Source organism: Harpia harpyja, unplaced genomic scaffold (assembly GCF_026419915.1).
Source record: "Harpia harpyja isolate bHarHar1 unplaced genomic scaffold, bHarHar1 primary haplotype scaffold_120, whole genome shotgun sequence".
NCBI lineage: Eukaryota > Metazoa > Chordata > Aves > Accipitriformes > Accipitridae > Harpia > Harpia harpyja.
The window spans coordinates 1-140130 of NW_026293192.1; the positions used below are offsets into that span (position 1 = coordinate 1).

The window sequence follows — 140130 nt, forward strand, 5'->3', positions numbered from 1 at the left end:
AATATAGTAATCCCTGTTTCGACCTTGCCCTTGAAAGTTTGTCTTGAAATGTCCTGGGATGATGTGGAGCTCTGAGTGACCCACACAGCACCCTCTTGTCAGCAGAAGGACCCTGCCCTGCTGGGGGTTGCTTCTTTCATCCACAGCTTCTCCCCACTCTGCTGTTAGAGCTCCCCAGGCAGGCAGAGTACTTACCCTGACCAGCGGCAGAGTCCCTGCCCCAGCACACAGCCCCTGGGGGTGCAGGGACCCTGCTCAGAAGGACAGCCCTGGGCACCCCTGGCTGCACGCCCAGCTTCACACTCCGCAGCCATCCCCGGGTGAAGGCAGCTGACATGCCCTGTCCCTCTGAGGGTGCAGCACAGAAGCTGTGCTCCAAAGCACGTCCTTTTTCTCTACACTGCACAAACTGTGAGAGTTTTCCTGAAAGATCCTATAGGCTGTGGGATGTGCCAGCCTTAGGAGATCATTCCAGGAACCACAGCTGTATTGCCCTGCAGCAAGACACTTACCCTGTAAAGGGCTGTGAAAAATTGTCTCCAAGTGAGCTCTTCTCTGTCCTCCCACCCCAGACTGCCTTTAACATCTCTCTCTGCCTCACTTCTCTCCCCTCGGTGCCTGCAGGCAGTGCCCTCAGCCCTGCTGCGCTTTGCAGAGGAGCTGCTCCTGGGCAGAGCTGTCTCTCTGAAATGCTGTCTGCTTGCCATGAGCTCCCTCCATCCCAGGTGCCCAGCCCAGCTCAGGAGCAGAGGACCAGCCCAAGGCAGCACTTTCTCTGCCCCCTCTGGGCTCCCTCCAGGTGTCCCTGGGGCTCCAGGGGAACCTGCTGGGAAACAGGCTGAAGCAATCACTGGTGGTCCCTCCCTCAGCTGGGGAGAGACACTTTTTTCCTGAAATAATATTCTCCTCTCAGAGACAAAATTACCTCTACATGCCACATTTTTTGGTCGTATTGTTAGACAGGATACCCAGAGAGAGGCAGGCAGGGATCTCCTTTACCCCTGCTGAGGGAAGGGATCCTTGGGTCAATGGAGGCATCTCATCCTGCGTTTCTACTCATGGCATTTGAAGGAGGCTCAGCTCCCTCCCATGCACACCACAAAGCCACAGGAGGTGGGATTCCTCTTGCCTCAGTTCAGGCACGAGCGAAAAAGACACCTGCATGTGAGCTCCTTGTCTCAGCTCCCATCTGAATTAATGGAGATGGAAGGCAGGAGTCAGGTGTTCAGATGCAAATCCCTGGTGACATTTGAACTGCCAGAGGTGGTCCAAGATACATGTAGGTAACAGCAAAGTTCATAGAGACAGGGCAACATCTTGGGAATCACGTATGAGCCTGGTGGGAAATTCCTTTGGCCAAGTGACATGACAGCTTATGCCCAACTAAAGGCCAAAAGAACCTTTTCCTACTCCTTATCTTCATGGCACTTGATACAGGTATTGATATGAACAACTGCAGTCATGTACCATAGCGACAACTGGGTCTCTCTCTTTTCCATCAGCTGAATTTACTATACCTCCACTGACTGTAATGGCATGTGTCCCATGTTCGTCCCCACACTGCCTAACAGAATTCAGGGCAGGTACTCTATTTAATGTCCAAATCCAGGGCCACAGAGCTACACGAGATGCCAAGGCTGGCAGGGACCTCACAGGAGCTGCTGGAAAGCAATTCCCATTCAGGGTTGGGTGCGCCATAGACGTCCCAGATGGCATTACAGAGAGTGTGATTTGGTGCCTGTTTGCTGTACACTAACGCCATGTCAGAGGCATCAGTCATCAGATGCCGTCAGAGAGGCAAGGTCTGCTCCTTCTCCACCCAAGAGGTGCAGGCATTGCATGAACAAGCAGCATGTCACACAGGGGTTTTTACTCACTGCCTTGATGATCCAACCAATGAAAAGACCAAGAAATTTCGGAGTGTGCCTGGATACATGTTGTCTTCAAGCACATCATCCTCCCAGCACAGCAATGGTCCATGTCAATACTCAGTGGAAACTCAAAAAGGATTTCAAGGGCACCAAGATGAACTTTTGATACTTCGGGAACTGTTACAGAAGAAAAAGAGATAAGGTAGGACCACTGCTGAAATGAGGAAGAGTAGCTCTAGATAGATCTGAGGTACTCTACGTCACAGCCTCGGTTAATACCAGCCAGGTCTCCCAGGCCTTTGAGCTGTGAGGCAGGACTCTGGAGGAGAACAACCAGCAGTGGATGGGGATCAAGCGCGGTGTTACTCAAGCAAACTACACCCTTACCCGTCCATGGGAACCATAGGGGGCTGCATCCAAGGGTGCTGAGAGAGTGTTTTTTTCCTGAGGAGGTGCTGGTCTGTTATGACCCCAGTAAGAAAGGAACTCGGACACTGTGGGCTACATTTTAAAATTATGTTCATCGTTGTTAACACTATAAGGAGAGAACGATGCGGATCATCTTAGGCCCCTTTAGATGGTGGGAACCCCAGGTGGTGTTGCATTGAATAGGCCTTCTACCTGACTGCAGCAAACCATGCAGACCCCATCCATAGAAGACAGTCTCCTGTTTTGGTCATTCAGGCTACTGTAGGATTTTCTTACAAGGATCAACTCTACTCATCGTCTCAACAGTCAAACAGAAATAATGTTTTCATGAGACTGTTTTGCTGCACTGTTAGATACAGGCAAGGCCACGCAGGAGGCATGATGTCCAGGACAGAGTGGGACCTGCCTGCAGGCTCTTGTGTGATAATATGCTGCTGAGGTTGTCCTGTGGCCAAGGGGATCTGTGCAGCATAACACAAGTTTGACGGCCGTGCTGTACACGCAGCAGGGTGCAGCGCAGCGCAGCCCTATGTGTCAGTACACCCCCCCCACCCCCCCCATCCTGCCAGCAGCAAACAAAAGTTCTCCAGGAAGGGAGAAGGGGAAGAAAACCCTGGAGGCTGCAGGTTGAAATTTGAACTGGCCAATCAAGATGCGCCAGGTACATAGAGGTGACCCTCCTAGCCAATAGAATTAAATGACCACAGGTCAGATTCGACCGGGGTATAAACGGGGGTCCCGCCGGAGGACATGTTGGCAGTCCTCTTCGGAGCAGCGGGTCTGCAGTCGGGGACTCCCCCTCGGGCCAGGGCACAGCCCGAGGTAACTCCTCGAGGGAGAGAGCCCTCAGCTTTTAGGTGAGTGATACGCGCGTTTTGAGCCATCACTTTAAATCTTGGGAATTCTTAAGTCGGCTGTGTAGTACTAATTCTCTTTACGTCATTGAGCCTGTGGTTTTATAAGATGTTACCGGACTTCTAACTAACTTTTGCTGAAGAATAAATCTGAGTTTTAACACCTGTTGGATTTGGTTGGTCGTGCATCCGTAACAAGGACAGAGTCTCTCTCAATGGCATGAATACCCCTGGAATGGGGTGGGTGACCCTTGACTTCACATCCCTAGTTATCTCCTGAAGCTGGAGTGGGACCTGGTGGGGATCAGCACGGCGGTTATAGACACAGGTTTAAGCCCTCAAGTCCAACACCCTCCAACTGCTGGAAATGGGGAGTCTGCTGAAGACCGGTCGATATCATTGGGCCAAAGAGAAGGTTGTCAGAAATTCAAGGCTGGCCTAGGGGAGATACTGTCATTGTCTTCAGCTAACTTATTGGATAGTGCAGAGGAGAATGAGTCAGACTCTTCCCAGGTGTGCACAGTGGAAAGATGAGAAGCCATGGGAAAAAGTTGGGCCATGGGAAATTCTGACTAGGCTTAAGAGAAAGGCATCTGCACTATAAGGTCTGTCAGGCACTGGGAACATGCACCCAGAAAGGCTGTGGGATGTCCACAATGGAGATAGTCAAGCCTCAGCTAGATGTAGTGCCATGGGGGTTTTTGGATCGTAATGGATGACTACCTAATACGGGTAGAAAAGGAAGCCTGGGCAACAGCACCCGAGGTGTCCAGCATTAGAGGGGATCACTCTCATTTTGCCTTCGCTGACAATGGAGTCACAGGTACTTTACCCTGCAGGGGACTGAAAAATGAGTGGGTCTAGGTATTGCAGAGTCTGCCTGAAGAAGCTCCTGTGTCCCAGATACATTGGGCTTAGTGCCCGTTTGCCTATTCAAAAGAGAGCATTTCATTCACTTTGTCTCTTTTTTCCCCCTCTGTGAATCAGGGGAGCTCGTGACTTCAATGTGTGACTTGCTGTGTGCAAAGAGCGGATATGGACAGATAGTGTCCAGGGCAGGGGAGTGTTTTGGGGGGTCCTGGGATCTCAGCTTACACAAAAATGTGGTTTTTGTTCATCTAAGGCTATCCGCTGTGGGAAGTGGACTTCAGAGGAGGTAACGCGGACTTAATATACAGCCGTTGAGTGTATTACATCACCGCGTGTCTGTGTGCAGCTCGTTCTCCAAGCAGGAGGGAGTTAGTGCCCACGAGCTGAAACATGCAGCTACAGACTTCAGTGAAGAAAGCTCAGATTTGAACAAGGCTGCTGTAAGTGCCAGGTGGTTGAGAGGAAAGGTGGGGCTGGGGGTAGGGATGAAGAATGACCATAGATTGTTAAGACATAAAGGGTCTTGATTTTTGTATACATTCAAACTGCATTAGGAGGATCAATATGAATTGAGGATTTCTGATATCACATGGTGCATGAGCAGAAAAATAAAGAAAAGTGGGGGAAGAAAAAGAATTCTTTCTTATTGTTTAGTATTGAAATCTTTCCACTTTGACTACACTCCTGAAATCTCTTATTAACCACATAAGAATTGAAGACCTAAAGGAAAATTATGCACAGAGCCTTGGCTCGTTAGGGAGTTTTCATGTTAATGAGCCCTCTGGTGCCAAGTTCCTGAACTGCAGATCCTGAAAGATTGAACAAGCCTCTCAAGAAGTAAAAGTCAGCATCAAACTTGCAAGTTTCTGAGGGTGTTGCTGGGCTCCACTGAGGAACACCACTGAAGAGACCGTGGAGGGAATGACCAGACAAGGAGGTTTCACCTGGGGGCTGGTGAAACAGGAAGTCAGAGACACTGGTTACATGTGGCAGATCAATTGTGGAGGTGGCTGTGAAAGCCCTAAATGTGTTTCAGCAAGCAGGATGGCCAAGGCCTGAGCCCCAGCCCCCTGGGAAGGGGGATCCTTTCCTTCATGGGATGCTTACAGCTCTTCCCGGGAGCAGTTTTATGTGGGGGGGTGTGATGCCGAGTGAAGGACAGCAGTAGGACACCTCCCAGGCTCTTTTGGGGGTCAGTGAGGAGGGAACAAGGGCCTAGGGCTGTAAGGAACCGGTGTCCTCACAAGGGCTTCAGTGGAAGAGACAGCAGCCACCGTGGAGATGACAAGGACTTCAGTTCTGTTGGCAGGGAGGAGGGGGGCAGCGCACAGGGGCCCTGTTTGCACCACAGACAGTCCTACACTGTCCTATGCCTGTGCCAGTTTCCCTGCAGACTTTAGCTGCCTCCCCCTGTTTCCCCACCTCACCCTGACCTTGCGATCTCCCAAGCTTTACTGATGCCTGTGAAAGGCAAGACGCTAGCTGCAGTACAACTTGCTTAGGAGAATGAACACTGTCTGACACTACGAGCTTTTACCTCAGGGTCAATGTGACCTGAAGACCCAACCTAAGCCAGCTCTTCATGACTGAGAACACCCCATAATGACAATAAAAGCATGGAAGATTTACCTTTCAAAAAACCACGCATGTAGCCATGAACTACAATCGACCAGAATCCAGGATAAACATCCCCCACCTGCACCGGCCATCAGTTTAGAACAATGACGATTAACACACCACTGACCATACCTCTGCATCACCTGCACAGGTCAAGCGTGTACTGATCCCGTGTGGGACAAGTACACACCAATTACGCGAGCACTAATAAATGATGGGGTCATCCCTTAACATGAATAATTGGATTGGTCTCTACAACTGTATTGGAACAGATGCAAACCCTGCTTTCCTCTGTGTTGGGGTCCTCCATGCATTAGGCTGGGGCACCACTATATGCACAGCTAAAATGAGAGAATAAATTACCTTGGTAATTCTCTGCTAAGCATCCTTGTCTGCCTCCTAAGCCAGCGAATAAGTGACTTTTACATGCTAATTTGTCCTCACTGGCTGTCCCATCAAACACAAAGCTGTGGTTACCTGAGGATTTGACAATGCCTGGGAGTTCCCCACAAACTGTCTGAATTCTTCCAGTACCCTGCTAATGCTCCTCTCACACCCAAAACATCCCAGTCCCTGACTTGCTTTGCTCCTGTACTTGGCTCTGTATCCCAGCACTGAAATGCACGTCCTCCTCCTTCTGCTGTCTCAAAATCACTACTTCAGGTCCTCTCCCTGCCTTTACCACACTCGCTGCTATGCACACACCGCTCTCTCCCTGCACTGCCATGTGTCTCACAAATCCAGACTTCCCGCCTCCCCTGCAGTTATGGCACTGCAAGAAGGTTCTGCCTTTTCCAGGATCATGGATGTTTCTTGTGGTCCATCCAAGTCTGGGGAGTGAAGGAGGAGAAGAGAGCAAGGTCAGCTCATGAGGCATGACTGAGCACAGCCACCCCTAGCAGCAGGCATTCCCTATCTGCCAGGTAGAGGCATGTACACAAGACGGAAACATCTCCATTATCCTTGACGTGCACAAGAGGGGAATTGCTTCCTGCCATCTTCCCAGGACAAACGTCCTCCTCCTCCTCCACTCACACGGATCAACTGCTTTCCATTTCTGGGCTCAGGCGTGGTTGTAAGGATTTGCTAAAGCCATCAGCCATTACCTTGTTTCTGACCGACATGCCCTGAGTCTCTCTCCCAGGTGTGCACATGGCCAGTCACTGCTGCTCGGGGCCCCACTCACTCTTCTGAAGAAGCTGGGCAGAGTTGGCCATTTTCCCCGTTGCAGGCACTGAGCCCAGCCGGAGGATGGAGATAGCCTCACAGCCAGACTTAGCATAAACCGGGTGAACAGCCAGTGCTAGAAATGGCTGGTGAGGGAGGCTGGGGGGTGACAAAGGCCCTGGGCCACCTTCCTGGTCCGTCCATGACACCAAGGGCACAGACAGGCCTCCTCTCTCCTGCACCTGCATGTCTCAGCCCCCATCCAGGAGCCCTGTCTCTGCACCACAAACCCCCTGATGCGAGGCCTCACCCTGCACGGTCACGCAGTACAAGCTTTACACAGATGTTTTTCCCTCCCCGGAACCTTCCAGCTCAGCCCAGCTCCCTCCAAGACCTCCCCCTCCCTTGCCCTCTCTCCATCCCAGACCAGTCTGGTCTGGCCCCACAGCACTACTTGCCACAGGGTGCTGCAGAGCTCTGGGCACTCACCCCAAAGCCCCAGCCCCTCTGTAGGGCAGGACTCAGCCAAGAGATAGGTGGGCAGAAGGAAAAGGAGGTCAGTGGCACCCTGTGCCCCCTGTTCTCCTCTTCAGGATATCCTGAGAGGTCTGCAGCCTCTTTGTGCCATCCCATCTCCCCAGGCTAGCACAAGAGCCCTAGTCCTTGCGGTCCTCAAGAGCTCCTAATCCCCCAGGGACAAAGCAGCCTGCCCTAAGCCGGTGCAGCCAGAAAGGTGTTTTTATTTCCCATTCATTCCTGCTAAGCAGAAGATGGATCTTAGACAAAGAAGTTGCTACAGGTCCATGTATTTTGCTTAAATAACATGCTTTCCCATTTCTACAAAGGCTCAGTGTCACACAAGGAGGGTGGATATTTAAGGGGATAAAAAAAATGTTTATTTGAAGACAACATCATCAAAAGTGGAAAAAGGGAAAAACAAGTAAAGAAGAAAAGGCAGACTTGGCCTGTCATGACATACACTGGGAGTCACTTGCAAAGGAACGTAGGCAGTCTATGGCTGCTGAAAACCATTCAGTTGCCAGTTTCCTCAGGGCATCCTTGAGCTCCTGGTTCCTCATGCTGTAGATGAGGGGGTTCACTGCTGGAGGCACCACTGAGTACAGAACTGCCAGCACCAGATCTAGGGATGGGGAGGAGGTGGATGGAGGCTTCAGGTAGGAAAACACTGCAGTGCTGATAACAAGGGAGACGACAGCCAAGTGAGGGAGGCACATGGAAAAGGCTTTGTGCCGTCCCTGCTCGGAGGGGATCCTCAGCACAGCCCTGAAGATCTGAACATAGGACAGCACAATGAAAACAAAACACCCAAATCCAAAACAGACACCAACTACAAGTACCCCAACTTCCCTGAGGTAGGCATCTGAGCAAGCAAGCTTGAGGATCTGGGGGATTTCACAGAAGAACTGGTCCACAGCATTGCCTTGGCAGAGGGGTACTGAAAACGTATTGGCAGTGTGCAGCACAGCAGTGAGGAAACCAGTGCCCCAGGCAGCTGCTGCCATGTGGACACAAGCTCTGCTGCCCAGGAGGGTGCCATAGTGCAGGGGTTTGCAGATGGCAACGTAGCGGTCGTAGGCCATGACAGTGAGAAGAAAATACTCTGCTGACATCAAAAAGACAAACAGAAAGACCTGTGCAGCACATCCTGGGTAGGAGATGGCCCTGGTGTCCAAGAGGGAATTGGTCATGGCTTTGGGGACAGTGGTGGAGATGGAGGCCAGGTCAAGGAGGGAGAGGTTGAGGAGGAAGAAGTACATGGGTGTGTGGAGGCGGTGGTCAGAGGCAATGGCGGTGATGATGAGGCTGTTGGCCAGGAGGGCAGCCAGGTAGATGCCCAGGAAGAGCCAGAAGTGCAAGAGCTGCAGCTTCCGTGTGCCTGCAAATGCCAGGAGGAGGAACTCAGTGATGGAGCTGCTGTTGGACATCTGCTGCCTCTGGAAGTGGAGCACTGAACAGGGAGGCAAGGACAGTGACAAGTTAGGGCATTTTTCTCTGACCAAAATCAAAGCCATTTCTCATACTACATGTTCACCACATTTTTTCCATTTCAACGAGATCTCTGTTCAGCTCTGTGGATAGAGCTCTGGGTGCTGCTGGCTGCGTGTGTCGTGAGGAGCAGGACCTCTGCGTATTGGCTGCCACGGAGTCAGCCCTGCTCTGTAGCAGTGGCTTTCTGGTCGGTCAGGGGGGTCAGTATTGGTGTTTGAATTGGTCAGATGAAAGTGCTCCTAATGTAAAAGTGCTTGTCAGCATCTGCACTCCCAGGGCTAAGAAACCACAATCAAAACAGTGTTTGAGTGTGTCGTGGTTTAACCCCAGCCAGCAACTAAACACCACGCAGCCGCTTACTCACTCCCCCCACCCAGTGGGATGGGGGAGAAAATCAGGAAAAGAAGCAAAACCCGTGGGTTGAGATAAGAACGGTTTAATAGAACAGAAAAAGAAGAAACTAATAATGATAATGATAACACTCATAAAATGACAACAGCAATAATGAAAGGATTGGAATGTACAAATGATGCGCAGTGCAATTGCTCATCACCCGCCGACCGACACCCCGCCAGTCCCCGAGCGGCGAATCCCTGCCCCCACTTCCCCGTTCCTATACTAGATGGGACGTCACATGGTATGGAATATACCGTTGGCCAGTTTGGGTCAGGTGCCCTGGCTGTGTCCTGTGCCAACTTCTTGTGCCCCTCCAGCTTTCTCACTGGCTGGGCATGAGAAGCTGAAAAATCCTTGACATTAGTCTAAACACTACTGAGCAACAACTGAAAACATCAGTGTTATCAACATTCTTCACATACTGAACTCAAAACACAGCACTGTACCAGCTACTAGGAAGACAGTTAACTCTATCCCAGCTGAAACCAGGACAGAGTGAGAGGTGGGGGGGTTAGAGCTCTCCACTATCTCATCTGGTGATTTTCTTGGATTTCAGAAACCCTCATCATTTCTGCTTCACTCGGAGAAAATAAAGTGTGTCCTGTGAGGAAAGAGTACTGTCTGTGGCTTAGTGCAGAGCGAGGGGAGCTGGTCTGTCACTCTTGTTGCCAGCTACACTGAGCTCTCACCTTTCTGAGATGGAGTGTAATCACAGCCCCATGTTAACCTGAAAAGACACCAGGCACTAGTGAAAGCAGAGACACCCACTGTCCAACACCAAGTGTCTCCCCCTTTCTCAAGGTCTCTGCACCCCACCTCTTGCCAAGGACACAAATGGTTCATTTCACAAACCCAACAGCATTTCCTCAGTCATAGTGTCTCTGTGTTTCTCCATGGGGCATTCAGAAACACCAAGACACTATGGGACAGACCTGCATCCTGGAGGGCAGCTCACAGCTTGGAAGGACACCCCAAGAATATAGCCAAGTGTCCTGATGATGGTATCTCAGGAACTCAGCTCATTTGCTAGGGAATAACATTGGCTACATTGGCCACAGCCTGGAGGAAAGCTTGGACAACTGTAACCTTGTTCCCATGGACACAGCTGCATGGGAGGACCCACAAGATCAGTGTGTGACTCTGCAGCTGAAACTCCCTCCCCCAGAGAGCCTGACAGCCAGAACAAGATAACAATAGCAATAACACAGATTAGTGGAGAATAAAGGAAAAATGCAGCAATTGACTGGCTCAGAGAGGCAAAGGCGGAGGCAGCTGAAGTCTCAGGAAAGAGTTACTCTTACCCAGCTGTACATGCCACCCCCCAGACACCAACACAGCCAGGCAGTTGTTCTCAGTCCCTGTGCTCTACTGCAGGAGGTTCCTATCAGACTGACTGATCTCTCAGAGTTACAGCTCAGGAATCTGAGTGACTTGTTCAAGCATGACAGCTCCTTTTCCATTTCTCCTGAAAATTCCCCAAGAGTAGGAAACTGAAAAAACAGACTCAGGAAAGATCTTTATGATATAGTAATCCCTGTTTCGACCTTGCCCTTGAAAGTTTGTCTTGAAATGTCCTGGGATGATGTGGAGCTCTGAGTGACCCACACAGCACCCTCTTGTCAGCAGAAGGACCCTGCCCTGCTGGGGGTTGCTTCTTTCATCCACAGCTTCTCCCCACTCTGCTGTTAGAGCTCCCCAGGCAGGCAGAGTACTTACCCTGACCAGCGGCAGAGTCCCTGCCCCAGCACACAGCCCCTGGGGTGCAGGGACCCTGCTCAGAAGGACAGCCCTGGGCACCCCTGGCTGCACGCCCAGCTTCACACTCCGCAGCCATCCCCGGGTGAAGGCAGCTGACATGCCCTGTCCCTCTGAGGGTGCAGCACAGAAGCTGTGCTCCAAAGCACGTCCTTTTTCTCTACACTGCACAAACTGTGAGAGTTTTCCTGAAAGATCCTATAGGCTGTGGGATGTGCCAGCCTTAGGAGATCATTCCAGGAACCACAGCTGTATTGCCCTGCAGCAAGACACTTACCCTGTAAAGGGCTGTGAAAAATTGTCTCCAAGTGAGCTCTTCTCTGTCCTCCCACCCCAGACTGCCTTTAACATCTCTCTCTGCCTCACTTCTCTCCCCTCGGTGCCTGCAGGCAGTGCCCTCAGCCCTGCTGCGCTTTGCAGAGGAGCTGCTCCTGGGCAGAGCTGTCTCTCTGAAATGCTGTCTGCTTGCCATGAGCTCCCTCCATCCCAGGTGCCCAGCCCAGCTCAGGAGCAGAGGACCAGCCCAAGGCAGCACTTTCTCTGCCCCCTCTGGGCTCCCTCCAGGTGTCCCTGGGGCTCCAGGGGAACCTGCTGGGAAACAGGCTGAAGCAATCACTGGTGGTCCCTCCCTCAGCTGGGGAGAGACACTTTTTTCCTGAAATAATATTCTCCTCTCAGAGACAAAATTACCTCTACATGCCACATTTTTTGGTCGTATTGTTAGACAGGATACCCAGAGAGAGGCAGGCAGGGATCTCCTTTACCCCTGCTGAGGGAAGGGATCCTTGGGTCAATGGAGGCATCTCATCCTGCGTTTCTACTCATGGCATTTGAAGGAGGCTCAGCTCCCTCCCATGCACACCACAAAGCCACAGGAGGTGGGATTCCTCTTGCCTCAGTTCAGGCACGAGCGAAAAAGACACCTGCATGTGAGCTCCTTGTCTCAGCTCCCATCTGAATTAATGGAGATGGAAGGCAGGAGTCAGGTGTTCAGATGCAAATCCCTGGTGACATTTGAACTGCCAGAGGTGGTCCAAGATACATGTAGGTAACAGCAAAGTTCATAGAGACAGGGCAACATCTTGGGAATCACGTATGAGCCTGGTGGGAAATTCCTTTGGCCAAGTGACATGACAGCTTATGCCCAACTAAAGGCCAAAAGAACCTTTTCCTACTCCTTATCTTCATGGCACTTGATACAGGTATTGATATGAACAACTGCAGTCATGTACCATAGCGACAACTGGGTCTCTCTCTTTTCCATCAGCTGAATTTACTATACCTCCACTGACTGTAATGGCATGTGTCCCATGTTCGTCCCCACACTGCCTAACAGAATTCAGGGCAGGTACTCTATTTAATGTCCAAATCCAGGGCCACAGAGCTACACGAGATGCCAAGGCTGGCAGGGACCTCACAGGAGCTGCTGGAAAGCAATTCCCATTCAGGGTTGGGTGCGCCATAGACGTCCCAGATGGCATTACAGAGAGTGTGATTTGGTGCCTGTTTGCTGTACACTAACGCCATGTCAGAGGCATCAGTCATCAGATGCCGTCAGAGAGGCAAGGTCTGCTCCTTCTCCACCCAAGAGGTGCAGGCATTGCATGAACAAGCAGCATGTCACACAGGGGTTTTTACTCACTGCCTTGATGATCCAACCAATGAAAAGACCAAGAAATTTCGGAGTGTGCCTGGATACATGTTGTCTTCAAGCACATCATCCTCCCAGCACAGCAATGGTCCATGTCAATACTCAGTGGAAACTCAAAAAGGATTTCAAGGGCACCAAGATGAACTTTTGATACTTCGGGAACTGTTACAGAAGAAAAAGAGATAAGGTAGGACCACTGCTGAAATGAGGAAGAGTAGCTCTAGATAGATCTGAGGTACTCTACGTCACAGCCTCGGTTAATACCAGCCAGGTCTCCCAGGCCTTTGAGCTGTGAGGCAGGACTCTGGAGGAGAACAACCAGCAGTGGATGGGGATCAAGCGCGGTGTTACTCAAGCAAACTACACCCTTACCCGTCCATGGGAACCATAGGGGCTGCATCCAAGGGTGCTGAGAGAGTGTTTTTTTCCTGAGGAGGTGCTGGTCTGTTATGACCCCAGTAAGAAAGGAACTCGGACACTGTGGGCTACATTTTAAAATTATGTTCATCGTTGTTAACACTATAAGGAGAGAACGATGCGGATCATCTTAGGCCCCTTTAGATGGTGGGAACCCCAGGTGGTGTTGCATTGAATAGGCCTTCTACCTGACTGCAGCAAACCATGCAGACCCCATCCATAGAAGACAGTCTCCTGTTTTGGTCATTCAGGCTACTGTAGGATTTTCTTACAAGGATCAACTCTACTCATCGTCTCAACAGTCAAACAGAAATAATGTTTTCATGAGACTGTTTTGCTGCACTGTTAGATACAGGCAAGGCCACGCAGGAGGCATGATGTCCAGGACAGAGTGGGACCTGCCTGCAGGCTCTTGTGTGATAATATGCTGCTGAGGTTGTCCTGTGGCCAAGGGATCTGTGCAGCATAACACAAGTTTGACGGCCGTGCTGTACACGCAGCAGGGTGCAGCGCAGCGCAGCCCTATGTGTCAGTACACCCCCCCCACCCCCCCATCCTGCCAGCAGCAAACAAAAGTTCTCCAGGAAGGGAGAAGGGGAAGAAAACCCTGGAGGCTGCAGGTTGAAATTTGAACTGGCCAATCAAGATGCGCCAGGTACATAGAGGTGACCCTCCTAGCCAATAGAATTAAATGACCACAGGTCAGATTCGACCGGGGTATAAACGGGGTCCCGCCGGAGGACATGTTGGCAGTCCTCTTCGGAGCAGCGGGTCTGCAGTCGGGGACTCCCCCTCGGGCCAGGGCACAGCCCGAGGTAACTCCTCGAGGGAGAGAGCCCTCAGCTTTTAGGTGAGTGATACGCGCGTTTTGAGCCATCACTTTAAATCTTGGGAATTCTTAAGTCGGCTGTGTAGTACTAATTCTCTTTACGTCATTGAGCCTGTGGTTTTATAAGATGTTACCGGACTTCTAACTAACTTTTGCTGAAGAATAAATCTGAGTTTTAACACCTGTTGGATTTGGTTGGTCGTGCATCCGTAACAAGGACAGAGTCTCTCTCAATGGCATGAATACCCCTGGAATGGGGTGGGTGACCCTTGACTTCACATCCCTAGTTATCTCCTGAAGCTGGAGTGGGACCTGGTGGGGATCAGCACGGCGGTTATAGACACAGGTTTAAGCCCTCAAGTCCAACACCCTCCAACTGCTGGAAATGGGGAGTCTGCTGAAGACCGGTCGATATCATTGGGCCAAAGAGAAGGTTGTCAGAAATTCAAGGCTGGCCTAGGGGAGATACTGTCATTGTCTTCAGCTAACTTATTGGATAGTGCAGAGGAGAATGAGTCAGACTCTTCCCAGGTGTGCACAGTGGAAAGATGAGAAGCCATGGGAAAAAGTTGGGCCATGGGAAATTCTGACTAGGCTTAAGAGAAAGGCATCTGCACTATAAGGTCTGTCAGGCACTGGGAACATGCACCCAGAAAGGCTGTGGGATGTCCACAATGGAGATAGTCAAGCCTCAGCTAGATGTAGTGCCATGGGGGTTTTTGGATCGTAATGGATGACTACCTAATACGGGTAGAAAAGGAAGCCTGGGCAACAGCACCCGAGGTGTCCAGCATTAGAGGGGATCACTCTCATTTTGCCTTCGCTGACAATGGAGTCACAGGTACTTTACCCTGCAGGGACTGAAAAATGAGTGGGTCTAGGTATTGCAGAGTCTGCCTGAAGAAGCTCCTGTGTCCCAGATACATTGGGCTTAGTGCCCGTTTGCCTATTCAAAAGAGAGCATTTCATTCACTTTGTCTCTTTTTTCCCCCTCTGTGAATCAGGGGAGCTCGTGACTTCAATGTGTGACTTGCTGTGTGCAAAGAGCGGATATGGACAGATAGTGTCCAGGGCAGGGAGTGTTTTGGGGGGTCCTGGGATCTCAGCTTACACAAAAATGTGGTTTTTGTTCATCTAAGGCTATCCGCTGTGGGAAGTGGACTTCAGAGGAGGTAACGCGGACTTAATATACAGCCGTTGAGTGTATTACATCACCGCGTGTCTGTGTGCAGCTCGTTCTCCAAGCAGGAGGGAGTTAGTGCCCACGAGCTGAAACATGCAGCTACAGACTTCAGTGAAGAAAGCTCAGATTTGAACAAGGCTGCTGTAAGTGCCAGGTGGTTGAGAGGAAAGGTGGGGCTGGGGGTAGGGATGAAGAATGACCATAGATTGTTAAGACATAAAGGGTCTTGATTTTTGTATACATTCAAACTGCATTAGGAGGATCAATATGAATTGAGGATTTCTGATATCACATGGTGCATGAGCAGAAAAATAAAGAAAAGTGGGGGAAGAAAAAGAATTCTTTCTTATTGTTTAGTATTGAAATCTTTCCACTTTGACTACACTCCTGAAATCTCTTATTAACCACATAAGAATTGAAGACCTAAAGGAAAATTATGCACAGAGCCTTGGCTCGTTAGGGAGTTTTCATGTTAATGAGCCCTCTGGTGCCAAGTTCCTGAACTGCAGATCCTGAAAGATTGAACAAGCCTCTCAAGAAGTAAAAGTCAGCATCAAACTTGCAAGTTTCTGAGGGTGTTGCTGGGCTCCACTGAGGAACACCACTGAAGAGACCGTGGAGGGAATGACCAGACAAGGAGGTTTCACCTGGGGGCTGGTGAAACAGGAAGTCAGAGACACTGGTTACATGTGGCAGATCAATTGTGGAGGTGGCTGTGAAAGCCCTAAATGTGTTTCAGCAAGCAGGATGGCCAAGGCCTGAGCCCCAGCCCCCTGGGAAGGGGGATCCTTTCCTTCATGGGATGCTTACAGCTCTTCCCGGGAGCAGTTTTATGTGGGGGGGTGTGATGCCGAGTGAAGGACAGCAGTAGGACACCTCCCAGGCTCTTTTGGGGGTCAGTGAGGAGGGAACAAGGGCCTAGGGCTGTAAGGAACCGGTGTCCTCACAAGGGCTTCAGTGGAAGAGACAGCAGCCACCGTGGAGATGACAAGGACTTCAGTTCTGTTGGCAGGGAGGAGGGGGGCAGCGCACAGGGGCCCTGTTTGCACCACAGACAGTCCTACACTGTCCTATGCCTGTGCCAGTTTCCCTGCAGACTTTAGCTGCCTCCCCCTGTTTCCCCACCTCACCCTGACCTTGCGATCTCCCAAGCTTTACTGATGCCTGTGAAAGGCAAGACGCTAGCTGCAGTACAACTTGCTTAGGAGAATGAACACTGTCTGACACTACGAGCTTTTACCTCAGGGTCAATGTGACCTGAAGACCCAACCTAAGCCAGCTCTTCATGACTGAGAACACCCCATAATGACAATAAAAGCATGGAAGATTTACCTTTCAAAAAACCACGCATGTAGCCATGAACTACAATCGACCAGAATCCAGGATAAACATCCCCCACCTGCACCGGCCATCAGTTTAGAACAATGACGATTAACACACCACTGACCATACCTCTGCATCACCTGCACAGGTCAAGCGTGTACTGATCCCGTGTGGGACAAGTACACACCAATTACGCGAGCACTAATAAATGATGGGGTCATCCCTTAACATGAATAATTGGATTGGTCTCTACAACTGTATTGGAACAGATGCAAACCCTGCTTTCCTCTGTGTTGGGGTCCTCCATGCATTAGGCTGGGGCACCACTATATGCACAGCTAAAATGAGAGAATAAATTACCTTGGTAATTCTCTGCTAAGCATCCTTGTCTGCCTCCTAAGCCAGCGAATAAGTGACTTTTACATGCTAATTTGTCCTCACTGGCTGTCCCATCAAACACAAAGCTGTGGTTACCTGAGGATTTGACAATGCCTGGGAGTTCCCCACAAACTGTCTGAATTCTTCCAGTACCCTGCTAATGCTCCTCTCACACCCAAAACATCCCAGTCCCTGACTTGCTTTGCTCCTGTACTTGGCTCTGTATCCCAGCACTGAAATGCACGTCCTCCTCCTTCTGCTGTCTCAAAATCACTACTTCAGGTCCTCTCCCTGCCTTTACCACACTCGCTGCTATGCACACACCGCTCTCTCCCTGCACTGCCATGTGTCTCACAAATCCAGACTTCCCGCCTCCCCTGCAGTTATGGCACTGCAAGAAGGTTCTGCCTTTTCCAGGATCATGGATGTTTCTTGTGGTCCATCCAAGTCTGGGGAGTGAAGGAGGAGAAGAGAGCAAGGTCAGCTCATGAGGCATGACTGAGCACAGCCACCCCTAGCAGCAGGCATTCCCTATCTGCCAGGTAGAGGCATGTACACAAGACGGAAACATCTCCATTATCCTTGACGTGCACAAGAGGGGAATTGCTTCCTGCCATCTTCCCAGGACAAACGTCCTCCTCCTCCTCCACTCACACGGATCAACTGCTTTCCATTTCTGGGCTCAGGCGTGGTTGTAAGGATTTGCTAAAGCCATCAGCCATTACCTTGTTTCTGACCGACATGCCCTGAGTCTCTCTCCCAGGTGTGCACATGGCCAGTCACTGCTGCTCGGGGCCCCACTCACTCTTCTGAAGAAGCTGGGCAGAGTTGGCCATTTTCCCCGTTGCAGGCACTGAGCCCAGCCGGAGGATGGAGATAGCCTCACAGCCAGACTTAGCATAAACCGGGTGAACAGCCAGTGCTAGAAATGGCTGGTGAGGGAGGCTGGGGGGTGACAAAGGCCCTGGGCCACCTTCCTGGTCCGTCCATGACACCAAGGGCACAGACAGGCCTCCTCTCTCCTGCACCTGCATGTCTCAGCCCCCATCCAGGAGCCCTGTCTCTGCACCACAAACCCCCTGATGCGAGGCCTCACCCTGCACGGTCACGCAGTACAAGCTTTACACAGATGTTTTTCCCTCCCCGGAACCTTCCAGCTCAGCCCAGCTCCCTCCAAGACCTCCCCCTCCCTTGCCCTCTCTCCATCCCAGACCAGTCTGGTCTGGCCCCACAGCACTACTTGCCACAGGGTGCTGCAGAGCTCTGGGCACTCACCCCAAAGCCCCAGCCCCTCTGTAGGGCAGGACTCAGCCAAGAGATAGGTGGGCAGAAGGAAAAGGAGGTCAGTGGCACCCTGTGCCCCCTGTTCTCCTCTTCAGGATATCCTGAGAGGTCTGCAGCCTCTTTGTGCCATCCCATCTCCCCAGGCTAGCACAAGAGCCCTAGTCCTTGCGGTCCTCAAGAGCTCCTAATCCCCCAGGGACAAAGCAGCCTGCCTTAAGCCGGTGCAGCCAGAAAGGTGTTTTTATTTCCCATTCATTCCTGCTAAGCAGAAGATGGATCTTAGACAAAGAAGTTGCTACAGGTCCATGTATTTTGCTTAAATAACATGCTTTCCCATTTCTACAAAGGTTCAGTGTCACACAAGGAGGGTGGATATTTAAGGGGATAAAATTTATATTTATTTGAAGACAACATCATCAAAAGTGGAAAAAGGGAAAAACAAGTAAAGAAGAAAAGGCAGACTTGGCCTGTCATGACATACACTGGGAGTCACTTGCAAAGGAACGTAGGCAGTCTATGGCTGCTGAAAACCATTCAGTTGCCAGTTTCCTCAGGGCATCCTTGAGCTCCTGGTTCCTCATGCTGTAGATGAGGGGGTTCACTGCTGGAGGCACCACTGAGTACAGAACTGCCAGCACCAGATCTAGGGATGGGGAGGAGGTGGATGGAGGCTTCAGGTAGGAAAACACTGCAGTGCTGATAACAAGGGAGACGACAGCCAAGTGAGGGAGGCACATGGAAAAGGCTTTGTGCCGTCCCTGCTCGGAGGGGATCCTCAGCACAGCCCTGAAGATCTGAACATAGGACAGCACAATGAAAACAAAACACCCAAATCCAAAACAGACACCAACTACAAGTACCCCAACTTCCCTGAGGTAGGCATCTGAGCAAGCAAGCTTGAGGATCTGGGGGATTTCACAGAAGAACTGGTCCACAGCATTGCCTTGGCAGAGGGGTACTGAAAACGTATTGGCAGTGTGCAGCACAGCAGTGAGGAAACCAGTGCCCCAGGCAGCTGCTGCCATGTGGACACAAGCTCTGCTGCCCAGGAGGGTGCCATAGTGCAGGGGTTTGCAGATGGCAACGTAGCGGTCGTAGGCCATGACAGTGAGAAGAAAATACTCTGCTGACATCAAAAAGACAAACAGAAAGACCTGTGCAGCACATCCTGGGTAGGAGATGGCCCTGGTGTCCAAGAGGGAATTGGTCATGGCTTTGGGGACAGTGGTGGAGATGGAGGCCAGGTCAAGGAGGGAGAGGTTGAGGAGGAAGAAGTACATGGGTGTGTGGAGGCGGTGGTCAGAGGCAATGGCGGTGATGATGAGGCTGTTGGCCAGGAGGGCAGCCAGGTAGATGCCCAGGAAGAGCCAGAAGTGCAAGAGCTGCAGCTTCCGTGTGCCTGCAAATGCCAGGAGGAGGAACTCAGTGATGGAGCTGCTGTTGGACATCTGCTGCCTCTGGAAGTGGAGCACTGAACAGGGAGGCAAGGACAGTGACAAGTTAGGGCATTTTTCTCTGACCAAAATCAAAGCCATTTCTCATACTACATGTTCACCACATTTTTTCCATTTCAACGAGATCTCTGTTCAGCTCTGTGGATAGAGCTCTGGGTGCTGCTGGCTGCGTGTGTCGTGAGGAGCAGGACCTCTGCGTATTGGCTGCCACGGAGTCAGCCCTGCTCTGTAGCAGTGGCTTTCTGGTCGGTCAGGGGGGTCAGTATTGGTGTTTGAATTGGTCAGATGAAAGTGCTCCTAATGTAAAAGTGCTTGTCAGCATCTGCACTCCCAGGGCTAAGAAACCACAATCAAAACAGTGTTTGAGTGTGTCGTGGTTTAACCCCAGCCAGCAACTAAACACCACGCAGCCGCTTACTCACTCCCCCCACCCAGTGGGATGGGGGAGAAAATCAGGAAAAGAAGCAAAACCCGTGGGTTGAGATAAGAACGGTTTAATAGAACAGAAAAAGAAGAAACTAATAATGATAATGATAACACTCATAAAATGACAACAGCAATAATGAAAGGATTGGAATGTACAAATGATGCGCAGTGCAATTGCTCATCACCCGCCGACCGACACCCCGCCAGTCCCCGAGCGGCGAATCCCTGCCCCCACTTCCCCGTTCCTATACTAGATGGGACGTCACATGGTATGGAATATACCGTTGGCCAGTTTGGGTCAGGTGCCCTGGCTGTGTCCTGTGCCAACTTCTTGTGCCCCTCCAGCTTTCTCACTGGCTGGGCATGAGAAGCTGAAAAATCCTTGACATTAGTCTAAACACTACTGAGCAACAACTGAAAACATCAGTGTTATCAACATTCTTCACATACTGAACTCAAAACACAGCACTGTACCAGCTACTAGGAAGACAGTTAACTCTATCCCAGCTGAAACCAGGACAGAGTGAGAGGTGGGGGGGTTAGAGCTCTCCACTATCTCATCTGGTGATTTTCTTGGATTTCAGAAACCCTCATCATTTCTGCTTCACTCGGAGAAAATAAAGTGTGTCCTGTGAGGAAAGAGTACTGTCTGTGGCTTAGTGCAGAGCGAGGGGAGCTGGTCTGTCACTCTTGTTGCCAGCTACACTGAGCTCTCACCTTTCTGAGATGGAGTGTAATCACAGCCCCATGTTAACCTGAAAAGACACCAGGCACTAGTGAAAGCAGAGACACCCACTGTCCAACACCAAGTGTCTCCCCCTTTCTCAAGGTCTCTGCACCCCACCTCTTGCCAAGGACACAAATGGTTCATTTCACAAACCCAACAGCATTTCCTCAGTCATAGTGTCTCTGTGTTTCTCCATGGGGCATTCAGAAACACCAAGACACTATGGGACAGACCTGCATCCTGGAGGGCAGCTCACAGCTTGGAAGGACACCCCAAGAATATAGCCAAGTGTCCTGATGATGGTATCTCAGGAACTCAGCTCATTTGCTAGGGAATAACATTGGCTACATTGGCCACAGCCTGGAGGAAAGCTTGGACAACTGTAACCTTGTTCCCATGGACACAGCTGCATGGGAGGACCCACAAGATCAGTGTGTGACTCTGCAGCTGAAACTCCCTCCCCCAGAGAGCCTGACAGCCAGAACAAGATAACAATAGCAATAACACAGATTAGTGGAGAATAAAGGAAAAATGCAGCAATTGACTGGCTCAGAGAGGCAAAGGCGGAGGCAGCTGAAGTCTCAGGAAAGAGTTACTCTTACCCAGCTGTACATGCCACCCCCCAGACACCAACACAGCCAGGCAGTTGTTCTCAGTCCCTGTGCTCTACTGCAGGAGGTTCCTATCAGACTGACTGATCTCTCAGAGTTACAGCTCAGGAATCTGAGTGACTTGTTCAAGCATGACAGCTCCTTTTCCATTTCTCCTGAAAATTCCCCAAGAGTAGGAAACTGAAAAAACAGACTCAGGAAAGATCTTTATGATATAGTAATCCCTGTTTCGACCTTGCCCTTGAAAGTTTGTCTTGAAATGTCCTGGGATGATGTGGAGCTCTGAGTGACCCACACAGCACCCTCTTGTCAGCAGAAGGACCCTGCCCTGCTGGGGGTTGCTTCTTTCATCCACAGCTTCTCCCCACTCTGCTGTTAGAGCTCCCCAGGCAGGCAGAGTACTTACCCTGACCAGCAGCAGAGTCCCTGCCCCAGCACACAGCCCCTGGGGTGCAGGGACCCTGCTCAGAAGGACAGCCCTGGGCACCCCTGGCTGCACGCCCAGCTTCACACTCCGCAGCCATCCCCGGGTGAAGGCAGCTGACATGCCCTGTCCCTCTGAGGGTGCAGCACAGAAGCTGTGCTCCAAAGCACGTCCTTTTTCTCTACACTGCACAAACTGTGAGAGTTTTCCTGAAAGATCCTATAGGCTGTGGGATGTGCCAGCCTTAGGAGATCATTCCAGGAACCACAGCTGTATTGCCCTGCAGCAAGACACTTACCCTGTAAAGGGCTGTGAAAAATTGTCTCCAAGTGAGCTCTTCTCTGTCCTCCCACCCCAGACTGCCTTTAACATCTCTCTCTGCCTCACTTCTCTCCCCTCGGTGCCTGCAGGCAGTGCCCTCAGCCCTGCTGCGCTTTGCAGAGGAGCTGCTCCTGGGCAGAGCTGTCTCTCTGAAATGCTGTCTGCTTGCCATGAGCTCCCTCCATCCCAGGTGCCCAGCCCAGCTCAGGAGCAGAGGACCAGCCCAAGGCAGCACTTTCTCTGCCCCCTCTGGGCTCCCTCCAGGTGTCCCTGGGGCTCCAGGGGAACCTGCTGGGAAACAGGCTGAAGCAATCACTGGTGGTCCCTCCCTCAGCTGGGGAGAGACACTTTTTTCCTGAAATAATATTCTCCTCTCAGAGACAAAATTACCTCTACATGCCACATTTTTTGGTCGTATTGTTAGACAGGATACCCAGAGAGAGGCAGGCAGGGATCTCCTTTACCCCTGCTGAGGGAAGGGATCCTTGGGTCAATGGAGGCATCTCATCCTGCGTTTCTACTCATGGCATTTGAAGGAGGCTCAGCTCCCTCCCATGCACACCACAAAGCCACAGGAGGTGGGATTCCTCTTGCCTCAGTTCAGGCACGAGCGAAAAAGACACCTGCATGTGAGCTCCTTGTCTCAGCTCCCATCTGAATTAATGGAGATGGAAGGCAGGAGTCAGGTGTTCAGATGCAAATCCCTGGTGACATTTGAACTGCCAGAGGTGGTCCAAGATACATGTAGGTAACAGCAAAGTTCATAGAGACAGGGCAACATCTTGGGAATCACGTATGAGCCTGGTGGGAAATTCCTTTGGCCAAGTGACATGACAGCTTATGCCCAACTAAAGGCCAAAAGAACCTTTTCCTACTCCTTATCTTCATGGCACTTGATACAGGTATTGATATGAACAACTGCAGTCATGTACCATAGCGACAACTGGGTCTCTCTCTTTTCCATCAGCTGAATTTACTATACCTCCACTGACTGTAATGGCATGTGTCCCATGTTCGTCCCCACACTGCCTAACAGAATTCAGGGCAGGTACTCTATTTAATGTCCAAATCCAGGGCCACAGAGCTACACGAGATGCCAAGGCTGGCAGGGACCTCACAGGAGCTGCTGGAAAGCAATTCCCATTCAGGGTTGGGTGCGCCATAGACGTCCCAGATGGCATTACAGAGAGTGTGATTTGGTGCCTGTTTGCTGTACACTAACGCCATGTCAGAGGCATCAGTCATCAGATGCCGTCAGAGAGGCAAGGTCTGCTCCTTCTCCACCCAAGAGGTGCAGGCATTGCATGAACAAGCAGCATGTCACACAGGGGTTTTTACTCACTGCCTTGATGATCCAACCAATGAAAAGACCAAGAAATTTCGGAGTGTGCCTGGATACATGTTGTCTTCAAGCACATCATCCTCCCAGCACAGCAATGGTCCATGTCAATACTCAGTGGAAACTCAAAAAGGATTTCAAGGGCACCAAGATGAACTTTTGATACTTCGGGAACTGTTACAGAAGAAAAAGAGATAAGGTAGGACCACTGCTGAAATGAGGAAGAGTAGCTCTAGATAGATCTGAGGTACTCTACGTCACAGCCTCGGTTAATACCAGCCAGGTCTCCCAGGCCTTTGAGCTGTGAGGCAGGACTCTGGAGGAGAACAACCAGCAGTGGATGGGGATCAAGCGCGGTGTTACTCAAGCAAACTACACCCTTACCCGTCCATGGGAACCATAGGGGCTGCATCCAAGGGTGCTGAGAGAGTGTTTTTTTCCTGAGGAGGTGCTGGTCTGTTATGACCCCAGTAAGAAAGGAACTCGGACACTGTGGGCTACATTTTAAAATTATGTTCATCGTTGTTAACACTATAAGGAGAGAACGATGCGGATCATCTTAGGCCCCTTTAGATGGTGGGAACCCCAGGTGGTGTTGCATTGAATAGGCCTTCTACCTGACTGCAGCAAACCATGCAGACCCCATCCATAGAAGACAGTCTCCTGTTTTGGTCATTCAGGCTACTGTAGGATTTTCATACAAGGATCAACTCTACTCATCGTCTCAACAGTCAAACAGAAATGATGTTTTCATGAGACTGTTTTGCTGCACTGTTAGATACAGGCAAGGCCACGCAGGAGGCATGATGTCCAGGACAGAGTGGGACCTGCCTGCAGGCTCTTGTGTGATAATATGCTGCTGAGGTTGTCCTGTGGCCAAGGGATCTGTGCAGCATAACACAGGTTTGATGGCCGTGCTGTACATGCAGCAGGGTGCAGCGCAGCTCAGCCCTATGTGGCAGTACATCCCCCCCCCCCCCATCCTGCCAGCAGCAAACAAAAGTTCTCCAGGAAGGGAGAAGGGGAAGAAAACTCTGGAGGCTGCAGGTTGAAATTTGAACTGGCCAATCAAGATGCGCCAGGTACATAGAGGTGACCCTCCTAGCCAATAGAATTAAATGACCACAGGTCAGATTCGACAGGGGGTATAAACGGGGTCCCGCCGGAGGACATGTTGGCAGTCCTCCTCGGAGCAGCGGGTCTGCAGTCGGGGACTCCCCCTCGGGCCAGGGCACAGCCCGAGGTAACTCCTCGAGGGAGAGAGCCCTCAGCTTTTAGGTGAGTGATACGCGCGTTTTGAGCCATCACTTTAAATCTTGGGAATTCTTAAGTCGGCTGTGTAGTACTAATTCTCTTTACGTCATTGAGCCTGTGGTTTTATAAGATGTTACCGGACTTCTAACTAACTTTTGCTGAAGAATAAATCTGAGTTTTAACACCTGTTGGATTTGGTTGGTCGTGCATCCGTAACAAAGACAGAGTCCCTCTCAATGGCATGAATACCCCTGGAATGGGGTGGGTGACCCTTGACTTCACATCCCTAGTTATCTCCTGAAGCTGGAGTGGGACCTGGTGGGGATGAGCACGGCGGTTATAGACACAGGTTTAAGCCCACAAGTCCAACACCCTCCAACTGCTGGAAATGGGGAGTCTGCTGAAGACCGGTCGATATCATTGGGCCAAAGAGAAGGTTGTCAGAAATTCAAGGCTGACCTAGGGGAGATACTGTCATTGTCTACAGCTAACTTATGGGATAGTGCAGAGGAGAATGAGTCAGACTCTTCCCAGGTGTGCACAGTGGAAAGATGAGAAGCCATGGGAAAAAGTTGGGCCATGGGAAATTCTGACTAGGCTTAAGAGAAAGGCATCTGCACTATAAGGTCTGTCAGGCACTGGGAACATGCACCCAGAAAGGCTGTGGGATGTCCACAATGGAGATAGTCAAGCCTCAGCTAGATGTAGTGCCATGGGGGTTTTTGGATCGTAATGGATGACTACCTAATACGGGTAGAAAAGGAAGCCTGGGCAACAGCACCCGAGGTGTCCAACATTAGAAGGGATCACTCTCATTTCTGCCTTTGCTGACAATGGAGTCACAGGTACTTTACCCTGCAGGGACTGAAAAATGAGTGGGTCTAGGTATAGCAGAGTCTGCTTGAAGACGCTCCTGTGTCCCAGATACATTGGGCTTAGCGCCCGTTTGCCTATTCAAAAGAGAGCATTTCATTCACTTTGTCTCTTTTTTCCCCCTCTGTGAATCAGGGGAGCTCGTGACTTCAATGTGTGACTTGCTGTGTGCAAAGAGCGGATATGGACAGATAGAGTCCAGGGCAGGGAGTGTTTTGGGGGGTCCTGGGATCTCAGCTTACACAAAAATGTGGTTTTTGTTCATCTAAGGCTATCCGCTGTGGGAAGTGGACTTCAGAGGAGGTAACATGGACTTAATATACAGCCATTGAGTGTATTACATCACCGCGTGTCTGTGTGCAGCTCGTTCTCCAAGCAGGAGGGAGTTGGTGCCCACGGGCTGAAACATGCAGCTACAGACTTCAGTGAAGAAAGCTCAGATTTGAACAAGGCTGCTGTAAGTGCCAGGTGGTTGAGAGGAAAGGTGGGGCTGGGGGTAGGGATGAAGAATGACCATAGATTGTTAAGACGTAAAGGGTCTTGATTTTTGTATACATTCAAACTCCATTAGGAGGATCAATATGAATTGAGGATTTCTGATATCACATGGTGCATGAGCAGAAAAATAAAGAAAAGTGGGGGGAAAAAAAAGAATTCTTTCTTATTGTTTAGTATTGAAATCTTTCCACTTTGACTACACTCCTGAAATCTAATTTCAGGCTAGCACAAGAGCCCTAGTCCTTGCGGTCCTCAAGAGCTCCTAATCCCCCAGGGACAAAGCAGCCTGCCCCAAGCCCGTGCAGCCAGAAAGGTGTTTTTATTTCCCATTCTTCCTGCTAAGCAGAAGATGGATCTTAGACAAAGAAGTTGCTACAGGTCCATGTATTTTGCTTAAATAACATGCTTTCCCATTTCTACAAAGGCTCAGTGTCACACAAGGAGGGTGGATATTTAAGGGGATAAAATTTATATTTATTTGAAGACAACATCATCAAAAGTGGAAAAAGGGAAAAACAAGTAAAGAAGGAAAGGCAGACTTGGCCTGTCATGACATACACTGGGAGTCACTTGCAGAGGAACGTAGGCAGTCTATGGCTGCTGAAAACCATTCAGTTGCCAGTTTCCTCAGGGCATCCTTGAGCTCCTCGTTCCTCATGCTGTAGATGAGGGGGTTCACTGCTGGAGGCACCACTGAGTACAGAACTGCCAGCACCAGATCTAGGGATGGGGAGGAGGTGGATGGAGGCTTCAGGTAGGAAAACACTGCAGTGCTGATAACCAGGGAGACCACAGCCAGGTGAGGGAGGCACATGGAAAAGGCTTTGTGCCGTCCCTGCTCGGAGGGGATCCTCAGCACAGCCCTGAAGATCTGAACATAGGACAGCACAATGAAAACAAAACATACAAAAGCTAAAAAAGAACTTAAAATAAGAAGCCCAGCTTCCCTGAGGAAGGAGTCTGAACAGGAGAGCTTGAGGATCTGGGGGATTTCACAGAAGAACTGGTCCACAGCATTGCCCTTGCAGAGTGGTACCGAAAACGTATTGGCAGTGTGCAGCACAGTATTGAGAAACCCACTGCCCCAGGCAGCTGCTGCCATGTGGACACAAGCTCTGCTGCCCAGGAGGGTCCCGTAGTGCAGGGGTTTGCAGATGGCAACATAGCGGTCGTAGGCCATGACAGTGAGAAGAAAATACTCTGCTGACATCAAAAAGATGAACAGAAAGACCTGTGCAGCACATCCTGGGTAGGAGATGGCCCTGGTGTCCCAGAGGGAGTTGGCCATGGCTTTAGGGACAGTGGTGGAGATGGATCCCAGGTCAAGGAAGGAGAGGTTGAGGAGGAAGAAGTACATGGGTGTGTGGAGGCGGTGGTCACAGGCTACGGCAGTGATGATGAGGCCATTGCCCAGGAGGGCAGCCAGGTAGATGCCCAGGAAGAGCCAGAAGTGCAAGAGCTGCAGCTCCCGCGTATCTGCAAATGCCAGGAGGCGGAACTGGGTGATGGAGCTGTCGTTGGACATCTGCTTCATCTGGGCATAGGGACCTGTCCAAGGAGGAAAACACAGTAAGGTAGGGGAGACTTCTCTGAGAAGAATCCAAGCTAATTCCCATAGATATTCCTCCTGCTACACACCCCCCCTTTTCTTTTTCCAGGAGACCTTCCTCGTCTCCCTGGCTGGAGCCCTGGTTGATGCTGGCTGAGTGTGCAGTGAGGAGAGGGGCCTCTGCCCACAGGATGCCGAGGAGACAGTCCTGCTCTGCAGCAGTGGGTTCATGGGAACCGTGGGGGCAGGGGCCAGTCCTGCTGTTCAACTTTGTCAGATGAAACTGCTCCTAACGCAGGTGGTCTTGTCAGCATCTGACCTCCCAGTACTAAGGAATGGGGAGGGCAAAGGCAGGGTTTTTTACAGTTACCCCATGTCACCCGGGAAGTGTTCTTGGACATCAGAAACCCTCAGCATTTCTGCGGCACTCAGGGAGAACAGAGTGAGTGCTGCAAAGCAAGAGGATTGTCTGCATCTTAGAGCAGAAGGAGGGGAGCTGGTCTGTCCCTCTGTCTTGTTCCCAGCTGCCCTGAGATTACACCTGTCTGAGATGGAGGCTGCCCATGTTACCCTGAAAAGCCACCAGACACTACTGAAAGGAGAGAGACCCACTGCAGACCACTAAATGTCTCACCCTTTCTCAAGGTCTCAGCACCCTGTTTCTAGCCAAGGAAACACACGGCTCATTTCATCAACCCAACAGCATTTCCTCAGTCATAGCATCTCCGCACCTCTCTTTGTGGGCTTTCAGATAACAGAAAGATGCTATGCAAAAGATGTCCATGCTTAAGGACAGCTCACAGCTTGGAAAGACACCCCAAAGACATAAAGCCAATGTCCTAATGATTACATCTAATCCAGGGAAAATCAGTTCATTCCCCAGCCCCTCAGACTGCATTGCCCACAGCCCCACAGGTGGAAGCTGGGACACCTCATTTCCATGGTGTCGTGGTTTAACCCCAGCCAGCAACTAAACACCACGCAGCTGCTCACTCACTCCCCCCCACCCAGTGGGATGGGGGAGAAAATCAGGAAAAGAAGCAAAACCCGTGGGTTGAGATAAGAACGGTTTAATAGAACAGAAAAGAAGAAACTAATAATGATAATGATAACACTAATAAAATGACAACAGTAATAATGAAAGGATTGGAATGTACAAATGATGCGCAGTGCAATTGCTCACCACCCGCCGACCGACACCCCGCCAGTCCCCAAGCGGCGAATCCCTGCCCCCACTTCCCCGTTCCTATACTAGATGGGATGTCACATGGTATGGAATACACCGTTGGCCAGTTTGGGTCAGGTGCCCTGGCTGTGTCCTGTGCCAACTTCTTGTGCCCCTCCAGCTTTCTCACTGGCTGGGCATGAGAAGCTGAAAAATCCTTGACATTAGTCTAAACACTACTGAGCAACAACTGAAAACATCAGTGTTATCAACATTCTTCACATACTGAGCTCAAAACACAGCACTGTACCAGCTACTAGGAAGACAGTTAACTCTATCCCAGCTGAAACCAGGACACATGGACACACCTGCATAGGAGGACCCACAAGGTCAGTGTGTGACTCTGCAGCTGAAACTCCCATTCCCAGAGAGCCTGACAGCAAGAATGAAATAACCATAGAAACAACACAGACAACTGGAGAAACATGGGAAAATACAGTGAGGGTCTGGCTGAGAGAGGCAAGCAGAGAGGCAGCTGGGCACTCAGGAAAGTTACCCTTACTCAGCTGTTCAGACCTCCTCCCAGACACCAACATTGCCAGGCAGATGTTCTCAGCCCCTGAGCTCGGCAGTGGGAAATGGGCACGTGGCTGGAGAGCTGCACCCACGGCTCTGCTGGAGCTCTGGCTGCTGAGGAGATGGTTCATGCCTTGGACCCCCCAGCTCTGAGGGCAGAGGCTTTGCTGGGAGGGAGAGAAGCCAAGGGGGCTTGCTCAGAGGAAGTGGTCTGCACTGGAGGGGATTATACGGAGTTTTCTGTATTCTCTCTCCCACAATGTTTCTGGGTTTTGTTTCCTCTCATTCCCTGATCATATTCTTGCTGGCTGGAGATTTTCCTCCTGGGAGGTGTTTCCCTGTGCCACTTCTTTTCCCTGTCAGCACTCGCAGATCACATCCCAATCTGTGTGCACTCCCCCTGGCCCTACAGAAACCTGCCTGTTTGCAGGGCACTGGCCAGGCACAGGCTCCTTTTTGCAGCTGGAAAAGGGCAGATCAGAACAACACTGGGAGGTCCAGCAAGAGGTGATTCTGGTGTTGTCCATGGGCGGAGGAGTGGCTGAAGGCATTTTAGGAAGCTCTTGGCAGACCTACTGATCATTCAAAGTTGCAGTTCAGGAGTCTCAGGGACTTGTTAAAACTTGAGTGCTCCTTTTCCACTTCTCCTTTTCTCTCCTCCTTCCCTACCCCTCTGGAATAGGAAACTGAGAAGACAGACTCAGGAAAGCTCCTTATCTTTATAATTCCTGCCTTGATCTTCCCTTGAAACATCCTGTCTGAAATATTCTGGGGGTGATTGGGAGCTGTGAGCATCCCTGACCCACGCAGCACCTTCTCGGCAGCAGAAGGACTCTGCCCTACCCTGCCCCACCAAGGGTTGCTCCTTCCACCCACAGCTTCTCCCCACAGGCCTGTGGGGAGTCCCTGGGCAGGCTGAGTGCTGACCCTGGCAGGTGGCAGAGTCCCTGCCCCAGCACACAGCCCCCCGGGCTGCAGGGACCCTGCTCTGAAGGACAGCCCTGGGCACCCCTGGCTGCACACCTGGCTTCACACCCCTGCAGCCATCCCTGGGAGAAGGCAGCCATCATGTTTTTTATCTCCCTCTGATGGTGCAGTGGAATGTCCCTGTTCTGCAGCACATCCTGCTCCTCTACAATAGATGAACTGCGAGAGTTGTACTTACAGATCCCATAAGCTGTGGTATGTGCCACCCTTAATAGATCCCTCCAGGAAACACAGCTGCTTTTCCCTGCAGCCAGAGACTTACTGCGCAGAGGGCTGTGAAGAATTCTCTTTGAATCAGCTCTCTGCATCCTCCCACCCCAGACCGCCTATAAACTCTCTTTGTGTCACTCCTTTCCCCTCAGTGCCTGCAGGCAGTGCCCTCAGCCCTGCTGCGCTTTGCAGAGGAGCTGCTCCTGGGCAGAGCTGTCTCTCTGCAGTGCTGCCTGCTTGCCATGAGCTCCCTCCACCCCAGGAGCCCAGCCCAGCTCAGCAGCAGAGGACCAGCCCAAGGCAGCACTTTCTCTGCCCCCTCTGGGCTCCCTCCAGGAGTCCCTGGGGCTCCAGGGGAACCTGCTGGGAAACAGGCTGAAGCAAACACTGATGTTCCGTCTCTCAGCTGGGGAGACACACTTATTCCCAGCACTGTAATTTCTCCCATGAGGAGAAACTCCTCTCTATGAGGAAAAGATTTGGACATAAGAATCACCTTTTCTTGTTCCATCGTTACACAGGACACCCAGACAGTGACAGGCAGGGAGCTCCTTTGCCCCTCTGAGCAAAGGGATTCAGCTGAGTCAATGGAGGCATCTCATCCTGGGTATGTAGTCCTGGTGCTGGAAGGGGGCTCAGCTCCCTCCTATGCCTGCCACAAACCCTCAGGAGGTGGGATTCCTCTTGCCTCAGTTCAGGCATGCACCAGATAGGCACCTGCATGTGAGCTCCTCATCTCAGCTCCCTCGCTCATCAATGGAGAGGGATGCTAGGAGTGAGATGCAAATGTCTGGTTACATTTGAGGAGTCAGAGGTGGTAAAAGGTATGTGCAGGCACCTGCAAACTCAAATGGAGCAGTTCATAGAGACAGGGCAGCAACTGGAGGCATCCTCTTGGAGGCTCTTGGGAATTTCCTTTGGCCATCTGAAATGACAGCTGATGCCCAAATGTAGGGCAGCCGAACTTATTATGTTCAGGGCAGCTCATAGTTAGTCATCAGAACAATTGGAGCCCTGTGCCACAGGGAGAGCTCAGCCTCTCTCTTTCCCGTTCGCCATCAGCTGTTTACCAGATCTCCACTGACTACACTGGCAGTTGTCTCATTTTCAACACCACAATGCCTACAGAATTCAGGGCAGCTACTCAATTTAGTGTTCAAATCCAGGCCCAGAGAGCTACCTGAGATGCCAGGGCTTGCAGGAACAGCAGAGGACTTACAGGAAAGTCATTCCCACTCCGAGCGGGTGCATGACAGACACCCCAGCCAGCACTGCAGGCAGTGCAATTTGCTGCCTGCGTGCCATTGACTGCTACCTCCAGTCAGAGGCATCAGTCATCAGATGCTGTCAAAGAGGTCCTCCTCTACCCAATAGCTGCAGGCACTGCATGAACACGAAGCACGCCACACTGGGGTCTTTGCTTACACCCATGCTGATACAGTCAAGGAACACACCAATCGTTTTCACAATGTGCCTGAATACATCTTGTCTTCAAGGACAGCATCCTCCAAGCACAGCAATGATGCTTATAAGAACTCAATTGAAACTGAAAAGGGAATGCAACAGGAACCAAGATGAGCTGTTGCTACATCAGGAACAGCTAAAGATGAAACAGAGAGCATGTGGGATCGCTGCTGAATTTAGTAAGAGTAGGTGTAGACAGATCTGAGATAGTCAATGACCTCTTTGCCTCAGGTACTGCCATTAAGGTCTCCCGGGCCTTTGAGATTTGAGGCAGGACTCTGGAAAGGAACAATCAGCGGTGGATGGGGATCAACCCAGGGGTTACTTGGGCAAACTACATCTTGACCAGTCCATGGGACTGGAGAGGATGCATCCAAGGGTGCTGGTCAACAAGGTCAGCTCACGCAGATGACAGAGCACAACCACCCCCAGCAGCAGGCATTCCCCATCTGCCAGGCTGAGGCATGCGCACAAGGTAGAAACGTCTGTATCATCCGTCATTGGCACAGGAGGGACATTCCTTCCTGCTCTATTCTCAGGACAACCCTCTTCCTCCTCCTCTGCCTGCAGATATCCATTGCTTTCTATTTCTGGGCTCAAACATGGTTGTAGGGATTTGCTAAAGCCATCAGCTTGTTTCTCACTGACATCCCTGACCCTCTCTCCCAGGCCTACATGTGGCCAATCACTGCTGCTCAGGGCCACTCGCTCTTTGGAAGAGGATTTCCTGGTGATTATTACAATCCTACTTGCTCCCTCCAGAGCTCATGGTGAGCTTTCTTGGCCATAACAAGGTCTTTATGACCATCTCTTAGGAAATGGTTGTCTTTCTATGATCATCTGTGAAGAAAGTGTAGTCAGAGAAAAGTACCAAATGTATCAGAAGAGATGCTGAGTGAATTGCCAGTAAGAACCAGGTGAGCTCACAGCTGTGTCTTTCTGGCAATGAGTCTGTCCTGAGAAGAGATGTTTGGCTTAGCTGCCTAACATGAGATGCCAGCTCTAGTGCAATGCCCAAATGCCTCTTTTACATTGCAAATGTCCCATGGTCATACCAAGCACCTCCTATGGCCACAGACCCATCAGGAAGCAGAACATGGGAAGGGGCTCAGGAGAAATCATCTGGCCAGCACAGCAAGTTTGGGGTCACCCTGTGGTCCCAGGGCACAACAGCCCCCTTACTCTGCAGAGCAGCACCTCCAGCTCGGGGCGCTGCAGGGACCACGGGAAGGGAGCCAGGAACAGCCAGCTGGGACAGCACAGACCTGCTCACCTGGGAAAAGGCTCTCTGGAGAGCAGGGATGTCTCTGGAGAAGAGCAGGACTCCATGTGCCTGTGAGAAACAAGATATGAGAAGGACAATCAGTTCTTTCTGTGCACCAGCTTGGGACAGCTCCTATGTCACAGAGGAACGGTGGGGCGGTGTGGAGGGACAGGATTGGGCGCAGGCTTCTTGGGGGCTGTCCTGGACAGGAGGGCAAGAAACACCAAGAGTGACTGACCCGATTGCTCAGGCCATTGCCAGCCTCCAGACCTGGGGCTGATGGGGAGGCTGAGCCCCCTCTCTAGCATCTGCCATCTGTGACCCCCTGCACTATGGCCTCCTCATGAGTGGGGGGTTCTGCGTCACACTGGTAGTGAGGTCACGGGTGGCTGCCATACTAATACAAGTAGGGCAGACCTATCAGGTATTCACTTTGCCCTTCTGGGCTTCCCCTGACCTTCATCACTTCTTCTCTGACACTCCCTCTGCTGGAACTGGTCTCTGCAGACACTTCCTGGAACCAAGTGACACTGCACACCACCATCCTGGTATTCGTAGTCCTTCCCTTTTCCTTGGTAGTCATTTCTTACAGTGCAATTATCAGGGCTATTCTGAAAATGCCTTGAGCTCTGAGCAGACACAAAGCCTTTTCTACTTGCTCCTCATACCTCAGGTTAGTGACTGTCTTCTTTGGCCTGGTCATGGTTGCTTACTTTATACACTAGTCAAGGCACTCTGCTGGCACCGACAAACCACAGAGTCATAGAATCACAGAATGGTTTGGGTTGGAAGGGACCTTTTGAGGTCATCTAGTCCAAACCCCCTGTCACAGGCAGGGACATCTTTCACTAGATCAGGTTGCTCAACATCCCATCCAGCCTGACTTTCAACGCTTCCAGGGATGGGGCATCTATACCTTCTCTGGGTAACCTGTTCCGGTGTCTCACCAACCTCGTCGTACAACATTTCATCCCTATGTCTGAGCTAAACCTACTCTCCTTCTGTTTAGAACCGTTGCCCCTTGTCCTGTCACTATAGACCTTGGTAAAAGTCTCTCTCCGTCTTTCTCATAAGCCCTCTTCATGTACATATAGGGTTGACTGGACACCTCCCAGGGTCCATTCCTATCTGAATGCTTTCCTGAAGGTAGGACAAGCGTTGCTCTACCCTGACTTGCTGGCAATTTGGAGAAACAAGATGACGACTAAGTCACTTAGCTCTTTTCAGTGTCTCCCTTAGAATGAGATGAATCATCTTCCAGCTTCTCCCTGTGTCTCTCTGATGGTGGCAATGGGGGCCTGGGCCATGATCTGAGGTGTTCTTTGTCTGGCATGATGTGACACCAATTCCACCCTCTGGAGGAGCACCTTCACTTTCCACGGTTGCAGCACACCAAAGAGGGTCAGAAACAACGTCCAAATGACAGGATGCATCAAAAAGTTCTGTAGGCATCCTAGAGGTGATGTACACTCAAATACTTTAGGATGTTTTGAATCAACTGCTGCTTGCTTGTTGTGGTTTAAGCTTTGATAGAGAGCTATTGTTGGCCTGGCTTGCATTTGTGTCCCTTGAGTTCCTTTGAAGTCTTGGAGCTGGTGTGTATGACACAGCCTTCGAGGGAGGAAACACAGAAACATAGGCAGACGGGAATGAAGAAGACTTACTCAGTTATCCAGAGAGATGGATGTTATGGTCCTTTTCGTGTGTGGTCAGTGCTACTAAATGCTTCAAGGAATCAGGACTTGGTAATGGTTGGGTGGGGGTCAAATAGTCTGCTCTGTTTCACACGTGCCCATGTAGGCATTTTGATCTGACCAAATGCCCCACACTTCCATCTACATAAAGAATTGCCATTGCTAGGACACGAATCACCCTGTTTTCAGAGAAACAGTTTAAAACCCAAATGGAGAACCTTTCTGTCATAGACAGGTCCAAGATATTTGGGTGTGAGACTCAGCAGGTGGGTCAATGGGAGAGCCTCCCAGGACAACTTTGCATACTGAGGGTGGGGATTTCTGCCTCTGCGTGTCTGAGCCTCACGATGGGATGCAAGAAAGAGCATTTGGGGATTGTGCAAGACTTCCTGTGGAATGTGTAGGAAAGGATCAAGGGCAGCGAGAGGCAGGGATCATGGTGGTTTGGGGAGGAACAAGTGTGGGAAAATTGACAGAAAAGGGGATAAGAGGAGCTGATGACATGTAAAGAGGTGGCCAGTCAGTAAACTTGTCTGGCCATGCCCTGCAACTGGTCACCCCAGTCTGTCTTGTGTTCTTATTAAACTCCAATTTCCCACAATTTTCTGGGGTGAGCAGTATCTCTGGTTTTGTGTATGGATGGAGGTCCAATGGCCAGCCACCGGAGTGGGAACCATAAGTCATACAGGCTCTTGTTCTTCGGGAGCCCAGAAACTACAGCGATTGGAGAGCATCCATATAACATTGCTGTGTACGTCAGTGGGCATAACCACTAGCAAACATCAAACCAGAGCATCCAGTGAGTAGAAGCAGCAGCCTGGGAGCCCAGTATTTAGAGACCCTAAGTCTGGACTGGACACTGGAGAACCCAGAGGGTCTGCAACTTGGCTACTGGAAGGACAAGGTGGCCCAAACCACCTCATGGGAAAACTGTAGGGTATTAGGTGTCTGGTACTGGTAAGGCCATAGTTCTGGACCTGGAGGGGAAGTTGCCCTTTACATGAGAGAGCAGCAGCAATGCGTGGAGCTCTGCCTGGGGACAAACAATGGGTCAGCTGAGAGCTGAAGGGTCAGTGTGAGAGGGCAGAACAACATGGGCAATGCTGTGGTGGGTGGATGTCTGCTCCAGACCTCCTGATCAGGAAGAGGAAGTAAATGAGGCCTTCTTCAGGAAGAAGTCTCATGTTTGTAGCCCTGGTCCTCATGGGGGGCTTGTACTATCCCTACCACCTCTGCTGAAGGGGCAACATAGCGAGATGAAAGCCATCCAGGAGGTTTTTGGAGCTCGTTGATGATGTCTTCCTGACTAGGGTGACAGAGGAGGCGATGAGGTGAGGTGGCCTGCGGGACTTCATACTTTCAAAATGGAAGAACTGGTCAGGGATGTAAAAGGCAGATAGATGGAGTGTCTAAGTGGCTAGACAGCATGTCTAAGACCAGCCTTGGAGGGATCCATATTGTCTGTGTGTGGGATACTTGGAAAGTAATGGGCACATAGTGAACAATCCAGACACGATGGAATTGATCAATTTGTGAGCTAAGGATGTTTTGTAGGCAGCAGGCTTCAAGGATGCTTTGCTTGTGGACACATATTTAGCTAACGGTCGCAAGAGCATTCCAGATGCCTTTAGACGGCCTTGAACAGAATAAACAAGAAGACAAAAAAAGAAAGATGCCAATTAGAAGAACACAGGTGAGCATTCAATGATAAAGGGAACTTGGCACAAAGAACCTCAATTTGGCAGCTTATCTTGACCAATTAGCCTGAGACAAGTTTTGCATGTTTTAGTTAATACAACCAATTATGCCTTATGTTTATGCGCGTGTACAGTGTTGATATAACCAATCATTAGGTGTAACTAGGCGCGTGGACAGCACATGCTAACCAATCTCTAATTTGCTTATGCGTGAACAATAACTAGAATGAGCATATAAACCGAGCTATCTTGGCAATAAAGTGGCATCTGCTTGATCATATTGATTGTGTGCAGTGTCCGTGACTTCCGCGTCAACATCTGTGTGTCTAAAAAGGTATTCATTTTACACTAAACAGCCTAGCATGCAGACAGCCCAACTCTCATTTACCATTTCTCCATTGGCCCTAGCTTTGCTTGCTTTGTGTCCCCCTTTGCTGTTTCGGAGATGGTTGTCACAGTAGTTCTCACGTGGGTTAGAAATTCCATTGAGCTAGTACCTCCTTTAATTGTCTGTAATGCCCTGCAATTCCTTATGCTGTTATCTTGTGTGAGACACCTCCATCAGGGTGCTCCATCTGCACACAAACATTAACAGCTGACAAAACAGAGCTTTGCTCAAGGGGAACCTTGAGAAACTCTGGGATTTGGCCAATAGAATCCTCTTGAAGTTTTAAAAGAAGTGGCCAGTCCTGCACTGCGGGGAGAATCAGCCCATACACCAGGGCCAGCAAGGACCTGACCAGGTGTGGGACACCATAGGACTTCCTGTGTGGAGACAGCTGAGGGCTCTGGCAAGGCTGAAAGCCCTCAATATAGAATCATAGATCCATAGAATCATTTAGGTTGGAAAAGACCTTCAAGATCGAGTCCAACCATCATCCATGCCCACTAAACCATGTTCTGGAGTACCCCGTCTACGTGCTCTTTGAATACCTCCAGGGATCGTAACTCAACCACTTCCCTGGGCAGCCTATTCCAATGTCTGACAACCTTCTCAGTAAAGAAATTTTTCCTAATATCCAACCTAAACCTCCCTTGCCACAACTTGAGGACATTTCCTCTCGTCCTATCTCCAGCCACCTGACAGAAGAGACCAGTAACCACCTCACTACAACCCCCCTTCAGGTAGTTGTAGAGAGCTATAAGGTCTCCCCTCAGCCTCCTCTTCTCCACACTAAACAGCCCCAGCTCCCTCAGCCGCTCCTCATAAGATATATGGTCCAGGCCTCTCACCGATATCTTTGCCCTTCTCTGGACACACTCCAGCAACTCAATGTCTTTCTTGTAGTGAGGGGCCCAAAACTGAACACAGGACTCGAGGTGCGGCCTCACCAGTGCCCAGTACAGGGGAACAATCACCTCCCTGCTCCTGCTGGCCACACTATTTCTGATACAGGCCAGGATGCCATTGGCCTTCTTGGCCCCCTGGGCACACTGCTGGCTCATATTCAGCTGGCTGTCAACCAGCACGCCCAGGTCTTTCTCTTCTGGGCAGCTTTCCAGCCACTCTTCCCCAAGCCTGTAGCACTGCATGGGGTTGCTGTGACCGAAGTGCAGGACCCAGCACTTGGCTTTGTTGAACTTCATACGATTGGCCTCAGCCCATCGATCCAGCCTGTCCAGATCGCTCTGTAGAGCCTCCCTACCCTCAAGCAGATTGACCCTGCCTCCCAACTTGGTGTCGTCTGCAAACTTGCTGAGGGTGCACTCAATCCCCTCATCCAAATCATTGAAAAAGGTATTAAAGAGAACGGGGCCTAACACCAAGCCCTGGGGACACCACTTGTGACCCGCCGCCAGCTGTATTTCACCCCATTCACCACAACCCTCTGGGCTCATCCATCCAGCCAGTTTTTCACCCAGTGAAGAGTACACTTGTCCAAGCCATGAGACACCAGCTTCTCAAGGAGTATGCCATGAGAGACAGTGTCAAAGGCCTTGCTGAAGTCAAGGTGGATAACATCCACAGCCTTTCCCTCATCCACTAGGCGGGTCACCTGGTCATAGAAGGAGATCAGGTTGGTCAAGCAGGACCTGCCTTTCGTAAACCCATGCTGACTGGGCCCGATCCCCTGATTGTCCCAGACTTGCCATGTGAGTGCTCTCAAGATAAACCGTTCCATAATCTTCCCCGGTACCAAGGTCAGGCTGACAGGCCTGTAGTTCCCCGGATCCTCCCTCCGACCCTTCTTGTAAATGGGAGTCACACTGGCAAGCCTCCAGTCCTCTGGGACCTGCCCCGTTGACCAGGAACGCTGATAGATGATAGAGAGTGGCTTGGCAAGGACCTCTGCCAGTTCCCTCAGTACTCTTGGATGGATCCCATCAGGTCCCATAGATCTGTCAGTGTCCAGATGGCATAGTAGGTCACTAACTATCTCCTCCTGGATTAAGGGGGGTATATTCTGCTCTTCATCCTCACTTTCCAGCTCAGGGGGCAGAGTAGACTGAAGATAACTGGTCTCCCTATTAAAGACTGAGGCAAAGAAGGCATTAAGTACCTCGGCCTTTTCCACATCTTTGGTGGCTACGTTCCCTTCTGTGTCCATTAAAGATAGATCTTCTCCTTGGGATTCTTTTTACTGTTAACATATTTGTAAAACCTTTTTTTTGTTGTCCCTTACAATAGTGGCCAGATTTAGTTCTAGCTGAGCTTTTGCCTTTCTAATTTTCCCCCTGTATGATCTAACAAGATCCCTGTACTCTTGCCAAGTTGTCCGCCCTTTCTTCCAGAAATGATAAACTCTCCTTTTTTTCTTGACTCCTAGCAAAAGCTCCCTGTTCAGCCAGGCCGGTCATTTTCCTCGGCGGTTCAGCTTGCGGCACATGGGAATAGTCTGGTCCTGAGACATTAAGATTTCCCTCTTAAAGAATGTCCATCCCTGCTGGACCCCTTTGCCCTTCAGGACCGTCTCCCAAGGGACTCTCTCAACCAGTGCCTTGAAGAGGCCAAAGTTTGCCTTCCGGAAGTCCATAGTGGTGGTTTTGCTGACCACCTTCCTTGCCTCACCAAGAATTGAGAATTCTATCATTTCATGGTCGCTAAGCCCAAGATGGCCTCTGACCATCACAACTCCCACTGCTCCTTCCCTGTTCATAAACAATAGATCTAGCAAGGATCCTCCCCTGGTTGGCTCACCTACCAGCTGTGTCAGGAAGTTATCTTCCACACACTCCAGGAACCTCCTAGATTGTTTACTCACTGCTGTGTTGTATTTCCAGCAGATGTCTGGAAAGTTAAAAAGTCCCCCACGAGGACAAGGGCACACGATTCTGAGATTACTGCCAGCCGCTTGTAGAACGATTCATCCGTCTCTTCAACCTGGTCGGGTGGTCTATAACAGACTCCCAGCACAACATCTGCCTTATTGGCTTTCCCTCTCATCCTCACCCATAAGCACTCCACCTTGTCATCACAATCGTGTAGCTCTGTACAGTCCAAACATTCCCTAACATAGAGAGCCACCCCACCACCTCTTCTACCTTGCCTATCCCTTCTGAAGAGCTTGTAGTCAGCCCTTGCAGCACTCCAGTCATGGGAGTCATCCCACCATGTTTCCGTGATGGCGACTAAGTCATATCTATCCTGCTGCACCATGGCTTCCAGCTCCTCCTGTTTATCGCCCATGCTGCGTGCATTGGCATAGATGCATTTGAGCTGGCCTCTCGAATCCACCCCTAACGTCGGCATGCTGCCCCCAGGCTCATCTCTGGTGCACCTAGTTTTATCCCTTACCCCCTTCAAACCTAGTTTAAAGCCCTCTCTATGAGTCCTGCCATCTCATGAGCAAGGATTCTTTTACCCGTTGAGATAGCTGGAAACCATCTGTCGCTAGCAAGCCCGGTGCTGTGTAAACCTCCCCATGATCAAAAAACTCAAAATTCCACCCATGGCACCAGCCTCTGAGCCACGTATTAACCAGGTGTGTTTTTCTGTTCCTTTCAGTGTATTTCCCTGCCCCCGAAGGGATTGAGGAAAACACTACCCGTGCTCCCGATCCTTGCACTAATCGCCCCAGTGCCCTCAAGTCCCTTTTGATTGCCTTTGGATTTCTCTCTGCAATCTCATCACTGCCAACCTGCACAACCAGCAATGGGTAATAATCAGAGGTCCGAACCAGACCAGGGAGTTCCCTGGTAATGTCTTTTACCCAGGCCCCAGGGAGGCAGCAGACTTCCCTGTGGGTTGGGTCAAGTCTGCATAATGGGCCCTCTGTCCCCCTCAGAAGGGAGTCACCTACGGCAATTACCCTCCTTTTTCTTTTTTCAGAGGATGTGAGAATGTGTGGGGCTGCCCGACTGAACCTAGGCACCACTCTTCATCTACACCCTGATCTTCATTGACCTGGTCCTCAAGTTCCAGAGCCCCATACCTGTTGAGTAGGGGCAACTGGGAAGGTGAGGGAGACCGGGAGGGGACTCGCCTGCCTCCCCGAGCAGGGACCTGTATCCATTCCCCTCCAACTCTTAGGTGCCCTCCTGCCTGGTGGCAAGGGGGCAGGGGAACCTCCGCTTCTTGCGGAGCCTCCATCTGCTGCCCCTGCCTCAGGGATGTTAGGGTGTGGGCCCACCAATCTATCTCCCTCTCACACTCCCTGATACTCCTCAACCTTTCCACTTCCTCCTTCAGCTCTGCCACCAGGCTGAGCAGATCATTCACCTGGTCACACCTCACACGAGAGGTGCCCCCGCTGCCCTCCATCATCAGGGACAGACTCAGGCACTCCCTGCAGCCAGAGACCTGGACAGCTGCACGTTTGCATGGGAGCTCTGCCTGCGTCGCCACATTTTTCCTAGCAATGGCTTTCACCTGAGTGGCAACCATCCCTGGGTCTCCCTCTGGGCCAATGCCCACCGCTTGAGTAGCCTTCTCGAGCTGGGAAGAGGGGGGGGCTGCGCCCTGCCTACGCGAACAGACGCACAAACTGCAGCGCCACGCCCTTTCTGCCGTGCCACGCCCTGTTTGCCCGCCCGGTTCTCCACGCTCCTGGTCACTGGCGCTCCTCAGGGCCGTTCAAATCTCCCGCAGTTCCCCCTGGCAACACCCCCGCCGTGTCAGCCTCTCTCACGAGAGCTGCCGGCTCTGGATGGGTCCCTCTGCTCTTCCCTGGGGGTCCTGGGCCTCGTGAACCTCCCAGTCTGCCTCAATCTAGTGCTTAGCCGCAGACTTACCATTGCCTCTGGTGACCTCGCCGCTGACTGAATGCTGCTGACGGTTACACTGGTATCCTGTGAACCAGCCTGTGAGGCCCCCACATCCCAGCCCAGCCCAGCAGGATGGCCAGGCATGGTTACTAGGGAAGACTCTGAGCTTTCCTCGGTGATGCAAGACACAGGCAACGCCATCTGCAAACATGGAAAAGCAGGACAAAATGCCAACTTCAGAAGAATACGTGCATGGGGACAATATGGAAAAGACCCAGAGAGGATCTCCAAAAAGACCATGTGGATGAGAGGAACTAGCCAGTGAGCCCAGGAACTGCAAAGTGGCTTTCGAGGTTCCAAGCAGAGAGGGAGGGTGGTAGTGGGGAACTCCCTTTCCCCATGGGGTTGTGGGGGATCTCACAGCTACCTGTAAGACCACTGTGGGGTGCAGACTGGTGCTATACACATTTCCTTGTCCTTGGGTTGACAACCTGATTGAATGTTTCAAACAGCTCTGGCTGAGTGAGAGAGGGGAAAGGTCAGGAGTGTGCTGGCACTTGTGCAGGTCCACCTGAGCCACACGGCCAAATCCAGTCTGCTGTGTGTACGTCATGTCAAAGGCTGGGGAAGGGGGTGGTGACGGTGGATGTAAAAGTCTTGAATCCTGTAGGACCTGAGCAGGATGTAAACCGGAGGGAATAAGGTGAGAAGATTGTACTGGGTTTGGCTGGGATGGCGTTAGTTTTCTTGTTAGCAGCCCCTATGGTGCCGAGTTTTGCCTTGGTGGTCAAAAGAGTGTCGACTGATATCACACTGACATTGTAGCTACTGCTGAGCAGTGCTTGCACAGCATCAAGGCCTTCTGTGTTTCTCACTCTGCCCCGACAGTAAGGAGGCTGGGGGTTGCAAGAAGCTGGGAGGGGACAAAGTCAGGACAGCTGACCCCAACGGACCAAAGGGATATGCCACACCATATGACGTCATGGTCAGCAATAGAACTAGGGGAGTGCTGGGCGTTCTTCAAAGTAGAAGAAGTAATCCACTTACTAAACTGTCTTCATCTCAACCCATGAGATTTTTTTCTCACTTTTGTCCTTCCACTTTCTTCCCCCAACCCCCTGGTGGGAGTGAGCAAGTGACTGGGTGGGGGCTGCCACATGGGGTCACCCCACCAGACAAGCACATACAAAATAGGCTGGTATGTGCTTGTGAGGTCTCTGGTGCCTGAGTAGATCATAGGCTGGGAGCTGGCACATGGCTTGTGTAAGTGGTTGTGAGATTACTGATACCTGAGTAGCTGATAGGCCAAGAGTAGGGGCGTGGCTTGTGTCAGAGCTTGTGAGGTCACTTGTGCCTTTGCATCTCACAGGCAAGCAGATAGCAAGTAGGTGGCTATGTGGTGGCCAGCTCACTGGTGCCTGAGTAGCTGATAGGCAAGAGGGAGACACGTGGCTTGGGTATGTACTTGTGTTGTCACTCTGGGCTGAAGAGCTGATAGGCCAGGACCAGGTGCATGGCCCTTATAGGTTCTTGTAAGGTCACCGGAGGCAGACTACTGCAACAGCAAGTACCTGGCAAATGGGTGTACACATACGTGTGAGGTCACTGGTGCCTGAGTAGCTGATAGGGCAGGAGCAGGCCCCTAGTTTGTGTCAGTGGTTTTGAGGTCATTGGTGTCTGAATAGCCAATAGGCCAGGAGCAGGCCCATGTCAGATGCAAATACCATGACGTCACCTGTGGCTGAGTAGCAGATAGGCTAGGAGTATGCACATGGCTGTGTATGATGAACTTGTGATGTCTCTGGTGCCTGGAGAGCTGATAGGCCAGGAGCTGGCACACAGCTTGGGTAGGTGCTTCTGGTGTCACCAAAATAATATTCAGACCACGACCAAACACGGCTTTTTGGCAGAACCATCGTTAGCAGAAGTCCATACACCGCGCACACACGTGTGGCACTGCAACTCAGGCACACGCAGTGGTGGCAGTAGGAGGGGTGTGAGGTCACTGTCACTATAAATCATGAGCACACAGCAGTGGCCGTGGGAGGATGGCAGTGTTCACGTCACCGATGGCACCCCATGGCTGCGGGACTCGGTGCAGATCGGCCGTGTGCTGTCACAAGGGCATCAGAGGGGATGGGATCCGCCCGGCCCCGTGTCTGCGAGGCCGAAGGAGCAGCCCCTGCAGCCCTGGCTGGAGCAGTCGGGGTAGGGGTGGCTCGGGGGCACCGCAGGGATGTGCCTGGGCACGGCGCCAGGAGGAAACCACAGACTTCCTCCGGAGCGCGGGGAGCGCTGCGAGGTCACGTGGGCTGTGGTTTGTGCACCTGCAGGCTGCAGGTCCCGAGCCAGCCGCGGGGAATAACGGCCCCTCAGTGACATGCCAAGAGTCAGGGATGTGTCTGAGCCTCTGGGCTGTATGTCTGCTGTCGGGACAGAGACATGTCCCAGCTCCAGCTCCTTGGAAGAGACCTTCCGTGGGGCTCTCCAGGGAGGGAGGGGCGAGCCAGCGCTGCTGGGATGGGGCTCTGGCCTGGGCTAAGGCCCTTTCCCAGCTGCTGCTCCCAGCAGAGCGGGGTCTGAAGCAGGGGCAGGGGCTGTTTCCTTCCCTTCCTGACACAGCCCCCGGTGCAGTCTCAGCCCTGTGATTCCCATGGCACAGGGGTGGCTGGACACTCTCACCTGGGGCTCTCGGATATGCCCGGTATAGGTGATGCTCAGTGCTCCTAGTCCACATGGCATGGTTCAGGGGGTGAAAAACCTGTTCCCCCCCCACAACTGGCCCTGTCTTGTGACGGCCCCCCACCCCAGTGACGTGACACCTGTAGCGGAGCCATCTCTCATATATGGTCATGAATGGCGCTGGAGAAGTTCATTGGAGGGCTGGGCTGTGTCGGAGGGGAGATCGCTCCCGATAATGTCTAAAAAGGTGCTGCTGCTTCGATTGGCTCCTCCTGTAGCTGGGCTGGCATCTGCGGAGATATATTGCCCTCCCGTCGTCACTGTCCCCATGAGTACCCAGCAGCTGTGGCAGGGAGTGTGGCGCAGCAGGGATGTGCTGGCAGGGCAGGAGGCTCAGGATGGGCACCGAGGGACTCCTGTCCCCTCAGGTGCTGTGGCTGCTCCTCTGGGTACAGCTGTGCAGGGGTAAGTGCCGACTCCTTTGTCCCACAGCCCAGGGCCTGCAGGTACCAGTGTGGTCATTGGGATTTGTCTGGGAATGGGGTTTCTTTGCAGGTGCTCCTGAGATGAGGGGCAGAAGGTGCTCAGGTCCATGGACCCTGTGCCCATCTGGGTGGACGAGAATATCTCCTTTTCCAGGGCTCCAGTGTTCAGGGCAGCCTGTGCCTGGCTGGATTCATAGACACCCTGTCCTGGGGTACCCCTTTGGGATGCCCTCTTCCCCAGCACTGTACCTCTGGAGCTGGTGGTGGCCTAGCTGGTGATGGCAGCACCCAGAGATGCCCAGGGCACTGCTGAGCTCTAGGGTACCTCGGAGGGACTGTGTGCTGTTCACTGCCCCCTTGGTCCAGGGGCCCCCTGACTCCATGAGAGCAGTTTGGATCCCACAGAGAGAAGGGAACCAGGGCATCTACAGTAGAGAGACATCCTTCCTGGGGAGCTTGGCCCAGTGTAGGGACTGGGCTGACCCCAGGGGCGAGGAGGGGACATGGGTTGGGGGATCCTCAGAATCATCTCAGTGCTCCCTGGGAACCCAGAAAGCCCTGGGGGTGGGGGTGGGTTTGGATGGTGCTGGGGCAGGTGCAGGCTGGTGCTGGAAGCTGCAGGCCTGCGTACATAGAGCTGTTGAGGGGGTGCTGGGCTAGGGAGTAGCGGGTTCTCAGTGCAGTGTTGGGCAGTGTGTGGGTGGGTGTGGATAGGGGGGCAGGTGGCTGTCGGTGTGGGAGGAGCTGCCTTGTGCAGTGGGATGGGGAGTGACCCAGCTGGGCTGGAACTGGGCACCCACAGCCTTGCACAGCCTGTGGGGATAGAAGGGACCCCTGCACTGCACTGGGGACAGCCTGGAGGGGAGAGGGCTCCTGCCCCAGTACCTTTGAACCAGCCCAGGTAGGGGGTTCCCCCAGACCTGCAGTGCTGGGGTTTGGCACTCTCCTGACCCATCCCATGTTGGTGTTTGAAGGGGCTGCGGAGGTGAGGCTGGTGAATGGCAGCAGGCGCTGTGCTGGAAGAGTGGAGGTGAAACACAATAGCCAGTGGGGGACGGTGTGTGGTGACTACTGGAGCATGAACGATGCGGCAGTGGTTTGTAAGCAGCTGGGCTGTGGGTCTGCTGTTGGAGCTCCTCAGTATGGACACTTTGGGGCAGGATCTGGCCCCATTTGGATGGATGATGTTGGCTGTAATGGCACTGAGTCTGCCCTGTCTGACTGCAAACATAGACGATGGGGTGAAAATGACTGTGATCACACTTACGATGCTGGAGTGACGTGTTCAGGTAAGTGGACAGCCCATTCTTCACCTTTGGGTCTGGGATGGGCGAAGGGACCATGGCTGTGCCCTCAGGGAGCAACAAGTGGACACTGGAGTAGGGCCCAGTGATGCTGGTCTAACTGCCAGGCTGGGACTGTCATTGCTGATGTCCCCTGTCCTTGGGGAAGGCCAAGAGGGATCCTACCCCAGGGTGATCCAACCTTGCCAGAGTGTCTCAGTCACCCTCAGTCAGTGCCTTGGGCTGCAGATGAGTCCTCCATCCCTTCCCTGGGGTGTCCACTGGGCTTCATCGATCTCCACCCATTCTGCCAGTTTGCAGCCAACAATGCTGAGGGTGCCTGTGCTGGAAACACCCGGGGGCACTTGCTCGGCACGCCACGCTTTGGAGGAATGGCATGAGATGGCTGATCCTCCTGGGTCATTCCCCTTCACAGGAGTGATTACCTCAACTGAATCAAATGGCCTTTTCAGAGAGGATGAGTGCTGGGCCCTGGGGAATGGAGCAGGGTGGCCACAAAGCCCTTTGCTGCCTGTGCCCAGGGCTCGGCTGTGTGGACCAGCATTTTTGAGGGTTAGGAGCTAGGCAGCTGCTTGACTCTGGCTGCTTCCTCCTGCACCACTGCATGCACAGGCTGGTACTGAGACATCCCTGGGGCTGTGAATATTCCTGTGGGGACACAGCCCCACACAGGCAGCGCTGACCCACTGCCCAAGCCCTCCTGCCTGCCCATGGTTCCCCACACTGCCCCATGACACGGGGGCTTTGGCAGCAGTTACTGATCCTCATCTGTGCCTGCTGGTCTCTGAGAGCTGGCATGGGCCCAGTGGGAGTCTCCTGCCCCTCTGTTCGGCCATCCATCTGGGTTGTGGACACCTCCAGGCAGAGCACTGTGTCCCTGACTGAGGACACCCTCCCCCCGAGCAGACATCAGAGGGATCTGGACAGGCACCAGGCATGATGGCAGCTGCACCATTTCTGTGCTCTGTGACATCTTCTGCCTAAAATGAACCTCCAACACCCCAGGAACACCCCTGGGAGCAAGGTGCATTTCTGGCTGCATCAAGGTGATGGTCCTGCCTGGTCCCAAGCTCTGCAGAGACTGAGCAGGCTGCAGCAGTCATTATCATCTGGGCCAGTGCTGGAACCAAACTATGCACACTACTGCAGTGCTCGGGGGACCATGCCAGGCAGTGCAGGGCACCCTGTGCAGCAGCAGTTTGTCTGAGTGGTGCCTGGTGCTGTGACAGACACATACCCTCGAGTGCTGTGATGGTGTAGAGATGGGGTGCGTGGGGGTCTGGATGTGCCTGTGTCACCAACACTCCCCCAACAACTTCCTCTGGAATGTGCAATGGGCAGTTTGGTCACAGCTTGCTTGGCGGTGATGTGGGACATGGGAATTTGACTGCCAGAGGTCTCTGGGAACTCCCAGTTGTTTTGTTTTTTTTCCAGAATTTGTCCGGCTGGTGGAAGGGAAGAGCCGCTGCTCAGGACGTGTGGAGATCCATGATGACAACCAGTGGAAAACTGTCTGTGATTCACACTTTGGTCCCAAAGCTGCTGCCGTGCTCTGCAGGGAGTTGCAGTGCGGCGTGGCCCTGCCTGTCGCTGGGCCAGCTCACTTTGGAGAAGGGGTCAGTCCCATCTGGGATGGAGAGCTGCAGTGTGTGGGGAATGAATCCCGCCTCTTCTCCTGCCGCAGAGGGTCCTCCAGGGACCAGCCCTGCACCCACGCGAACAGCGCTGTTGTCACCTGCACACGTAAGGACTCAGGGAGGGGTGCTGAACGCTGGGGTGAGCTCCAGCCTGAGCGGGGACAGGTTGTGCCTGTTGAGACAAGAGAAGTGGGCTGTCTGTTCCCACAGGCTGGCAGAGAGGTGACCTTCCTGGGGGATCCTATACAGGGCAGGGCTGGGCTACTGCCCAAGGACAAGGAGGGGTCATGGGTTGGGAGGGCTCAGTGGGATCATCGTGTTGTTCCACAGGGGACACAGAAAGGCCCGAAGGCAGAGGATAAGCTGGGTGGAGGGCAGGGCAGGTTGTGGTCCAAGGGAGCTGGGGGCTTTGTGGAGAAGCAGCAGTGTGTGCTTGGGGGAGCCTTGGTGGGGCAGGTCTCTTCTCAGGGTGCTGGCAGGGGAGGAGCAGGTGCCCTAGGTGGTCATGGGCCAGGGGCAGGTGGCAGCTGGCTGTTGGGGTAGAAGGAGGTGCCAAAGGCTGTGGGGCCACAAATGACCCAGCAGGGCCAGAACTGCAGCCCCCAGCCTTGCAGCACCCGTGAGGATAGAAGGGACCCCTGCACTGCCCTGGGGACAGACTTGGAGGCGAGTGGGCTCCCACCCTGGCACCTCTGATGCACACTGCTGGGGCTTGGCGCTGTTCTAACTGGTCCTGTGTCAGTGTTTGAAGGTGCTGTGGAGGTGAGGCTGGTGAATGGCGGCAGGCGCTGTGCTGGGAGAGTGGAGGTGAAACAACAGGGACAGTGGGGGACGGTGTGTGGTGACGAATGGAGCATGACCGATGCAGCAGTGGTTTGTAAGCAGCTGGGCTGTGGGTCTGCTGTTGGAGCTCCTCAGTATGGACACTTTGGGGCCAGGATCTGGCCCCATTTGGATGGATGATGTTGGCTGTAATGGCACTGAGTCTGCCCTGTCTGACTGCAAACACAAAGGATGGGGTGAAAATAACTGTGAACACACTCTCGATGCTGGAGTGACGTGTTCAGGTAAGTGGACAGCCTGTTCCTCACCTTTGGGTCTGGGATGGGCGAAGGGACCGTGGCTGTGCCCTCAGGGAGCAGCAAGTGGACACCAGAGTAGGGCCCAGTGATGCTGGTCTAACTGCCAGGCTGGGACTGTCATTGCTGATGTCCCCAGTCCTTGGGGAAGGCCCAGAGGGAGCCTACCCACTGCATGCACAGGCTGGTACTGAGATATCCCTGGGGCTATGAGTAGTCCTGTGGGGACATGACCCTGTGCAGGCAGCACTGATGAACTGCCCAAGCCCTCCTGCCTGCCCATGGTTCCCCGTGCTGCCTCATGTCATGGGGGCTTTGGCAGCAGTTACTGATCCTCATCTGTGCCTGCTGGTCTCTGAGAGCTGGCATGGACCCAGTGAGAGTCTCCTGCCCCTCTGTCCGGCCATCCATCTGGGTTGTGGACACCTCCAGGCAGAGCACTGTGTCCCTGACTGAGGACACCCTCCCCCCGAGCAGACATCAGAGGGATCTGGACAGGCACCAGGCATGATGGCAGCTGCAGCATTTCTGTGCTCTGTGACATCTTCTGCCTAAAATGAACCTTCCAACACCCCAGGAACACCCCTGGGATCAGGGGGTGCTTCCGGTTGCATCAGGGTGATGGTCCTGCCTGGTCCCAAGCTCTGCAGAGGCTGAGCAGGCTGCAGCAGTCATTATCATCTGGGTCAGTTCTCCTGGATCCAAACTGCTCACACTACAGTGGTCCTGGGGCGACCACGCCAGGCCACGCAGGGGACCTTGAGCGGGAGCAGTTTGTCTGAGGAGTACCTGTGGCTGTGAGTCTGCGACAGACACATACCCTCGAGTGGCTGATGCTGTAGAGATGGGGTGCATGGGGGTCTGGATGTGCCTGTGTCACCAACACTCCCCTAACAACTTCCTCTGAAATGTGCAATGGACAGTTTGGTCACGGCTTGCTTGGAGATGATGCAGGATGTGGGAATTTAACTGCCAGAGGTCTCTGGGAACTCCCAGTTGTTTTGGTTTTTTCCAGGATTTGTCCGGCTGGTGGAAGGGAAGAGCCACTGCTCAGGACGTGTGGAGATCCATGATGGGGACCAGTGGAAAAGTGTCTGTGATTCACATTTTAGTCCCAAAGCTGCTGATGTGGTCTGCAGGGAGTTGCATTGCGGCGTGGCCCTGCCTGTTGCTGGGCCAGCTCACTTTGGAGAAGGGGTCAGTCCCATCTGGGATGGAGAGCTGCAGTGTGTGGGGAATGAATCCCGCCTCTTCTCCTGCCGCAGAGGGTCCTCCAGGGACCAGCCCTGCACCCAAGCGAACAGCGCTGTTGTCACCTGCACACGTAAGGACTCAGGGAGGGGTGTTGAACACCAGGGCTGTGCCAGGGGTTGGGGAACAGATCAAGGACCGTGCTGGGCCAGGTGTGAGGGCAGGAGGGATGATGGGATTGTCTGCAGCATGAAAATAGTGCAGAAGAAGAAAGTCATGCTGTCCATCTAGCTTCTCCGCCAGCTACTGAGGGTACAGGAGCACCAATCCACCCTCTCTCCTCCTCCTCTGTCCCCAGAATACACAGGGTTCAGGCTGGTGAACAGCAGCACAGCGTGTGCAGGGAGGGTAGAGGTCCAGGTGCTGGGGACCTGGGGGACCCTCTGTGCCTCCCACTGGGATCTCTCGGATGCCCACGTTCTCTGTCGTCAACTCAACTGCGGGTTTGCTGAGTCCGTTCCTGGAGGAGAGCATTTTGGGAGAGGGACTGGCCCTGTCTGGAGAGACTCATTCCACTGTGATGGGACAGAAGCCCATCTGGGACAGTGCCCAGTGATCACCCTGGGGGCCTCACCATGCTCCCACGGGAACAACGCTGCTGTCGTTTGCGCAGGTGAGTGCTGGAAACATGCTGCATAACACCATTTGCCCTTTGTGTGTGACGTGGCCACCCAAAGCAGGGGTCCCACAGCAGTGCAAGGCTGAATTTCTCCCTGGAGAAACCCTGGCTTCCCCAGGAGCCACCTGGAGGGCTTTGCCTGCTCAGAGTGACCGCTCTACTTTGGGAGAGCTGAGGGCTGAACGGAGGCAGGCATCTGCCCCCAGGGCAGTGGCTTAGGCCCCAGCACCACCAGCAGGCCTGGGCTCCTCCATTCTCCTACTGTGGGACAAGGCCAGAGCAGGGCTGCAGGGCTGTGCTCCATCCCTCTGGCTGCAGACAACTGCATCCCATCCCCAGAGAGAGCTCTGCAGAGCCTCATCCCACCAGCCAGGCAGCAGGTGCCTGGGTGCCCCCAGCAGCAGCAGACCTGGCTGTGAGCTGCAGAGGGGACCCAGGTTTTGCCCTCGCTTCTCATCAGCAAAAGGCTCAATCTTGTTGTGTTTGGTGGGAAAATCCCCCCTCGCCCCGCTCCCTGAAGGATGCCATGCTCCCCGGTGCCACCAATGGCTGTGGCATCTCTGCTCTCCCCAGGCTCAGCCGGCTTTGCATCCCTGCGGCTGGTGGGTGGAGGGAGCCGGTGCGATGGACGAGTGGAGATCTTCCAGAACGGGACATGGGGCAGAGTCCTGGATGACCAGTGGGACAGGCAGGAGGCCAGCGTGGTGTGCCGGCAGCTGCGGTGCGGAGAGGCAGGGACAGCCTACAACCCCCCAAAGCCTGAGCGAGGGACCGGCCCTGTGGGGCTGCGAGGCGTCCGGTGCGCAGGGCACGAGGCCAGCCTGGCCCTCTGCAACACCTCCCTGCCTGAGAGTGCACCGGCAGCAGGGGTTGCGGAGGACGTGGGAGTCATCTGCTGGGGTGAGCGGCGCTGCACGGGCCCCCCAGGTGATGGGGTGGGTGGGCAGCCGGCCCCTGACAGCAACTGGGGTTTCTGCCCACTACAGGGAGCCGGAGGGTCCGGCTGGTGAACGGGTCCGGGCACTGTGCTGGGAGAGTGGAGATCTACTACCAGGGCATCTGGGGGACTGTCTGTGACGACGGCTGGGACCTGTCTGATGCCGCCGTCGTTTGCCACCAGCTGGGCTGCGGAGGGGCAGTGGAGGCAGCCGGCTCCGCTCAGTTCGGGGAAGGCTCCGGGCAGATCTGGCTGGATGGCGTGAACTGCTCTGGGGCCAAAGCTGCTCTCTGGGACTGCCCTGCCAGGCCCTGGGGGCAGCACGACTGCGGGCACAAAGAGGATGCGGGAGTCATCTGCTCAGGTCTGTGGTGGGAGCCTGGCTCTCGCGGAGGCCAGGACACAAGGAGAGACGGGCATGGCCAAGGCTGTTCATGGCTGCCTCTGAGCTCCTGCCAGAGCATGTCCTGTGGTCACCCATGCACGGGTACCCTCGGTCCCACTGAGGGTCCCTGGGGAGCTCAGCCATCCCCGAGGGTTAGCAGGAAGGGCAGGGTGTCTGTCCATCAGGGGCTTCTCTCTTCCCTTGGGTGCAAGGGGGACGTACTGGCCATGGCCCTACCCAGCTGTGGGCCTGGGGGGTGCAGAGGTGTCCTGGCTCCCACAGCCCCAGACCAGCCTGTTCCCTCTTGGTGCCTTTCCTCCCAGAGTTCGTGGCCCTGAGGCTGGAGAACAGTGATGGCTGCTCCGGGCGCCTGCAGGTTTTCTACAACGGGACGTGGGGCAGCATTTGCTCCAACTTGATGACTCTCGACACAGTGTCGCTGGCATGCAAGGAGCTGGGCTGCGGGGATGGAGGATCCCTGGAAAGAAGCCTGCCTTATGGCAATGTGTCTGGTCTTACATGGCTGGATAACATGCAGTGTGGGGAGAAAACCAGCTCCTTCTGGCAGTGTCCCTCTGCTCCCTGGAACCCACAGTCATGTGAAGACCCACGAGAGGAGATCCACATCACCTGCAATGGTAACTCTGAGCCACCTGGGCACCCCAGTGTCACTCCAGCTCCTGTTCCCTGTTGAGCACAGGCAAATGCAGAGAAAGAGCTTGGAGGGGCTTTTCCTTTCCATGTCAGTCCTTTCTGCTGCTGGTGGCAGAAAAGCCATCACAGCCACACACGTCCAGCAGCAGTTGCCACCCAGGTTGCCAGCAGCGCCTGGGGGAGGCAGAGGCATCTGCAGGTGAGGTCTCAGAAGAGACCAGACAGGGTTCAGAAGAGCCTCCCCTCCACACACACGCTCCTGCTGCTCTGTTAAACAGGGACCTTTTGGGGCTGAGCAGTTGGGGTCCCCCCACAGTCCTGTGCATGTCCCCTCAATGAGCAGGGTTCAATTGCTGCCGTGATCGAGATGGCAGAGGGAGGCACAAGCAGAGATCAGTCCTGCTCTCTTCTGCACCATCTCCTGAACCAGCCCTTTCACCACAGTGTTTCCTTCTTCAGGGAGACGCCCAGAAATGCCCTCGATCCCGCTGGCCCCATGCCCCAACTCCACGAGGTGCACAGGTAGGGAGCTGGTCCTCTGTGGATGCTCCTTGTCTGGCAGGGCTCTGCCTGCTGTCTCAGTGCCATGGGAGGTCTTTGCCTTCTCCAGACAGGGAGAAGATTCGTGCCGTGGGAGGTGAGGACGGGTGCTCGGGCAGAGTGGAGGTCTGGCACCGTGGCTCTTGGGGGACGGTGTGCGACGACTCCTGGGACATGCGGGATGCTGAGGTGGCGTGCAGGCAGCTGGGCTGCGGCCCCGCGGTGTCTGCCCTGCATGAGGCTGCATTTGGGATGGGGACGGGCCCCATCTGGCTGGAGCAGGTGGAGTGCCGGGGGACAGAGCTGTCTCTGCAGGACTGCTGGGCCCGGCCTGGGGATGGTGGTGCTTGCCGGCATAAGGAAGATGCTGCGGTGAACTGCTCAGGTGAGTGGCAGGGCTGGGACCCCTTGCTCAGGTATTGGCAGGGTGCTGGGGAAGACCTTTTGCCCCCTTGGTCCTGGCACGGCCTCTGACCTCCCAAGAGCAAGAATGTTCCTGCAGAGTGCAGGAGCCTGGTGCCAAGTGGGAGCAGCCTCGGTGGAACTGGATGTGTTCTGGCCATTGTCCGTGGGACCCTGCAGCCCCAGGGTTATCCCCTGGGCTGCCTGTGCCCTCCTGCCTGCCACCCGGAGCAGAGTCACTGAGCCCTTTACTGGCCTCTCTTTCTAGCACTACAGGAGGGGCAATTTGGGTGGGATATGTCAGGGACATCCACAGACACACACACAGTGTGTTGGGGAGGAGGCTCCCCGGTACTCGCACACCCACCTTCTCAGCCTGGCTCTCCTTTTCCTCCTCTTCAGCTACACCCAGGACAGCAGCATCCCCACCCCAAGCAGGTAACTTGATGTCCCCCTGCGGCTGGGTATCCCCAGGGCCAGACTGTGACCCACAGCTGGGTGGAAGGGGCTCCTTGCTGAGGTGTGAAACTCCCAGGAGAAGGCACTGGTCTGGTGGTGAGGGGGCTAGGGAAGGTTGTAATTTACTCATCAGGGTAGAAGCTTCTCCATCGCTCATCCCTGGGGCCCTCCACCCCCTGCTGCCTTGCGTGATGGGCGTCAGGAATGGTGTTTTTTCCACCTCACCCAGGCCTGGTGCTGGCCTTTCCATATTCTTGCCCACACAGATTCCCCCCGGGGCCGTCTGACTGGCAGCAGGAGAGTCTCAGTGCCTGTCATCATCTGCATCATCCTGGGGGCCCTTCTCTGCCTGCTCCTGGCCCTCCTGGCTGGGCAAGCACTAAGCACCAGGGCTGGGCGCAGAGGTTGGTCTTTCCACAGCGGTCCCAGGGGGAGATACCTCCTGGAAGGGCTGCGGGGTGTCAGTGAAGGGCACAGGCAGAGCTGGGGGGATGAGACCGTGTGCTGCCACCTGTCCCATGCACCACCCCATTGACTGCCTGGCCGTGGGGCACCAGCAGCAAGGGGTGGAGAGAGCCCAGAGGTGGGGGGAGGTAGCGATGGGGCGAGGAGAGAAATGGCAGAAATGGCAGAGCGGGGCTGGGAGATATGTGAGCAGAGAGGAGATGGCCAAGGCTGGCAGTGCTCTGGGTAGTGCTGGGGGGGCTCTGGGACAAGGGAGATGATGGGAGGAGTGCAGGGCAGCAGGGTCCATCCCCGCGGTGTCAGGACCCCAGGCTGTCCCCTCTGCCCAGCTCTGCCCACCCCCTGGCAGGACATGGGCCCTACTCTATACCCATGGGGCACATAGGGGAAAGCTCCAGGTGGAGGAAACATGGGAGCTGCTCCAGGGTCAGACAAGGGGTGCATGACCCTGGGGCCAGAGGGACATGACCACTGTCTCCGAAGGGATGATGGGAGGGGGATGCTGCCCCAGATAATCTCCACAGAGATGTTGCCCTCACTGGGGATGTGGCAGATGTGCCTGGACAGTGCAGTGGGGCTGTGCTGTCAGACCAGTCCTGGGCTGGCCCAAGGAACAGGTTTGGGGGAGCGCAGTGAGATGCCATTGCCCCTCTGCCTGTCCCTGTGCCAGCCCTGCCTCTGTCCCCAGGCTCCAGGAGTGCTCAGGAGATGTTCCCTGAGGCTGTGTACGAGGAGATTGGTTACAGCCCAGTGTGGGAGAAGCAGGCGAGGTTTGGGCGCTCAGGTGGGTGAGGGTCATCCCTGGAGGTACATCTGCAGGACCCTTTCCCCTGGCCCCAACCCAGGGCTGATTCCCTGAATCCCCCGGCCCGTGGTCCTTGTGACGCTGGGGCCACGTGGTCTGTGGGGAGACCATCCAGGTCCTGGGCCTGGGAGGGGAGCTTTCTCCCCACCAGCTTTGCCTGTCCCGCTGGACATCCCCTCTCTTCCTGCCCCTGCACCCCATCTGACACCCGTGGAGTGAAGGAAGGGGCTGTCCTAGGGCAGCTCTGGGAGCACCTTTGAGACAGGGTTTGCCCCAGGGAGGCAGGGTGATTTCCCAGCCCTCCTCCCCAGGCAGCCCCACCTCTGTGGGTCCCCCTTCCCCAGCAGCACTGACTACGAGCCAGGTCAGTGGGGCTCACTTCATAATACCCACCGTGCATCTCTCCAGGCTCCTATTCAGAGGAGTCCCTGACCCAGCTGCAGCCCTACCCTGGGGTCAGCGAGGAGGAGGATGGTCTGGGATCAGCACCAGGTAACAGAGGCAAGAAGGAGTTGATCTCCCTGAAGACATGTGATGGACAGAAGTGTCACTCAGTGTCACTGCTGGAGATGGGGAGGACATGGGGGTCTCCTGTGGTGCTGCCAACACCAGTGTCCCAGACCTGTGTCCCTGCACATCTTCCCATCCTCTGCTGCGCAGGACGTATCTTCTCACTGTCACCAGCTCCCCTCTCCTTTCAGATGTTCTTGTCCCACCTGGAGGTGACCCAGCGGATGGCTATGATGATGCCAGGGAGGTTTCTCATCCGGAGGAGGATGCTGCCTCTGGGCAGGGAGACAGGGAAATGCCCAGGGAGCCAGAGGAGGGTGCAGAGCCCAGGGATGCCCCCAGAGGTGAGAGGCAAATTTAGCACTGCTGGTTCCTGGGGTGCCATCCCTGGTGCCATTCAACTCTCTGCTGTCCTGAGACCCCAGCCTCCTGGGAAGGGGGAACCTGTCCCGCGAGTTTTCCTTGGAGGGACTAGGGGTGGGAGAAGGAGTTGAATGTGGTGAGGAGCAGGGAGGAAGATGATGTATAGACCCCCTGGGGTGAACTGCATTGTCCTGCCTTGCTGCTTGCAGGGCCCAGCCTGCACTCCCAGAGAAGTGCTGGGGTCCCTGGAGCTGAAGGAGACACGTGGCCCCTGTCCCTGGGGAGCATGGGCTATGATGATGCTGAAGAGGTGTCTCTGGCACATCCCCCTGAGGACACAACGGCTGTGACACCGGAGCTCTGTGCACAACAGTCCCAGAGCCCCAGGCCATGAGAGCCCAACCCTGCTGTGCAGCTGGGTGCAGCCAGGAGGGAGAAGAGGTCTGTGGAGCTGGGAGAGCCGTGAGCAGCAGGGAACCATGTCCCTTGTCCCATTGGCAGCAGAAACCGCCTGGAGTTTCCTCTATTTTTATTCCCATTTTTATGCTGTGCATCATCTTTGTTCATAATACAACAGCTGTGTTCAGCTTTGACCCGGAGCTGGTGCTTGCCTGCCCAGGTGTCAGGGCATCTTCCTGAGGCTGAGAAGGAGGAGCAGAGAACAAAGTTATGGAGGTGGGGAATGGGCATGTCGCAGGGACAGCAGGCTTGGGGTCAGGCTGTGGGGCTGCGAGAGCCCATGGTCGCTGGGGAATAATCCTGCTGACAGAGACATTTCCATCCTACTGGCCACAGGCAGTTTCTAGTCAAAATGGCTCTCTGATAGGTCCCGTGATGCACTGCAGTGGGAGCACCCATTTCCTCGCCCTAGGGTTTCCCAGCTGCTCTTTGCCCCAGGCTGGTCCCACAGTGCAGAGGCCATGACAGAGCTGCCGTGTCAGGGTAAGCCCTGTCCTGCGGCCCCACAGAAGTGAGCCCTGAGGTGGCTGCAGTGCCCTGAACACCCCAGCCAGCCCCAGGGGGGAACATGGCCCATGGATTACCTCCCACCATGGTTAGGAGGCAGCTCTGCTCCCCACCGCCCCAGCACAGGGTGCAGAGCCGCTTTCTGGGTCACACGGGGCTGGGATTCCCTCTCCTCATGCTCTGCCAGGACCCCAGTCTCCATGGGCTGCTCCTGCTGCCTTGGGCCCGTGCAGACCCTGAGCACTCTTGTCAAGGCACTGAGCTGCCATCTTCCTCAGCAGAGGTTGTAAGGCCCCACGGCAGCCCTGGGACCCCCTCCTCCTGCTCTCCTCCAGCCCCCACCCCCACCCTCCTGCTGCCTCGCCAGGGATGTCAGTTTGGGTTTGTGTCAGCACGGTACTTGTGTGCAGGAAGAAGAGGGATGGGAGCAGGGGGGGACGGGGGCACCTTTCCCCCAGCACTGTTGGAGGGCCAGGGGGAGGAGAAAAGATCCCCAGGAGATGTGTGCTACAGCCAAAAGCTGTGGTCCAGTCCCTGGCCTGGAGAAGGGCTCATCTGGGAGGATGCTCACGTGGGCACGTTTCCATGGCAGAGGAGATTTTGTGTCCCTCCCCTAGAAGAGGCACTGCTGGGAGCTGAGCCAGGGTTCCTCTCCCTTGGCTGTGGCTTTCACCTGCCCAGCGCCCATGGGCACAGAAACTTCTTATGTAGCAGCCAGTGACACCTGGGCAGGACCTGGCACCCAAACTGCCCTCCCTGCTCCTGCTGGTGGGTCTCCACACCCCTCCGACACTTCCCCAAAAGGCTTCTCTGCTGCGGGCTGGAAGGTGCATTGGCTGTCTGTGGTAGGGTTCCCTGTGGGGAGTTGCTGGAGCTCAGTACTGCTGCAAGCAGCAGGATCTGGCCCTAGAGGAGAAGCAGGGAGGAGGTGCCTGTCGCCAACATCCTTTCCCACTTCAGCATTGCCCCATTCCCTGCTGGGAGCTCCTCCACCCCTGGGGTGATCCTGGGGGGATCTGGGAGAAGCCCAGGCACACATATCTCTCTGCCCCATACCCCAGAGCTCACCTGCTGGCAAACCCCATGGGAGAGCAGCATTCCCAGGGTGAGACCCCCACGGTGATGGGTGACATACAGGGGCACTGCAAACACAGACTCCATCCCCTGGAAAACTCCCATGGGGTCAAGCTCCAGTCCTGCATCTCAGAGAAGGAAGGTACAAAAGTGAAGTAAAGAAGGGGGGAATGTTATCTTCTGAACACAGGATGGTGGGGGCTAGGGACAGTATGGACACTGACGTGCAGACTCAAGGTGCTCCAAGTGGGGACTGGGGAGAGGAACCCAGTGCCTGTCCTGTGCCACCTTGCTGCCAGGTCTGCCCTCCCACAGGTGTAATATTTCTCCCTTACTCTGGCACCTGGCAGACATTTTCCTCTTCCTCCTTAGGGAGATGAGCCACAGGCCTGTGTGTGCTTGAGGGGGGCAGCAGGCCTGAGCAGGAAGAGCCTCTTTCATGGCATTTGGGGACCTGAACAGTCTGGCCCTGCAGGCTGGGTCCATTCTCTGCAGCAAAGCAAGATTGTCGCTGTAGCCCAGATCTGTGGTTGTTCCTGCAGCTCCCGAGGACCTGCCTGAGGGGGGTCACAGTGAGACCCCCGAGTCTCAGCACTGCAGGCCCCATGCTGGGCAGAGCTTGGCTGTTTAAAGCCCATAGGAGAGCAGCCTTATTTCTCTGAGTTTTGGCTCACCAGGGTGCTGGGCATGCTGCAGTGAAAGTCCATGTCTCATGCCCCATTTTGGTTGTGGGGGTTATTGCCAGAGATCAGCCGAGGCACCGTCTCCTGGCCCTCACTGCCTGTGCATGGCTGTGGACAGACCTGTGACTCCCTGATCCTACCAGCACAGGGTGGATGGAGTCACCAAACACCCCAGGAAGAAGAGGTGGGCACCAGCCCCAGCAGTCCCATCTCTGCAGGGCTGCGCCTGACCTCAGCAGATCCAGGTTCCCTGAGCTGAGGCTCTGCTCAAGCCAGTGGCGATGGTGGAAGGAAAACTCCAGCTGAGAGTCCAACAGCCCTGCCCATGCTTGTCCAGCCCAGACAGCCTTACCTGCTGGCACAGAGTGCTTCCCCTGTGGTGTGGGATCTCCAACTGGAGACGTTACAATCTCAGACCCTTACCCCTGGAAAGCCAGCAAGGCAGTGTGGCTCTGGTCGCAAAGGACAACTGGGCTGGACCAGCACACTCACACCACATGTCTCAGTGCAGGCAGAAAGGATTCTTTAGCGTGCTGCTGCTGTCTATCCCCTCCCTGAGGTCTCCTCACAGGCACAGTCTGCTGCCAAGCATTGTCCCTGGGTGGTGGGTGGAGTGGGTCGTGGATGCAGGGCAGTGACCTGGGCTCAGGTCCAGCACAGCTGCCTGCTTCTCCTCCAAGAGGGGGCTCAGCAGAGGCAGCACACACAGCCCTCCCACAGCCCTCCCCACCTCACAGCCAAGCCCTGGGTGGGCAGGGCAGGCCCACAGGGCCTGGAGAGGAGCAGTGCCCGAGCTCCAGCCCACACCTGCCTGAGGCTGGGCAGTCTGGGCAAAAGCACCACCCCTGGAGATGCCAGGGATTGAACCCAGGACCTCCCTCACACGAAGCGGGTGCTCTTCCACTGAGCTCCATCCCCTTGATGCCTGCCAGCTCCTCTCCCGTGATGCATCTATGACAAGGGGAGCAGTCTGTGCACCATCGAGAATGACAAAGAGGAGAGAGACAGGGTCTTTGCAGAGACCCCGCGAAGGAGAGATGCCATGTGCTGTGGAGCAGGGAAGGAGGGATGGCTGGAGATCACCCCAAAGAAGCACTGAATAGAGAGTCCTGTCCAGGGGAAGGCTGGGGGCTTGCAGTGCAAGAGGAAGGCTCATTCTAACCTGCAGATCTGCAGCTACAGTGCATGGGCAGTGCTCTGGCAAGAGGTGAAGGAGCGAGGAGGGCCAGGGCAGGCTGGAAGAAGGCATGCAGTCTGTGCAAAAATCTACAGGAGGAAATCGTTGCTGAAGCCCGGGGTTGAACCAGGGACCTTTAGATCTTCAGTCTAACGCTCTCCCAGCTGAGCTACTTCAGCCCTGCCCCAGCAGCCCTTGTCCCAGTTCCACCCCTGCCAGGCCACAGGCTGACACTCACATGAAGAGAGCTCCTTGGGGACATTCCCAGGGAAAAGCTGTGCCCAGCGCCGGGCAGAGGGGACCTGGCCTCTCCCTGCCTCCATGGCCAGGTAGACTCCAGGTGTGGGGTGGGTGCCAGCTTACAGTGGGAGTGCCAAGATATGTGTGGGGCCTCAGTTACAAAGGTGAGTGGTGAAGGCAAGTGGGCAGGCCAGACACACGCAGCTGCCAAAGCTGAAGGTGGAAGAAGGGTGGGGTTGGTGGAACTACTACCTCTCTCCACAAATGATTCACAAAGTGTCTGATTCCAGATTGGTTTGGGCTCTTTTTGTTTGTTTGTTTGTTTAGGGTGGGATTTCTTGGTTTGTTCTTTTTGTTTTGTTCTGTTGTTTTGCTTTTAATATTATTATTATCGTTATGGCTGTTGTTACTGTCATTCGTGGTTATTATGTTAATACACAAATGTTTGGATTTGTGTCACTTCATCGGAGGCATGAACCTACTTTGTCTCACCTAGTTCCCTTATAAAAGTGTCTAAGAGTGGCTCAGAGCTGGCCTCTTTCATAGCATCTCTGTAATTATATGGGATCCCCACGGTGCACTGCTTTCGGGCGAGGCTCGTTCCACAAAGAGGCCTGAGGAACTGCACCTCTGAAGTTCCTCTTCCTCCATGTTTTGTGGAGTAAAAAGCTCAAGGTTTGAAGCCTTTTAAAGACATAGGACTGGATTTAGGAGTCACCATTCAGTGTCTGGTGACAGGTAAGGTGATGAGTGTAATTGAGGAATGTACCCAGGGCTTTCCCACAGGTGCCGTTGAAGACACCCATCCTCTAGGAGGGGCATCTGGAGCTGCCTGGAGAGCATGGTGATTGTCCAGTGTCAGCATGTTCCTGGGGTTGTGTGGAGATGGAAGTGGTCTTCAAAAGTGGGGTTCAGGACCTAAAGTGCAGGTGTGGTGGGTTGACCCTGGCTGGATGCCAGGTGCCCACCAAAGCTGTTCTATCACTCCCCCTCCTCAGCTGGACAGGGGAGAGAAAATAAAACAAAGGGGTTGTGGGCTGAGATAAGGACAGGAGAGATCAACTCACCAATTACCGTCACGGGCAAAACCAGACTCAGCTTGGAGAAAATTAACTCAATTTATTACAAATCAACCAGAGTAGGGTAATGAGAAATGAAACCAAATCTCAGAACACCTTCCCTCCACCCCTCCCTTCTTCCCAGGCACAACGTCACTCCCAGATACTCTACCAACCCCCTACAACGGCGCAGGGGGATGGGGATTGGGGTTTACGGTCAGTTCATCATACGTTATTTTCTGCCGCTTCATCATCCTCAGGGGCAGGACTCATCACACTCTTCCCCTGCTCCAGCATGGGGTCCCTCCCACGGGAGACAGTCCTTCTCAAACTTCTCCAACGTGGGTCCTTCCCACGGGCTGCAGTTCTTCATGAACTGCTCCAGCATGGGTCCTTTCCACGGTGTGCAGTCCTTCAGGAGCACACTGCTCCAGTGTGGGTCCCCCACGGGGTCACAAATCCTGCCAGAAAACCTGCTCCAGCCTGGGCTCCTCTCTCCACAGATCCGCAGGTCCTGCCAGGAGCCTGCTCCAGCGCTGGCTTCCCATGGGGTCACAGCCTCCTTCGGGAACCCACCTGCTCCGGCGTGGGGTCCTCCACGTGCTGCAGGTGGAGATCTGCTCCACCGTGGACCTCCATGGGCTGTAGTGGGACAGCCTGCCTCACCATGGTCTTCACCACAGGCTGCAGGGGAATCTCTGCTCCGGCGCCTAGAGCATCTCCTCCCCCTCCTTCTTCACTGACCTTGGTGTCCACAGGGTTGTTTCTCTTACATGTTCTCACTCCTCTCTCCGGCTGCCATTTTCCATCTGTCCCAACTTTTTTTTTCCTTCTTAAAAATGTTATCACAGAGGCATTACCACTATCGCTGATTGGCTCGGCCTTGGCTGGCAGCAGGTCCGTCTTAGAGCCGGCTGGTACTGGCTCTGTCGGACATAGGGGAAGCTTCCAGCAGCTTCTCACAGAAGCCACCCCTGTACATTACCAAAACCTTGCCACACAAAGCCAATACAGCAGGGCATGTTCAGACCTCCTCTGGGCACATTTGTCTTCCTCCCCACCTGCCTACAGCAGGAATTCCCACGAAGGGACACACTAGTCCAGGTGTGGCCACACCAATGCTCCCTGGAGAGGGATGAAAACTCCAGATGTCTGGGTGGCCACGCTCATCCTACTACATTCACCTAACCAGCTGGCCTTGTTCACGGTGAGCGCTCACCACTAGCCTGTATGGTGTCCCTTCTAGTGCCCAGGCCATTCTCCTGAGGGTCACTGCTCATCCAATCAGGTCCCAGTTGGCTCTGGTTTATGGGGTTATGCTTCCCCCAGTGCAGGACCAGTCACTTCTTGTAAAACTTAAGAGGTTTCTGTTGGCTGAATCCCAGAGTTTGTTTCTCAAGGTCTCCCTGGACTGAAGTTCCATTTGGTCCACTCTTAATGCTTGCATGGAGGTGGCTCACCCTGGTTGTGGTGAGCCATCACCACAAGAGAACGGCATGAGGAGTTGCAGGGCACTACAATAAAAAGAGTTACTGGTTTTTTACTGTGTGAGAGACTGAAAGAGTTAATGTCTCAAACATTGTGGTGGGGCAAGTTCTGCTTAAAGACAAAGCCTGCACAGCAAGGAAACAAGGTGAAAAGCCCATCAGCTCAGACATCAGCAACAGGAGGGGGAGGGCCTCCTGGAGGGTGTTCAGCTCCCTGTTCTGATAAGCTGTTCTGATACAAAGATCAAACAATGGCCACATCTGCAGGGAAGGAGAAGTTACTCCCCAAAGGACCCCCAAGTCCAAAGGCTCACAAACTGCTCATTAGCCTAATAAGTTCAAGTGCCCACCCGAAGGAGGGACAAGGATGACAAAAGGACACAAACTGAAGCCCCAGGTGCTCAAGTCCACCGGGACGGGACCCCTCGGCTGACTGAACCAACGCTGGACACAGGGCCGGTGAAACCTTTCTCTCTTCCTTTTTCTCTCTCTGTCTTCTTCTCTCTTTCCTTTTCCACAATCCCTACATCTCATCCATTTCAAGACATAAACCATTGACCAAGTCTGAGACTAAGGGTGCATCCAGCTGCCCCTGGACCCTTCTCTGAGGAGGAGTCTAGAAAGCAAGGGGGTCTGCTCTGAACCTCAGGACTCAATGGGAGGGATCTCCTTATTCCCTCAATTGATGTATATGGTTACCCTGGGTTACATCGGTTTACAGAAATAGCCTTATGCCAATTCCTGTTGTGGGAAACCTGGCCACCTCCTACCATGCCTCCCCAGTTCAGTATGCTTCTGTCAGGAATAAAATCTTTAACTGATCATTTGGTGTCCTTTCACCTTAAATTAGCCCGAAGGGAATTTCGACTCCCTGGTCTGTCCAGTCTGGGTGGTGACACAGGGGAACCTGCTGAGAAACAGGCTGAAGGTATCCCTGATGTTCCCTCCCTCAGCTGGGGAGAGACACTTCTTTCCAGAAATAAAATTCTGCTCTCAGAGACAATGTTACATCTACATGACAACTTTTGGGTCTTATAATTAGACAGGATACCCTTAGAGTGAAAGGCAGGGATCTCCTTTACTCCTGCTGAGGGAAGGGATCCATGGGTCAATGGAGGGGGTCAAGGGATGTCAGGGAGACACAAGGGGATGGCAGATAGCTTTAGCAAATCCTTACAATCATGTCTGAGCCCAGAAATGGAAAGGGTTGATTTCTGTGTGTGGAGGAGGAAGAAGAAGAGGAAGATTGTCCTGGGAAGATGGCAGGAGGGAAGGCCCTTCCTGTGCAAACAGGAATGATAGAGACTTTTCCATCTGGTGTGCATGGCTCAGCCTGGCAGAAGGGCAATGCCCACTGCTGGGGGTGAAAGTGCTCAGTAATGCCCCACGAACTGACATGATCTTTTTTCTTCCTTCACTTCCCACACTTGGATGGACCTCCAGAAAACATCCATGAGCCTGGAGAATGCACAGACCTCCTGGGCTGATGTCCCATCACTGCAGGGGAAGAGGAAGGGTTTCTGAGACACAAGGGCATGCAGGGAGAGAGTGGGGGGGTTGTGTGTTAAAGGCAGGAAGATGCCGTGAAAGAGTGGGGAGTGGGAGGGTGTCATGCTGTAGTGAAATAGGTTGAGTTTTGATTTTGAGGCAGCAGAAGGAGGATGTGCAGTTTACTGCTAGGATGTGGAAATAAATAGAGGATTCAACTGAGCTTGGGGGCTGGGACATCTTGAGTGACTGAGGAGCATTAGCAGGGCTCTGGAAGAAGCTGCACAGGTTATCAAGAATGCACAGCCTTTGGCAAAACCTCAGAAAACCACAGCTTTGAGTTTTGAAGAAATAGTCAGTGAGGAAAGAAAGTCATCCGTAAAGCTTGGGAAATCATGGGGTCAGAGCGAGGTGAGGAAGCAGGAGTGGGGGTTAAAATCTGCAGAGAAAGAGTCACGGGCATAGAATAGTGTAGGACAGGCTGTGTTGGGGATGGCCCCTTTGCGAGGTCAGGGATCCCCCAGCAGAACTGAAATCCTTGTCCGTTTGCCTCTGGCTGCTGTCTCTTCCACTGTAGCCCCTGAGAGGACACTAGTTCCTTACAACCCCAGCGCTTTGTTGCCTCCTCACCCCCCGTCCGTAGAGCCTGGGAGGAGTCCTATCGCTGTCCTGCACTTGGCATCATCGCACACCCCCACATCTCACTGCTCCCTGCAAGAGTCCTGAGCATACCGTGAGGGAAAGGATCCCCATTCCTAGGGTATGGGGGTCAGCGCTTGAACATCCTGCTTGATGAAACACATCAAGGCCATTCACAGCTGCCTGCACGGTTGATTTTCAACCTCTAACCAGTGCCTCTGCGTCCCTAATTCTGCAGCCCCCAGGGACAGTCACCTTGTCATCTCATTCCCTCCATGATTGCTTCAACTATGGCCCTCAGTGGGACTAAATAACACCTTCAGAAACTTGGAGATGTGCTGCTGACTTGTGCTTCTCTAGACGCCAGTGAAATTTTCTTTCAGTATCTGCAGTTCAGAAACATGGCACCAGAGGGCTCATTAACATGCCAAATGCCCTAACAAGCCAAGCCTCTGGGCATAACTTTCCTTCCTTCCTCAGTTCTTAGGTGGTTAGTTTGAAAGGTTTCTGGAGTGCAGTCCAAGAGTGCAGTCCAAGTGAAAAGATTTCAGTACCAAATATCAGTAAGAAACAATTTAATCTTTTTCCGCTTCTTATTTTTCTGCTCACACATTAAGGGATACCAGCAAACTGCAACTGATACTGACCCTCAGCATCTCCTAATGGACTCTGAATATGCAGAGAAGCCAAGACCCTGTATGTCAGACACTCTATGGGCAGTCTTTGTCCCTGCCTCCAACCCCAACACTTCTCTCTTCAGCCACCTGGACTTACAGCACCTTTGCTCAATTCTGAGCTTTCTCCACTACAGTCTGTAGCTGCATGTTTCAGCCCATTGACACCTGCTTCACTTGGAGAACAGGCTGCACACAGATACAGAAGGATGTTTCTTAATTGCCAAAAACCAAAACCAAAGGAAGGCATGTTTCAATAAAAAATAAACCACCCTCCTCTGCTGTATATTAAGTCCACCTTACCTCATCTGAAGTCTACTTTCCATAGTGGATGGTCTTAGAGGAATAGAAAACACATTTTTGTGTCAAGCACAGATCCCAAGAACCCCAAAAGACCTCCCTGTCCCAGGCTCTGTTCGTCCATATTCACTCACACTGAGTCACATGCTGAAGTCAGGAGCTCCCTCCATTCACAGAAGCAAGCAAAGAGACAAAGTGAACAAAATGTTTTCTTTTGAATAGCCAAATCTGCAGTAAACACAACATATCTGGGTTACAAGAGCATCATCAAGTAGAGTCTGCAGCATCTAGACCCACTCATTTCTCATTCTTCTCCAGCACTGGACACGTCGGGTGCAATTCTCCAGGCTTGCCTTTCTACTCAGGGGAGAAAAATCAGTTGTGTCAACTGAGATGCTTTGGCCTACCCTGCCTGTCCACCAGCTCCTGCTCCAGAAAGGTTCCTGACAGCCCTGGCTCACATTTCCCAGTGCCGTGTGGGGTCTTCAGCTACCCCTGGGAATCTTGGAGGCTGTGGCCATCTCTATGTGGGCAACTGCGTCAACCCCTGAAAGAAGATTTAGGCAGAATTTGAAACATGCAGAAAAGATGTCGTGTAATATGTGTGTAAGTATTCTTTTTGACAACCTTGACACTGACCTGTAAATTCTCATTATTTTTTCACAGACCATGGATATGGACCAGTAAGCTGATGACACATTCTCTCCCTCTATGTATATACATATTTATACATCCAGTCTCTTTGGAATAGTAACATTTGAGTTTGATCAGGTAGCCCCTGATTTGATTCCTATCCACCGTTGCCTGTTTTCCACCCGAGTCCTGCCTTGAGGCACCAAGGCCTGGGTGACCTTGCTGGTGATAAGAGCACATAAAATCTCTCAGATCTATCTATACATACTCTTACTAAACTTAGGAGTGATCCCATATAATCTTTACTTCTTCTTTGCCTGTCCCTGAAGTAATAACAGCTCGTTATGGTGGCGTTTAATTTCCTTTCAAGTTTCAACTCAGTTTCGATATAGGTCATTGCCATGCTTAGAGGATGCTGTCCTTGAGGAGCACTGTATGAAGCTCTGCTGCCCGTCAGTGCTGGTGGCCATGAGACCCCACTAAAACTCCCCAGAATAGGCCAAAGTCTGCTCTTCTAATGTTCGGCATCTGCAGTCTTCTATTTTCCTTCCTCAGTGCCCTCAGGAGCTCGGACCTCACTCTTTCATTTTCATGACTGAAAAGGCTTACACTGACCTTCAGTTCCCTGGCCAGCTCTGCCTTGCTGGCAAGTATCAGATCCGGGTTTGCATTACCCTTGTTGGCCCATCTGGCAGCTGTGTGAAGATGTTCCCCGAAGACACTCCAGAAACTGCCTGGACTGTTTGCATGCTGCTGTGTTCCCCTTCCAGAAAATGCCAGGGTCGTTAAAGTCCCCAGTGAGGCCCAGGCTTCTACATCCAGAGACTTCCTTTGGGTGCTTAGAAAAGACCGTGCCCACTTCCTCACCCTGACTGTGGGTTCCTCAACTCCAACCACAATGTCACCTTTACTGGCCCCTCCTCTGACCCTCACTCACAAGGGCTGACCCAACTTCTCACTGGCCCCAGTAAGGAGCTCCATACATCCAAGCAACTTCTTCACTTGGAGGGAACCCCACTCCTGATCCTTCCAGCCTGTCTCTCCTGAGAACTGGTACCCATCCATTGCAGCACCCCAAGCTGTGTTGCTTGTCCCACCATGCCTTGGCAGTTCCTTTATGGATGTCAAAAAACACAGGCTCCAGCTCGTCCTTGTTGCATCCGTGGCTGAGGGCATCAGTGCACATTTGGGCTGTAGCACCTCAGCTGTAACACCAGGCCAGGCTCTGACTTGTCTTAGGGAAGCTGGTCCAAGCGTCTAAGACCCCGTGTGTGCAAAGGCTTGGCTTCAGAGCCATGCCGGAGTGTTTGGTGGATGGAAACATAAAGCTGAAACTGGATGCCAAGACAGTGAGCAAACTCTGCTATCCCCAAGGACAGAAAGAAGAAGGGCTGGGAAGGGCAGCCCTGCCAGGGAATGGGGTTTTTGTCAGCGGTGGCTCTACTGCCCCTGAGGGACTTAGGTGGAGGTGAAGCTGATCTCTAGGAATGACAAGGTGCTACTGACAGGCCCCCTGTGAAAACTGTTGGTCATTTCCTTGACTATGTATTCAAGGGGGTGAGTAAATGTAGGAGGAGAGAAAAAACAGAAGTTTGAAAGTGCAGGCATATGCGTGGTGACCCCAGTGTGATGTTCTTCCTGTCTAAAGATGGGACAATGAAAAGGCGATTCTTGCACCTCACTCTTTCAGAGAGGAGAAATGTCACTGCTGAAAGAAGTGTCTCTCCCCAGCTGAGGGAGGCAACACCAGTGATTGCTTCAGCCTGTTTCCCAGCAGGTTCCCCTGGAGCCCCAGGGACACCCGGAGGGAGCCCAGAGGGGGCAGAGAAAGTGCTGCCTTGGGCTGGTCCTCTGCTGCTGAGCTGGGCTGGGCTCCTGGGCTGGAGGGAGCTCATGGCAAGCAGGCAGCACTGCAGAGAGACAGCTCTGCCCAGGAGCAGCTCCTCTGCAAAGCGCAGCAGGGCTGAGGGTACTGCCTGCAGGCACCGAGGGGAGAGAAGTGAGGCAGAGAGAGATGTTAAGCGAGTCTGGGGTGGGAAGACAGAGAAGAGCTCACCTGGAGACAATTTTTCACAGCCCTTAACAGGGTAAGTGTCTTGCTGCAGGGCAATGCAGCTGTGGTTCCTGGAATGATCTCCTGAAGCTGGCACATCCCACAGCCTACAGGATCTTTCAGGAAAACTCTCACAGTTTGTGCAGTGTAGAGAAAAAGTACGTGCATTGGAGCACAGCTTCCCTGCTGCACCCTCAGAGGGACAGGGCATGTCAGCTGCCTTCACCCGGGGATGGCTGCGGAGTGTGAAGCTGGGTGTGCAGCCAGGGGTGCCCAGGGCTGTCCTTCTGAGCAGGGTCCCTGCACCCCAGGGGGCTGTGTGCTGGGGCAGGGACTCTGCCGCTGGTCAGGGTAAGTATTCTGCCTGCCTGCGGAGCTCTAACAGCAGACAGAGGAAAAGCTGTGGGTGGAAAAACAACTTGCAGCAGGGCAGGGTTCTTCTGCTGACAAGAGGGTGCTGTGTGGGTCAGGGCTGCTCACAGCTCCAGATCATCCCCAAGACATCTCCAAGGGCACTTTTCAAGGGCAAGGTCAAAGGTAGGATTGCTATAATCATAAGGAGCTTTCCTGAGTTTGTACTTTCTGTTTCCTACTCTTAGGGAATTTTCAGGAGAAATGCAAAAGGAGCTGTCATGCTTGAACAAGTCACTGGGACTCCTGAGCTGTAACTCTGAGGGATCAGTAAGTCTGATAGGAACCTCCTGAAGTAGAGCACAGGGACTGAGAACAACTGCCTGGCTGTGTTGGTGTCTGGGAGGCAGCAGGCACAGCTGGGTAAGGGTAACTCCTTCTTGAGTGCCCGGCTGCCTCTTCCCTTGTCTCTCTGAGCCAGATCCTCACTCTTTTTTTCCTTGTTTCTCCACTAGTCTGTGTTATTGCTACTGTTATCTTTTTCTGGCTGTCTGTTTCTCTGGAGTGGGAGTTTCAGCTGCAGAGTCACACACTGATCTTATGTGTCCTCCCATGCAGGTGTGTCCATGGGAACAAGGTTACAGGTGTCCAAGCTCTCCTCCAAGCTATGGGCAATGCAGCCTGTGTCATTCCCTAGGTAATGAGCTGACTCTCCCTTCCTGAGATACCATCATCAGGACATTTGGCTACCTCCTTAGGGTGACCTTCCAAGCTGTGAGCTGCCCTCCAGGATGCAGGTCTGTCCCATAGCATCTTGCTGTTACCTGAATTCCCAATGCAAAAGCACAGAGTCACCATGACTGAGGAAATGCAGTTGGGATTGTGAAATGAACCATGTGTGTCCTTGGCAAGAAGTGGGGTGCAGAGACCTTGAGAAAGGGGGAGTCACTTGCTGTTGGACAGTGGGTCTCTGCACTCAGTAGTGCCTGGAGTCTTTTCATGTTAACATGGGGGTGTGATACCCACCATCTCAGAAAGGTGCAAGCCCAGGGTAGCTGGCAACAAGACAGAGTGACAGACCAGCTCCCCTCGCTCTGCACTGCGGTGCAGGCACTACTCTTTCCTCGCAGGACCCACTTTATTTTCTCTGAGTGCAGCAGAAATGATGAGGATTTCTGAAATCCAAGACTATTACCAGGTGAGATGGGGGAGAGTTGTAAAAAAACCCCTCTCAGACAATGCTTTGATTGTGTTTTCATAGCCCTGGGAGTGCAGATGTTGACAAACACTTTTACATTAGGATTGTTTTCATCTGACGAATTCAAACACCAGGACTGACCCTCCTGACTGACACCATTCCCAGAAACCCACTGTTGCAGAGCAGGGCTGATTCCTTGGCAGCCAGTAGGCAGAGGTCCTGATCCTCAGGGCACACTCAGCCAGCACCAACCACAGCTCCAGCAATGGAGCTGAACGAAAATATTATTGCAATAGTAAAGGTGCTGTGAACGTGTAGTATGGAAAATGGCTTTGATTTTGGTTAGAGACTAATGCCCTAACTTGTCACTGCCCTTTCCTCCCTGTTCAGTGCTCCACACCCACAGGCAGCAGATGTCCAACAGCAGCTCCATCACTGAGTTCCTCCTCCTGGCATTTGCAGACACGCGGGAGCTGCAGCTCTTGCACTTCTGGCTCTTCCTGGGCATCTACCTGGCTGCCCTCTTGGGCAATGGCCTCATCATCACCGCCGTAGCCTGTGACCACCGCCTCCACACACCCATGTACTTCTTCCTCTTTAACCTCTCCTTCCTTGACCTGGGCTCCATCTCCACCACTGTCCCCAAAGCCATGGCCAATTCCCTCTTGGACAACAGGGCCATCTCCTACCCAGGATGTGCTGCACAGGTCTTTCTGTTCATCTTTTTGATCTCAGCGGAGTATTTTCTTCTCACCGTCATGGCCTACGACTGCTACGTTGCCATCTGCAAACCCCTGCACTACGGCACCCTCCTGGGCAGCAGAGCTTGTGTCCACATGGCAGCAGCTGCCTGGGGCACTGGTTTCCTCTATGCTGTGCTGCACACTGCCAATACATTTTCAGTACCCCTCTGCCAAGGTAATGCTGTGGACCAGTTCTTCTGCGAAATCCCCCAGATCCTCAAGCTCGCCTGCTCAGATGCCTACCTCAGGGAAGTTGGGGTACTTGTAGTTGGTGTCTGTTTAGCTGTTGGGTGTTTTACTTTCATTGTGCTGTCCTATGGGCAGATCTTCAGAGCCGTGCTGAGGATCCCCTCTGAGCAGGGACAGCACAAAGCCTTTTCCACCTGCCTCCCTCACCTGGCCGTGGTCTCCTTGTTTGTAAGCACTGCCATGTTTGCCTACCTGAAGCCCCCCTCCATCTCCTCCTCATCCCTGAACCTGCTGGTGGCAGTTCTGTACTCGGTGGTGCCTCCAGCCTTGAACCCCCTCATCTACAGCATGAGAAACCATGAGATCAAGGATGCCCTGAGAAAACTAATCACTGGATGCTTTTGAGAAGGAATAAACTGCATGTTGTCCTTTGCACAGGACTCATAATATATCTCATTACAGGCCCAGCCTCTTCTCGTGTTTCTTTTCTGAAGTTTTTTGGTTTCATGCTTTCTTCGTTTGTTTTGTTTTGTTTTGTTTTGTTTTTTTTTTTTCATTTGTTTTACTCATCTGAATGCTTTCCACAAAGAAATGTCTTTATTCCTCTGGTTTCTAATTCACACTCTATCCAGATTTTCTGTGACCTGCAGGCTGTGCAAATGAGGAGCCGTACCCTCTGTGTATTTAACCAAAATAAAGGGCCCTGCAGTGACTTGCTTTTCTGAGATCCTTCCTCCTAGACCTTCTCTGCAGCTGCAGGGAGCAGTGCCTGTGTGCAGAGGGGAAGAAGAACAGAGTCCCGGCACAGCAGCACTGCCAGGGAGCACCAGCGCTTGGTCTTTCCCGAGCTGCTCTCTTCCCACTTCCATGCTTTCCTTCTGAACCCTTTGGTTGGTGGAAGGCCTGAGTGCTCTTCAAGCATGGTTACAGTCCTGCTGTGTGGCAGGCCTGTGGCCGCAGGCAAGGACAGGCAGTGGGCACTTGTGTGACAGAGCTGGCCTCCATTGCAGCATTTCCATCATACAAGGGGGTGTCCTCAGGCCTTGTGCCACGGATGCCCCCCCAGCCCTGGGGCTCACCCCTCTCCACCCCCGAGGAGCTGCTGTGCCCTTCAGAGGGTCTGGGGCTGTGGGGTGAGTGCCCAGAGCTCTGCAGAACCCTGTGGTGGGCACTACTGTGGGGCTATGCCAGACTGGGCTGTGCTGGGGAGAGGGCAGGAGAGGTGGAGGGAGGTCAGGGGAGGTGGGGAGAGTTTAGGGGGAGCTGGTCTGAGCTGGAAAGTGCCCGGGGAGAAAAATATCAGTGTATAGCTTGCAGTGTGTGACCATGCAGGGTGAGGACTGACACCGGGGGTTTCTGGTGCACAGGCAGGGCTTGTGGCAAGCATGGAAGACATGCTGGTGCAGAGGAGAGGAGGCCTGTCTGTGCCCTTGGTTGTGTGGACAGACAGGGAAGGTGCCTCTGGGTTTTTGTCACCCCCAGCATATCTTTTTGGCCACTTCCAGCACTTGCTGGTCACTCCAGTTTACAGGTGAGTTTTGCTGTGAGGCCATCTCCATCTTCCTGGTGGGCCAAGGGCTGCTTTGTGGGAACAGACAGCCCTGCCCAGTCCCGCTCCTTGCCCAGACCCTGGCAGACCCTGGAGCAGAGCTGTCTGCAAAGCTCCACATGGGACAATGCTGCAGCAGGGCTGGGGTCGGGTGCTGGGTAGCTGCAAAAGTAGGAGGGTCATGGGGGAATTGTAATCTGAAGGCCGTCATAGGGCTCACAATGGGGGGAAGTTTCCCACCCCTGACTCTACCCTCTCCCGTGCTGTGCCTGCACATTGGGGCTGTGGGACCGTGTATGGGCTGTGGGGCTGGGCCAGCACAGGGACAGGGCACTGACAGGGGCCACGAAGCAGCTGCCAGGCGCTGTCAGCAAGGACAGGTACAAAGCAGGAATTTCTATTGCCTTTGTTGTGGAGGTAGGTGTGTAGGAGAAGAACAGCTCCCCTGGAGATGCTGGTTGCAAGGGAATTCAGAATCAAACAGAAGAGCTTTGGTCACTTCTGAGAGACCAAGGCTGAACAAGGGAAATGCAGGGCTGCTGCTGAATGGGGAAGGTGATTTAAGAAGAGCAGACACAGCTGGGGCTGAAGGAATGAATGCCTGCTGTGCCTGAGTCTTTACTGAAATGGTGTCCAGGCCCCTGTGCTCAGGGAAAGGATTCAAGGGAGAGGAGAGCATGCATTGGCAGGAAAGTCAGGAAATCCCACAAGGACTGATGCCAGTTTCTGCCCCTGCAGGCAACTAACCCTGGCAATGGCACAGGTGGGGGGCTGCCTGGCTGGAAGGAGGCGTTTTGGAAAGGTCTTGGTGGACAGCAAGATGGACAGGATGCAGCGGTGTGTCTTGGAAGCAAGGAAGGACAGGAGCACCATGGGCTATATGAGCAGGAACATGAGCATCCCGTGAGGTAACAGATCCCCTTTCCCAGAGGATGGGGGTCAGGGCTTGGCCATCCTGCTTGGTGAAACACAACAAGGGTTTTCACAGTCGCATTCCACGCTTCATTTTCCACCTCCAAGCAGTGCCTCTGACTTCCTGCTTCACCAGCCCCCAGGGATGGTCCCTTTTCTGGTCATTCCCTCCATGGCCTTTTCAGGGATGGCCCTCACTGGAACACACTAACGCGCTCGGAAACTTGGAGGCCTGCTGCTGACTTTTAAGTATCTAGGGGCTTTTTCAATCTTTCAGGATCTGCAGTTCAGGAAGTCAGCACCAGAGGGCTCATTAACATGCAAAAACCCTAACAAGTCCAGTCGCTGTGCATCATTTTCCATTAAGTCTTCAATTCTGATGGGGTTAATTAGAGCAGTTTCAGGAGTGTAATCAAAGTGAAATGATAGGAACACTAAACAACACCAAAAAGAAAGGCTTTCTTTTTCTCCACGTTATTTTTCTGCTTATACCTGAATTGATATTATCAGTTTCTAATTGATATTGATCCTGTGCATCTCCTAATGCAGTCTGAATAGATATGAAAATCCAGAGCCATTATGTTCTGCAGCCTATGGTCATTCTTCATCCCTACCCCCAACCTACCATGTCTCTCATCAGCCACCTGGGACTTGGAGCAGCCCTGTTCCAACCTGAGCTTTCACCACTGAAGGCTGTAGCTGCATGTTTCAGCCTGTTGGCACCAATTCCCACCTGTTTTACTTGGAGAATGAGAGGCACACAGACACAGAAGGGTGTTTCTTAATTGCCAACAAGCAAAAAACAAAGGAAGCCATAGGTCAAGAAAAAATAAAAGACATTCCTCAGCTAAGTATGAAGTCCACATTACCTCCACTGAAACCTGCTTCCTACAGAGGATAACCTTAGACCAAGAGAAAACACATTTTGTGTTTAGTCACAGATGCCAGGACCCCCGCCAAAGTTCCCTCTCCTTGACTTTGTTTTTTTGTCCGTACTCGCTCTTTTGCAGACAGCGTGTCACACACTGAAGTCACGAGCTCCCTCGACTCGCAGAGGGAAGCAAAGAGACCAAGGGAATGAAATGCTCCCTTCTGAATAGCCAAATCTGCACCAAACAACCCCAACATATCTGGGTTACAGGCTCATCTTCAAGCAGACTCTGCATCATCTAGACATGGTTATTTTTCATTCTCTGCTTGGAAAATTACAGGTGACTCCCTTGTAGGTGAAGGCAGGGATGAGAGCAATCACCTCTAACACTAGACACCTTGGGTGCAATTGCCCAGGCTTCCCTTGCTAGTCAAGGGAGAGAAATCACTTGTCTCAGCCAAGAGGCTTTGATGCACCCTGCCTGTCCACCAGCTCATGCTCCAGAAGTTCTGCCATCAGTGTGCATCACATTTCTATGTCCCACATGAGGTCTTCAGCTACCTCAGGGTATCTTGGAGGCGGTGTCCACCCCTGTGTGAGCAACTGCATCAACCCGTGAGTGGAGATGATAGGTATAAATTGAAACATATGCAGAAAAGAGCTTGGTGTAATAAGTGTGTAAGAAGTCTTCATTTTCAGAGTTTTGAGGGTTTTCTATAAATCCTCCTGATTGTTTTCCCTGTTGGCCATTGACATGGAACAGCAAGCTGCTTACCCTTTCTCTCCCTCTACGTAAATCTAGATTTATACAGTCATTTCTAAAATGCATTACCTATGAAGACTTTAAATGGAGAAACTCTTCTCAGGACATGTTTACATTAAAACATTTGACATCTGCATTTCATATCTAAACAGAGCTGAGAGCAATGGAGGTTGGGAAGAGCCCACTATTATTTCTTTGCTATCAAGCAATGTCCAAAATTGGTAGCACTTCCCACCTATCATCCCTTTTTTGAAGTGGCCAAATCTTTATGGGCTATGCAATGGCATAACATCATGGCCGTCCAAGTGCCAGACCCCAACGGATACACCACAGAGGCCCAGAGCACAGCCGATGAAAGGAAATGCCATTCCTATCTGATAACCTGATAAACTTCTCCGATCCAATGTCTGCCTTGGTAGATGAGTAAGGCTTCTGACACTGTCTCCCATAAAACAATCACAGAGAAGCTGCTGAAGCAGAGGCTGGATGAGCAGACAGTGAGGTGGACTGAAAAAGTGGCTGAATGGCCGGCCCCACAGAACAGTGATCAGTGGCACAAGGTCTCCCTGGAGGCAGGTCACCAGTGGTGCACTGCAGGGGTCAATACTGGGTCCAGTCCTGTCCCTTCAAACCTCAACTCTACTGTAATTTTGTGATCCTATGATACCCTTTCAGGAAAATCACTGCTGCCGGGCACTTCTCTGAGGTGTCAGTGCCCGTGAATCAGCAGGCTTTCTCCATCTCCTAGGCATGCACACAACATGGAAAAATCTCTTTCATCCCTGACTTGCAGAAGAGGGGTCTTCCTTCCTGACATCTTCCCAGGACACACCTTCTCCTCTTCCCCATCCACAGACATCCACTGCTTTCCATTTCTGGGCTCAGATAGGGTTTAAGGATTTGCTAAAGCCATCGGCCACCTCCTTGTTTCTCACTGACATCCCTCGACCCTCTCTCTGAGCCCTACACATGGCCAATCACTGCTGCTCAGAGCCGCTCACTCTTCAGAAGAGGCCTTGATATTCTCACATATTCCTGGTGCTCATTAACTATCTTCCTGACTCCCTCCAGAGCTCATGGCAAAACGTAGTTGTCTACAACAGGGCCTTTATGACCCTCTTTTATGAAATGATTGTCTTTTTAAGATCTTCTCTGCAGAAAGAGTAGTTACAGAAAAGCACCAAATACAGAAAGACAGAGTCTGAGTGAAGTGCCAGTAAGAACCAAGTGAGCAACACGCAAGGCTGTGGCTTCCTGGCAAGGAGTCTTTCCTGTTTGTCACCTTTTCTCATGAAAGAACCAGGAAAACTGTCCATCCCACAGAGCTCTGCAGAAGGAAGTTGGAGCTGTACGTTGTGTGAGGGGATACAAGCAGGATCAGCAGGTAGAGAAGACTTTTGTAGGGAATGCTTTACAAGGGAGCACCCTGACCTCACCCAGATAAAAAAGAGACCAAGTAGAGTGCTGACATGATGGTTAGAAGTGTCCTGGGATAAAAGAGTGTGGATGAGAGAAGGTGGGAGAGATTAGGTTTGCAGAGATTTGAGGTATTACTTTCCGTGTCTGAGCAGCCCAAGGTTTGGAGCCATGGGAAAATACAGAAGCTCTCAAGGACCTTTTGGAATTAGTGGAACTATCACTACTAGCAGTAACAGGACAGTGCTGAAAGGAAATCCTTTGTATTTTCAATGTTGAACTAAAGCTTTTTAATTTTCTTTTTACTTGACAGAATAGCTATAAGTTCTCAGCGATGAGCCTCTGGTATGCAATTCTTAGAACAAGTGTCCATGATGGCACCTCCTGGCAGCTGCTTCATGGCCCCTGTCAGCACCCTGTCCTTGTGCTGTCCCAGCTCTACTGCCCATGCATGGTCCCACAGCCCCACTCTACAGCCACAGCATGGGCAAGGGGAGAGTCGGGGGCGGGGAAATTTCCCCAATTTGTGATCCCAGTGGTGGCCTTCAGATCATAGCTCCCCCATGACCCTCCTACTTTTGCAGCCTCCCCCTGCACCCGACCCCTCCCCTGCCCCAGCCTTGTCCCAGGTGGGGCTTTGCAGAAATCTCTGCTCCAGGGTCTGCCAGGGTCTGGGGAAGGAGAGAGGCTGGGCAGGGCTGTCCATTCCCCCACACCAGCCTTTGGAGCACCAGGAAGATGGAGGTGGCCTCACAGCAAACCTGTAAACCTGGTGACGTGCGGAAAACAGACTCCACAATCAGTGAGATTGTAAAGTAGGTATGTTCATTCAGCGCTGAGCAGCATGGGGGGTAATCCTGCCAAAGTCGTGCGCGCCTGACTCGGCAGTTCACTTCAAATTTATACAGTCAAGTGTTACATATTCACAATATGCCTATACATATGCATGACCTTTCCCCGCTTCATATATAAAATTACCTCTGAGAGGTCATTTCCATAGTCTCCTCTCAACTGCGCGTGCGCAGTGCCTCTTTATGGTGGTCGTCTGGTGGTCTCAGAGATGAAGATAGATGACTCCGTCACCGCTAGTAACCTTTTTTCTTGCTCAGGCTCAGTGGTTTCTTGCTATTTACCCAAGCTGCAAGACCAGTCTTAGCTGGCTCTTGGGGCCTGCTCCTGCTTCTTATCAGGAACTGTCTCTGCCTCATTGGCTGGTTCTTGGGACCAGCTCTTCTTATCAAAGACTGTCCCTGCCGCAGCTAATTTCAACAATGTAAGCGCTAAACATCATCTCTCATCCCCCTTTATTATGTCTACTGAGAGTCTTTTGACTCCCCTTGTCTCAGTGGGATGACCGGCAAGTGCTGGAAATGGACAAAAATTGGGATGATAAAGGCCCCGAGCCACCTTTGCAGTCTGTCCACACAACCAAGGGCACAGACCAGCCTCCTCCTCTCTCCTGCACCTGCATGTCTTCCATGCTTGCCACAAGCCCTGCCTCTGCACCACAAACCTCTGGTGTCAGTCCTCACCCTGCATGGTCACACACTACAAGCTATACACTGATATTGTTCTCTCCTGGGCACTTTCCAGCCCAGATCAGCTCCCCCTAAACTCTTCCCACCTCCCCTGACCTCTCCCCAGTTTAGCCCAGTCTGGCATGTCCCCACAGCAGTGCCCACCACAGGGTGCAGCAGAGCTCTGGGCACTCACCCCACAGCCCCAGACCCTCTGAAGGGCACAGCAGCTCCTCGGGGGTGGAGAGGGGTGAGCCCCAGGGGTGGGGGGCATCCGTGGCACAAGGCCTGAGGAGATCCCCTTGTACGATGGAAATGCTGCAATGGAGGCCAGCTCTGTCACACAAGTGCCCACTGCCTGTCCTTGCCTGCGGCCACAGGCCTGCCACACAGCAGGACTGTAACCATGCTGGAAGAGCACTCAGGCCTTCCACCAACCAAAGGGTTCAGAAGGAAAGCATGGAAGTGGGAAGAGAGCAGCTCGGGAAAGACCAAGCGCTGGTGCTCCCTGGCAGTGCTGCTGTGCCGGGACTCTTTTCTTCTTCTCCTCTGCACACAGGCACTGCTCCCTGCAGCTGCAGAGAAGGTCTTGGAGGAAGAAACTTGGAAAAACAAGTCACTGCAGGGACCTTTATTTTGTTTAAACTCACAGAGGGTACGGCTCATCATTTGCACAGCCTGCAGGTCACAAAAAACCTGGATATATTGTGAATTAGAAACCAGAGGAATAAAGACATTTCTTTGTGGAAAGCATTCAGATAAGTAAAATAAAACAAAACAGCAAAAAGACCCCAAACCAAAACAATTAAAAAAGCCATGAAACCCAAAATCTTCGTACAAGAAACACCAGAAGAGGCTGGGCCTGTGATGAGATATATTATGAGTCCTATGCAAAGGACAACATGCAGTTTATTCCTTCTCAAAAGCACCCAGTGATTAGTTTTCTCAGGGCATCCTTAATCGCATGGTTTCTCATGCTGTAGATGAGAGGGTTCACTGCTGGAGGCACCACTGAGTACAGAACTGCCACCAGCAGGTCCAGGGATGGGGAGGAGATGGAGGGGGGCTTCAGGTAGGCAAACATGCCAGTACTTACAAACAAGGAGACCACGGCCAGGTGAGGGAGGCAGGTGGAAAAGGCTTTGTGCTGTCCCTGCTCAGAGGGGATCCTCAGCACGGCTCTGAAGATCTGCCCATAGGACAGCACAATGAAAACAAAACACCCAAATACAAAGCAGACACCAACTACAAGTACCCCAACTTCCCTGAGGTAGGCATCTGAGCAGGCAAGCTTGAGGATCTGGGGGATTTTGCAGAAGAACTGGTCCACAGCATTGCCTTGGCAGAGGGGTACTGAAAATGTATTGGCAGTGTGCAGCACAGCATAGAGGAAACCAGTGCCCCAGGCAGCTGCTGCCATGTGGACACAAGCTCTGCTGCCCGGGAGGGTCCCGTAGTGCAGGGGTTTGCAGATGGCAACGTAGCAGTCGTAGGCCATGACAGTGAGAAGAAAATACTCTGCTGACATCAAAAAGACAAACAGAAAGACCTGTGCAGCACATCCTGCATAGGAGATGGCCCTGGAGTCCAGGAGGGAGTTGGCCATGGCTTTGGGGACAGTGGTGGAGATGGATCCCAGGTCAAGGAGGGAGAGATTGAGGAGGAAGAAGTACATGGGTGTGTGGAGGTGGTGGTCACAGGCTACGGAGGTGATGATGAGGCCGTTGGCCAAGAGGGCAGCCAGGTAGATGCCCAGGAAGAGCCAGAAGTGCAAGAGCTGCAGCTCCCGTGTGTCTGCAAATGCCAGGAGGAGGAACTGGGTGTTGGAGCTGCTGTTGGACATCTGCTGCTTCTGGGTGCGGAGGACTGAACAAGGAGGCAAGGGCAGTGACAAGTTAGGGCATTAGTCTCTGACCAAAATCAAAGCCATTTCTCATAATAGAATCATAGAATCATAGAATCATTTAGGTTGGAAAAGACCTTCAAGATCATCAAGTCCAACCATTAACCATGCCCCCTAAACCATGCCCTGGAGTACCCTGTCCACTCGCTTTTTGAATACCTCCAGGGATGGTGACTCAACCACTTCCCTGGGCAGCCCATTCCAATGTTTGACAACCCTCTCAGTAAAAAAATTTTTCCTAATATCTAACCTAAATCTCCCTTGCCTCAACTTGAGGCCATTTCCTCTTGTCCTTTCTCCAGACACCTGACAGAAGAGACCAACACCCACCTCACTACAACCCCCTTTCAGGTAGTTGTAGAGAGCGATAAGGTCTCCCCTCAGCCTCCTCTTTTCTAGACTGAACAACCCAAGATCCTTCAGCTGCTCCTCATAAGACTTGTGCTCAAGGCCCCTCACCAACTTGGTTGCCCTTCTCTGGACACGCTGCGGCAACTCAATGTCTTTCCTGTAGTGACGGGCCCAAAACTGAACACAGGACTCGAGGTGTGGCCTCACCAGTGCCCAGTACAGGGGAACAACCACCTCCCTGCTCCTGCTGGCCACACTGTTTCTGATACAGGCTAGGATGCGATTGGCCTTCTTGGCCACCTGGGCACACTGCTGGCTCATATTCAGCTGGCTGTCAACCAGCACGCCCAGGTCTTTCTCTGCCGGGCAGCTTTCCAGCCACTCTTCCCCAAGCCTGTAGCCCTGCATGGGGTTGCTGTGACCGAAGTGCAGGACACAGCACTTGGCCTTCTTGAACTTCATATGATTGGCCTCAGCCCATCGATCCAGCCTGTCCAGATCTCTCTGTAGAGCCTCCCTACCCTCAAGCAGATTGACCCTGCCTCCCAAATTGGTATCATCTGCAAACTTGCTGAGGGTGCACTCAATCCCCTCATCCAAATCATTGATAAAGATATTAAAGAGAACGGGTCCTAACACCAAGCCCTGGGGACACCACTTGTGACCCGCCGCCAGCTGTATTTCACCCCATTCACCACTACCCTCTGGGCTCGTCCATCCAGCCAGTTTTTCACCCAGTGAATAGTGCACTTCTCCAGGCCATGAGACGCCAGGTTCTCAAGGAGTATGCCATGAGAGACAGTGTCAAAGGCCTTGCTGAAGTCTAGGAAAATAACAATGACAGCCTTTCCCTCATCCACTAGGCGGGTCACCTGGTCATAGAAGGAGATCAGGTTGGTCAAGCAGGACCTGCCTTTCGTAAACCCATGCTGACTGGGCCTGATCCCCCTCTTATCCTGGACTTGCCATGTGAGTGCTTTCAAAACAAACCTTTCCATAATCTTCCCCAGTACCGAGGTCAGGCTGACAGGCCTGTAGTTCCCCGGATCCTCCCTCCGACCCTTCTTATAAATGGGAGTCACATTGGCAAACCTCCAGTCCTCTGGGACCTGCCCCGTTGACCAGGAACACTGATAGATGATAGGGAGTGGCTTGGCAAGGACCTCAGCCAGTTCCCTCAGTACTCTTGGATGGATCCCATCAGGTCCCATAGATTTGTGAGTGTCCAGATGGCGTATCAGGTCCCTAACTAATTCCTCCTGGATTAAGGGGGGTATGTTAGGCTCTTCATCCTTCCCTTCCAGCTCAGGGGGTGGAGTACCCTGAGGATGACTGGACTCACTATTAAAGACTGAGGCAAAGAAGGCATTAAGTACCTCGGCCTTTTCCTCATCACTGGTTGCTACGTTCCCTTCTGTATCCATTAAAGGATAGATCTTCTCCTTGGGATTCTTTTTACTCTTAACATATTTGTAAAAATATTTTTTGTTGTCCCTTACAATAGTGGCCAGATTTAGTTCTAGCTGAGCTTTTGCCTTTCTAATTTTCCCCCTGTATGATCTAACAAGATCCCTGTACTCTTCCCAAGTTGTCCGCCCTTTCCTCCAGAGATGATAAACTCTCCTTTTTTTCTTGACTCCTAGCAAAAGCTCCCCATTCAGCCAGGCCGGTCATTTTCCTCGGCGGTTTGACTTGCGGCACATGGGAATAGCCTGGTCCTGAGCCATTAAGATTTCCTTCTTAAAGAATGTCCATTCCTGCTGGACCCCTTTGCCCTCCAGGACCATGTTCCAAGGGACCCTCTCAACCAGTGCCTTGAAGAGGCCAAAGTTTGCCCTCCGGAAGTCCATAGTGGTGGTTTTGCTGACCACCTTCTTTGCCTCATCAAGAATTGAAAATTCTACCATTTCATGGTCACTAAGCCCAAGATGGCCTCCAACCATCACACCTCCCACCAGTCCTTCCCTGTTCGTAAACAACAGGTCTAGCAAGCCTCCTCCCCTGGTTGGCTCACCCACCAGCTGTGTGTCGTGGTTTAACCCCAGCCAGCAACTAAACACCACGCAGCCGCTCACTCACTCCCCCCCACCCAGTGGGATGGGGGAGAAAATCAGGAAAAGAAGCAAAACCCGTGGGTTGAGATAAGAACGGTTTAATAGAACAGAAAAAGAAGAAACTAATAATGATAATGATAACACTAATAAAATGACAACAGCAATAATGAAAGGATAGGAATGTACAAATGATGCGCAGTGCAATTGCTCACCACCCGCCGACCGACACCCCGCCAGTCCCCGAACGGCGAATCCCTGCCCCCACTTCCCTGTTCCTATACTAGATGGGACGTCACATGGTATGAAATACACCGTTGGCCAGTTTGGGTCAGGTGCCCTGGCTGTGTCCTGTGCCAACTTCTTGTGCCCCTCCAGCTTTCTCACTGGCTGGGCATGAGAAGCTGAAAAATCCTTGACATTAGTCTAAACACTACTGAGCAACAACTGAAAACATCAGTGTTATCAATATTCTTCACATACTGAACTCAAAACACAGCACTGTACCAGCTACTAGGAAGACAGTTAACTCTATCCCAGCTGAAACCAGGACACTGTGTCAAGAAGTTATCTTCCACACACTCCAGGAACCTCCTAGATTGTTTACTCACTGCTGTGTTGTATTTCCAGCAGATAATACATGTTCACCGCATTTTTTCCATTTCAATGAGATCTCTGTTCAGCTCTGTGCATGGAGCACTGGCTGAGTGTGCCGTGAGGAGCAGGACCACTGTGTACTGGCTGCCAAGGAATCAGTCCTGCTCTGCAGCAGTGTCTTTCTGGGAATGTTGTCAGTCAGTTGTGGCGTTTGAATTGGTCAGATGAAACTGCTCCTAATGTAAAAGTGCTTGTCTACATCTGCACTCCCAGGGCTAAGAAAACACAATCAAAGCATTGTTTGAGAGATAGGGTTTTTCTACAGCTCTCCCCCATCACACCTGGTAATAGTCTTGGATTTCAGAAACCCTCATCTTTTCTGCTGCACTCAGAGAAAATGAAGTGGATCCTGTGAGGAAAGAGTACTGCCTGCACCGCAGTGCAGAGTGAAGGGAGCTGCTCTGTCACTCTGTCTTGTTGCCAGCTACCCTGGGCTTACACCTTTCTGAGATGGCGGGTATCACACCCCCATGTTAACATGAAAAGACTCCAGGCACTACTGAGAGCAGAGACACCCACTGTCCAACAGCAAGTGACTCCCCCTTTCTCAAGGTCTCTGCACCCCACTTCTTGCCAAGGACACACATGGTTCATTTCACAAACCCAGGAGCATTTCCTCAGTCATGGTGACTCTGTGCTTTTGCATTGGGAATTCAGGTAACAGCAAGATGCTATGGGACAGACCTGCATCCTGGAGGGCAGCTCACAGCTTGGAAGGTCACCCTAAGGAGGTAGCCAAGTGTCCTGATGACGGTATCTCAGGAAGGGAGAGTCAGCTCATTTCCTAGGGAATGACACAGGCTGCATTGCCCACAGCTTGGATGAGAGCTTGGACACCTGTAACCTTGTTCCCATGGACACAGCTGCATGGGAGGACCCACAAGATCAGTGTGTGACTCTGCAGCTGAAACTCCCACCCCCAGAGAGCCTGACAGCAGGAACAAGGTAACAGTAGCAATAACACAGACTAGTGGAGAAACAAGGAAAAAAAGAGTAAGGATCTGCCTCAGAGAGACAAGGGAAGAGGCAGCTGGGCACTCAGGAAAGAGTTACCCTTACCCAGCTGTACATGCCGCCTCTCAGACACCAACAGAGCCAGGCAGTTGTTCTCAGTCCCTGTGCTCTACTTCAGGAGGTTCCTATCAGACTTACTGATCACTCAGAGTTACAGCTCAGGAGTCTCAGTGACTTGTTCAAGCATGACAGCTCCTTTTCCATTTCTCCTGAAAATTCCCCAAGAGTAGGAAACATAATGTACAAACTCAGGAAAGCTCCTTATGATTATAGCAATCCTACCTTTGACCTTGCCCTTGAAAAGTGCCCTTGGAGATGTCTTGGGGATGATCTGGAGCTGTGAGCAGCCTTGACCCACACAGCACCCTCTTGTCAGCAGAAGACCCTGCCCTGCTGCAAGTTGTTTTTCCACCCACAGCTTCTCCCCTGTCTGCTGTTAGAGCTCCCCAGGCAGGCAGAGTACTTACCCTGACCAGCGGCAGAGTCCCTGCCCCAGCACACAGCCCCTGGGGTGCAGGGACCCTGCTCAGAAGGACAGCCCTGGGCACCCCTGGCTGCACACCCAGCTTCACACTCCGCAGCCACCCCCGGGTGAAGGCAGCTGACATGCCCTGTCCCTCTGAGGGTGCAGCAGGGAAGCTGTGCTCCAAAGCAAATCCTTTTTCTCTACACTGCACAAACTGTGAGAGTCCTCCTGAGAGATCTGCTAGGCTGTGGGATGTGCCAGCTTCAGGATATCATTCCAGGAACCACAGCTACATTGCCCTGCAGCAAGACGCTTACCCTGTCAAGGGCTGTGAAAAATTGTCTCCAAGTGAGCTCTTCTCTGTCCTCCCACCCCAGACTGCCTTTAACATCTCTCTCTGCCTCACTTCTCTCCCCTCGGTGCCTGCAGGCAGTGCCCTCAGCCCTGCTGCGCTTTGCAGAGGAGCTGCTCCTGGGCAGAGCTGTCTCTCTGCAGTGCTGCCTGCTTGCCATGAGCTCCCTCCAGCCCAGGAGCCCAGCCCAGCTCAGCAGCAGAGGACCAGCCCAAGGCAGCACTTGCTCTGCCCCCTCTGGGCTCCCTCTGAGTGTCCCTGGGGCGCCAGGGGAACCTGCTGGAAAACAGGCTGAAGCAATCACTGGTGTTGCCTCCCTCAGCTGGGGAGAGACGCTTCTTTCAGCAGTGACATTTCTCCTCTCTGAAAGAGTGTGGTACAAGAATCGCCTTTTAATTCTCCCTTCTTTAGACAGGAAGAACATCACACTGGGGTCACCACGCATATGCCTGCACTTTCAAACTTCTGTTTTTTCTCTCCTCCTACATTTACTCACCCCCTTGAATACATAGTCAAGGAAATGACCAACAGTTTTCACAGGGGGCCTGTCAGTAGCACCTTGTCATTCCTAGAGATCAGCATCAGCTCCACCTACGGCCCTCAGGGGCAGCAGAGCCACCGCTGACAAAAACCCCATTCCCTGGCAGGGCTGCCCTTCCCAGCCCTTCTTCTTTCTGTCCTTGGGGATAGCAGAGTTTGCTCACTGTCTTGGCATCCAGTTTCAGCTTTATGTTTCCATCCACCAAACACTCCGGCATGGCTCTGAAGCCAAGCCTTTGCACACACGGGGTCTTAGACGCTTGGACCAGCTTCCCTAAGACAAGTCAGAGCCTGGCCTGGTGTTACAGCTGAGGTGCTACAGCCCAAATGTGCAATGATGCCCTCAGCCAGGGGTGCAACGAGGATGAGCTGGAGCCTGTGCTTTTTGACATCCATAAAGGAACTGCCAAGGCATGGTGGGACAAGCGACACAGCTTGGGGTGCTGCAATGGATGGGTACCAGTTCTCAGGAGAGACAGGCTGGAAGGATCAGGAGTGGGGTTCCCTCAAAGTGAAGAAGTTGCTTGGATGTATGGAGCTCCTTACTGGGGCCAGTGAGAAGTTGGGTCAGCCCTTGTGAGTGAGGGTCAGAGGAGGGGCCAGTAAAGGTGACATTGTGGTTGGAGTTGAGGAACCCACAGTCAGGGTGAGGAAGTGGGCACGGTCTTTTCTAAGCACCCAAAGGAAGTCTCTGGATGTAGAAGCCTGGGCCTCACTGGGGACTTTAACGACCCTGGCATTTTCTGGAAGGGGAACACAGCAGCATGCAAACAGTCCAGGCAGTTTCTGGAGTGTCTTTGGGGAACATCTTCACACAGCTGCCAGATGGGCCAACAAGGGTAATGCAAACCCGGATCTGATACTTGCCAGCAAGGCAGAGCTGGCCAGGGAACTGAAGGTCAGTGAAAGCCTTTTCAGTAATGAAAATGAAATAGTGAGGTCCGAGCTCCTGAGGGCACTGAGGAAGGAAAATAGAAGACTGCAGATGCCGGACAGTAGAAGAGCAGACTTTGGCCTATTCTGGGGAGTTTTAGTGGGGTCTCATGGCCACCAGCACTGACGGGCAGCAGAGCTTCATACAGTGCTCCTCAAGGACAGCATCCTCCAAGCATGGCAATAACCTATATCGACACTGAGTTGAAACTTGAAAGTAAATTCAAGGGCACCATAAAGAGCTGTTATTACTTCAGGGACAGATAAAGAAGAAGTAAAGATTATATGGGATAACTCCTACGTTTAGTAAGAGTATGTATAGATAGATCTGAGAGATTTTATGTGCTCTTATCACCAGCAAGGTCGCCCAGGCCTTGGTGCCTCAAGGCAGGACTCTGGTGGAAAACAGGCAAAGGTGGATAGGAATCAAATCAGGGGCTACTTGAGCAAACTCAAATGATACTATTCCAAAGAGACTGGATGTATTAGTATGTATTTACATAGAGGGAGAGAATGTGTCATCAGCTTACTGGTCCATATCCACGGCCTGTGAAAAAATAATGAGAATTTACAGGTCAGTGTCAAGGTTGTCAAAAAGAATACTTACACACGTATTACACGACATCTTTTCTGCATGTTTCAAATTCTGCCTAAATCTTCTTTCAGGGGTTGACGCAGTTGCCCACATAGAGATGGCCACAGCCTCCAAGATTCCCAGGGGTAGCTGAAGACCCCACACGGCACTGGGAAATGTGAGCCAGGGCTGTCAGGAACCTTTCTGGAGCAGGAGCTGGGGGACAGGCAGAGTAGGCCAAAGCATCTCACTTGACACAACTGATTTTTCTCCCTTGAGTAGAAAGGCAAGCCTGGACAATTGCACTCAATGTGTCCAGTGCTGGAGAAGAATGAGAAACGAGTGGGTCTAGATGCTGCAGAGTCTACTTGATGATGCTCTTGTAACCCAGATATGTTGTGTTTACTGCAGATTTGGCTATTCAAAAGATAACATTTTGTTCACTTTGTCTCTTTACTTCCTTCTGTGAATAGAGGGAGCTCCTGACTTCAGCATGTGACTCAGTGTGAGTGAATATGGACAAACAGAGCCTGGGGCAGGGAAGTCTTTTGGGGTTCTTGGGATCTGTGCTTGACACAAAAATGTGTTTTCTATTGCTCTAAGACCATCCACTGTGGAAAGCAGACTTCAGATGAGGTAAGGTGGACTTAATACACAGCAGAGGAGGGTGGTTTATTTTTTATTGAACCAACCTTCCTTTGGTTTTGGTTTTTGGCAATTAAGAAACATCCTTCTGTGTCTGTGTGCAGCCTGTTCTCCAAGTGAAGCAGGTGTCAATGGGCTGAAACATGCAGCTACAGACTGTAGTGGAGAAAGCTCAGAATTGAGCAAAGGTGCTGTAAGTCCCAGGTGGCTGATGAGAGAAGTGTTGGGGTTGGAGGCAGGGACAAAGACTGCCCATAGAGTGTCTGACATACAGGGTCTTGGCTTCTCTGCATATTCAGAGTCCATTAGGAGATGCTGAGGGTCAGTATCAGTTGGAGTTTGCTGGTTTCCCTTGATGTGTAAGCAGAAAAATAAGAAGTGGAAAAACATGAAATTGTTTCTTACTGATATTTGGTATTGAAACTTTTCACTTGGACTGCACTCCAGAAACCTCTTAAACTAACCCCGTAAGAACTGAGGAAGGAAGGAAAGTTATACCCAGAGGCTTGGCTTGTTAGGGCATTTGGCATGTTAATGAGCCCTCTGGTGCCAAGTTCCTGAACTGCGGATACTGAAAGAAGATTTCACTGGCCTCTAGAGAAGCACAAGTCAGCAGCACGTCTCCAAGTTCCTGAAGGTGTTATTTAGTCCCACTGAGGGCCATAGTGAAGCGATCATGGAGGGAATGAGATGACAAGGTGACTGTCCCTGGGGGCTGGTGAAGCAGGGACGCAGACGCACTGGTTAGAGGTTGAAAATCAACCGTGCAGGCAGCTGTGAATGGCCTTGATGTGTTTCATCAAGCAGGATGTTCAAGCGCTGACCCCCATACCCTAGGAATGGGGATCCTTTCCCTCACGGTATGCTCAGGACTCTTGCAGGGAGCAGTGAGATGTGGGGGTGTGCGATGATGCCAAGTGCAGGACAGCGATAGGACTCCTCCCAGGCTCTACAAAGCGTGGGGGTTGTAAGGAACTGGTGTCCTCTCAGGGGCTACAGTGGAACAGTCAGCAGCAAGAGGCAAACGGACAAGGATTTCCGTTCTGCTGGGGTATCCCTGACCCCACAAAGGGGCCATCCCCACCACAGCCTGTCCTACACTGTTCTAAGCCTGTGCCTCTTTCGCTGCAGATTTTAACCCCCACTCCTGCTTCCTCACCTCGCTCTGACCCCATAATGTCCCAAGCTTTAAGGATGACTTTCTGTCCTCACTGACTATTCCTTCAAACACAAAGCTGTGGTTTTCTGAGGTTTTGCCAAAGGCTGTGCATTCTTGATAACCTGTGCAGCTTCTTCCAGAGCCCTGCTAATGCTCCTCAGTCACTCAAGATGTCCCAGCCCCCAAGCTCAGTTGAATCCTCTATTTATTTCCACATCCTGTCAGTAAACTGCACATCCTCCTTCTGCTGCCTCAAAATCAAAACTCAACCTATTTCACTACAGCATGACACCCTCCCATTCTCCGCTCTTTCACGGCATCTTCCTGCCTTTAACACACAACCCCCCCACTCTCTCCCTGCATGCCCTTGTGTCTCAGAAACCCTTCCTCTTCCCCTGCAGTGATGGGACATCAGCCCAGGAGGTCTGTGCATTCTCCAGGCTCATGGATGTTTTCTGGAGGTCCATCCAAGTGTGGGAAGTGAAGGAAGAAAAGAGATCCTGTCAGCTCGTGGGGCATTACTGAGCACTTTCACCCCCAGCAGTGGGCATTGCCCTTCTGCCAGGCTGAGCCATGCACACCAGATGGAAAAGTCTCTATCATTCCTGTTTGCACAGGAAGGGCCTTCCTTCCTGCCATCTTCCCAGGACAATCTTCCTCTTCTTCTTCATCCACACACAGACATCAACCCTTTCCATTTCTGGGCTCAGACATGATTGTAAGGATTTGCTAAAGCTATCTGTCATCCCCTTGTGTCTCCCTGACATCCCTTGACCCCCTCCATTGACCCATGGATCCCTTCCCTCAGCAGGAGTAAAGGAGATCCCTGCCTTTCACTCTAAGGGTATCCTGTCTAATTATAAGACCCAAAAGTTGGCATATAGATGTAACATTGTCTCTGAGAGCAGAATTTTATTTCTGGAAAGAAGTGTCTCTCCCCAGCTGAGGGAGGGAACATCAGGGATACCTTCAGCCTGTTTCTCAGCAGGTTCCCCTGTGTCACCACCCAGACTGGACAGACCAGGGAGTCAAAATTCCCTTGGGCTAAATTTAGGTGAAAGGACACCAAACGATCAGTTAAAGATTTTATTCCTGACAGAAGCAAACTGAACTGGGGAGGCATGGTAGGAGGTGGCCGGGTTTCCCACAACAGGAATTGGCATAAGGCTATTTCTGTAAACCGATGTAACCCAGGGTAACCATATACATCAATTGAGGGAATAAGGAGATCCCTCCCATTGAGTCCTGAGGTTCAGAGCAGACCCCCTTGCTTTCTAGACTCCTCCTCAGAGAAGGGCCCAGGGGCAGCTGGATCCACTCTTAGTCTCAGACTTGGTCAATGGTTTATGTCTTGAAACGGATGAGATGTAGGGATTGTGGAAAAGGAAAGAGAGAAGAAGACAGAGAGAGAAAAAGGAAGAGAGAAAGATTTCACCCGTCCTGGGTCCAGCGTTGGTTCAGTCAGCCGAGGGGTCCCGTCCCGGTGGGCTTGCCCACCCGGGGCTTCAGTTTCTGTCCTTTTATCATCCTTGTCCCTCCTTCGGGCGGGCACCAGAACTCATCAGGTTAATGAGCAGTTTTTGAGCCTTTGGGCTTGGGGGTCATTTGTGGAGTAACTACTCCTTCCCTGCAGATGTGGCCATTGTTTGATCTTTGTATCAGAACAGCTTATCAGAACAGGGAGCTGAACACCCTCCAGCAGGCCCTCTCCCTCCTGTTGCTGATGCCTGAGCTGATGGGCTTTTCACCTTGTTTCCTTGCTGTGCAGGCTTTGTCTTTGAGCAGAACTTGCCCCACCACAATGTTTGAGACATTAACTCTTTCAGTCTCTCACACAGTACAAAACCAGTAACTCTTTTTATTGTAGTGCCCTGCAACTCCTCATGCCGTTCTCTTGTGGTGATGGCTCACCACAACCAGGGTGAGCCACCTCCATGCAAACATTAAGAGTGGATAAAATGGAACTTCAGTCCAGGGGCACCTTGAGAAACAAACTCTGGGAGTCAACCAACAGAAACCTCTTAAGTTTTACAAGAAGTGACTGGTCCTGCACTGGGGGAAGCATAACCCCATAAACCAGAGGCAACTGGAACCTGAGTGGGTGAGCAGTGACCCTCAGGAGAATGGCCTGGGCACTAGAAGGGACACCATACAGGCTAGTGGTGAGCACTCACCGTGAACAAAGCCAGCTGGTTAGGTGAATGTAGTAGGATGAGCGTGGCCACCCAGACATCTGGAGTTTTCATCCCTCTCCAGGGAGCATTGGTGTGGCCACACCTGGACTAGTGTGTCCCTTCGTGGGAATTCCTGCTGTAGGCAGGTGGGGATGGAACAGAAGTGTGCCCAGAGGAGGTCTGACAGGAGGCCCTGCTGTATTGGCTTTGTGTGGCAAGGTTTTGGTAACAGGGGGCGTTACAGCGGTGGCTTCTGTGAGAAGCTGCTGGAAGCTTCCCCTGTGTCCGACAGAGCCAATACCAGCCGGCTCTAAGACAGACCCACTGCCGGCCAAGGCCGAGCCAATCAGCGATAGCGGTAATGCCTCTGTGATAACATTTTTAAGAAGGAAAAAAAGTTGGGACAGACAGAAATGGCAGCCGGAGAGAGGAGTGAGAACATGTAAGAGAAACAACCTTGCAGACACCAAGGTCAGTGAAGAAGGAGGGGGAGGAGATGCTCCAGGCACCGGAGCAGAGATTCCCCTGCAGCCTGTGGTGAAGACCATGGTGAGGCAGATTGTCCCCCTGCAGACCATGGAGGTCCACGGTGGAGCAGATATCCCCCTGCAGCCCGTGGAGGACCCCACGCCGGAGCAGGTGTTTTCCCAAAGGAAGCTGTGACCCCGTGGGAACCCCGAGCTGGAGCAGGCCCCTGGCAGGACCTGCGGATCTGTGGAGAGAGGAGCCCACGGAGCAGCTTTTCTGGCAGGACTTGTGACTCCGTGGGGGACCCACGCTGGAGCAGTGTGCTCCTGAAGGACTGCACACCATGGAAAGGACCCATGCTGGAGCAGTTCGTGAAGAGCTGGAGCAGTTTGTGAAGAACTGCAGCCTGTGGGAAGGACCCACATTGGAGAAGTTTGTGGAGGACTGTCTCCCGTGGGAGGGACCCCACGCTGGAGCAGGGGAAGAGTGTGATGAGTCCTGCCCCTGAGGATGATGAAGTGGAAGAAAATAACGTATGATGAACTGATCATTAACCCCATTCCCCGTCCCCCTGCGCCATTGCGGGGGTTGGTAGAGAATCCGGGAGTGAAGTTGTGCCTGGGAAGAAGGGAGGGGTGCAGGGAAGGTGTTCTGAGATTTAGTTTCATTTCTTATTACCCTACTCTGGTTGATTTGTAATAAATTGAGTTAATTTTCCCCAAGCTGAGTCTGTTTTTGCCCATGACTGTAATTGGTGAGTGATCTCTCCTGTCCTTATCTCGACCCACAACCCCTTTGTTATATTTTCTCTCCCCTGTCCAGCTGAGGAGGGGGAGTGATAGAACGGCTTTGGTGGGCACCTGGTGTCCAGCCAGGGTCAACCCACCACACCTGCACTTTAGGTCCTGAACCCCACTTTTGAAGACCACTTCCATCTCCACACAACCCCAGGAACATGCTGACACTGGGCAATCACCATGCTCTCCAGGCAGCTCCAGATGCCCCTCCTAGAGGATGGGTGTCTTCAACATCACCTGTGGGAAAGCCCTGGGTACATCCCTCAATTATACTCATCACCTTACCTGTCACCAGACACTGAATGGTGACTCCTAAATCCAGTCCTATGTCTTTAAAAGGCTTCAAACCTGGAGCTTTTTACTCCAGAAAACATGGAGGAAGAGGAACTTCAGAGGTGCAGTTCCTCAGGCATCTTTGTGGAACGAGCCTCGCCCGAAAGCAGTGCACCGTGGGGATCCCATATAATTACAGAGATGCTATGAAAGAGGCCAGCTCTGAGCCACTCTTAGACACTTTTATGAGGGAACCAGGTGAGACAAAGTAGGTTCATGCCTCCGTTGAAGTGACACAAATCCAAACATTTGTGTATTAACATAATAACCACGAATGACAGTAATAACAGCCATAGTGATAATAATAATGATATTAAAAACAAAACAACAGAACAAAACAAACAAAAAGAACAAACCAAGAAATCCCACCCTAAACAAACAAACAAACAAAAAGAGCCCAAACCAATCTGGAATCAGACACTTTGTGAATCATTTGTGGAGAGAGGTAGTAGTTCCACCAACCCCACCCTTCTTCCACCTTCAGCTTTGGCAGCTGCGTGTGTCTGGCCTGCCCACTTGCCTTCACCACTCACCTTTGTAACTGAGGCCCCACACATATCTTGGCACTCCCACTGTAAGCTGGCACCCACCCCACACCTGGAGTCTACCTGGCCATGGAGGCAGGGAGAGGCCAGGTCCCCTCTGCCCGGCGCTGGGCACAGCTTTTCCCTGGGAATGTCCCCAAGGAGCTCTCTTCATGTGAGTGTCAGCCTGTGGCCTGGCAGGGGTGGAACTGGAACAAGGGCTGCTGGGGCAGGGCTGAAGTAGCTCAGCTGGGAGAGCGTTAGACTGAAGATCTAAAGGTCCCTGGTTCAACCCCGGGCTTCATCAATGATTTTCTCCTGTAGATTTTTGCAGACACTGCCTGCCTGCCTTCTTCCAGCCTGCCCTGGCCCTCCTTGCTCCTTCACCTCTTGCCAGAGCACTGCCCATGCACTGTAGCTGCAGATCTGCAGGTTAGAACGAGCCTTCCTCTTGCACTGCAAGCCCCCAGCCTTCCCCTGGACAGGACTCTCCATTCAGTGCTTCTTTGGGGTGGTCTCCAGCCATCCCTCCTTCCCTGCTCCACAGCACTTGGCATCTCTCCTTCACGGGGTCTCTGCAAAGACCCTGTCTCTCTCCTCTTTGTCATTCTCGATGGTGCACAGACTGCTCCCCTTGTCATAGATGCATCACGGGAGAAGAGCGTCTATCCTGCTGGCAGGCATCAAGGGGATGGAGCTCAGTGGAAGAGCGCCCGCTTCACGTGTGGGAGGTCCTGGGTTCAATCCCTGGCATCTCCAGGCAGGTGTGGGCTGGAGCTTGGGCACTGCTCCTCTCCAGGCCCTGTGGGCCTGCCCTGCCCACCCAGGGCTTGGCTGTGAGCTGGGCAGGGCTGTGGGACTCTCAGCTGGAGTTTTCCTTCCACCATCGCCACTGGCTTGAGCAGAGTCTCAGCTCAGGAAACCTGGATCTGCTGAGGTCAGGCACAGCCCTGCAGAGGTGGGACTGCTGGGGTTGTTGCCCACCTCTTCTTCCTGTGGTGTTCGGCGACTCCATCTACCCTGTGCTGGTAGGATCAGGGAGTCACAGGTCTGTCCACAGCCATGCACAGGCAGTGAGGGCCAGGAGATGGTGCCTCGGCTGCTCCCTGGCAATAACCCCCACAACCAAAATGGGGCATGAGACATGGACTTTCACTGCAGCGTGCCCAGCACCCTGGTGAGCCAAAACTCAGAGAAATAAGGCTGCTCTCCTATGGGCTTTAAACAGCCAAGCTCTGCCCAGCATGGGGCCTGCAGTGCTGAGACTTGGGGGTCTCACTGTGACCCCCCTCAGGCAGGTCCTCGGGAGCTGCAGGAACAACCACAGATCTGGGCTACAGCGACAATCTTGCTTTGCTGCAGAGAATGGACCCAGCCTGCAGGGCCAGACTGTTCAGGTCCCCAAATGCCATGAAACAGGCTCTTCCTGCTCAGGCCTGCTGCCCCCCTCAAGCACACACAGGCCTGTGGCTCATCTCCCCAAGGAGGAAGAGGAAAATGTCTGCCAGGTGCCAGAGTAAGGGAGAAATATTGCACCTGTGGGAGGGCAGAGCTGGCAGCAAGGTGGCACAGGACAGGCACTGGGTTCCTCTCCCCAGTCCCCACTTGGAGCACCTTGAGTCTGCACGTCAGTGTCCATAATGTCCATAGCCCCCACCATCCTGTGTTCAGACGATAACACCCCCCCCTTCTTTACTTCACTTTTATACCTTCCTTCTCTGAGATGCAGGACTGGAGCTTGCCCCCATGGGAGTTTTCCAGGGGCTGGAGGCTGTGTTTGCAGTGCCCCTGTATGTCACGAATCATCATGGGGGTCTCACCCTGGGAATGCTGCTCTCCAATGGGGTCTGCCAGCAGGAAAGCTCTGGGGTATGGGGCAGAGGGATACGTGTGCCTGGGCTTCTCCCAGATCCCCCCAGGATCACTCCAGGGGTGGAGGAGCTCCCAGCAGGGAATGGGGCAATGCTGAAGTGGGAGAGGATGTTGGCGACAGGCACCTCCTCCCCGCATCTCCTCTAGGGCCAGATCCTGCTGCTTGCAGCAGTACTGAGCTCCAGCAACTCCCCACAGGGAATCCTGCCACAGACAGCCAATGCACCTTCCAGCCCACAGCAGAGGAGCCTTTTGGGGAAGTGCCGGAGGGGTGTGGAGACCCACCAGCAGGAGCAGGGAGGGCAGTTTGGGTGCCAGGTCCTGCCCAGGTGTCACTGGCTGCTACATAAGAAGTTTCTCTGCCCATGGCCACTGGGCAGGTGAAAGCCACAGCCAAGGGAGAGGAACCCTGGCTCAGCTCCCAGCAGTGCCTCTTCTAGGGGAGGGACACAAAATCTCCTCTGCCATGGAAACGTGCCCACGTGAGCATCCTCCCAGATGAGCCCTTCTCCAGGCCAGGGACTGGACCACAGCTTTTGGCTGTAGCACACATCTCCGGGGGATCTTTTCTCCTCCCCCTGGCCCTCCAACAGTGCTGGGGGAAAGGTGCCCCCGTCCCCCCCTGCTCCCATCCCTCTTCTTCCTGCACACAAGTACCGTGCTGACACAAACCCAAACTGACATCCCTGGCGAGGCAGCAGGAGGGTGGGGGTGGGGGCTGGAGGAGAGCAGGAGGAGGGAGTCCCAGGGCTGCCGTGGGGCCTTACAACCTCTGTTGAGGAAGATGGCAGCTCAGTGCCTTGACAAGAGTGCTCAGGGTCTGCACGGGCCCAAGGCAGCAGGAGCAGCCCATGGAGACTGGGGTCCTGGCAGAGCATGAGGAGAGGGAATCCCAGCCCCGTGTGACCCAGAAAGCGGCTCTGCACCCTGTGCTGGGGCAGTGGGGAGCAGAGCTGCCTCCTAACCATGGTGGGAGGTAATCCATGGGCCATGTTCCCCCCTGGGGCTGGCTGGGGTGTTCAGGGCACTGCGGCCACCTCAGGGCTCACTTCTGTGGGGCCGCAGGACAGGGCTTACCCTGACACGGCAGCTCTGTCATGGCCTCTGCACTGTGGGACCAGCCTGGGGCAAAGAGCAGCTGGGAAACCCTAGGGCGAGGAAATGGGTGCTCCCACTGCAGTGCATCACGGGACCTATCAGAGAGCCATTTTGACTAGAAACTGCCTGTGGCCAGTAGGATGGAAATGTCTCTGTCAGCAGGATTATTCCCCAGCGACCATGGGCTCTCGCAGCCCCACAGCCTGACCCCAAGCCTGCTGTCCCTGAGACATGCCCATTTCCCCACCTCTGTGACTTTGTTCTCTTCTCCTCCTTCTCAGCCTCAGGAAGATGCCCTGACACCTGGGCAGGCAAGCACCAGCTCCGGGTCAAAGCTGAACACAGCTGTTGTATTATGAACAAAGATGATGCACAGCATAAAAATGGGAATAAAAATAGAGGAAACTCCAGGCGGTTTCTGCTGCCAATGGGACAAGGGACATGGTTCCCTGCTGCTCACGGCTCTCCCAGCTCCACAGACCTCTTCTCCCTCCTGGCTGCACCCAGCTGCACAGCAGGGAGGGGCTCTCATGGCCTGGGGCTCTGGGACTGTTGTGCACAGAGCTCCGGTGTCACAGCCCTTGTGTCCTCAGGGGGATGTGCCAGAGACACCTCTTCAGCATCATCATAGCCCATGCTCCCCAGGGACAGGGGCCACGTGTCTCCTTCAGCTCCAGGGACCCCAGCACTTCTCTGGGAGTGCAGGCTGGGCCCTGCAAGCAGCAAGGCAGGACAATGCAGTTCACCCCAGGGGGTCTATGCATCATCTTCCTCCCTGCTCCTCACCACATTCAGCTCCTTCTCCCACCCCTAGTCCCTCCAAGGAAAACTCCCGGGACAGGTTCCCCCTTCCCAGGAGGCTGGGGTCTCAGGACAGCAGAGAGTTGAATGGCACCAGGGATGGCACCCCAGGAACCAGCAGTGCTAAATTTGCCTCTCACCTCTGGGGGCATCCCTGGGCTCTGCACCCTCCTCTGGCTCCCTGGGCATTTCCCTGTCTCCCTGCCCAGAGGCAGCATCCTCCTCCGGATGAGAAACCTCCCTGGCATCATCATAGCCATCCGCTGGGTCACCTCCAGGTGGGACAAGAACATCTGAAAGGAGAGGGGAGCTGGTGACAGTGAGAAGATACGTCCTGCGCAGCAGAGGATGGGAAGATGTGCAGGGACACAGGTCTGGGACACTGGTGTTGGCAGCACCACAGGAGACCCCCATGTCCTCCCCATCTCCAGCAGTGACACTGAGTGACACTTCTGTCCATCACATGTCTTCAGGGAGATCAACTCCTTCTTGCCTCTGTTACCTGGTGCTGATCCCAGACCATCCTCCTCCTCGCTGACCCCAGGGTAGGGCTGCAGCTGGGTCAGGGACTCCTCTGAATAGGAGCCTGCAGAGATGCACGGTGGGTATTATGAAGTGAGCCCCACTGACCTGGCTCGTGGTCAGTGCTACTGAGGAAGGGGGACCCACAGAGGTGGGGCTGCATGGGGAGGAGGGCTGGGAAATCACCCTGCCTCCCTGGGGCAAACCCTGTCTCAAAGGTGCTCCCAGAGCTGCCCTAGGACAGTCCCTTCCTTCACTCCACGGGTGTCAGATGGGGTGCAGGGGCAGGAAGAGAGGGGATGTCCAGCGGGACAGGAAAAGCTGGTGGGGAGAAAGGTCCCCTCCCAGGCCCAGGACCTGGATCGTCTCCCCACAGACCACATGGCCCCAGCGTCACAAGGACCACGGGTCGGGGGAATTCAGGGAATCAGCCCTGGGTTGGGGCCAGGGAAAAGGGTCCTGCACGTGTGCCTCCAGGGAGGACCCTCACCCACCTGAGTGACCAAACCTCGCCTGCTTCTCCCACACTGGGCTGTAACCAATCTCCTCGTACACAGCCTCAGGGAACATCTCCTGAGCACTCCTGGAGCCTGGGGACAGAGGCAGGGCTGGCAGAGGGACAGGCAGAAGGGTAATGGAATCACACTGCGCTCCCCCAAACCTGTTCCTTGGGCCAGCCCAGGACTGGTCTGACAGCACAGCCCCACTGCACTGTCCAGGCACATCTGCCACATCCCCAGTGAGGGCAACATCTCTGTGGAGATTGTCTGGGGCAGCGTCCCCCTCCCATCGTCCCTTCAGAGACAGTGCTCATGCCCCTCTGGCCCCAGGGTCATGCACCCCTTGTCTGACCCTGGAGCAGCTCCCATGTTTCCTCCACCTGGAGCTTTCCCCTATCTGCCCCACGGGTCTAGAGTAGGGCGCATGTCCTGCCAGGGGGTGGGCAGAGGGGACAGCCTGGGGGCCTGACACCGAGGGGATGGACCCTGCTGCCCTGCACTCCTCCCATCATCTCCCTTGTCCCAGAGCCCCCCCCCAGCACTACCCAGACCACTGCCAGCCTTGGCCATCTCCTCTCTGCTCACATGTCCCCCAGCCCCGCTCTGACATTTTTCTCCTCGTCCTATCATTACATCCCCCCACCTCTGGGCTCTCTCCACCCCTTGCTGCTGGTGCCCCATGGCCAGGCAGTCAATGGGGTGGTGCATGGGACAGGTGGCAGCACACGGTCTCATCCCCCCAGCTCTGCCTGTGCCCCTCACTGACACCCTGCAGCCCTTCCAGGAGGTATCTCCCCCTGGGACCGCTGTGGAAAGACCAACCTCTGCGCCCAGCCCTGGTGCTTAGTGCTTGCCCAGCCAGGAGGGCCAGGAGCAGGCAGAGAAGGGCCCCCAGGATGATGCAGATGATGACAGGCACTGAGACTCTCCTGCTGCCAGTTAGACGGCCCCGGGGGGAATCTGTGTGGGCAAGAATACGGAAAGGCCAGCACCAGGCCTGGGTGAGGTGGAAAAAGCACCATTCCTGACGCCCATCACACAAGGCAGCAGGGGGTGGATGGCCCCAGGGATGAGCGATGGAGAAGCTTCTACCCTGATGAGTAAATTACAACCTTCCCTAGCCCCCTCACCACCAGACCAGTGCCTTCTCCTGGGAGTTTCACACCTCAGCAAGGAGCCCCATCCACCCAGCTGTGGGTCACAGTCTGGCCCTGGGGATACCCAGCCGCAGGGGGACATCAAGTTACCTGCTTGGGTTGGGGATGCTGCTGTCCTGGGTGTAGCTGAAGAAGAGGAAAAGGAGAGCTGGGCTGAGAAGGTGGGTGTGCGAGTACCGGGGAGCCTCCTCCCCAACACACTGTGTGTGTGTCTGTGGATGTCCCTGACACATCCCACCCAAATTGCCCCTCCTGTAGTGCTAGAAAGAGAGGCCAGGAAAGGGCTCAGTGCCTCTGCTCCGGGTGGCAGGCAGGAGGGCACAGGCAGCCCAGGGGATAACCCTGGGGCTGCAGGGTCCCACGGACAATGGCCAGAACACATCCAGTTCCACCGAGGCTGCTCCCACTTGGCACCAGGCTCCTGCACTCTGCAGGAACATTCTTGCTCTTGGGAGGTCAGAGGCCATGCCAGGACCAAAGGGGCAAAAGGTCTTCCCCAGCACCCTGCCAATACCCGAGCAAGGGGTCCCAGTCCTGCCACTCACCTGAGCAGTTCACCGCAGCATCTTCCTTATGCCGGCAAGCACCACCATCCCCAGGCCGGGCCCAGCAGTCCTGCAGAGACAGCTCTGTCCCCCGGCACTCCACCTGCTCCAGCCAGATGGGGCCCGTCCCCATCCCAAATGCAGCCTCATGCAGGGCAGACACCGCGGGGCCGCAGCCCAGCTGCCTGCACGCCACCTCAGCATCCCGCATGTCCCAGGAGTCGTCGCACACCGTCCCCCAAGAGCCACGGTGCCAGACCTCCACTCTGCCTGAGCACCTGTCCTCACCTCCCACAGCACGAATCTTCTCCCTGTCTGGAGAAGGCAAAGACCTCCCATGGCACTGAGACAGCAGGCAGAGCCCTGCCAGACAAGGAGCATCCACAGAGGAGCAGCTCCCTACCTGTGCACCTCGTGGAGTTGGGGCACGGGGCCAGCGGGATCGAGGGCATTTCTGGGCGTCTCCCTGAAGAAGGAAACACTGTGGTGAAAGGGCTGGTTCGGGAGATGGTGCAGAAGAGAGCAGGACTGATCTCTGCTTGTGCCTCCCTCTGCCATCTCGATCACGGCAGCAACTGAACCCTGCTCATTGAGGGGACATGCACAGGACTGTGGGGGGACCCCAACTGCTCAGCCCCAAAAGGTCCCTGTTTAACAGAGCAGCAGGAGCGTGTGTGTGAAGGGGAGGCTCTTCTGAACCCTGTCTGGTCTTTTCTGAGACCTCACCTGCAGATGCCTCTGCCTCCCCCAGGCGCTGCTGGCAACCTGGGTGGCAACTGCTGCTGGACGTGTGTGGCTGTGATGGCTTTTCTGCCACCAGCAGCAGAAGGGACTGACATGGAAAGGAAAAGCCCCTCCAAGCTCTTTCTCTGCATTTGCCTGTGCTCAACAGGGAACAGGAGCTGGAGTGACACTGGGGTGCCCAGGTGGCTCAGAGTTACCATTGCAGGTGATGTGGATCTCCTCTCGTGGGTCTTCACATGACTGTGGGTTCCAGGGAGCAGAGGGACACTGCCAGAAGGAGCTGGTTTTCTCCCCACACTGCATGTTATCCAGCCACGTAGGGCCAGACACCCTTCTATAAGGCAGCTGTGTTTCCAGGGATCCTCCGTCCCCACAGCCCAGCTCCTTGCATGCCAGCGACACCGTGTCGAGAGTCATCAAGTTGGAGCAAATGCTGCCCCACGTCCCGTTGTAGAAAACCTGCAGGCGCCCGGAGCAGCCATCACTGTTCTCCAGCCTCAGGGCCACGAACTCTGGGAGGAAAGGCACCAAGAGGGAACAGGCTGGTCTGGGGCTGTGGGAGCCAGGACACCTCTGCACCCCCCAGGCCCACAGCTGGGTAGGGCCATGGCCAGTACGTCCCCCTTGCACCCAAGGGTAGAGAGAAGCCCCTGATGGACAGACACCCTGCCCTTCCTGCTAACCCTCAGGGATGGCTGAGCTCCCCAGGGACCCTCAGTAGGACCGAGGGTACCCGTGCATGGGTGACCACAGGACATGCTCTGGCAGGAGCTGAGAGGCAGCCAGGGACAGCCTTGGCCATGCCCGTCTCTCCTTGTGTCCTGGCCTCCGTGAGAGCCAGGCTCCCACTACAGCTCCCACCACAGACCTGAGCAGATGACTCCCGCATCCTCTTTGTGCCCGCAGTCGTGCTGCCCCCAGGGCCTGGCAGGGCAGTCCCAGAGAGCAGCTTCGGCCCCAGAGCAGTTCACGCCATCCAGCCAGATCTGCCCGGAGCCTTCCCCGAACTGAGCGGAGCCGGCTGCCTCCACTGCCCCTCCACAGCCCAGCTGGTGGCAAACGACGGCGGCATCAGACAGGTCCCAGCCATCGTCACAGACAGTCCCCCAGATGCCCTGGTAGTAGATCTCCACTCTCCCAGCACAGCACCTGGACCCGTTCACCAGCCGGACCCTCCGGCTCCCTGTAGTGGGCAGAAACCCCAGTTGCTGTCAGGGGCCGGCTGCCCACCCACCCCATCACCTGGGGGGCCCGTGCAGCGCCGCTCACCCCAGCAGATGACTCCCACGTCCTCCACAACCCCTGCCGCCAGTGCACTCTCGGGCAGGGAGGTGTTGCAGAGGGCCAGGCTGGCCTCGTGCCCTGTGCACCGGACCCCTCGCAGCCCCACAGGGCCGGTCCCTCGCTCAGGCTTTGGGGGGTTGTAGGCTGTCCCTGCCTCTCCGCACCGCAGCTGCCGGCACACCACGCTGGCCTCCTGCATGTCCCACTGGTCATCCAGGACTCTGCCCCATGTCCCGTTCTGGAAGATCTCCACTCGTCCATCGCACCGGCTCCCTCCACCCACCAGCCGCAGGGATGCAAAGCCGGCTGAGCCTGGGGAGAGCAGAGATGCCACGGCCATTGGTGGCACTGGGGAGCATGGCATCCTTCAGGGAGCGGGGCGAGGGGGGATTTTCCCACCAAACACAACAAGATTGAGCCTTTTGCTGATGAGAAGCGAGGGCAAAACCTGGGTCCCCTCTGCAGCTCACAGCCAGGTCTGCTGCTGCTGGGGGCACCCAGGCACCTGCTGCCTGGCTGGTGGGATGAGGCTCTGCAGAGCTCTCTCTGGGGATGGGATGCAGTTGTCTGCAGCCAGAGGGATGGAGCACAGCCCTGCAGCCCTGCTCTGGCCTTGTCCCACAGTAGGAGAATGGAGGAGCCCAGGCCTGGTGGAGTGCCGGGGCCTAAGCCACTGCCCTGGGGGCAGATGCCTGCCTCCGTTCAGCCCTCAGCTCTCCCAAAGTAGAGCGGTCACTCTGAGCAGGCAAAGCCCTCCAGATGGCTCCTGGGGAAGCCAGGGTTTCTCCAGGAGAAATTCAGCCTTGCACTGCTGTGGGACCCCTGCTTTGGGTGGCCACGTCACACACAAAGGGCAAATGGTGTTATGCAGCATTTTTCCAGCACTCACCTGCGCAAACGACAGCAGCGTTGTTCCCGTGGGAGCATGGTGAGGCCCCCAGGGTGATCACTGGGCATTGTCCCAGATGGGCTTCTGTACCGTCACAGTGGAATGAGTCTCTCCAGACAGGGCCAGTCCCTCTCCCAAAATGCTCTCCTCCAGGAACGGACTCAGCAAACCCACAGTTGAGTTGACGACAGAGAACGTGGGCATCCGAGAGATCCCAGTGGGAGGCACAGAGGGTCCCCCAGGTCCCCAGCACCTGGACCTCTACCCTCCCTGCACACGCTGTGCTGCTGTTCACCAGCCTGAACCCTGTGTATTCTGGGGACAGAGGAGGAGGAGAGAGGGTGGATTGGTGCTCCTGTACCCTCAGTAGCTGGCGGAGAGGCTAGATGGACAGCATGCCTTTCTTCTTCTGCACTATTTTCATGCTGCAGACAATCCCATCATCCCTCCTGTCCTCACACCTGGCCCAGCACGGTCCTTGATCTGTTCCCCAACCCCTGGCACAGCCCTAGTGTTCAGCACCCCTCCCTGAGTCCTTACGTGTGCAGGTGACAACAGCGCTGTTCGCGTGGGTGCAGGGCTGGTCCCTGGAGGACCCTCTGCGGCAGGAGAAGAGGCGGGATTCATTCCCCACACACTGCAGCTCTCCATCCCAGATGGGACTGACCCCTTCTCCAAAGTGAGCTGGGCCAGCGACAGGCAGGGCCACGCCGCACTGCAACTCCCTGCAGACCACATCAGCAGCTTTGGGACTAAAATGTGAATCACAGACACTTTTCCACTGGTCCCTGTCTTGGATCTCCACACGTCCTGAGCAGCGGCTCTTCCCTTCCACCAGCCGGACAAATTCTGGAAAAAAACCAAAACAACTGGGAGTTCCCAGAGCCCTCTGGCAGTTAAATGCCCAAGTCTCACATCACCGCCAAGCAACCTATGACCAAACTGCCCATTGCACATTGCAGAGAAAGTTGTTGGGGGAGTGTTTGTGACATAGGCACATCCAGACCCCCACGCACCCCATCTCTACACAATCACAGCACTCATGGGCATGTGTCTGTCGCAGACTCACAGCCACAGGCACTCCTCAGACAAACTGCTTCCACTCAAGGTCCCCTGCGTTGCCTGGTGTGGTCTCCCCAGCACTGCAGTAGTGTCAGCAGTTTGGATCCAGGAGAACTGGCCCAGATGATAATGACTGCTGCAGCCTGCTCAGCCTCTGCAGAGATTGGGACCAGGCAGGACCATCACCCTGATGCAACCGGAAGCACCCCCTGATCCCAGGGGTGTTCCTGGGGTGTTGGAACGATCATTTTAGGCAGAAGATGTCACAGAGCACAGAAATGGTGCAGCTGCCATCATGCCTGGTGCCTGTCCAGATCCCTTTGATGTCTGCTCGGGGGGAGGGTGTCCTCAGTCAGGGACACAGTGCTCTGCCTGGAGGTGTCCACAACCCAGATGGATGGCCGGACAGAGGGGCAGGAGACTCCCACTGGGTCCATGCCAGCTCTCAGAGACCAGCAGGCACAGATGAGGATCAGTAACTGCTGCCAAAGCCCCCATGACATGAGGCAGCACGGGGAACCATGGGCAGGCAGGAGGGCTTGGGCAGTTCATCAGTGCTGCCTGCACAGGGTCATGTCCCCACAGGACTACTCATAGCCCCAGGGATGTCTCAGTACCAGCCTGTGCATGCAGTGGGTAGGCTCCCTCTGGGCCTTCCCCAAGGACTGGGGACATCAGCAATGACAGTCCCAGCCTGGCAGTTAGACCAGCATCACTGGGCCCTACTCCAGTGTCCACTTGCTGCTCCCTGAGGGCACAGCCATGGTCCCTTCGCCCATCCCAGAGCCAAAGGTGAGGAACAGGCTGTCCACTTACCTGAACACGTCACTCCAGCATCGAGAGTGTGTTCACAGTTATTTTCACCCCATCCTTTGTGTTTGCAGTCAGACAGGGCAGACTCGGTGCCATTACAGCCAACATCATCCATCCAAATGGGGCCAGATCCTGGCCCAAAGTGTCCATACTGAGGAGCTCCAACAGCAGACCCACAGCCCAGCTGCTTACAAACCACTGCCACATCGGTCATGCTCCATTCGTCACCACACACCGTCCCCCACTGGCCCTGTTGTTTCACCTCCACTCTCCCAGCACAGCGCCTGCCACCATCTGCCAGCCTCACCTCCACAGCACCTTCAAACACTGACACAGGACCAGTTAGAACAGCGCCAAGCCCCAGCAGTGTGCGTCTCGGGGAACCCCCGCCCGGGTGGCATCAGAGGTGCCAGGGTGGGAGCCCACTCGCCTCCAAGTCTGTCCCCAGGGCAGTGCAGGGGTCCCTTCTATCCTCACGGGTGCTGCAAGGCTGGGGGCTGCAGTTCTGGCCCTGCTGGGTCATTTGTGGCCCCACAGCCTTTGGCACCTCCTTCTACCCCAACAGCCAGCTGCCACCTGCCCCTGGCCCATGCCCACCTAGGGCACCTGCTCCTCCCCTGCCAGCACCCTGAGAAGAGACCTGCCCCACCAAGGCTCCCCCAAGCACACACTGCTGCTTCTCCACAAAGCCCCCAGCTCCCCCGGACCACAACCTACCCTCCCCTCCTCCCAGCTTATAGTCTGCCTTCAGGCCTTTCTGTGTCCCCTGTGGAACAACACGATGATCCCAGTGAGCCCTCCCAACCCATGACCCCTCCTTGTCCTTGGGCAGCAGCCCAGCCCTGCCCTGTATAGGATCCCCCAGGAAGGTCACCTCTCTGCCAGCCTGTGGGAACAGACAGCCCACTTCTCTTGTCTCAACAGGCACAACCTGTCCCCGCTCAGGCTGGAGCTCACCCCAGCGTTCAGCACCCCTCCCTGAGTCCTTACGTGTGCAGGTGACAACAGCGCTGTTCGCGTGGGTACAGGGCTGGTCCCTGGAGGACCCTCTGCGGCAGGAGAAGAGGTGGGATTCATTCCCCACACACTGCAGCTCTCCATCCCAGATGGGACTGACCCCTTCTCCAAAGTGAGCTGGGCCAGCGACAGGCAGGGCCACGCCGCACTGCAACTCCCTGCAGACCACATCAGCAGCTTTGGGACTAAAATGTGAATCACAGACACTTTTCCACTGGTTGTCATCATGGATCTCCACACGTCCTGAGCAGCGGCTCTTCCCTTCCACCAGCCGGACAAATTCTGGAAAAAAACCAAAACAACTGGGAGTTCCCAGAGACCTCTGGCAGTTAAATGCCCACGTCCTACATCATCGCCAAGCAAGCCGTGACCAATCTGCCCAGTGGCCATGCCAGACGAAGTTGTTGGGGGGTGTTTGTGACACAGGCACATCCAGACCCGCACGCATCCCATGTCTACACCATCACAGAACTCAAGGGTATGTGTCTGTCACAGCACCAGGCACCACTCAGACAAACTGCTGCTGCACTGCACTGTCTGACATGGTCGCCCCAGCACTGCAGTAGTGTGAGCAGTTCAGGTCCAGCACTGGCCCAGATGATAATGACCGCTGCAGCCTGCTCAGCCTCTGCAGAGCTTGGGACCAGGCAGGACCATCACCTTGATGCAGCCAGAAATGCACCTTGCTCCCAGGGGTGTTCCTGGGGTGTTGGAGGTTCATTTTAGGCAGAAGATGTCACAGAGCACAGAAATGCTGCAGCTGCTATCATGCCTGCTGCCTGTCCAGACGCCTCCAATGCCTGCTTGGCATCCTCAGCCAGGGACATAGCGCTCTGCCCGGAGCTGCACTGGTCCCAAGCCAACAGCCAGGTAGAGAGGCAGGAGTCCTGTCTGCCCACCTGGCCTCACACTGGCTCAGACAGTGTCGTGGTTTAACCCCAGCCAGCAACTAAACACCACGCAGCCGCTCACTCACTCCCCCCCACCCAGTGGGATGGGGGAGAAAATCAGGAAAAGAAGCAAAACCCGTGGGTTGAGATAAGAACGGTTTAATAGAACAGAAAAAGAAGAAACTAATAATGATGATGATAACACTAATAAAATGACAACAGAAGTAATGAAAAGATTGGAATGTACAAATGATGCGCAGTGCAATTGCTCACCACCCGCCGACCGACACCCCGCCAGTCCCCGAGCGGCGAATCCCTGCCCCCACTTCCCCGTTCCTATACTGGATGGGACGTCACATGGTATGGAATACACCGTTGGCCACTTTGGGTCAGGTGCCCTGGCTGTGTCCTGTGCCAGCTTCTTGTGCCCCTCCAGCTTTCTCACTGGCTGGGCATGAGAAGCTGAAAAATCCTTGACATTAGTCTAAACACTACTGAGCAACAACTGAAAACATCAGTGTTATCAACATTCTTCACATACTGAACTCAAAACACAGAACTGTACCAGCTACTAGGAAGACAGTTAACTCTATCCCAGCTGAAACCAGGACAGACAGTAACAGCAGGCACAGATGGGAGCCAGTAAGTGCTGCCAAAGCCCACGTGTCATGGGGCAGTGTGGGGAACCATGGGCAGGCAGGAGGGCTTGGGCAGTGGGTCAGCGCTGCCTGTGTGGGGCTGTGTCCCCACAGGAATATTCACAGCCCCAGGGATGTCTCAGTACCAGCCTGTGCATGCAGTGGTGCAGGAGGAAGCAGCCAGAGTCAAGCAGCTGCCAAGCTCCTAACCCTCAAAAATGCTGGTCCACACAGCCGAGCCCTGGGCACAGGCAGCAAAGGGCTTTGTGGCCACCCTGCTCCATTCCCCAGGGCCCAGCACTCATCCTCTCTGAAAAGCCCATTTGATTCAGTTGAGGTAATCACTCCTGTGAAGGGGAATGACCCAGGAGGATCAGCCATCTCATGCCATTCCTCCAAAGCGTGGCGTGCCAAGCAAGTGCCCCCGGGTGTTTCCAGCACAGGCACCCTCAGCATTGTTGGCTGCAAACTGGCAGAATGGGTGGAGATTGATGAAGCCCAATGGACACCCCAGGGAAGGGATGGAGGACTCATCTGCAGCCCAAGACACTGACTGAGGGTGACTGAGACACTCTGGCAAGGTCAGATCACCCTGGGGTAGGATCTCTCTGGGCCTTCCCCAAGGACTGGGGACATCAGCAATGACAGTCCCAGCCTGGCAGTTAGACTAGCATCACTGGGCCCTACTCCAGTGTCCACTTGTTGCTCCCTGAGGGCACAGCCATGGTCCCTTCGCCCATCCCAGACCCAAAGGTGAGGAACAGGCTGTCCACTTACCTGAACACGTCACTCCAGCATCGTAAGTGTGATCACAGTCATTTTCACCCCATGGTCTATGTTTGCAGTCAGACAGGGCAGACTCGGTGCCATTACAGCCAACATCATCCATCCAAATGGGGCCAGATCCTGGCCCAAAGTGTCCATACTGAGGAGCTCCAACAGCAGACCCACAGCCCAGCTGCTTACAAACCACTGCCGCATCGGTCATGCTCCAGTAGTCACCACACACCGTCCCCCACTTGCTGTTGTGTTTCACCTCCACTCTTCCAGCACAGCGCCTGCCGCCATTCACCAGCCTCACCTCCGCAGCCCCTTCAAACACCAACATGGGATGGGTGAGGAGAGTGCCAAACCCCAGCACTGCAGGTCTGGGGGAACCCCCTACCTGGGCCGATTCAAAGGTACTGGGGCAGGAGCCCTCTCCCCTCCAGGCTGTCCCCAGTGCAGTGCAGGGGTCCCTTCTATCCCCAGGGGCCGTGCAAGGCTGTGGGTGCCCAGTTCCAGCCCAGCTGGGTCACTCGCCATCCCACTGTACAAGGCAGCTCTTTCCACCCCATCAGCCACCTGCCCCCACCCACACACTGCCCAGTGCTGCGCTGGGCACCCGCTACTCCTCAGCCCGACAACCCCTGCACAGCCCTGTGTACCCAGGCCTGCAGCTTCCCATGAAAACCACCTGCCCCAGCACCATCCAAACCCACCCCTACCCCCAGGGTTTTCCATGTTCCCAGGGAGCACTGAGATGACTCTGAGGATCCCCCAACCCATGTCCCCTCCTCGCCCCTGGGGTCAGCCCAGTCCCTACACTGGGCCAAGCTCCCCAGGAAGGATGTCTCTCTACTGTAGATGCCCCAGTCCCCTTCTCTCTGTGGGGTCCAAACTGCTCTCATGGAGTCAGGGGGCCCCTGGACCAAGGGGGCAGTGAACAGCACACAATCCCTCTGAGGTATCCTAGGGCTCGGCAGTGCCCTGGGCATCTCTGGGTGCTGCCATCACCAGCTAGGCCACCACCAGCTGCAGAGGTACAGTGCTGGGGAAGAGGGGATCCCAAAGGGGTACCCCAGGACAGGGTGTCTATGAATCCAGCCAGGCACAGGCTGCCCTGAACACTGGAGCCCTGGAAAAGGAGATATTCTTGCCCACCCAGATGGGCACAGGGTCCATGGACCTGAGCACCTTCTGCCCCTCATCTCAGGAGCACCTGCAAAGAAACCCCATTCCCAGACAAATCCCAATGACCACACTGGTACCTGCAGGCCCTGGGCTGTGGGACAAAGGAGTCGGCACTTACCCCTGCACAGCTGTACCCAGAGGAGCAGCCACAGCACCTGAGGGGACAGGAGTCCCTCGGTGCCCATCCTGAGCCTCCTGCCCTGCCAGCACATCCCTGCTGCGCCACACTCCCTGCCACGGCTGCTGGGGACTCATGGGGACAGTGACGACGGGAGGGCAATATATCTCCGCAGATGCCAGCCCAGCTACAGGAGGAGCCAATCGAAGCAGCAGCACCTTTTTAGACATTATCGGGAGCGATCTCCCCTCCGACACAGCCCAGCCCTCCAATGAACTTCTCCAGCGCCATTCATGACCATATATGAGAGATGGCTCCGCTACAGGTGTCACGTCACTGTGGTGGAGGGCCGTCACAAGACAGGGCCAGTTGTGGGGGGGGAACAGGTTTTTCACCCCCTGAACCGTGCCATGTGGACTAGGAGCACTGAGCACCTCCTATACCGGGCACATCCAAGAGCCCCAGGTGAGAGTGTCCAGCCACCCCTGTGCCATGGGAATCACAGGGCTGAGACTGCACCAGGGGCTGTGTCAGGAAGGGAAGGAAACAGCCCCTGCCCCTGCTTCAGACCCCGCTCTGCTGGGAGCAGCAGCTGGGAAAGGGCCTTAGCCCAGGCCAGAGCCCCATCCCAGCAGCGCTGGCTCGCCCCTCCCTCCCTGGAGAGCCCCACGGAAGGTCCCTTCCAATGAGCTGGAGCTGGGACACGTCTCTGTCCCGGCAGCAGACATGCAGCCCAGAGGCTCAGACACATCCCTGACTCTTGGCATGTCACCGAGGGGCCGTTATTCCCCGCAGATGGCTCGGGACCTGCAGCCTGCAGGTGCACAAACCACAGCCCACGTGACCTCGCAGCGCTCCCCGCGCTCCGGAGGAAGTCTGTGGTTTCCTCCTGGCGCCGTGCCCAGGCACATCCCTGCGGTGCCCCCGAGCCACCCCTACCCCGACTGCTCCAGCCAGGGCTGCAGGGGCTGCTCCTTCGGCCTCGCAGACACGGGGCCGGGCGGATCCCGTCCCCTCTGATGCCCTTGTGACAGCACACGGCCGATCTGCGCCGAGTCCCGCAGCCATGGGGTGCCATCTGTGACGTGAACACTGCCATCCTCCCACGGCCACTGCTGTGTGCTCATGATTTATAGTGACAGTGACCTCACACCCCTCCTACTGCCACCACTGCGTGTGCCTGAGTTACAGTGCCACGCGTGTGTGCGCGGTGTATGGACTTCTGCTAACGATGGTTCTGCCAAAAAGCCGTGTTTGGTCGTGGTCTGAATATTATTTTGGTGACACCAGAAGCACCTACCCAAGCTGTGTGCCAGCTCCTGGCCTATCAGCTCTCCAGGCACCAGTGACATCACAAGTTCATCATACACAGCCATGTGCATACTCCTAGCCTATCTGCTACTCAGTCACAGGTGACGTCATGGTATTTGCATCTGACATGGGCCTGCTCCTGGCCTATTGGCTATTCAGACACCAATGACCTCAAAACCACTGACACAAACTAGGGGCCTGCTCCTGCCCTAGCAGTTACTCAGGCACCAGTGACCTCACACGTACGTGTACACCCATTTGCCAGGTACTTGCTGTTGCAGTAGTCTGCCTCTGGTGACCTTACAAGAACCTATAAGGGCCATGCACATGGTCCTGGCCTATCAGCTCTTCAGCCCAGAGTGACAACACAAGTACATACCCAAGCCACGTGTCTCCCTCTTGCCTATCAGCTACTCAGGCACCAGTGAGCTGGCCACCACATAGCCACCTACTTGCTATCTGCTTGCCTGTGAGAGGCAAAGGCACAAGTGACCTCACAAGCTCTGACACAAGCCACGCCCCTACTCTTGGCCTATCAGCTACTCAGGTATCAGTAATCTCACAACCACTTAGACAAGGCATGTGCCAGCTCCCAGCCTATGATCTACTCAGGCACCAGAGACCTCACAAGCACATACCAGCCTATTTTCTATGTGCTCGTCTGGTGGGGTGACCCCATGTGGCAGCCCCCACCCAGTCACTTGCTCACTCCCACCAGGGGGTTGGGGGAAGAAAGTGGAAGGACAAAAGTGAGAAAAAAATCTCATGGGTTGAGATAAAGACAGTTTAGTAAGTGGATTACTTCTTCTACTTTGAAGAACGCCAAGCACTCCCCTAGTTCTATTGCTGACCATGACGTCATATGGTGTGCATATCCCTTTGGTCCGTTGGGGTCAGCTGTCCTGACTTTGTCCCCTCCCAGCTTCTTGCCACCCCCAGCCTCCTCACTGTCGGGGCAGAGTGAGAAACAGAGAAGGCCTTGATGCTGTGCAAGCGCTGCTCAGCAGTAGCTACAATGTCAGTGTGATATCAGTCGACACTCTTTTGACCACCAAGGCAAAACTCGGCACCATAGGGGCTGCTAACAAGAAAACTAACGCCATCCCAGCCAAACCCAGTACAATCTTCACACCTTATTCCCTCCGGTTTACATCCTGCTCAGGTCCTACAGGATTCAATACTTTTACATCCACCGTCACCACCCCCTTCCCCAGCCTATGACATGACGTACACACAGCAGAGTGGATTTGGCTGGTGTGGCTCAGGTGGACCTGGACAAGTGCCAGCACACTCCTGACCTCTCCCCTCTCTCAGTCAGACAGAGCTGTTTGAAACATTCAATCAGGTTGTCAACCTAAGGACAAGGAAATGTGTATAGCACTAGTCTGCACCCCACAGTGGTCTTACAGGTAGCTGTGAGATCCCCCACAACCCCATGGGGAAAGGGAGTTCCCCACTACCACCCTCCCTCTCTGCTTGGAACCTCGAAAGCCGCTTTGCAGTTCCTGGGCTCACTGGCTAGTTCCTCTCATCCACATGGTCTTTTTGGAGATCCTCTTTGGGTCTTTTCCATATTGTCCCCATGCACGTATTCTTCTGAAGTTGGCATTTTGTCCTGCTTTTCCATGTTTGCAGATGGCGTTGCCTGTGTCTTGCATCTCCGAGGAAAGCTCAGAGTCTTCCCCAGTAACCCTGCATGGCCATCCTGCTGGGCTGGGCTGGGATGTGGGGGCCTCACAGGCCGGTTCACAGGATACCGGCGTAACTGTCAGCAGCATTCAGTCAGCGGCGAGGTCACCAGAGGCAACGGTAAATCTGCGGCTAAGCACTAGATTGAGGCAGACTGGGAGGTTCACGAGGCCCAGGACCCCCAGGGAAGAGCAGAGGGACCCATCCAGAGCCGGCAGCTCTCGCGAGAGAGGCTGACACGGCGGGGGTGTTGCCAGGGGGAACTGCGGGAGATTTGAACGGCCCTGAGGAGCGCCAGTGACCAGGAGCGTGGCGAACCGGGTGGGCAAACAGGGCGTGGCGCGGCAGAAAGGGCGTGGCGCTGCAGTTTGTGCGTCTGTTCGCGCAGGCAGGGCGCAGCCCCCCCCTCTTCCCAGCTCGAGAAGGCTACTCAAGCGGTGGGTATCGGCCCAGAGGGAGACCCAGGGATGGTTGCCACTCAGGTGAAAGCCATTGCTAGGAAAAATGTGGCGACGCAGGCAGAGCTCCCATGCAAACGTGCAGCTGTCCAGGTCTCTGGCTGCAGGGAGTGCCTGAGTCTGTCCCTGATGACGGAGGGCAGCGGGGGCACCTCTCGTGTGAGGTGTGACCAGGTGAATGATCTGCTCAGCCTGGTGGTAGAGCTGAAGGAGGAAGTGGAAAGGTTGAGGAGTATCAGGGAGTGTGAGAGGGAGATAGATTGGTGGGCCCACACCCTACCATCCCTGAGGCAGGGGCAGCAGATGGAGGCTCCGCAAGAAGCGGAGGTTCCCCTGCCCCCTTGCCACCAGGCAGGAGGGCACCTAAGAGTTGGAGGGGAATGGATACAGGTCCCTGGTCAGGGAGGCAGGCGAGTCCCCTCCCAGTCTCCCTCACCTTCCCAGTTGCCCCTACTCAACAGGTATGGGGCTCTGGAACTTGAGGACCAGGTCAATGAAGATGAGGGTGTAGATGAAGAGTGGTGCCTAGGTTCAGTCGGGCAGCCCCACGCATTCTCACATCCTCTGAAAAAAGAAAAAGGAGGGTAATTGCCGTAGGCGACTCCCTTCTGAGGGGGACAGAGGGCCCATTATGCAGACTTGACCCATCCCACAGGGAAGTCTGCTGCCTCCCTGGGGCCCGGGTAAAAGACATTACCAGGGAACTCCCTGGTCTGGTTCGGACCTCTGATTATTACCCATTGCTGGTTGTGCAGGTTGGCAGTGATGAGACTGCAGAGAGAAATCCAAAGGCAATCAAAAGGGACTTGAGGGCACTGGGGCGATTAGTGGAAGGATCGGGAGCACGGGTAGTGTTTTCCTCAATCCCTTCGGGGGCAGGGAAATACACTGAAAGGAACAGAAAAACACACCCGGTTAATACGTGGCTCAGAGGCTGGTGCCATGGGTGGAATTTTGAGTTTTTTGACCATGGGGAGGTTTACACGGCACCGGGCTTGCAAGCGACAGATGGTTTCCAGCTATCTCAACCGGGTAAAAGAATCCTCGCTCATGAGATGGCAGGACTCATAGAGAGGGCTTTAAACTAGGTTTGAAGGGGGTAAGGGATAAAACTAGGTGCACCAGAGATGAGCCTGGGGGCAGCATGCCGATGTTAGGGGTGGATTCGAGAGGCCAGCTCAAATGCATCTATGCCAACGCACGCAGCATGGGCGATAAACAGGAGGAGCTGGAAGCCATGGTGCAGCAGGATAGATATGACTTAGTCGCCATCACGGAAACATGGTGGGATGACTCCCATGACTGGAGTGCTGCAAGGGCTGACTACAAGCTCTTCAGAAGGGATAGGCAAGGTAGAAGAGGTGGTGGGGTGGCTCTCTATGTTAGGGAATGTTTGGACTGTACAGAGCTACACGATTGTGATGACAAGGTGGAGTGCTTATGGGTGAGGATGAGAGGGAAAGCCAATAAGGCAGATGTTGTGCTGGGAGTCTGTTATAGACCACCCGACCAGGTTGAAGAGACGGATGAATCGTTCTACAAGCGGCTGGCAGTAATCTCAGAATCGTGTGCCCTTGCCCTCGTGGGGGACTTTAACTTTCCAGACATCTGCTGGAAATACGCCACAGCAGTGAGTAAACAATCTAGGAGGTTCCTGGAGTGTGTGGAAGATAACTTCCTGACACAGCTGGTAGGTGAGCCAACCAGGGGAGGATCCTTGCTAGATCTATTGTTTACGAACAGGGAAGGAGTAGTGGGAGGTGTGATGGTCAGAGGCCATCTTGGGCTTAGCGACCATGAAATGATAGAATTCTCAATTCTTGGTGGGGCAACGAAGGTGGTCAGCAAACCACCACTATGGACTTCCGGAAGGCAAACTTTGGCCTCTTCAAGGCATTGGTTGAGAGAGTCCCTTGGGAGACGGTCCTGAAGGGCAAAGGGGTCCAGCAGGGATGGACATTCTTTAAGAGGGAAATCTTAATGGCTCAGGACCAGACTATTCCCATGTGCCGCAAGCTGAACCGCCGAGGAAAATGACCGGCCTGGCTGAACAGGGAGCTTTTGCTAGGAGTCAAGAAAAAAAGGAGAGTTTATCATTTCTGGAAGAAAGGGCGGGCAACTTGGCAAGAGTACAGGGATCTTGTTAGATCATACAGGGGGAAAATTAGAAAGGCAAAAGCTCAGCTAGAACTAAATCTGGCCACTATTGTAAGGGACAACAAAAAAAAGGTTTTACAAATATGTTAACAGTAAAAAGAATCCCAAGGAGAAGATCTATCTTTAATGGACACAGAAGGGAACGTAGCCACCAAAGATGTGGAAAAGGCCGAGGTACTTAATGCCTTCTTTGCCTCAGTCTTTAATAGGGAGACCAGTTATCCTCAGTCTACTCCGCCCCCTGAGCTGGAAAGTGAGGATGAAGAGCAGAATATACCCCCCTTAATCCAGGAGGAGATAGTTAGTGACCTACTATGCCATCTGGACACTCAGAGATCTATGGAACCTGATGGGATCCATCCAAGAGTACTGAGGGAACTGGCGGAGGTCCTTGCCAAGCCACTCTCTATCATCTATCAGCGTTCCTGGTCAACGGGGCAGGTCCCAGAGGACTGGAGGCTTGCCAGTGTGACTCCCATTTACAAGAAGGGTCGGAGGGAGGATCTGGGGAACTACAGGCCTGTCAGCCTGACCTCGGTACCGGGGAAGATTATGGAACGGTTTGTCTTGAGAGCACTCACATGGCAAGTCCGGGACAAGCAGGGCATCGGGCCCAGTCAGCATGGGTTTACAAAAGGCAGGTCCTGCTTGACCAACCTGATCTCCTTCTATGACCAGGTGACCCACCTAGTGGATGAGGGAAAGGCTGTGGATGTTATCTACCTTGACTTCAGCAAGGCCTTTGACACTGTCTCTCATGGCATACTCCTTGAGAAGCTGGCGTCTCATGGCTTGGACAAGTGTACTCTTCACTGGGTGAAAAACTGGCTGGATGGACGAGCCCAGAGGGTTGTGGTGAATGGGGTGAAATTCAGCTGGCGGCAGGTCACGAGTGGTGTCCCCAGGGCTTGGTGTTAGGCCCCGTTCTCTTTAATATCTTTATCAATGATTTGGATGAGGGGATTGAGTGCACCCTCAGCAAGTTTGCAGATGATACCAATTTGGGAGGCAGGGTCAATCTGCTTGAGGGTAGGGAGGCTCTACAGAGCGATCTGGACAGGCTGGATCGATGGGCTGAGGCCAATCGTATGAAGTTCAACAAGGCCAAGTGCTGGGTCCTGCACTTCGGTCACAGCAACTCCATGCAGCGCTACAGGCTTGGGGAAGAGTGGCTGGAAAGCTGCCCGGCAGAGAAAGACCTGGGCGTGCTGGTTGACAGCCAGCTGAATATGAGCCAGCAGTGTGCCCAGGTGGCCAAGAAGGCCAATGGCATCCTGGCCTGTATCAGAAATAGTGTGGCCAGCAGGAGCAGGGAGGTGATTGTTCCCCTGTACTGGGCACTGGTGAGGCCGCACCTCGAGTCCTGTGTTCAGTTTTGGGCCCCTCACTACAAGAAAGACATTGAGTTGCTGGAGCGTGTCCAGAGAAGGGCAAAGATATTGGTGAGAGGCCTGGAGCATATATCTTATGAGGAGCGGCTGAGGGAGCTGGGGCTGTTTAGTGTGGAGAAGAGGAGGCTGAGGGGAGACCTTATAGCTCTCTACAACTACCTGAAGGGGGGTTGTAGTGAGGTGGGTACTGGTCTCTTCTGTCAGGTGGCTGGAGATAGGACGAGAGGAAATGGCCTCAAGTTGTGGCAAGGGAGGTTTAGGTTGGATATTAGGAAAAATTTCTTTACTGAGAAGGTTGTCAGACATTGGAATAGGCTGCCCAGGGAAGTGGTTGAGTTACGATCCCTGGAGGTATTCAAAGAGCACGTAGACGGGGTACTCCAGAACATGGTTTAGTGGGCATGGATGATGGTTGGACTCGATGATCTTGAAGGTCTTTTCCAACCTAAATGATTCTATGGATCTATGATTCTATGTTGAGGGCTTTCAGCCTTGCCAGAGCCCTCAGCTGTCTCCACACAGGAAGTCCTATGGTGTCCCACACCTGGTCAGGTCCTTGCTGGCCCTGGTGTATGGGCTGATTCTCCCCCCACTGCAGGACTGGCCACTTCTTTTAAAACTTCAAGAGGATTCTATTGGCCAAATCCCAGAGTTTCTCAAGGTTCCCCTTGAGCGAAGCTCTGTTTTGTCAGCTGTTAACGTTTGTGTGCAGATGGAGCACCCTGATGGAGGTGTCTCACACAAGATAACAGCATAAGGAATTGCAGGGCATTACAGACAATTAAAGGAGGTACTAGCTCAATGGAATTTCTAACCCACGTGAGAACTACTGTGACAACCATCTCCGAAACAGCAAAGGGGGACACAAAGCAAGCAAAGCTAGGGCCAATGGAGAAATGGTAAATGAGAGTTGGGCTGTCTGCATGCTAGGCTGTTTAGTGTAAAATGAATACCTTTTTAGACACACAGATGTTGACGCGGAAGTCACAGACACTGCACACAATCAATATGATCAAGCAGATGCCACTTTATTGCCAAGATAGCTCAGTTTATATGCTCATTCTAGTTATTGTTCACGCATAAGCAAATTAGAGATTGGTTAGCATGTGCTGTCCACGCGCCTAGTTACACCTAATGATTGGTTATATCAACACTGTACATGCGCATAAACATAAGGCATAATTGGTTGTATTAACTAAAACATGCAAAACTTGTCTCAGGCTAATTGGTCAAGATAAGCTGCCAAATTGAGGTTCTTTGTGCCAAGTTCCCTTTATCATTGAATGCTCACCTGTGTTCTTCTAATTGGCATCTTTCTTTTTTTGTCTTCTTGTTTATTCTGTTCAAGGCCTTCTAAAGGCGTCTGGAATGCTCTTGCGACCCTTAGCTAAATATGTGTCCACAAGCAAAGCATCCTTGAAGCCTGCTGCCTACAAAACATCCTTAGCTCACAAATTGATCAATTCCATCGTGTCTGGATTGTTCACTATGTGCCCATTCCTTTCCAAGTATCCCACACACAGACAATATGGATCCCTCCAAGGCTGGTCTTAGACATGCTGTCTAGCCACTTAGACACTCCATCTATCTGCCTTTTACATCCCTGACCAGTTCTTCCATTTTGAAAGTATGAAGTCCCGCAGGCCACCTCACCTCATCGCCTCCTCTGTCACCCTAGTCAGGAAGACATCATCAACGAGCTCCAAAAACCTCCTGGATGGCTTTCATCTCGCTATGTTGCCCCTTCAGCAGAGGTGGTAGGGATAGTACAAGCCCCCCATGAGGACCAGGGCTACAAACATGAGACTTCTTCCTGAAGAAGGCCTCATTTACTTCCTCTTCCTGATCAGGAGGTCTGGAGCAGACATCCACCCACCACAGCATTGCCCATGTTGTTCTGCCCTCTCACACTGACCCTTCAGCTCTCAGCTGACCCATTGTTTGTCCCCAGGCAGAGCTCCACGCATTGCTGCTGCTCTCTCATGTAAAGGGCAACTTCCCCTCCAGGTCCAGAACTATGGCCTTACCAGTACCAGACACCTAATACCCTACAGTTTTCCCATGAGGTGGTTTGGGCCACCTTGTCCTTCCAGTAGCCAAGTTGCAGACCCTCTGGGTTCTCCAGTGTCCAGTCCAGACTTAGGGTCTCTAAATACTGGGCTCCCAGGCTGCTGCTTCTACTCACTGGATGCTCTGGTTTGATGTTTGCTAGTGGTTATGCCCACTGACGTACACAGCAATGTTATATGGATGCTCTCCAATCGCTGTAGTTTCTGGGCTCCCGAAGAACAGGAGCCTGTATGACTTATGGTTCCCACTCTGGTGGCTGGCCATTGGACCTCCATCCATACACAAAACCAGAGATACTGCTCACCCCAGAAAATTGTGGGAAATTGGAGTTTAATAAGAACACAAGACAGACTGGGGTGACCAGTTGCAGGGCATGGCCAGACAAGTTTACTGACTGGCCACCTCTTTACATGTCATCAGCTCCTCTTATCCCCTTTTCTGTCAATTTTCCCACACTTGTTCCTCCCCAAACCACCATGATCCCTCCCTCTCGCTGCCCTTGATCCTTTCCTACACATTCGAGGTTGGTGAGACACCGGAACAGGTTACCCAGAGATGTTATAGATGCCCCATCCCTGGAAGCGTTGAAAGTCAGGCTGGATGGGATGTTGAGCAACCTGATCTAGTGAAAGATGTCCCTGCCTGTGACAGGGGGTTTGGACTAGATGACCTCAAAAGGTCCCTTCCAACCCAAACCATTCTGTGATTCTATGACTCTGTGGTTTGTCGGTGCCTGCAGAGTGCCTTGACTAGTGTATAAAGTAAGCAACCATGACCAGGCCAAAGAAGACAGTCACTAACCTGAGGTATGAGGAGCAAGTAGAAAAGGCTTTGTGTCTGCTCAGAGATGAAGGCATTTTCAGAATAGCCCTGATAATTGCACTGTAAGAAATGACTACCAAGGAAAAGGGAAGGACTGCGAATACCAGGATGGTGGTGTGCAGTGTCACTTGGTTCCAGGAAGTGTCTGCAGAGACCAGTTCCAGCAGAGGGAGTGTCAGAGAAGAAGTGATGAAGGTCAGGGGAAGCCCAGAAGGGCAAAGTGAATACCTGATAGGTCTGCCCTACTTGTATTAGTATGGCAGCCACCCGTGACCTCACTACCAGTGTGACGCAGAACCCCCCACTCATGAGGAGGCCATAGTGCAGGGGGTCACAGATGGCAGATGCTAGAGAGGGGGCTCAGCCTCCCCATCAGCCCCAGGTCTGGAGGCTGGCAATGGCCTGAGCAATCGGGTCAGTCACTCTTGGTGTTTCTTGCCCTCCTGTCCAGGACAGCCCCCAAGAAGCCTGCGCCCAATCCTGTCCCTCCACACCGCCCCACCGTTCCTCTGTGACATAGGAGCTGTCCCAAGCTGGTGCACAGAAAGAACTGATTGTCCTTCTCATATCTTGTTTCTCACAGGCACATGGAGTCCTGCTCTTCTCCAGAGACATCCCTGCTCTCCAGAGAGCCTTTTCCCAGGTGAGCAGGTCTGTGCTGTCCCAGCTGGCTGTTCCTGGCTCCCTTCCCGTGGTCCCTGCAGCGCCCCGAGCTGGAGGTGCTGCTCTGCAGAGTAAGGGGGCTGTTGTGCCCTGGGACCACAGGGTGACCCCAAACTTGCTGTGCTGGCCAGATGATTTCTCCTGAGCCCCTTCCCATGTTCTGCTTCCTGATGGGTCTGTGGCCATAGGAGGTGCTTGGTATGACCATGGGACATTTGCAATGTAAAAGAGGCATTTGGGCATTGCACTAGAGCTGGCATCTCATGTTAGGCAGCTAAGCCAAACATCTCTTCTCAGGACAGACTCATTGCCAGAAAGACACAGCTGTGAGGGTAGCTCACCTGGTTCTTACTGGCAATTCACTCAGCATCTCTTCTGATACATTTGGTGCTTTTCTCTGACTACACTTTCTGCACAGATGATCATAGAAAGACAACCATTTCCTAAGAGATGGTCATAAAGACCTTGTTATGGCCAAGAAAGCTCACCATGAGCTCTGGAGGGAGCAAGTAGGATTGTAATAATCACCAGGAAATCCTCCTCCAAAGAGCGAGTGGCCCTGAGCAGCAGTGATTGGCCACACGTGGGCCTGGGAGAGAGGGTCAGGGATGTCAGTGAGAAACAAGCTGATGGCTTTAGCAAATCCCTACAACCATGTTTGAGCCCAGAAATGGAAAGCAATGGATATCTGCAGGCAGAGGAGGAGGAAGAGGGTTGTCCTGAGAATAGAGCAGGAAGGAATGTCCCTCCTGTGCCAATGACGGATGATACAGACGTTTCTACCTTGTGCGCATGCCTCAGCCTGGCAGATGGGGAATGCCTGCTGCTGGGGGTGGTTGTGCTCTGTCATCCGCGTGAGCTGACCTTGTTGACCAGCACCCTTGGATGCAACCTCTCCAGTCGCATGGACTGGTAAGGATGTAGTTTGCCCAAGTAACCCCTGGGTCGATCCCCATCCACCGCTGATTGTTCCTTTCCAGAGTCCTGCCTCAAATCTCAAAGGCCCGGGAGACCTTAATGGCAGTACCTGAGGCAAAGAGGTCATTGACTATCTCAGATCTGTCTACACCTACTCTTACTAAATTCAGCAGCAATCCCACATGCTCTCTGTTTCATCTTTAGCTGTTCCTGATGTAGCAACAGCTCATCTTGGTTCCTGTTGCATTCCCTTTTCAGTTTCAATTGAGTTCTTATAAGCATCATTGCTGTGCTTGGAGGATGCTGTCCTTGAAGACAAGATGTATTCAGGCACATTGTGAAAATGATTGGTGTGTTCCTTGACTGTATCAGCATGGGTGTAAGCAAAGACCCCAGTGTGGCGTGCTTCGTGTTCATGCAGTGCCTGCAGCTATTGGGTAGAGGAGGACCTCTTTGACAGCATCTGATGACTGATGCCTCTGACTGGAGGTAGCAGTCAATGGCACGCAGGCAGCAAATTGCACTGCCTGCAGTGCTGGCTGAGGTGTCTGTCATGCACCCACTCGGAGTGGCAATGGCTTTCCTGTAAGTCCTCTGCTGTTCCTGCAAGCCCTGGCATCTCAGGTTGCTCTCTGGGCCTGGATTTGAACACTAAATTGAGTAGCTGCCCTGAATTCTGTAGGCATTGTGGTGTTGAAAATGAGACAACTGCCAGTGTAGTCAGTGGAGATCTGGTAAACGGCTGATGGCGAACGGGAAAGAGAGAGGCTGAGCTCTCCCTATGGCACAGGGCTCCAATTGTTCTGATGACTAACTCTATGAGCTGCCCTGAACATAATAAGTTCGGCTGCCCTACATTTGGGCATCAGCTGTCATTTCAGATGGCCAAAGGAAATTCCCAAGAGCCTCCAAGAGGATGCCTCCAGTTGCTGCCCTGTCTCTATGAACTGCTCCATTTGAGTTTGCAGGTGCCTGCACATACCTTTTACCACCTCCAACACCTCAAATGTAACCAGACATTTGCATCTCACTCCTAGCATCCATCTCCATTGATGAGCGAGGGAACTGAGATGAGGAGCTCACATGCAGGTGCCTATCTGTTGCATGCCTGAACTGAGGCAAGAGGAATCCCACCTCCTGAGGGTTTGTGGCAGGCATAGGAGGGAGCCGAGTCCACTTCCAGCACCAGGACTACATACCCAGGATGAGATGCCTCCATTGACTCAGCTGAATCCCTTTGCTCAGAGGGGCAAAGGAGCTCCCTGCCTGTCACTGTCTGGGTGTCCTGTGTAACGATGGAACAAGAAAAGGTGATTCTCATGTCCAAATCTTTTCCTCATAGAGAGGAGTTTCTCCTCATGGGAGAAATTACAGTGCTGGGAATAAGTGTGTCTCCCCAGCTGAGAGACGGAACATCAGTGTTTGCTTCAGCCTGTTTCCCAGCAGGTTCCCCTGGAGCCCCAGGGACTCCTGGAGGGAGCCCAGAGGGGGCAGAGAAAGTGCTGCCTTGGGCTGGTCCTCTGCTGCTGAGCTGGGCTGGGCTCCTGGGGTGGAGGGAGCTCCTGGCAAGCAGGCAGCACTGCAGAGAGACAGCTCTGCCCAGGAGCAGCTCCTCTGCAAAGCACAGCAGGGCTGAGGGCACTGCCTGCAGGCACTGAGGGGAGAGGAGTGACACAGAGAGAGTTTATAGGCGGTCTGGGGTGGGAGGATGCAGAGAGCTGATTCAAAGAGAATTCTTCACAGCCTTCTGCGCAGTAAGTCTCTGGCTGCAGGGAAAAGCAGCTGTGTTTCCTGGAGGGATCTATTAAGGGTGGCACATACCACAGCTTATGGGATCTGTAAGTACAACTCTCCCAGTTCGTCTATTGTAGAGGAGCAGGATGTGCTGCAGAACAGGGACATTCCACTGCACCATCAGAGGGAAGATAAAGAACATGATGGCTGCCTTCTCCCAGGGATGGCTGCAGGGGTGTGAAGCCAGGGGTGCAGCCAGGGGTGCCCAGGGCTGTCCTTCAGAGCAGGGTCCCTGCAGCCCGGGGGGCTGTGTGCTGGGGCAGGGACTCTGCCACCTGCCAGGGTCAGCACTCAGCCTGCCCAGGGACTCCCCACAGGGCTGTGGGGAGGAGCTGTGGGTGGAAGGAGCAACCCTTGGTGGGGCAGGGTAGGGCAGAGTCCTTCTGCTGCCGAGAAGGTGCTGCGTGGGTCAGGGATGCTCACAGCTCCCAATCACCCCCAGAATATTTCAGGCAGGATGTTTCAAGGGAAGATCAAGGCAGGAATTATAAAGATAAGGAGCTTTCCTGAGTCTGTCTTCTCAGTTTCCTATTCCAGAGGGGTAGGGAGGGAGGAGGGAAAAGGAGAAGTGGAAAAGGAGCACTCAAGTTTTAACAAGTCCCTGACACTCCTGAACTGCAACTTTGAATGATCAGTAGGTCTGCCAAGAGCTTCCTAAAATGCCTTCAGCCACTCCTCCGCCCATGGAGAACACCAGAATCACCTCTTGCTGGACCTCCCAGTGTTGTTATGATCTGCCCTCTTCCAGCTGCAAAAAGGAGCCTGTGCCTGGCCAGTGTCCTGCAAACAGGCAGGTTTCTGTAGGGCCAGGGGGAGTGCACACAGATTGGGATGTGATCTGCAAGTGCTGACAGGGAAAAGAAGTGGCACAGGGAAACACCTCCCAGGAGGAAAATCTCCAGCCAGCAAGAATATGATCAGGGAATGAGAGGAAACAAAACCCAGAAACATTGTGGGAGAGAGAATACAGAAAACTCCGTATAATCCCCTCCAGTGCAGACCACTTCCTCTGAGCAAGCCCCCTTGGCTTCTCTCCCTCCCAGCAAAGCCTCTGCCCTCAGAGCTGGGGGGTCCAAGGCATGAACCATCTCCTCAGCAGCCAGAGCTCCAGCAGAGCCGTGGGTGCAGCTCTCCAGCCACGTGCCCATTTCCCACTGCAGAGCTCAGGGACTGAGAACATCTGCCTGGCAATGTTGGTGTCTGGGAGGAGGTCTGAACAGCTGAGTAAGGGTAACTTTCCTGAGTGCCCAGCTGCCTCTCTGCTTGCCTCTCTCAGCCAGACCCTCACTGTATTTTCCCATGTTTCTCCAGTTGTCTGTGTTGTTTCTATGGTTATTTCATTCTTGCTGTCAGGCTCTCTGGGAATGGGAGTTTCAGCTGCAGAGTCACACACTGACCTTGTGGGTCCTCCTATGCAGGTGTGTCCATGGAAATGAGGTGTCCCAGCTTTCACCTGTGGGGCTGTGGGCAATGCAGTCTGAGGGGCTGGGGAATGAACTGATTTTCTCTGGATTAGATGTAATCATTAGGACATTGGCTTCATGTCTTTGGGGTGGCTTTCCAAGCTGTGAGCTGTCCTTAAGCATGGAAATCTTTCACATAGCATCTTTCTGTTATCTGAAAGCCCACAAAGAGAGGTGCGGAGATGCTATGACTGAGGAAATGCTGTTGGGTTGATGAAATGAGCCGTGTGTTTCCTTGGCTAGAAACAGGGTGCTGAGACCTTGAGAAAGGGTGAGACATTTAGTGGTCTGCAGTGGGTCCCTCTCCTTTCAGTAGTGTCTGGTGGCTTTTCAGGGTAACATGGGGAGCCTCCATCTCAGACAGGTGTAATCTCAGGGCAGCTGGGAACAAGACAGAGGGACAGACCAGCTCCCCTCCTTCTGCTCTAAGATGCAGACAATCCTCTTGCTTTGCAGCACTCACTCTGTTCTCCCTGAGTGCCGCAGAAATGCTGAGGGTTTCTGATGTCCAAGAACACTTCCCGGGTGACATGGGGTAACTGTAAAAAACCCTGCCTTTGCCCTCCCCATTCCTTAGTACTGGGAGGTCAGATGCTGAACAAGACCACCTGCGTTAGGAGCAGTTTCATCTGACAAAGTTGAACAGCAGGACTGGCCCCTGCCCCCACGGTTCCCATGAACCCACTGCTGCAGAGCAGGACTGTCTCCTCGGCATCCTGTGGGCAGAGGCCCTTCTCCTCACTGCACACTCAGCCAGCATCAACCAGGGCTCCAGCCAGGGAGACGAGGAAGGTCTCCTGGAAAAAGAAAAGGGGGGGTGTGTAGCAGGAGGAATATCTATGGGAATTAGCTTGGATTCTTCTCTGAGAAGTCTCCCCTACCTTATTGTGTTTTCCTCCTTGGACAGGTCCCTATGCCCAGATGAAGCAGATGTCCAACGGCAGCTCCATCACCCAGTTCCTCCTCCTGGCATTTGCAGACACGCGGGAGCTGCAGCTCTTGCACTTCTGGCTCTTCCTGGGCATCTACCTGGCTGCCCTCTTGGGCAATGGCCTCATCATCACCGCCGTAGCCTGTGACCACCGCCTCCACACACCCATGTACTTCTTCCTCCTCTACCTCTCCCTCCTTGACCTGGGATCCATCTCCACCACTGTCCCCAAAGCCATGGCCAATTCCCTCTGGGACACCAGGGTCATCTCCTACCCAGGATGTGCTGCACAGCTCTTTCTGTTTGTCTTTTTGATGTCAGCAGAGTATTTTCTTCTCACTGTCATGGCCTATGACCGCTATGTTGCCATCTGCAAACCCCTGCACTACGGCACCCTCCTGGGCAGCAGAGCTTGTGTCCACATGGCAGCAGCTGCCTGGGGCACTGGTTTCCTCACTGCTGTGCTGCACACTGCCAATACGTTTTCAGTACTACTCTGCAAGGGCAATGCTGTGGAGCAGTTCTTCTGTGAAATCCCCCGGATCCTCAAGCTCTCCTGCTCAGAGTCCTTCCTCAGGGAAGCTGGGCTTCTTATTTTAAGTTCTTTTTTAGCTTTTGTATGTTTTGTTTTCATTGTGCTGTCCTATGTTCAGATCTTCAGGGCTGTGCTGAGGATCCCCTCGGAGCAGGGACGGCACAAAGCCTTTTCCATGTGCCTCCCTCACCTGGCTGTGGTCTCCCTGGTTATCAGCACTGGAGTGTTTTCCTACCTGAAGCCTCCATCCACCTCCTCCCCATCCCTGGATCTGGTGCTGGCAGTTCTGTACTCAGTAGTGCCTCCAGCAGTGAACCCCCTCATCTACAGCATGAGGAACCAGGAGCTCAAGGATGCCCTGAGGAAACTGGCAACTGAATGGTTTTCAGCAGCCATAGACTGCCTACGTTCCTGTGCAAGTGACTCCCAGTGTATGTCATGACAGGCCAAGTCTGCCTTTCCTTCTTTACTTGTTTTTCCCTTTTTCCACTTTTGATGATGTTTTCTTCAAATAAATATAAATTTTATCCCCTTAAATATCCACCCTCCTTGTGTGACACTGAGCCTTTGTAGAAATGGGAAAGCATGTTATTTAAGCAAAATACATGGACCTGTAGCAACTTCTTTGTCTAAGATCCATCCTCTGCTTAGCAGGAATGAATGGGAAATAAAAACACCTTTCTGGCTGCACGGGCTTGGGGCAGGCTGCTTTGTCCCTGGGGGATTAGGAGCTCTTGAGGACCGCAAGGACTAGGGCTCTTGTGCTAGCCTGGGGAGATGGGATGGCACAAAGAGGCTGCAGACCTCTCAGGATATCCTGGAGAGGAGAACAGGGGGCACAGGGTGCCATTGACCTCCTTTTCCTTCTGCCCACCCATCTCTGGGCTGACTCCTTCTGCCCTACAGAGGTGCTGGGGCTCTGGGGTGAGTGCCCAGAGCTCTGCAGCACCCTGTGGCAAGTAGTGCTGTGGGGCCAGACCAGACTGGTCTGGGATGGAGAGAGGGCAAGGGAGGGGGAGGTCTTGGAGGGAGCTGGGCTGAGCTGGAAGCTTCCGGGGAGGGAAAAACATCTGTGTAAAGCTTGTACTGCGTGACCGTGCAGGGTGAGGCCTCGCATCAGGGGGTTTGTGGTGCAGAGACAGGGCTCCTGGATGGGGGCTGAGACATGCAGGTGCAGGAGAGAGGAGGCCTGTCTGTGCCCTTGGTGTCATGGACGGACCAGGAAGGTGGCCCAGGGCCTTTGTCACCCCCCAGCCTCCCTCACCAGCCATTTCTAGCACTGGCTGTTCACCCGGTTTATGCTAAGTCTGGCTGTGAGGCTATCTCCATCCTCTGGCTGGGCTCAGTGCCTGCAATGGGGAAAATGGCCAGCTCTGCCCAGCTTCTTCTGAAGAGTGAGTGGGGCCCCGAGCAGCAGTGACTGGCCATGTGCACACCTGGGAGAGAGACTCAGGGCATGTCTGTCAGAAACAAGGTAATGGCTGATGGCTTTAGCAAATCCTTACAACCACACCTGAGCCCAGAAATGGAAAGCAGTTGATCCGTGTGAGTGGAGGAGGAGGAGGAGGTTTGTCCTGGGAAGATGGCAGGAAGCAATTCCCCTCTTGTGCACGTCAAGGATAATGGAGATATTTCCGTCTTGTGTGCATGCCTCTACCTGGCAGATAGGGAATGCCTGCTGCTAGGGGTGGCTGTGCTCAGTCATGCCTCATGAGCTGACCTTGCTCTCTTCCCCTTCTTCACTCCCCAGACTTGGATGGACCACAAGAAACATCCATGATCCTGGAAAAGGCAGAACCCTCTTGCAGTGCCATAACTGCAGGGGAGGCGGGAAGTCTGGATTTGTGAGACACATGGCAGTGCAGGGAGAGAGCGGTGTGTGCATAGCAGCGAGTGTGGTAAAGGCAGGGAGAGGACCTGAAGTAGTGATTTTGAGACAGCAGAAGGAGGAGGACGTGCATTTCAGTGCTGGGATACAGAGCCAAGTACAGGAGCAAAGCAAGTCAGGGACTGGGGTGTTTTGGGTGTGAGAGGAGCATTAGCAGGGTATTGGAAGAATTCAGACAGGTTGTGGGGACCTCCCAGGCATTGTCAAATCCTCAGGTAACCACAGCTTTGTGTTTGATGGGACAGCCAGTGAGGACAAATTAGCATGTAAAAGTCACTTATTCGCTGGCTTAGGAGGCAGACAAGGATGCTTAGCAGAGAATTACCAAGGTAATTTATTCTCTCATTTTAGCTGTGCATATAGTGGTGCCCCAGCCTAATGCATGGAGGACCCCAATACAGAGGAAAGCAGGGTCTGCATCTGTTCCAATACAGTTGTAGAGACCAATCCAATTATTCATGTTAAGGGATGACCCCATCATTTATTAGTGCTCGCGTAATCGGTGTGTGCTTGTCCCACACGGGATCAGTACACGCTTGACCTGTGCAGGTGATGCAGAGGTATGGTCAGTGGTGTGTTAATCGTCATTGTTCTAAACTGATGGCCGGTGCAGGTGGGGGATGTTTATCCTGGATTCTGGTCGATTGTAGTTCATGCCTGGTTCATGGCTACATGCCTGGTTTTTTGAAAGGTAAATCTTCCATGCTTTTATTGTCGTTATGGGGTGTTCTCAGTCATGAAGAGCTGGCTTAGGTTGGGTCTTCAGGTCACATTGACCCTGAGGTAAAAGCTCATAGTGTCAGATAGTGTTCATTCTCCTAAGCAAGTTGTACTGCAGCTAGCGTCTTGCCTTTCACAGGCATCAGTAAAGCTTGGGAGATCGCAAGGTCAGGGTGAGGTGGGGAAACAGGGGGAGGCAGCTAAAGTCTGCAGGGAAACTGGCACAGGCATAGGACAGTGTAGGACTGTCTGTGGTGCAAACAGGGCCCCTGTGCGCTGCCCCCCTCCTCCCTGCCAACAGAACTGAAGTCCTTGTCATCTCCACGGTGCTGCTGTCTCTTCCACTGAAGCCCTTGCGAGGACACCAGTTCCTTACAGCCCTAGGCCCTTGTTCCCTCCTCACTGACCCCCAAAAGAGCCTGGGAGGTGTCTTACCACTGTCCTTCACTCGGCATCACACCCCCCCACATCAAACTGCTCCCGGGAAGAGCTGTAAGCATCCCATGAAGGAAAGAGTCCCCCTTCCCAGGGGGTTGGGGCTCAGGGCTGGGCCATCCTGCTTGCTGAAACACATTTAGGGCTTTCACAGCCACCTCCACAATTGATCTGCCACCTGTAACCAGTGTCTCTGACTTCCTGTTTCGCCAGCCCCCAGGTGAAACCTCCTTGTCTGGTCATTCCCTCCACGGTCTCTTCAGTGGTGTTCCTCAGTGGAGCCCACTAACACCCTCAGAAACTTGCAAGTTTGATGCTGACTTTTACTTCTTGAGAGGCTTGTTCAATCTTTCAGGATCTGCAGTTCAGGAACTTGGCACCAGAGGGCTCATTAACATGAAAACTCCCTAACGAGCCAAGGCTCTGTGCATAATTTTCCTTTAGGTCTTCAATTCTTATGTGGTTAATTAGATTTCAGGAGTGTAGTCAAAGTGGAAAGATTTCAATACTAAACAATAAGAAAGAATTCTTTTTTTTCCCCCACTTTTCTTTATTTTTCTGCTCATGCACCATGTGATATCGGAAATCCTCAATTCATATTGATCCTCCTAATGGAGTTTGAATGTATACAAAAATCAAGACCCTTTACGTCTTAACAATCTATGGTCATTCTTCATCCCTACCCCCAGCCCCACCTTTCCTCTCAACCACCTGGCACTTACAGCAGCCTTGTTCAAATCTGAGCTTTCTTCACTGAAGTCTGCAGCTGCATGTTTCAGCCCGTGGGCACCAACTCCCTCCTGCTTGGAGAACGAGCTGTACACAGACAAGCAGTGATGTAATACACTCAACGGCTGTATATTAAGTCCACGTTACCTCCTCTGAAGTCCACTTCCCACAGCGGATAGCCTTAGATGAACAAAAACCACATTTTTGTGTAAGCTGAGATCCCAGGACCCCCCAAAACACTCCCTGCCCTGGACTCTATCTGTCCATATCCGCTCTTTGCACACAGCAAGTCACACATTGAAGTCACGAGCTCCCCTGATTCACAGAGGGGGAAAAAAGAGACAAAGTGAATGAAATGCTCTCTTTTGAATAGGCAAACGGGCACTAAGCCCAATGTATCTGGGACACAGGAGCGTCTTCAAGCAGACTCTGCTATACCTAGACCCACTCATTTTTCAGTCCCTGCAGGGTAAAGTACCTGTGACTCCATTGTCAGCAAAGGCAGAAATGAGAGTGATCCCTTCTAATGTTGGACACCTCGGGTGCTGTTGCCCAGGCTTCCTTTTCTACCCGTATTAGGTAGTCATCCATTACGATCCAAAAACCCCCATGGCACTACGTCTAGCTGAGGCTTGACTATCTCCATTGTGGACATCCCACAGCCTTTCTGGGTGCATGTTCCCAGTGCCTGACAGACCTTATAGTGCAGATGCCTTTCTCTTAAGCCTAGTCAGAATTTCCCATGGCCCAACTTTTTCCCATGGCTTCTCATCTTTCCACTGTGCACACCTGGGAAGAGTCTGACTCATTCTCCTCTGCACTATCCCATAAGCTAGCTGTAGACAATGACAGTATCTCCCCTAGGCCAGCCTTGAATTTCTGACATCCTTCTCTTTGGCCCAATGATATCGACCGGTCTTCAGCAGACTCCCCATTTCCAGCAGTTGGAGGGTGTTGGACTTGAGGGCTTAAACCTGTGTCTATAACCGCCGTGCTGATCCCCACCAGGTCCCACTCCAGCTTCAGGAGATAACTAGGGATGTGAAGTCAAGGGTCACCCACCCCATTCCAGGGGTATTCATTCCAGTGAGACAGACTCTGTCCTTGTTACAGATGCACAACTAACCAAATCCAACAGGTGTTAAAACTCAGATTTATTCTTCACCAAAAGTTAGTTAGAAGTCTGGTAACATTTTATAAAACCACAGGCTCAATGATGTAAAGAGAATTAGTACTACACGGCCGACTTAAGAATCCCCACGATTTAAAGTGATGGCTCAAAATGCGCGTATCACTCACCTAAAAGCTGAGGGCTCTCTCCCTTGAGGAGTTACCTCGGGTTGTGCCCCGACCCGAGGGGGAGTCCCCGACTGCTGACCCGCTGCTCCGAGGAGGACTGCCAACATGTCCTCCGGCGGGACCCCGTTTATACCCCTGTCGAATCTGACTTGTGGTCATTTAATTCTATTGGCTAGGAGGGTCACCTCTGTGTACCTGGTGCATCTCGATTGGCCAGTTCAAATTTCAACCTGCAGCCTCCAGGGTTTCCTTCCCCTTCTCCCTTCCTGGAGAAGTTTTGTTTCCTGCTGGCAAGATGGGGTTGGGGCGGGAATGTACTGCCACAAATCCCAACAGATTTGGCTTACAGGCATGTCTTCAAGTAGATTCTGCACCAGCTAGACCCATGTGACTCGACTGGCAAAGCCACCCGCAGCAGGGGGAATCCCCATCTCCCAGGCTGAGACATGCGGTCAAGATGCAAACATCTGCAGTGCCTGCTTGTTACTGGCTTCCAGGCAGTGTGTCACCCATTTTTCATGACCCTCTGACCCTGACTATCAATCCCAGTTCCTGCCCATCTCTATATCTATCCATCCATCCATCTGCCCATCCATCCATCCATACGCCCATCCCTCCCTCCCTCTAAATCTCCTGGACACAATAATAAAGACACCCACTGATCTCCCCTCATCCAGAAATCTAGCCCTTTCACCCTAGAAAGCAATGACGTTGGTCTACCATGATCCACCCTGTGTAAATCCATGCTGGCCATGCCCAGTTGCCTTCCTCTTCATTTTCCCAGAAATATCATCCAGGAGGACATGCTCAGGGACACACTGCTCTCCAATATGAGGTTAAACAGCCTGTTGTTCCCCTGGTAATCCTCTGGCCTGTGTTGGAAGAGAGCTGTCAACTTTTTTGGAAGCCATCAGGGACTTGTCCTGATCTCCATGATCTGTCAAAAGTGATGCAGAGTGAGCCTCGCTGCAAAACTGGCTTCCTCCCTCCCCAGCCTTGGATGTTTCCCCTCTGCTCCCAGGGGCTGCTCAAGGCTGAGGTTGCTCAGGTAACCTCTGACTTGATCCCCACTTACTGCTGGTTGTTTTCCTCCAGGGTCCTGCCGCCAGTCACAAAGGCCTGGCAGAAGTCACAGCCAAAGAAGTCATTAAGTTCCTCAGCCTTACCTGCTCCTAGACTTAGGAAGTTCGGCAGCAGGCCCACATGATCCCTGTCTATTCTTTTACTGTTAATGAACTAGTATCAGCTCACCTTGCTGCCTCTATCTTGCCCTGCATCTCTCAAGACAATGGGACCTTTTGGCTTTGGCATCATCCCTACATCCTTGGACAAGGTTTCTACATTGTCTCTGCAGATTTCCCTGCTTCCACCTCCTGCCTGCTGGTTTTTTACCCTGGAGCTGAGTCAGTTCACACAAGCAGCCTCCGGAGATGGTTGCTTCTCTTCAAGGGTATTTGGGGAGATCCTTCTTGTGCTTGAAGGAGGCTGTCCTGTATGGCCTATCAGATTTCCCATGCTCCTTCACCCTTCAGAGCTGCTTCCCATGGCACCACTTGTCTCAGTCTCCTGAGTGTGTCCAAGTCTTCTCCTCTGGAGTCCCAGGTCTGTGCTCTGCTGCTGGCCTTACTCACTGACCTTTGGTGTCTGATCCCCCACTAATTCATGGCCATGACAGCCAAGACTGATGCTAAATATCATCACATCCCTAACCAGCTGTTCCTTGTTGGCCAGGATCAGGTCTAGGTGAGAATCACCCTTGGTGGCCCACCTGGCAGCTGCCTGAAGAAGTTGTCCCAATAGCCAACTTCAGGCTGTTGGCACCCTGCTGCTTTGCCTTGCCAGGGCATGCCAGGGTACTTAAAGTTGTTCACCACAGGAATCTGCTCATGAACCTGGAGACTTCCTGGGGTTGCAGACAAAAGACCTTTTCTGTTTCCTCTTCCTGAGGAAGCAGTTTGTAACTGCAAACACGAGGTCACTCCTGCTGACTCCTGCTCCGATCCTAAATGACAAAAGCTAGTCCAACCTGTTGTCTGTCACAGAGAGGACCCCCACAAAAACAGGCTTCCCCTTCATACAGGGACATAGTCCTTTTCCTCCCTGCTGCTCCCTGGGCAGAGCCTGTAGCCCTCCTTTGCAGCACCACAGCTCAGCAAGCTGTCCCACCACGTCTCATTTAATCCAAAACCATCATAGTTCTGTGACAAGCCATGGGTCTCCAGCTCCTCCTGGCAGTGCACATTTGGGCCACAGCATCTCAGCTGTGGCAGCGTACTGGACCACAGACTTCTCACATCATTTCTGTTTGACTGTTGAGACGATGAGTAGAGTTGTTCCTTGTAAGAAAATCCTACAGTAGCTTGAATGACCAAAACAGGAGACTGCCTTCTATGGATGGGGTCTGCATGGATTGCTGCATTCAGGTAGAAGGCCCGTTCAATGCTACACCACCTGGGGTTCCACCATCTAAAGGGGCCTAAGATGATCTGCATCGTTCTCTCCTTATAGTGTTAACGATGATGAACATAATTTTAAAATGCAGCTCACAGTATCCGAGTTCCTTTCTTACTGGGGTCATAAGAGACCAGCACCTCCTCGAGAAAAAAACGCTCTCTCAGCACCCTTGGATGCAGCCCCTATGGTTCCCAGGGACTGGTAAGGGTGCAGTTTGCTTGAGTAACCCCGCGCTTGATCCCCATCCACTGCTGGTTGTTCTCCTCCAGAGTCCTGCCTCACAGCTCAAAGGCCTGGGAGACCTTGCTGGTATTAACCAAGGCTGTGACGTAGAGTACCTCAGACCTATCTAGAGCTACATTTCCTCATTTCAGCAGTGGTCCTATCTTATCTCTTTTTCTTCTGTAACAGTTCCCGAAGTATCAAAAGTTCATCTTGGTGCCCTTGAAATCTTTTTTGAGTTTCCACTAAGTTTTGAAATGGACCATTGCTGTGCTGGGAGGATGATGTCCTTGAAGACAACATGTATCCAGGAACACTCTGAAAATTCTTGGTCTTTTCATTGGTTGGATCATCAAGGCAGTGAGTGAAAACCCCTGTGTGACATGCTTCATGTTCATGCAACGCCTGCAGCTCTTGGGTGGAGAAGGAGCAGACCTTGCCTCTCTGACGGCGTCTGATGACTGATGCCTCTGACTGATGGCTTTAGTGTATGGCAAACAGGCACCAAATCGCACTCTCTGTGATGCCGTCTGGGACGTCTATGATAGAATCATAGAATCATAGAATCATTTCGGTTGGAAAAGACCTTCAAGATCATCGAGTCCAACCATTAACCATGCCCCCTAAACCATGCCCTGGAGTACCCTGTCCACTCGCTTTTTGAATATCTCCAGGGATGGTGACTCAACCACTTCCCTGGGCAACCTATTACAATGTCTGACAACCCTCTCAGTAAAAAAATTTTTCCTAATATCTAACCTAAATCTCCCTTGCCTCAACTTGAGGCCATTTCCTCTTGTCCTATCTCCAGACACCTGACAGAAGAGACCAACACCCACCTCTCTACAACCCCCTTTCAGGTAGTTGTAGAGAGCGATAAGATCTCCCCTCAGCCTCCTCTTTTCTAGACTGAACAACCCCAGATCCTTCAGCCGCTCCTCGTAAGTCTTGTGCTCAAGACCCCTCACCAACTTTGTTGCTCTCCTCTGGACACGCTCTAGCAGCTCAATGTCTTTCCTGTAGTGAGGGGCCAAAAACTAAACACAGTTGCACCCACCATGATGCACCCAACCCTGAATGGGAATTGCTTTCCTGCAGCTCCTGTGAGGTCCCTGCCAGCCTTGGCATCTCGTGTAGCTCTGTGGCCCTGGATCTGGACATTAAACAGAGTACCTGCCCTGAATTCTGTTAGGCAGTGTGGGGACGAACATGGGACACATGCCATTACAGTCAGTGGAGGCATAGTAAATTCAGCTGATGGAAAAGAGAGAGACTCAGCTCTCGCTATGGTACATGACTGCAGTTGTTCATATGAATACCTGTATCAAGTGCCATGAAGCTAAGGAGTAGGAAAAGGTCCTTTTGGCCTTTAGTTGGGCATAAGCTGTCATGTCACTTGGCCAAAGGAATTTCCCACCAGGCTCATACATGATTCCCAAGATGTTGCCCTGTCTCTATGAACTTTGCTGTTACCTACATGTATCTTGGACCACCTCTGGCAGTTCAAATGTCACCAGGGATTTGCATCTGAACACCTGACTCCTGCCTTTCCTCTCCATTAATTCAGATGGGAGCTGAGACAAGGAGCTCACATGCAGGTGTCTATTTTGCTCACACTTGAACTGAGGCAAGAGGAATCCCACCTCCTGTGGCTTTGTGGTGTGCATGGGAGGGAGCTGAGCCTCCTTCAAATGCCATGAGTAGAAACACAGGATGAGATGCCTCCATTGACCCATGGATCCCTTCCCTCAGCAGGAGTAAAGGAGATCCCTGTCTGCCTCTCTCTGGGTATCCTGTCTAACAATACGACCAAAAAATGTGGCATGTATATGTAATTTTGTCTCTGAGAGGAGAATTTTATTTCAGGAAAGAAGTGTCTCTCCCCAGCTGAGGGAGGCAACACCAGTGATTGCTTCAGCCTGTTTCCCAGCAGGTTCCCCTGGAGCCCCAGGGACACCTGGAGGGAGCCCAGAGGGGGCAGAGCAAGTGCTGCCTTGGGCTGGTCCTCTGCTGCTGAGCTGGGCTGGGCTCCTGGGATGGAGGGAGCTCATGGCAAGCAGGCAGCACTGCAGAGAGGCAGCTCTGCCCAGGAGCAGCTCCTCTGCAAAGCGCCGCAGGGCTGAAGGCACTGCCTGCAGGCACCGAGGGGAGAGAAGTGAGGCAGAGAGAGATGTTAAAGGCAGTCTGGGGTGGGAGGACAGAGAAGAGCTGACTTGGAGACAATTTTTCACAGCCCTTGACAGGGTAAGTGTCTTGCTGCAGGGCAATACAGCTGTGGTTCCTGGAATGATCTCCTGAAGCTGGCACATCCCACAGACTAACGGATCTTTCAGGAAAACTCTCACACTTTGTGCAGCGTAGAGAAAAAGGACGCGCTTTGGAGCACAGCTTCCCTGCTGCACCCTCAGAGGGACAGGGCATGTCAGCTGCCTTCACCCGGGGATGGCTGCGGAGTGTGAAGCTGGGTGTGCAGCCAGGGGTGCCCAGGGCTGTCCTTCTGAGCAGGGTCCCTGCACCCCAGGGGGCTGTGTGCTGGGGCAGGGACTCTGCTGCTGGTCAGGGTAAGTACTCTGCCTGCCTGGGGATCTCTAACAGCAGAGTGGGGAGAAGCTGTGGGTGGAAAAACAACTTGCAGCAGGGCAGGGTCCTTCTGCTGACAAGAGAGCGCTGTGTGGATCAGGGCTGCTCACAGCTCCAGATCATCCCCAAGACATCTCCAAGGGCACTTTTCAAGGGCAAGGTCAAAGCAGGGATTACTATAAACATAAGGAGATTTCCTGAGGTTGAGCTTTGTGTTTCCTACTCTTGGGGAATTTTCAGGAGAAATGGACAAGGAGCTGTCATGCTTGAACAAGTCACTGAGACTCCTGAGCTGTAACTCTGAGGGATCAGTAAGTCTGATAGGAACCTCCTGAAGTAGAGCACAGGGACTGAGAACAACTGCCTGGCTGTGTTGGTGTCTGGGAGGCGGCAGGCACAGCTGGGTAAGGGTAACTCTTTCCTGAGTGCCCATCTGCCTCTTCCCTTGTCTCTCTGAGGCAGATCCTCACTCTTTTTTTCCTTGTTTCTCCACTAGTCTGTGTTATTGCTACTGTTACCTTGTTCCTGCTGTCAGGCTCTCTGGGGGTGGGAGTTTCAGCTGCGGAGTCACACACTGATCTTGTGGGTCCTCCCATGCAGCTGTGCCCATGGGAACAAGGTTACAGGTGTCCAAGCTCTCCTCCAAGCTGTGGGCAATGCAGCCTCTGTCATTCCCTAGGAAATGAGCTGACTCTTCCTTCCTGAGATACCATCATCAGGACACTTGGCTACCTCCTTAGGGTGACCTTCCAAGCTGTGAGCTGCCCTCCAGGATGCAGGTCTGTCCCATAGCATCTTGGTGTTACCTGAATGCCCAATGCAAAAGCACAGATTCACCATGACTGAGGAAATGCTGCTGGGTTTTTGAAATGAACCATGTGTGTCCTTGGCAAGAAGTGGGGTGCAGAGACCTTGAGAAAGGGGGAGTCACTTGCTGTTGGACAGTGGGTGTCTCTGCTTTCAGTAGTGCCTGGAGTCTTTTCAGGTTAACATGGGTGTGTGATTACCCCCCGTCTCAGAAAGAAGCAAGCCCAGGGTAGCTGGCAACAAGACAGAGTGACAGACCAGCTCCCCTCGCTCTGCACTGCGGTGCAGGCACTACTCTTTCCTCGCAGGAACCGCTTTATTTTCTCTGAGTGCAGCAGAAATGATGAGGGTTTCTGAAATCCAAGAATATTACCAGGTGAGATGGGGGAGAGTTGTAAAAAAACCCTTCTCAGACAATGCTTTGATTGTGGTTTCTTAGCACTGGGAGTGTAGATGTTGACAAACACTTTTACATTAGGAGTGTTTTCATCTGAGCAATTCAAACAGCAGAACTGACCCCCCTGACTGACACCATTCCCAGAAATCCACTGCTGCAGAGCAGGGCTGATTCCTTGGCAGCCAGTAGGCACAGGTCCTGATCCTCACGGCACACTCAGCAAAGCACCAACCAGAGCTCCAGCAATGGTGCTCAAAATAGATCTCGTTGAAATGAAAAAGATGCAGTGAGTATGTAGTGTGAGAAATGTCTTTGATATTACTCAGAGAATAATGCCCTAACTTGTCACTGTCCTTGCCTCCCTGTTCTGTCCTCCACACCCAGAGGCAGCAGATGTCCAACAGCAGCTCCATCACTGAGTTCCTCCTCCTGGCATTTGCAGACACGCGGGAGCTGCAGCTCTTGCACTTCTGGCTCTTCCTGGGCATCTACCTGGCTGCCCTCTTGGGCAATGGCCTCATCATCACCGCCGTAGCCTGTGACCACCGCCTCCACACACCCATGTACTTCTTCCTCCTCAATCTCTCCTTCCTTGACCTGGGATCCATCTCCACCACTGTCCCCAAAGCTATGGCCAACTCCCTCTGGGACACCAGGGCCATCTCCTATGTAGGATGTGCTGCACAGGTCTTTCTGTTCATCTTTTTGATGTCAGCAGAGTATTTTCTTCTCACCGTCATGGCCTATGACCGCTACGTTGCCATCTGCAAACCCCTGCACTACGGGACCCTCCTGGGCAGCAGAGCTTGTGTCCACATGGCAGCAGCTGCCTGGGGCACTGGTTTCCTCACTGCTGTGCTGCACACTGCCAATACATTTTCACTACCCCTCTGCCAAGGCAATGCTGTGGAGCAGTTCTTCTGCGAAATCCCCCAGATCCTCAAGCTCGCCTGCTCAGATGCCTACCTCAGGGAAGTTGGGGTACTTGTAGTTGCTGTCTGTTTTGTATTTGGGTGTTTTGTTTTCATTGTGCTGTCCTATGGGCAGATCTTCAGGGCTGTGCTGAGGATCCCCTCTGAGCAGGGACAGCACAAAGCCTTTTCCACCTGCCTCCCTCACCTGGCTGTGGTCTCCTTGTTTGTAAGCACTGCCATGTTTGCCTACCTGAAGCCCCCCTCCATCTCCTCCCCATCCCTGGACCTGCTGGTGGCAGTCCTGTACTCAGTGGTGCCTCCAGCCTTGAACCCCCTCATCTACAGCATGAGAAACCATGAGATCAAGGATGCCCTGAGAAAACTAATCACTGGATGCTTTTCAGAAGGAATAAACTGCCTGTAGTCTTTTGCATAGGACTCATACATCATTACAAGCTCAGCCTGTCTTCTGGTGGGTTTTTTAGGCTGATTTTTTGTTTTGAGTGTGGTTTTTGATTGCTCTTTTTGCTTTGTTTTACTTATCTGAATGCTTTCCACAAAGAAATGTTTCTTCCTCTGGTTTCTAATTCACATTCTATCCAGATTTTGTGTGCACCGCAAGCTGTGCAAATGAGGACCCATACCCTATGTGAGTTTAACCAAAATAAAGGGCCCTTCAGTAACTTGTTTTTCTGAGATCCTTCCTCCAAGACCTTCTCTGCAGCTGCAGGGAGCAGTGCCTGTGTGCAGAGGGGAAGATGAAAAGAGTTCCGCCACAGTAGCACTGCCAGGGAGCACCAGTGCTTGGTCTTTCCCGAGCTGCTCTCTTCCCACTTCCATGCTTTCCTTCTGAACCCTTTGGTTGGTGGAAGGCCTGAGTGCTCTTCCAGCATGGTTACAGTCCTGCTGTGTGGCAGGTCTGTGGCCGCAGGCAAGGACAGGCAGTGGGCACTTGTGTGACAGAGCTGGCCTCCATAGCAGCATTTCCATCATGCAAGGGGATCTCCTCAGGCCTTTTGCCACGGATGCCCCCCCACCCCTGGGGCTCACCCTTCTCCACCCCCGAGGAGCTGCTGTGCCCTTCAGAGGGTCTGGGGCTGTGGGGTGAGTGCCCAGAGCTCTGCAGCACCCTGTGGTGGGCACTGCTGTGGGGCCATGCCAGACTGGGCTGCACTGGGGAGACGGCAGAAGGGGTGGAGGGAGGTCAGGGGAGGTGGGGAGAGTTTAGGGGGAGCTGGTCTGAGCTGGAAAGTGCCCCGGAGAGAAAAATATCAGTGTATAGCTTGCAGTGTGTGACCATGCAGGGTGAGGACTGACACCGGGGGTTTCTGGTGCACAGGCAGGGCTTGTGGCAAGCATGGAAGACATGCTGGTGCAGAGGACAGGAGGCCTGTCTGTGCCCTTGGTGGTGTGGTCAGACAGGGAAGGTGCCTCAGGTTTTTTGTCACCCCCAGCGTGGGAAGGGATTATAGAAAACACTGTGTCCAGATTTCAGATCCCTATATAGGAAAGATGTTGGCAAGCTGGAGCCAGTTTAGCAAAGAGCCCCCATAATGGTCCGAGGGAGGAAGACTTTACTTGTGAGGAGAGGCTGAGGGAGCTGGGCTTGTCCAGCCTGGAGAAAGGAAGATCTTGGGTGAAGTATGTAGCAGCATTGCAGTGTTCCCAGGAAGACTGAGTCAGGCTCGTGTCCATGGTACAAGACACAAGGACAAGAGGCAATGGGCTGAAACAAGGGGGTTAGTGCACATATAGAGAAATACTTTTCCAACATGAGGATAGCCAAAGGCTGGAAGCTGTTTCCCAGGGAGTTTGTGCCAGCTCTATCCCAGACAGTGACCAAGGCGTCTTTGGATAAAGCCCTGAGTAATCTGGTCTAGCCCTGCTTTGAGCAGGAGGTTTTTTCCAGAAAGTTCCTGAGGTCCCTTCCAGCCTGAAAGATGCTGTTCTTCCTTCCCCTTCATGTTTTCAAATGAGGGAAAGCTCTTAGGATCTCCCTGGCCACAGAAATAATTCACATCAGGTGCAGGGCTGATTTATATGTGTCCCCATACATACAGCTCTGACCATATCAAGAATCCTTCAATAGGTGCTTGTGTGATTTCCTCAGGACTATCAGTATCTTTTAAGAAAAAAAAAAAAAAAAAAAAAGAAAACCAAGTCATTCATCTTCCAAAACATAAATATATGCAACACAGCATTCTGCATCTATGGTAGCAGACTTGAAGTAGTGGAAGGGGTAGTGGGGCATCCTGCTGAAGTGAAATAAGTTACATTTCGATTTTAAGGTGGCAGAAAGAGGACATGTATTTCAGGGCCGGCATACAGAGAGAAATAGAAGATTCAAGCAAGTGTGGGGCTGTGGCAGT

General features: G+C 53.3%; 9 protein-coding genes and 2 non-coding genes across 11 annotated transcripts; 5 read left to right on the forward strand and 6 right to left on the reverse strand.

Moving 5' to 3' along the window:
• Nucleotides 1–604: 604 nt before the first annotated feature.
• LOC128138242 (olfactory receptor 14J1-like) lies at nucleotides 605–8754 on the reverse strand. The gene is made up of 2 exons (XM_052779549.1): nucleotides 7838–8754; nucleotide 605 (listed from the first exon to the last, which is right to left on the reverse strand). Coding segments are annotated over exons 1-2 (918 nt in total).
• Nucleotides 8755–18504: 9750 nt separating this feature from the next.
• Nucleotides 18505–19527, reverse strand: LOC128138232 (olfactory receptor 14A16-like). Its single transcript, XM_052779540.1, has one exon. It carries the CDS (start codon nucleotides 19480–19482, stop codon nucleotides 18505–18507), a length of 978 nt encoding a protein of 325 aa, XP_052635500.1. The 5' UTR covers nucleotides 19483–19527.
• Nucleotides 19528–26508: 6981 nt separating this feature from the next.
• LOC128138233 (olfactory receptor 14J1-like) lies at nucleotides 26509–27486 on the reverse strand. The gene has a single exon (XM_052779541.1). The coding sequence runs from the start codon at nucleotides 27484–27486 to the stop codon at nucleotides 26509–26511; it is 978 nt and encodes a 325-aa protein (XP_052635501.1).
• Nucleotides 27487–50456: 22970 nt separating this feature from the next.
• LOC128138234 (antigen WC1.1-like) lies at nucleotides 50457–58960 on the forward strand (the record flags this gene model as incomplete). Its single annotated transcript, XM_052779542.1, has 9 exons — nucleotides 50457–50763; nucleotides 51343–51669; nucleotides 51756–52070; nucleotides 52415–52729; nucleotides 53356–53674; nucleotides 54100–54125; nucleotides 54413–54550; nucleotides 55300–55395; nucleotides 58872–58960. Coding segments are annotated over 9 exons (1932 nt in total), but the record flags the coding sequence as incomplete, so codon positions are not given.
• A 1335-nt stretch (nucleotides 58961–60295) lies between these two features.
• On the reverse strand, nucleotides 60296–60368 carry TRNAF-GAA (transfer RNA phenylalanine (anticodon GAA)). The gene has a single exon. It is a non-coding gene; the product is annotated as a tRNA-Phe (tRNA).
• Nucleotides 60369–70723: 10355 nt separating this feature from the next.
• Nucleotides 70724–71647, forward strand: LOC128138245 (olfactory receptor 14A16-like). Its single transcript, XM_052779552.1, has one exon. The coding sequence runs from the start codon at nucleotides 70724–70726 to the stop codon at nucleotides 71645–71647; it is 924 nt and encodes a 307-aa protein (XP_052635512.1).
• A 7542-nt stretch (nucleotides 71648–79189) lies between these two features.
• On the reverse strand, nucleotides 79190–80113 carry LOC128138244 (olfactory receptor 14A16-like). The gene has a single exon (XM_052779551.1). It carries the CDS (start codon nucleotides 80111–80113, stop codon nucleotides 79190–79192), a length of 924 nt encoding a protein of 307 aa, XP_052635511.1.
• A 13785-nt stretch (nucleotides 80114–93898) lies between these two features.
• TRNAV-CAC (transfer RNA valine (anticodon CAC)) lies at nucleotides 93899–93970 on the forward strand. The gene has a single exon. It is a non-coding gene; the product is annotated as a tRNA-Val (tRNA).
• Nucleotides 93971–94431: 461 nt separating this feature from the next.
• Nucleotides 94432–102921, reverse strand: LOC128138235 (antigen WC1.1-like; the record flags this gene model as incomplete). The annotated part of the gene is made up of 9 exons (XM_052779543.1): nucleotides 94432–94520; nucleotides 94921–95058; nucleotides 97999–98094; nucleotides 98827–98964; nucleotides 99707–100021; nucleotides 100648–100962; nucleotides 101319–101633; nucleotides 101720–102040; nucleotides 102624–102921. Coding segments are annotated over 9 exons (2025 nt in total), but the record flags the coding sequence as incomplete, so codon positions are not given.
• A 21859-nt stretch (nucleotides 102922–124780) lies between these two features.
• On the forward strand, nucleotides 124781–125758 carry LOC128138237 (olfactory receptor 14J1-like). The gene has a single exon (XM_052779544.1). The coding sequence runs from the start codon at nucleotides 124781–124783 to the stop codon at nucleotides 125756–125758; it is 978 nt and encodes a 325-aa protein (XP_052635504.1).
• An 11437-nt stretch (nucleotides 125759–137195) lies between these two features.
• LOC128138246 (olfactory receptor 14A16-like) lies at nucleotides 137196–138185 on the forward strand. The gene has a single exon (XM_052779553.1). It carries the CDS (start codon nucleotides 137241–137243, stop codon nucleotides 138183–138185), a length of 945 nt encoding a protein of 314 aa, XP_052635513.1. The 5' UTR covers nucleotides 137196–137240.
• The last annotated feature ends 1945 nt before the right edge of the window (nucleotides 138186–140130 follow it).

Bases quoted from the DNA above. Each gene is read 5' to 3' on its own strand.
- LOC128138244 (XM_052779551.1), bottom strand. From the start codon at position 80,113: ATGTCCAACAGCAGCTCCAACACCCAGTTCCTCCTCCTGGCATTTGCA.
- LOC128138237 (XM_052779544.1), top strand. From the start codon at position 124,781: ATGTCCAACGGCAGCTCCATCACCCAGTTCCTCCTCCTGGCATTTGCA.
- LOC128138233 (XM_052779541.1), bottom strand. From the start codon at position 27,486: ATGTCCAACGACAGCTCCATCACCCAGTTCCGCCTCCTGGCATTTGCA.
- LOC128138232 (XM_052779540.1), bottom strand. From the start codon at position 19,482: ATGTCCAACAGCAGCTCCATCACTGAGTTCCTCCTCCTGGCATTTGCA.
- LOC128138246 (XM_052779553.1), top strand. From the start codon at position 137,241: ATGTCCAACAGCAGCTCCATCACTGAGTTCCTCCTCCTGGCATTTGCA.
- LOC128138245 (XM_052779552.1), top strand. From the start codon at position 70,724: ATGTCCAACAGCAGCTCCATCACTGAGTTCCTCCTCCTGGCATTTGCA.
- LOC128138242 (XM_052779549.1), bottom strand. From the start codon at position 8,754: ATGTCCAACAGCAGCTCCATCACTGAGTTCCTCCTCCTGGCATTTGCA.